Source organism: Filicampus tigris, chromosome 14, assembly GCF_054856515.1.
Source record: "Filicampus tigris isolate MCC_2025a chromosome 14, RoL_Ftig_1.0, whole genome shotgun sequence".
Taxonomy (NCBI): Eukaryota; Metazoa; Chordata; class Actinopteri; order Syngnathiformes; family Syngnathidae; genus Filicampus; species Filicampus tigris.
Window position 1 is genome coordinate 14,277,107 of NC_141230.1, and position 135,583 is coordinate 14,412,689.

The following is a 135,583-nucleotide window of genomic DNA, read 5'->3' on the forward strand; positions in this document are numbered from 1 at the left end:
TTTAAGAATCACTTTCTTAGTGATGTAAAATACAACAAATGTCACTTGAAATATCACCTGTAGGTTTAATGATGGCAACAGTTTGAAATGTATCCATTTGACGAGTGAACAGATAGCAATCAAACTCCAAGACAGGCATAACTTGGAGAGGCGAACTTCATTAGTTTTAAACGAGGTCATCATTTTGTTGACAGACATGGCAACATAATCGCTGTGTTTGTGCTTTTGTATTAAAAGATTTTTCATGGAATTTGGGCATAAACTTGGAGTAAGTCTTGTTGCCTGAGCCACAGCACGTTTGAAGAAGGCCTCTTCTGTAGGCTGCCACTTTTTTTTTACATCAACAAACTGAACTGATGGAAGTAGCCTAATCCATTAAGCCAGAGAGCGTTTCACGTTGATTTGGCTCATCTATATGCAGACACTCGGTCACGTCGGTCTGTCCCTCCGCCTACAGAATGAGTGTTTATACAGTACATCCATCTGGTGTCACTCAGCAGTCGATCGCGCTGAAAACTAGATATGACGACAACAAACCTTCCCCTTTTTTGACAGGCCTGTTCATGTTCAACACAACCAAAACATATTTGTGCTTTCATATCATAACCTTAAGAACCTTAAAATACATCTCCCTTTACCATGGCAACGACAGAGATGCTATTAAGTCTTATTTCAAGCTAGGGCTGCCATGATTAGTCGACAAATCACGACGACGTCGACGATCAAAATCGTCGACAATTAATTGTAATCGTTGACGCGTCGTTTATTTATATATTTATTTTTTTGGCACATTGTTTTTCTTTTGAAACTGCGGCGTCTCGCTCTTATCCCGCTGGCTGCAATGCACATGCGCATCGGTGGTAATCCGGGTGATGTAAACAGAAGCATTGCGAATAAAGTAGTGTAAGCCTTACACTGTAAGGGCTAATTCGTGTTGGCAACAGAGTCCAAAGGTTACGGCGCATTTCACCAAATATACTCAATACAATGCAAACCTGCCTTTCATGGCAGCACGATGGACAGGTCCAATCATTTAAAAAAAAGGAAGCTAGTTATGGATTATGCCTGATTTCATATCTGACATAGGCACAGTTGTGTCTAGAAGCTAGCTGCAGTTAGCATACACACGTTACGGTGTGTTTGATGTAACGCTCCTATTTGGTGTGCTAACACGTCGTGGCATCTTTTATGAATTAAGCAGCCATTATTCAGTAAATCTTGCGTTGATTAACAACCAAAACTCTGTGTCTTTATGCCCGTGGTGGACATCGAAGCAGGACGCGCACGCTTGCTCCCTCTCTCACTCGCGAACGGAGTGATGCGTTCATGAACTGGGGAATATCAGCACTCAACACAAAAACGACATATGTGTCACTCATCACATCACATAACAATAAAATCCTGAATTAAGTTTGTTGTAATATACTATGTTATAGTGGATTTTTTTTGGTGCATATCGCATTTCGATTGTGTAGATCATTTTACTACTTTAAAACTATGCATACTAGTGAAAATAATAACAAAACCTTTTTGATAAAGTTTAAATTAACACAAAATTAAAAACCAATACAAGTGTTTATTTTAGTTTTTCTTTAGCACAGAGCACTTGCCCAATTTACTCGTCTGATTTCACTACCTTCCATAAAAAAAAAAGTTTTGGTGCCCTAGAAGAGTGAAATATGTATACAAGTACTTATTTTGGTATTCATAGATAATTTCACTGTATTAGTGCAACTCTGCATAGTGTATAGTTTTGGTTCAATTTTAAAACGCACTAAAGAATTACAGCTAAAAAATGTAAGGCCAGAGTATCGCCATCCCTTTAAATTGCTCCTTTATTTATAAACATGTCAGGAATGATGGCTTGAGTTGCAAAGTTTAATTCAAGTTGAATGTACTATCATCTTGTCTTCATGATTAGTTTGTACATAAAGAATGTAAGCTGTAATATTATCCGATTAGTCGAGTAATCGCGACTACTGTTAGTGATTAGACGATTAGCAAAATCGTTTATATCGTGGCAGCCCTATTTCAAGCCAGCGTATCATCAGTTAGATATTTAAGCAACAATATTATTTCATTTCGTCACTGAGACCCATTTATATCGTGTCGTCAACAGGGATGTAATGAATTCTCCGTAACAAAGCGTCACTCGTTTGGAAAGGCTTGAATGTCATAGAAACAATCAAAGTGTGACAATCACTGTTTCATTTAAAACTCAGTGGAGATTCCATGTCTATTTAACTGAAAAAGTGCTGTGTGGAGACACACACGCAGACACGCACACAAGTCATGTAGCAGTCAGACATAATGCAGAGACGGAGAGACAGGAGGACATAAACAAGCCTGACAGGTACGCTAACACAAGCTTGCCTGAGTTAAATCGAAATGTATTTTCCGTACATATGTCATCCAATTGTCACTCTTATTTTTATCACAACCGCTGTACACGACAAAGAGATTTGTAACGACACAACTCCATCTAAGTGAGTCCATGATGAGTTTTATTCAAATTTAACCTCGGAAATAATAGTAGGAAAAGAACATTTCGTCTCCTTTCTTCCGTACGGGGAAATATAAAACTTTATTACCTGTCCATAGATTTAATTTAACAGATCAGTAACTTTTTAATCTCACTACAAGTTGTGAGGGTGAAACCACCGACTACTCCCCCCCCCCTACAGATCAGTGAAGCATCTCCCTCATTTTGAACATCCAAGCATTTATCCTCTCTGCCTGTTGGCTGCCTTTATGAGGATGAGAGAAGCTGTTCCATGTGTCCAATTATACAAGCTTATTTTTCATACACGCGCACATTTTAGGGGAAGGTGCAGTGATGTGTATTTAATGGATCTTTTCAACAGGAGATCTGCTCTGCGTTGCGCCATAAAGCCGACACTCGCACATACACGTACAGTGTACATAGACATCCCCTGAGAGGTGAGCTGTTATCCAGACACCCTGACTCGGACATTTCGCCCCGCTAAGACACACAAACAGTGCGAGTGCATTTCTACAGAACACACACATCAAAACATTAAGCGTGAGAAATGATTTTCACCTGGTGTGGATTGAGTTTCATCTCTTCTGGCGTGGGACTTTAAGTGAGGTACATGCATGCTGACCATCAGGCCAAATTTGAGCATTTTTCCCTCTTTTGCGATCAAAGGCCCAATTATCGGATTTCCTTTGAATGATTATTCCAAACAAGTGTTTACGAGTTTTGACTTAACCCAGTGTGCATATTTTACATTAGAAAAATCTAATGGCACATGGTTAACAAAACAACAAAACTAAAACAACAATAACACCAAAAGTATGTAAACGGTATACTAAAATAAGGATAATTTCATCTCCGTTGAATTCTCTCAAAAAGTCTTTTTCTTTATATTTTTCAGCAGTCCGAATACCCAGCAAGGCAACACATCTTCAAACAGTATGTAGTCTTCATACGTCTTCATTCATCATCGGGTCCAGGAGTACGAAAATAAGATGCTTGTGTAAGAGAGTAATTGTTAGGTTAAGTAGCTTTCGCTATCGGGGGTGTGGTGGCCTTCGGGGGTTTCAGGAGAACTCCTGTACGGCCGGTCCATTCCCCATTCCCGGATAAAATTGTCACACATCAGGGCCATCCCGCTGCCCCCATCGACAAATAATTATCGTTGCGCATGGACCCCCCCCCAACCCCCTTCCCCATATGACATCACTGATTAATTAACTTTGATTACAATGTAGAGGACTAAAATATCTTTTAGTTGTTCAATCTCCTAGTCTATGTTGCGCTGTGCTGTTCATCTCGAGTACGCTACACACTTCAAGAGCGAGTAAGCAGTAAACTCTCAAACGTTTAAAAAGAAAAAAAAAAAAAAAAGGTTAAGATGTTAAAACTTCGAACCTAACCACAGAGGGAGTTTCCCTGCTTATGCGCCAAACGGCTGCATTCCACATCCTGACTTCTGTTGGGCCCTTCACACTAATCACTTTCCACTCCTGGCACACAAACTCTATTTCTTCTTTTCCTCTGCTCTTCATCTCGTCCACTTCACTCCTCCTCTGCCTCGCGGCGATAGCCACCCACTTCTGTAGGCCAACTGCATGTTAACGTTCACAAGCTGGATGAAGGCTTCCAGATTGTTGTGTTTAGACAAAGTGCAGCGTGGAGGCAGACGGCACTACGGTCTAAAAGGAAAGTGAGCAAACGCGTGTCTCGTGCGCGGCTCTGGACGCAAACGGACACAATTTCTAGAAGCCTCACACACACACACACACACACACACACACACACACAATATTCTGCATGTGTGTGTCCATGAGTGTGCGCACTCACCTGCACACATTCTGCAGGACACTTACTGGAGCTTTTCCGTAGCTAATTATACTCAAATGCCAAGCCCATTAAAGTGGCCTATTTGACTTAATAGGGATGCAGAGTGTAAATAACTGCTTGGGTCCAGTTTGTTTTTACTGTTCCCCAGCATTCTTCTCACTTTCAAATCCAATTCAAAGGATGATTTATTCACTTTTCGTTCGTTTTCGTTTGTGCCTGTCCATCTTTCTTTCTTGTTGTTTTGGCTTTATTTCCCTCATATCTGTATGGCCTTTAAATGAGTTATATCACCTTTCTTTGCACTAGCTAAAAAGAATTGGTTTTGTTCTGTTTCATTCCAGCCAGTCAGTGACTCACTTCGCATCAATTTGATCCCGCCTACACGCGCTTTGCATATCAAGTCAAAAGTGCAAAGTTATATGACTTGAAAAAGCACCCACTAAGAATGGCATATTTAGCCGCATATTTATCCTACTTATCTGGCTCCTGTACAATAACTATGCTGTAGAAATCAAGAAAATTCTCTTAATACGCCTTGAGTGTAACTGTTGCATGGCCGTGTTGTAGTCTGTGATGCAGATACAAATACTTTTTGAGAGAAGCAAAATTCAAAACAGTAAACAAGGCTCCTCTGCAGACTGGATATTCATTTTGAGACCTCTCTTCCATTATTCGCTGAAAAACTCATCTAGTCACTGTTTTGTGCTCAGGTCAAAGTCCTGTATAATATAAAAAATCAGAATAGCTTTATTGTCCCTGTACTACAAGGTGCAATGAAATGGAACGAACACAACCCTTTCAAGAGACAGAAAATACAATGATCAACAGCGGGGTACAGAACGGGAGCCCACCGGGTCAGCTTTTATAGCGCCCCGTTTTCTCTGAAAAACAGCCCCAGATTAAGCTTCTATAGCGGAGCATAGTATAGATTTGGGGGGGGGGGAATCAGTAAACGGGCACATATGAATGCACAACGTACAGCAAGTCGAATACTAGCACACGTGAATGTGGATGTGGGCGGAGCCTCGAGCGAGTTACAGTCCAGATGCACCGAGCAGGCGGCGAGGCGCCCGCCCTCTCAGGCAGCCGCGCTGCAACGGAGGACGGAATCCACGGATAGCCAGTGGAAGGCACCGGTACAAGGTTGTGCATTGCATTGTGGGATGTACTGTGTGTGCCTGTGTCCTCTGTCCCAGCCATCTCACCAAAACACATCGACTCGAGAAGTATCTGTTTGACGTCATCTTGCCAAGAAACAATGTTGAAATGAGTTAGGATCTTCATGTAGTGCAGGGGTGTCAAATTCATTTTTGTGGCGGATCACATCATAGTTTTGGTGACCCACTGAGGGCCGTTACGACTGCGAACTTATATAAATGTATGATTGCCTTATATTAACACATATACACAGCTAACTGGTTTTGGAATCAGAAGCCAGTAAGTAGTTTGTTCAACTATTTTTCAATTCATTTTGTGCAGGGATTGGTAACAATGCTTGCAAGATCTCAAATCGTCGCTGTCATGTGAAAAACACTTCTCCATTTTTTTTTTCATTTTCTTATTTTTACATGAATCATGTTTCCGCGTTACAGACATCGCATTAAAGTGAAAATTTTAAAAAGTTTCCAAAATTGGAGATAAGTGTTTTTCACAGGAGAGCGACGATATGTAGTGTAAAAAGTGAAGACAGTTTGAAAGGAACATGTCAAGTCAACACACATGATTTGCCTTCGCGGACCACATGAATTGATGTTGTGGGTCGGATCTGGCCCACCGGCTTTGAGTTTGACACCCGTGATGTAGTGCCTAAAAGAGGTACGATTTGGAAAACAAAGACTTCAAAGTCACGCATAATGTAAATAGGTTCGGCATTATGGATTTTGTCAACTTTTCATGCATGTTTGAATTTAAAGGGGGAAATCAAGCCAAACATATTTTTTTCAAGAATATGTTCCCAGCAGGCCCACTAGTTGAAACACGACATTCTGATTAATATGAGTTAAGCAGCAGAATCCACCCGTTTTTAGCCATTTCAGGGAGCGGCCATTTTGTCACTTCTGTCGACTGAAAATGACATCACAACTGCTCAGGTAACGACCAATCACGGCTCAGCTTCAGAAAACAGGTGAGCCGTGATTGGTCGTTCCCTGAGCAGTTGTGATGTCATTTTCAGTCGACAGAATTGACAAAATGACAAAATAAAGTGTCAGAGATGTTGTTGATCCGGGCGGCACGGTGGTGGACTGGTTAGCAGGTCCGCCTCACAGTTCAGAGGTCGTGGGTTCGATCCCGGCTCCGGCCTCCCTGTGTGGAGTTTGCATGTTCTCCCCGTGCCTGCGTGGGTTTTCTCCGGGTTCTCCGGTTTCCTCCCACATTCCAAAAACATGCATGGTAAGTTGATTGGACTCTCTAAATTGCCCCTAGGTGTGATTGTGAGTGCGGATGTTTGTCTCTGTGTGCCCTGCGATCGGCTGGCAACCGATTCAGGGTGTCCCCCGGCTACTACCCGAAGACAGCTGGGATAGGCTCCAGCACGCCCCGCGACCCTTGTGAGGAGAAGCGGTATCGATAATGGATGGATGGTGTTGATCCCAAAAGCCTGTAGCAGTCTCATTCAGCTCAATGTCCTTGAAGTGTTGAGATCAACAGATTTCAGGCTGTATTCAGTGATCGCGACTTGTAGAGAAGGCTGCTGCTGACTCAGCACATCACATCAATTCACCTCCCTTGGCGAAATTCATTCTTCACTCTGAGTTACAACCATCGACACTGAGTCTTCTCTGTCTGCGACATCACGTGGTGTAAACAGACAAGGAGTGGGGGGAGGGAGGGGGGGGGGGGGCGCCACGATGCTCGATTGTCTGCGCGCATTGTACGCAGCCCAACTCGCTGACCCGTGCAACCCGGCAGACTGGCGAGGAAATACGGCCGGCGATCGCACACAAACACAAGCGTTTACTCGCCTAAACGCCGCCTTCGCCGTCACACTCGGAATCCTCCCATTTCCCCTTTCCTGTAGCTGCTCAGCCGGCCGTGTGTGACACGCTGTGAGAATCGATGGCGGCGGCCTACGCACGCTCACGCACACGCTTACATCAAACATGGCAAGCTTGCAAATATATGCGCACAAGCATTCCTCGAGATATGGGTCAACCCTTGCCGAGTGACCCTTGGACCACACCGGTGCTCGAGCCAGGCGTGTGTGTGTTTCCTAGGCGGTTAACGGTGCGTGTTCCGGCCAGGTGATAATAAGCTACGAGTGGCCGTGTTTCTGCTTTGTGTGTGTGTTTGTCCAGACAGGTCATGGACCGTTGCTCTTGACTGAACCTCCTGTCCGTCTCCAGACAGCGCTGATCGCCCGTGGAGGCTCTGTCTCTCGTGGAGCTCGGTTCTCACCACTGTTCAGGGAGTTGATGTGTGTATTTGAGCTGATCACCAGACTTTTTTTGGGGGGCGGGAGGCTCTCTGACAAAAGGAATTTTTTACTTGCTTGAGGCGCTTCTGATTTTGTGACATTCTGGGTAGAAATTTAAATCAGTATGAAATACCAAACTGAACTCCATACAGATCAGTTGCCGTAAATGTTCATTGCGCTGGCATCTGCTCCCCGGGCCTTGAGTTTGACACCTGTGGCTTTCACTAATTGATCAGGAGCACGTTATGGTGCATGCACATTTCAAACGGGGCAAAAAGACCCTCTGTTACAAATTCTCCTATCCCTTTTCATGTCAGTTCCTCCCAAAGGACATCAAAGTATCGTCACTTGGTTTGATCGCTCAATGAGGTCACGTCCTACTATGGAACCAAACGGCGTTTGTGTGTGAGGACACGATGGCCAAAATGATGACGATGATACTTTGCTTGGATGCTCCCGTTGAGTCGTGTGTAGGAGGAGAGGAAGCCGATTCGTCAGCCTGCCTCCGAACAAACAAAAGCGCCGCACGTTAACACGAGCGAGGGCGCGCGGGGCCTCGCGCTCGTGTTGTGTTGCAGATTACACGTCGGCCCCGTTTGTGTGTGTTTGCATGTGTGTTTTGCACATGTGTTAATAAATGAGGGAGGGCAACAAAGGTTGAGCGCGGTGCTTGCTCCTCAGCTGGCTTTGTCGTTTCTTAGCAACCCCATGAATGAATAATAAGAATAAACACACACCCGGACATATTAATGAGCTATTCTTCTCCGCTAGTCCACCTAATCTCTCAGCTGTTTCTACTCTGCACACAGATCCATTTCACGGCAAGTGTTCGTTTGCTTTCAGCCCAAAACAAATCATTTTATTTGCAATGACCCGGATAAGAGGAAGGTGCTTGATACTTTTCAATGTAATTACTCCGAGTTCAAAGTAAATATGGCAGCAATGTGGAGCTTATACTGGATAAGACTTTTTCGTAATTCATCACATATGACCATTTTTTCTTTATTCGCTTCAATATGGTAAAGTCTACCAGTTACAGTTAGTGGCCGTTGGTTCGTGACCTTCAACCGGTCGCTAGTCAATCGCGGAGCACATTTCAACAAACAAGCATTCACATTCCCACCTCAGGACAATTTCCAGTCTTCACTGGACCTGACGTGTGTTTTGGAAATCTTGGAGGAAGCCGGCGTATCTGGATAGAACCCATGAAAACATGGCGGGAATGAAATTCGGCAGACACGCTTCCGACATATCCTACCGTGCTGCCCCACACTCCCAAAAAATATGGGTGGTTTTCCTGACGCCCTCACTGGGTAGCTTTGGATTTTTGAGCAGATGGGGTTACTTTTACCCGAGGTTGGGTTAATTATTTTGACCCAGCAGAATGGATTGAAGATTGGGTTTGGGCGGGCTGGAGGTGGTCGCCGTTTTAGAAAGTTTTATGTACTGAAGTTGTAGTAAGTTGAATGTTGGATAGTTGTGTCAGGAGGGGCAGCCAGAGTAAAATCTATGCCAAACGTATCATGTGAGTGACTTGCTGCAGCGAACCCTCACAGGGAAAAGTGAGTCACACTTTTGTGCCGTAACACAATTGCCTTAAGAATTAAAAGACCGTGTCCATTTAAGTAAATAAACACCGGCAAGAGTCATATTTACTCTCTTCAGAGTTATTTACCATGTGGTGTTAAATTGTATTAACACTGTACCGTGTTAGCCAGTGTAAAATATGCACTCAGTTTTGGGTTATTCTAACTGGTTTTTTTGTTTTTGTTTTTTTTACACTTTGTCAACAGTTAGTTGAACACCAATTCAGATAAGGCCCAAATATGCTCAGACACAGTGTTAAATTGAACTCTATAAGTGTTGAATTAACACTGCAAATTTTGCTGTGCATGTGTGGGCGTCTGTCAGTCTCCATGTCCGTCTGCATCTTCTTTCCACTTTTTGACCTTTCTCTCTCTTAGTGGTCAGCTGACTGGTCAGTTAATGAAACACTTAGTGTGGACTCGCTTGAAGGCCAACGTGCAGCAGAGATGTGGTGATTTATGATTGGTCAATAGCTTTTTATTGCACTTGCAGCTTGACTTCCCCCTTGTCCTGTTCCCATTCTCGTTCTCCTATTCTCTCTGTGGGCTTTTTACTTTCTCATTACCACCGCCTCTCACCCAAAGTCAGCTGAAATAGTCTCCAGCTTACCTGCTGTCGAAGGTTTCTCTTGATGATTTAAGATATAGAGCGTTAAAAACAGACTTGACTGATTGATGTCACTTGACAATCCGTCAGTCTTCCAGTCCTCGTGCACAATTGCGCCCCGCGTGCGTTTTGTGTACATGAGCCCAGACAGCTGACATATTTCTTTCCCTACGAGGGGGAGAGAAAATAGAGCGGCATGAATGGCATGTTGTGACTAATTGACTGATGCACCTACACATCAGCCTTTGCTCTTCTGCATTTCACCGCCTAACCCCTAAAAATGACGAAAATTACCCGCCCGCAAAAGTGTGTGTAATGTTTGTAATGGGGCGTCAACTTTGGCATTCTTGCCTTTTGTCTGTTGAAAAAAAACAAAAAAAAAAAACACTTCTCATCAACCTGTCACTCACAAATGTGTCCTTATGCGAGAAGAAAAGACACAAAGATGGGAGCAGGTCATTAGAATACAGCGAGAAAAGAGAACAGAGGCTTTGAATGGGAGAGAGAGAGTGAGTGCAACACACCATTAAAACAATTAGTCTGCTATTTAAAAAGCTTTTCTTCACACTCCTTTGATACTGAAATGACTGATGATTGGTGAAATTATCCTTACAGCGCTTTAAAAGACACACGCGCACACCGCACACTTTTTTTTTTTTTTTTTTTTCTATCACCTGTGAATGTCTCCCTCCTCTCCCATTTTAACCATAAATACATTTGAGTTTGACCAGGAATGCTTGCTGCTGTTTCTGTCTGTCGGTCGTTCGGGCAGTCAGTCAGGCTGTCGCTCCATCTGAGTCCATCGGTACCACAGTACCGGTCCAACAGTGTACAAGGGCGTGTGATTGAGAATCCATTTTTTTTTAAAACTGTTACACCCCCCTCACACACGCGCACACAAACAATAGGCATTCCTCAGGGTTGTTTTAATTAATTGTCTTTATTTCACTTCTATTAATCGACCATCTGTCTTTGTGAGTCACTCTCCGCATATATTGGGTTTAATTAAAGAATTATCATTTCAGCGTGCCTCAAACAAAGACGCAAAAGTGAATTGGCAACATGTAAGATGCTATCAACAACAGAACAATATTAATGACAATAATTCAGTACTGACAAAAATATAGACATCATAAAATAATTTTACATCGTCCGGCTTCACAAATGACTGGTGTTCCTATACAACACGCTGGGGGCATGGGGGGGCTGGGGGGGGCGTAATTGAGATCCCGATTTGGAGCAGGTGGTGAAGAACTTGTCCGGATGTTTTGCTTTCCTCAAACATGACTCAGACAAATGGCATCATGGGTGGACGAGAGTTTCTATTTATTTGGCTTGCGTTGTTCCACGCTTGCGTCTGGGAAAGGGTTCAGCCAAATAAAAGTGTAATAGGGGTCGCACAGATTGTTGAGACGGATAGATAAGACCGTTATTTCTCGCACGGCTGTGGTGTGTGTGGGTGTGTGTGTGTGCATGCACTTAAGAGTCACAAACCATTAGTCTTGATGGAGTGGGGCAACAGTAGGGGGTCACCCTGGGAGAGCAGACAGTGTTTGGGAGGAGTTGGCTTCACACATTTGTGCTTGCAGAGCAAACTAGCTGCACATGGCCCAAATTCGATTTGTGTGTGTGTGTGTTTTTTTTTTGTTTTTTTTTACAAACCCCAAAAGAATTGTTGAAAAACACTGATAAACATTCACGATGCGTTTTTCATGAAAAAACGGGAGGAAATGGGTAAAGAAATTCCAGAAAAAAAAAAATGGGAAAAATCCAAATGATGAAAGAATATTGAGAATTTAAAAAAAGGAAAAATTCCACAAAGACGCGAATCTGCGGGTGTGAACTGTGGATATGCAAGGCTGACTGTAGTTTCAAGTTGTAATTGCACCAATCGCCACTAGATGGCAGACATGTCTTACACTGGTTCTAATACAACCTGAGTAAGCCTAATATTTTTGGTGCGGATTTGTCATGATATGCAAGACAAACAGTACCTCAATATTTGTAAAATTTTGAGTGAGTTGAATTTTGTGTAAATTAGTTCAATCACTGTTTTTTGCTCAGCAGGCTTGTGCCATCCTTGAATTGTATTTTTTTACGCAGGAGAGCACTGGAAATGAATTACTGCATGTGATTATTTTGTTTGCTTCAAACCTTTGGTTATTGGGTTAGGATTCTGGATCTTTCATACTGGACATGCACTGAAAAATGGATGGTCACAAATGAATAAGGGCACATGTTTTGGACTCTATTTTATCCATATTTAAAATTGCAGTTTTGTCATACATCTGGTTTGGAGGTTCATGCTCCTATTTTACCCCCCAACCCCCCAGTAACACTGATGAAAAATTGTGGCCCTCTCTAGCAGGACTGTGATTCAAAAATGAGAACAAAATACATATGTATAGTGGTGAAAAAAAAAACAATTAAAAAAAAAAAAAAAAGCTTTGAGTTCCTGATTCTGTCTGATAAGACGAACTTGTGATGAGCCACTTATGCATCGTTTAATTGTAGCCACAATGGTATCTCATGTTAGCTAACAGCAGGTAGCTACAGTATATGGAACGTATTTATCTATTTCTATACGTCCACACTCTGGTGTGTCGCCTCTCTGGTCTTAAGTTGCGTGTGTGCAAGCCAGGTTGCGGTCTGTTTGCAGCTGACTTTTTATGGCAGTGTGGTGCAATCTCAGAGTCAAAGGGACTTCTGTGACCATGACGTGAGCTTATTGACTGACTTAATGACTGACTGTGACTACTTAACACTCACTGCAGAGGCTGTTCTTCAATGACCATTTGTCCATTGTCTCCCTTTTTTTTACAGCGTCATAAAGCACTGAAGTGGGAGAAAGCCAGTAAAATAAGTGAATTGCGTGTGTGTGTGTGATTTTGGAAGGGGGTACATTAAACCCTTTGTTTTCATTGTGCACCCTTGTTTTAAGGCTATCTTGAGTTGTAAAGAGGAAAGCAAAGGAAGGCAGATGGGAGAGAAAAAAATCAAGTTGAGTTAGTGTAGCAGGGTTGACTCTTATTTATGTAACTGCTCCTCATTGTGTTGCTCTGCTGGTACAAAACAGTTAATTAATTATCGGACAGTGTAAACTAATGGGGACTGCAGATGGTGCCGTGAGTTCACCTCTGAGGATGCTAATCGTCTGTCACTTTTTGCTGTTTATTGTTGAAGTAACTTTGCATGGTGGTTAGTGTTAAGGGTGCACCGTGCTTCTTAATGAGGCTCTTTTGTCTAAACGGGATGTTTCAAATATTAGCGAACAGCTCTTGGGAAACGGTGACCTCGATGATAAACCTCCTGCTGGATATGATAAAACTGAGCATTCTCATTTTTTGTGGATGCAGATTTGATGCTGAGCTTTTGTAGTGAATGAAATTTATGGTAAACTGGTCAATGTTAGTTCATGGGTCCGAAAGGATGACGTAAGGCTGGATTTACTCTGCAGGTCAAAATTCAGGTTTTATGCCGATAAAGGATATTTCTGTCAAATTCCGTGTACATGGCAAGTGATGCATTTCCGATATGGTTGTTTACACTGATGACAGAATTCAGAAAAGTTGTTTCCAACTACATTATTCATGTTTTGTGGTAATTGCTGAACAATTGCAAAGACACAACTACAGTATACCAATGCTGAAATTGTTTTTCAACCTTGGAGTTTTTCAGATTTTCGTTTTCCCCCATGGCTAAAACGCAAACGATACATATCGAATTGCGTTCCAATCTGAAGATCAGAATTCTGCCACTTCAAAGAAAAAAAAAAAAAAGAATTGTGTCACTCAAACCATGCAGTGTAAATCTTGCCTAATAGAAAGATGTTTTCAAATTGGACATTTACACCATTTTTCGACATCACTCATTTGCTTGTTTATCCTGCTTTGAAAGCAATTTTCTTTTGAATCAAAATTGGTGTATTACTACAATGGTAATATAAGCGAGGGAATAATAATTTGGCCAATCTGTCATTAACAATGATGCTGTTTCAGCCCAAAGCCATTACTTGTCTTCATTAATCTTAGTGTTAATCCAATTCCAAACAGAGCAATAATGTTGATGTTCATTTCTTTGTTGTTGTGTATGAAGCCTGTCAGACATGTTTGATGATCGTTGTGTCTTTGACCTAGATTTCATTCTGATAGATTAATGATGAAACATAATCAGTCATGTCCAAAAGGTGACCTGACACCAATGTGCATTCCCATCCTGACTGTGCGTGTGTGCATGTGCGCGTGTTACTTCATCACATGCGGCCAGTAGCCCTGCACATTTTACGTACAGTGATGTAGAGCTGTGTAATTAATCGAAAAGCCATTACGATTAAGATTATTACACTCCACGATTAAAATTGGCATAACTGTAAAAAACGATTATTAATATTCATTTATATCCAACGCACTATTTGTTTGTCAAGCACATCATACTTGAATTCATACTTTTTTTTTTTTTTTTAATTAATTTGTTTGGTCATTGCATTTGTCTTTTTACATTTAAACATGTTCTTGTTTTGTGCCAAAAAAAAAAAACGATCCTTTGAATAATTATGATTTCAGTTCTTACTAAAATAATCGTGATTCACATTTTTGTCCATAATCGAGCAGCCCTACAGCGATGCCCTCAGCCAGGATTGTATGATCGCATGTCTGCATGCCACAGAGTCACTCTTCGATTGTGTTGGTGTGTGTTTGTGTGTGTGTGTGTGTGTGTGTGTTTGTGTGTGTTAAAACACAAAAATAGGTCTGGGAAATGAAACAGCTGTAGTCCCCTCTTCCCCCACTCCCAGACATTGTCCATATGACAATGCTTCTCAATCAATTAACATCCACTAGTCCGTGTGTGTGCGCGCGTGTATGTGTGAGTGTGTGTTGGGGAGGTTGGAGGTGGATGCGGTCAACCATCTCATCGAAGAAGCAGCTCCAAATCAAATTGTTTATCCAGTGCGGTCAACCCTCATTTCGCTTCCTCATCGCTTTTTGCTTAGGATACACGCGCGCGAACACACACACACACGCGCACACACTGACACTCACTCTCATCATGGCTTATCCAATCACAAGTGCAGCTTTAAGTACCCGAGGTTTCTGAATGCATTTCCACAAGAGCCTCTTGTGACCACTTGTGATTGGGTCCCACCCCTCAGCTCTGCATACTGATAGACAAGCAGACATGATGTACAATGTCTGGCTGAGTCCGTGGCGACGAGACGTGGAAAATCGCACAGTAAAGTCAACTGGTTAGCTTCATTGAAGACTAATCATCCATAGGTCTCAACTGTCGTTTCAAAGTCGGTTGGGATGAGGCTCCGGATCGCCCGTGGCCCGAAACCAGATGAATGACGGAAGATGGAGGGATAGTGTGACGTCCACGGTGAGACAGTGAGGAAACTCTTAAGGATGCGCTTAACTCCCTGTCACTTTGCACACCGAGCGACGCGGCTCAACCCAACTGAACTGTGGCACAGCGCGCAAGGTTCGGCAACAACAGAAAACATTTCCAGGTGCTAAGTGTAAGCATGGCCCAGTGGGTTGCCGCAACCAGCGCGGTCTACTGTATATTGTGTTTTACAATAATATTTAACGATTTTTGATATACAGTGTTCCCTCGCTACTTTGCAGTTTGGTTTTTGTGACTTTGGTCTGTCGGGGGGCTTTCCTTTGTGACTTCATCAATTGTGGGTTCACCTCACTATTTCACAAGTTTTCTTGCTAGTTTTCTTCCTTCTAATTTGGACCAGTCCAAAAATGTGTTGTTGTTTTTTTTTAGGGGAATTTTTGACGATGAAATGTCCGCTTAATAACAACGTTAAAGTTGTTCTTTGTAGTTTAAAATGGCTTACCTGAACCAGAATCTTGCGTTGCGTCCTAACCAAAGGTACAATCTTGGTTGATAATGCGCTTTTTGGTACCGTGAATCCTTGTTGTTGAACCCGAAAAGGTAGTTGCCATGACTACTGTTCTTCTTCTTCGTCTTCTAAATGGAAGAACTAGAAGAGTAATCATCGCATCGGGCTTACGGTTTCCACAATAGGGATTTATTTTTTATTTCAATTTATCAAGTGTAATAAATGTTTAGAAGGGTGGGAACCGTGGGGGGAGGGCAGTTTGGAACAGCTTAGAGGGGAAAATCTCCCAGAGAAAAGAAAAAAAAAAGAATTAACCTCTACTTTGCGGAAATTCACCTATTGCGGGGATCATGGAACTTGTCGCCCACGAAAAAGTGAGAAAACACCGTATTCACATGTACCTGCGCTGGAAAGCAAAGCAAACAATTCAATCCAATCACGATAGTCCCAGCCAGTAAATTGTGAATAGGAAATTAGCCGGATAATGATCTTTAATGAATGTTTCTGAATTATGAAACCTCTGCCGTTAGCCTCTCCCCCACAGCGTCATGCACGGACGCTTTTTTTTCTTTTTGGGGGGGCACGGACTCGTGAAACGTATGGACAGAAGCACTTTTAAAAGGACGCAGACGGCGGACGATTATTTTCTGAATAAGGATGGAGGGATGACGACGGAAGGGTGGCCTGGGTCATGGACGGAGGACGGACTGGCAAAATCGGGTAAAGCGCTCATCTCTGGCTGTTTGCGTTCCACATACTAATGGCTAGTGACCCGCGCCTGTCTGCGTAGCTGTTACAGTTGACCAACACGCTCATAAACACGTCTGCCCTTTGTTGTTCCGAAACAATCCCGCCACACACGCAGCTGTACTCATTTCGACTTGGAGTTAATGAACTATGAAAGGCGCGAGTGCGTGCGTGTCCAATTTTTAAAACTATGATTCCTTGCAATTCCGGAACTTATCTTACTCGTGTCATAAAGAGAGATGACTGGGATGTTGCAGTCGGACTGTTCCAAGACTGAGGGGAGAGTGCAACAGAAGGCCGAGCAGGGTGGGCGCAAAGGGAGCAGATGACTTTGAAAGTGGGCTCTTCTCTCACTCAAAAGCTGTTGTGTCAATTCACGCAGCGATTGATGACGCTCGGGGCCCAGCTGGTACGTCAAAGCCACGCTACTGTACATGATCAAGTGTACACGGGAGAAACGCATCCGTATCGACGCACGCTGTGCTACAAATGTGGTGATTTCATTCTTTTATTAGGCTCTGCTTTCATAAAACTGGATTCATGTCATTTATTATTGATGTAGTTTCCTTCTGCTGGTATTCTTGCCACTCGACGGTGACACCAATGACACGATCCAAGAGATCATGGACGCTGTCAGACATGTAGTAATTAAACCGCGATTTGGTCGTAGCTTCACTGCGATGAATCGCTCTCGTTTAGCGGGATTGGGTAGCTAAGATACTTTTGGAACAATTCGGAAAGTGACTAACATTTTCTGGGACGCGGTGTTACTCAAGAGGTGTCGTTTGCATTTTCTTCGGCTTTTGTGCGTGTCGGTCTTGTGTTTTTGTTTGTCAAGTCACGACAGAAGGATAAACAAGGATGGAAAACTGGAGAAATAGGTGACGAGGGGTATCGACAATCAAAATTGTCAAGTTCATAATATGGTAGTCAACCCAAAAAAATTCTTTTCAATAATATGTTCTGTGTAGCCCCGCTAGCCTAAACACGGCATTCTGATTAGTATTGTATTTGTGGAATATGAGTTAAGTAGTCAAATCCACACGTTTTTGTCCATCTGTTACCTGTCACCTGTTTTCTGAAGCTGAGCCACGATCGGTCGTTACCCGAGCCTTGAGCAACTGTGATGTCATTTTCAGTTGGCAGGAGTGACAAAATGGCCGCCCCCCTGAGATGGCTAAAATCGGGTGGATTTTGCTGCTTAACTCCTATTCCCCAAACGCAATATTAATCCGAATGCCATGTTTAGACTAGTGGAGGCGCATAGAACATATTATTGTCAAGAAAATGCTTGGCTTGACTTCCACTTTAACTGCACGAGATGAGCTAGTTTGCGCAGCAGCATAAGAACACGGGAGGCGGCCCAAGGAACCATGCTCGGCTTCTCCGGGTGCCTGTGGATCCTCAGAAAGTCATAAATCCATGGATCTAAAAAAAAAAACAAAAACAAACACAAGGCCTTGAATTGTCATTAAAATGTCAAAAATATTTTCTCACTCAAAATGATCTCTTCAATTTGCTTGTCAGCCAAAACTGCATTTGTGGTACGCTCAATAACATAACTTCATCGTTATTTACAACTCTTTCGAATGGTGAACTGTAATTGCATACACATGACAAAACAGCTGTGCAAATTGTAAATTACAAATTAAAACGCTCATAAATGTCAACAAAAAAACCACTCATAAATGTCAACAAAAATCACTCCTTGTTTAACAGTCAGTTGTCTGAAGCGCGGGTCCATTGCTCATGCCTGCAGCCCACTCTGCAGTCACCAAACCACACATCTTCCGCCGCAGGAAAGGGCTGTGAATCTTGGACAATAAATGCTCCCGCTGCAAAGGTTGTTTTTTGTTTTTATCGTAAATGGCATGTTAGGCGGGTTCAAAAGCATTTTCAATCAATCGTTACCTTTCCGAGTTGCTCGCTCGTCGTGTGTCCGGTAAGCGGTCTGCCCCGTTGTTCCTTTGAAAGGCTTAAAGGTGGTAAAATTGGCAAATTGACCAAAGAGAAGTCTTTTCAAAAAGAAGTACTGAGAGATGGACTGACTGCTGTAGTACAATATCCGGTTAACAGAGCTAAGTCGCTTTTTCTTTCTCTTCTTAGCTAATGTGCCCTGTTGCGCATCAAGATGGAGGAGATGCCACTGACGATAAGCAGCGACAAGTTGTGGACATTTGTGTCAGGAACACACTTTCACAAGAACATTGCAGGCCTAGTTTAGCGTACTGTCTGTCCGTCAATGGAGTTGGGTTCGCAAACGTTTCTCTGCGATCACCTGATATCGACTATTTGCCGTGGCTGTTTACATTCAGTCGCCCCTCAAGCTAGCTTGGTCTTAGGTTGGATTTACACTGTGTGCTTCAAGTGACAGAATTCAGAATTTTGTTTTTGCTCTCCAATGGCATAATTGGGATATGTGCCATGGGAGCGTCAATAGAAAGAACCCACATGGATTCAGATACATTCTAAATGCAGACACAAATCCAACGCGTAGTGGATATCTACGAGAGCAGCGTACAGCAAATGCAAAGATGGTATACATAATTGAAATACTGTACACCACTCCGATCTGACATACTATGCGGCATACAGCAGTATCTGCTCAAACACCACAAAGGAACATAAACTAAACAATAGTGAAAGCATAGCAAGTTAACTATGAAGTAAATATACACCATTTGAAGTGTGGTCATCATTAAATAAGCGAAATAACTGCCGGCGGCGGCCGGTGGACACGTCACAGGGGATTTAAATCAATGAGTTGCTGACTAAAGTCGGCCCAGATCAAATAAACAAAACTGTATTTTTGTTGACTTCTGTGTTGTTGCAGTCAAAAGTTCTAACCGACAAAAGTGCTTTAATTAGTGTTCACTTACTGGTTTAATCCGGAGCATGTCGGAAAATAGGCAAGAATGTTGATCAGCATATTCCAAAGTAAAAGCAAATGTTTTATTTTAGATTCAACAAAACGAAATGGAAATTACACAAGTATGCCCATGGCTAAAAGGTTAAGAGAAAATCCAGCACTAATCCAATTAATTCATACCATGCTATCTTTCTGTTTGCTGATATTGATAGTACTGACCCATTGGGAGCTGCACACACCTCTCACCACACTGTCTCAATTGTGACGACACAAACAAGTTGCTACGCAACTGTAGATGAGTCCAATCTGAATCGGCTGGCAAATCTTACTAGAGCTAATTAGTGGGACTTTACTTAGCTAGTAAGCCGTGGAGAAAAACACTTGACGTGCTAGAATAAAAACTGACTGCATATTGGAATCAGCCATATGATTTACTTTTATGAAACAGCATAAAAATCGCACTCAACTGATTTTTTCCGCAAAATTGTTCCCCAGTGTTATCACTTTGCTTAGCATGTAGGACTACAGAAATAAGAGAATGTTTATTGTCGAGAAGCTGAAATTCCAACGATTTGTACAATTTTCTATTAAAAAAAAGCATCAAACGATTAATTGATTTTTGAAAATATGGTCATTGATTAGTTGCCGATTAATCGTTTAATTATTGCACCTCTATTACGTATATTAAAACATTACTGATTTATTTTCATGCCTATCAGTGAAATGTGTGTGTGCGTCTTGATTGGCCGTAAACAATCAACAGAGATGTATAACATTCCCCTTAATCCATGTTCATAAATGTATTGTTATTTACATGTTCATTTATTTACTACAGACACTCAAACCGCTTGTCCAACATGTCTCCTGAATTCAGTCACCAAACAATTAAAATCGTGAATGATATCAATAATAAAAGACCATTTTTTTTTCAATGCTGAAGTTTTGCAGTGACTCAGCCGAAGCAGGCTCCTCCCAACACTCAATTTGGCACAGACACCATAACACTTAAGTCTTCATGCTGTTAAAATTGCATGCCATTCAAAAAGACATTTGAGCACGAATGTGATACCTCCTCCACCAGTACGCTAACATTTCACTTTGACATATTTGCAGTCCCCCCACTGAGGACCACTAAGCCGCTGATTGCAGCCGCTGCGCTTCCAGCTGAGTCAAACATCCACAGAGCACATCCTTATCTCTACCCACACAGTGTGGAAGTGAGAGGGTGCTGCTGGTTTCAGGGGGGGCGGGGGCGTTGGGGGCGACTGTGGTAAGAATAAGGGGGTCGTAAAAGAGATTGGAGAATGGGATGCGGAAAAGTTGCTGCGAAACGACAGGAAAGAGTGGTAGAGGGCACATGAATCAGACCTTGAAAAGACAGAATGCAGCACAATAAGTTATTAGGAAGACCTTTTTTGCACGCAGGCTGTTGGTATCTTTGTGCCGGCCTGCGTGAGATATTCGTCTCTCTCACCTCAGTGTCCTTGCTAATAGCCGAGCGGACTCCCCGCTGGCTCCGCAGGCTGCACTGTGATTATCAACACCTAGTTGTGCAATTGCACACTTAACACATTCATATACAGGGTACACACAAAAGATGGATGACACACATGCTGGGCGCTTTAATTTATAGTTCAATCTGTGCATTTTTTTGTTGTCGTTGTTCAAGTGGAAACACATGGGTGCCTATTTTTATGCATCAATTATTTGTTTGCTTGTTTGCCTACACATTCCGCTGAGTGGAAATGTGTGTGACGCACTCGCCTATCGTATTTTCCGGACTATAAGTCGCTCTGGAGTACAAGTCGCACCAGCCATAAAATGCATAATAAATAAGAAAAAAACATATATAAGTCTCACTGGAGTATAAGTCGCATTTTGGAGGAAATGAATTGTGCTCTTAGTACACATCATTTCCACCGAGCTACGATGGTAACAATTAACTTCACAAGAAGTGTGTCAGATAGTGAACAATTAAAAGAAATTGGCTTGCCACCCTCTGTTGACGTTTACTGTCAAACTAAACATAAAACAAAGAGAATTACACATGTATTTAAAACAGCCACTGAGCTTTGTCTTATTACAGTAGATTTAGCTTAATGCTAAAAAAAAGCCATAGTTGGGCTAATGAATAGCATCTGTGTTGTAAACCTTTAAAGCGGAAGTCAACCCAAACACGTTTTTTTCAAGAATATGTTCCCAGCAGGCCCACTAGTCAAAACACGGCATTCTGATTTATTTTGCGTTTGTGGAATAAGTGTTAATCCACTCGTTTTTAGCCATCTTTGGGGGCAGCCATTTTGTCTTCTGTCGACTGCAAATGACATCACAACTGCTCACAATGACCAATCACGGCTCACACTCAGAAAACAAGTCAGCCGTGGTTGGTCGTTGTGAGCAGTTGTGGTGTCATTTTCAGTCGACAACGCAAAATGGCCGCCCCCAGAGATAGCTAAAAAAGAGTGAATTCTAATCAATTATGTCATTACTGTGTGTTTTTACAAAGTAAAATATTATAGAGTACTACTTTTCTTATTAAAAAAAAACACACACACTAGAAAATTGTGTGTTGTTGTTTTTTGAGGAGGCTGGAATGGAATAAAGGCATCTCCATTCATTTCAATGGGAAAGGATGATTTGAGTGGTTTAAGTTCAAATTAAAAGACGCCACTGTATCCGGCATTCGGGTGAAATCTCCGGAAACACCTGAAATGCATTATAACCTTCTCAGTGGAATTTCATTTTGGAATGCACGTCCAACTGTGGTTTGGTTTCCTAGGACATCCACTTCTACAGCTTGCTGCGCCTCTCGCACTCTCTCTGTACCTCTGCTGCAACCTGCTGATGTCACTCTAAGCTTTAGCGGCCATTTCCCATCCCATCCGGTTTGAAGTTAAACAATTATTAGGTGTGAAACAGGAAACGTATCGGTCCATTCACGGATCAAACACAGCGTTCAGCTTCCTGTTAGAGGACAGCAAGTTGTGCTGCACTGAAACATTAAACATTGGAAAGTTAAGACGAGGTCGAATGAAGTTCACGTGGAAACGTTACAGTGCCTTTTAGGTCCATCCTAAAATGCCAACTGAAAGCTGAATTTGCTGAAATTTTGCGAGTGGTGCATGTGCGCAAAGGTCCGCGTGTGCCAGTGTGAGCCGGGCTGCCTCTCTTCCTGCATTAAATGAGGACGTCGGGGCAGGCCGTGCTCGCCGTTGACAAACTCATTCTACTGTGGCTTCCCGTAAGCTCTCCTCAGCAATAAAACTTATTGATGAGGCCGCAGCGAGTGTGTGTGTTTGCATTACTCTTACGTCTGCACCGCTTGTGTTGCTCCAGACAAATAGGAGCTGTCCACTGGTGGTCATCCACAATTCTCTGTAGGCTACTTGATAGATTGATGACTTTTGAGCGTTTTTATTCCCTTTCAACCAAAGTGGGCAAAGAGGCCCGACTGTCCAATGTCTCCGAAAGATTATCCCGAGCGATTAGGATGGTTTACAGTTCCGAGATTCCGGCTGCAAATCTCCGGTCCAGCCTTCCTATTGTTGTAGAGTCTCTGCGTTTGCTTGTTTGCTTTCCCCCCTTTTTCATCCCACATTCCAAAAACGTGCATGTTAGGTTCATTGAAAGCTCTCAATTGTCCATCAGTGTTGATGCGAGTGTGAATAGTTGTTTGTTTATACGTCTCCTGAGATTAGCTGGGGACCAGTCGAAGGTGTGCAGTGTTACCTCGCTACTTGGCGGTTCGATTATTGTGGCTTCACACTATTGCAGGGTTTTCATTTATGACCATAACGTAAACACGTTGCGGGTTTACCTTGCTATTTCGGAGCGTTTTTTTTTTTGTTGTTGCTATTTTTCTTCATGCTTGGTTGAACCAGTCTAATAATGTCCATTTTTTTTTTGTAGGGGAAATTTGTTTTACAGAAACCAAGACTGGTGACCGTTCATTGCCCCCCAAATCCCCTTTCCCTCATCACTCAGACCTTCCGGAATTACGGAATACAGCAGCCTATTGCGTCAGGCAGTACAAGGAAAAGAAACAATTGAATGCTGATTCTATACTGCGAAAATGAAATGTCCACTTAATAACTATGTTAAAGTTCTTCTTTTTAGTTTAAACTGGCTTACCTTAACCAGAATCCTGTGTCGCATTGTAGCCAAAGATACAATCCTGGTGAGTTAACGCGCCTTTTGGTGCAATAAAACCTTGTGGAGACCAAAAAGCTAGTTTCCATGATTATCCTTCTTCATCTTTGTTTTCTTCATCTTCATCTTCTTCTTTGTCTTCTAAATGAAACGGAACTTCTGCCGGAAGTACAAGGTTTTACAGTGCCGTATTTACTCTTCATTTTGAATTTCAAAAGTTGATTTGATTAAGTGTAATGGTTCGATTTGAAAGTGCGACGATTCGGTTCAGTTCGACTCAGTGAGATTTCGATTCGATAAAGTTTGGCTCAGTCCGACGGTGTATGATGCAATTACTTTTTTGTTATTTGACACACATTTGATTGAATTTGTCAGTACTGTAAATGTGCTAATTCAGAGATATATCTCCCAAATAAAAGACGATTCAATACGTGTCGCGCTACATTTATAAGTGGAACGATTTGGTTCGATTCGATGCACTCGCACTTTTTATATCAAAAAACGCTTTTCCGGTTCGAAACGGTTTTCGCTACAACTCTAGTAACAAGTGTTTAGAAGAGTGGAAATCGTGTGTGTGTGTGTGTTTGAGTTCGTAATGGCTTAATAAAGGCGTAAATCCCGTATCACCAGTAATGCTGGAAATGATCACCGTCGAAAAGTGAGGGAACACTCTACTCCGTTTGCTGTCAGCTGGGTTAGGCTCCAGCTCACTGATGACACTAATGAAGACAGGCGCTATAGAAAATAGGTAGACGAAATGGAATACTCATTAACTTTAGAAAGCAATTCATTGCGGAATAGCTCACAAAGTGCATTTCACGCCACCTGTTCCCACAACACATATCGTTCATGTTGGACTTTAAGTTGGCACAATACTTGCAACCAATGATGACCTTTCACTAAAGTACTCCAACACATGTGGAAAAGCAGCCCGGACAAAATCAAACCACAAAGTCCCCGGAGCGTCAAGGTGTCAACAGTGCAGCCACACACGCTCACGCAACGGCTTCTGATCACCCAACTTTTCACTCCGCCACGCTTCTTTTAACTGCAGCGTATGCGCGCACATACACAAACATTTCGAGTGAGGCGCAGATGCGCACGAGTGAGGGGAACATGACAGGCGTGGAGCTGCCGGCCCCTCTGAGATCACAGCATTCTCCATGTATTATTAACCTCAAAGATGGATGGAGGAAGGGAAGCGGTGGCAGAGTGGTGATCGGGGGGATCCGGAGAAATCTCAGTGGGCCCGCTAACGTTTCAGCCTGATTACTTTGGACGGACTAACATTACTCAGGCTGAACCCCCGAAAATGTGTAAACATCTGAACAAAGTGTACGTGTTGGCAAACGACCTGAAGGAAAGTAAAAGTTTTTTTTTTTTTTTTTTTTTTAAAAGCACATTGTGTAAGCAATCTTGCAAGAGGCTATGGGAAAAAAAAAAAAAAAAAAGCATCGTTAAAGATGTGAAAACAAAAAGTTGAAAGTCTGACTGCATATGGATGATATTTAAAATAGAGGTTATGTTTGTTTTATGCGTCGACTGTATCGGCTCATCTAAGAGGAGCTGGCGTTCAAATCAGCTTGCTGCATTGAAAAGAATGGAAATGCCATTAAGCCGAGGCCCCCACAAAAAAACAACTTTTTTGTTTCGCTTTTAACTCATTCACTGCCAGACATTTTCAGACCCTCTTTCATCCTAACATTTGAAAAATGTATAAATAATTATGCTGGGATTGAATGGCTGGACTGTGAAAAGTAAATTCGTCAATGGCAGTGAATGAGTGAAATAAATAATGATTGATTAACAAATTCACTCGAGACATATAAATATGTCCCTGGCACTGAATGAGTTCATTACGAACCACGGCGCTGCATCGTCAAATTTAAATATAAAACCATAATGAATTTGTGTTCCTATAGCAAATGAGCACCCAAATGAGCACCTCCTTCAAAATCGTCAAAGAACGATTATCAGATAGTCTGTAAAAGATCATCCTCAGAGATGATCTTGTTGTGTACGTTAAGAGGGATTTTTCAGTCAGGCGGGAAGCCGTAAATGTTAAACCTGTACGATATGTACGATCGTAAATCCTTGAGCCGAGACAAGGACGTGTTCAGAGTCTGTAAAAAGTCAAGTAAAAAATGGTGAAGATGTCAAAAAATGGTTATGTATACGAGGCTTAAAAAACACAAAGGAAATACTTTAGGAAAAAAAAGCGGCGGCGATAACGGGATGAATGATTTGCTCTGTATTAAATACAAAACAAAAATGGTCAGAAAATAATGTGCGCCATCTGGTGGGCCACTGCGCTTAATGCGGTGGTCTCACCGAATTATGCAGAAGAAATATCAAGAGTGTTTGAATTGTCAAGTTTGTCAGCTGATGGAAAATCTCCACAGGCTCGTCATTGGAACACTAAGTTACTGCCCTCATCGCATCCGTGCGGGGGTCAGGTGGGTTTTAAGTTGCGGTGGATGGGCGCCTGACGAGAAGAGCAGAGACGGAGAAGATTGGGACATGTTACAAAGGTCACGCGAGCAAGGAGGCGCGCACGCACACGCACACACCTAGACCTGTCATGGGAAAAGAAGAACTTAATACCTTAAGACCTCCAGAGATGTTGGGGAACATCTGACAGATTGATGGACAGGTTCAAGTTGGAGTCGGTGTGTGTGTGTGTGTGTGCATGCATACATTATATTTGTGTGCGTGTGTGTGTGTGTGTCACCTGTCACTGTACTCTTTCCATTCTCACGGAGGGGCCCAAGCAAAGATGTCATTGAAAGCACGGCTCCCACGGATCCTTCAAAAGTCTTAAAAGGCATTGAATTCATAAATCTCAAAACAAGGCATTCATTAGCATTCAAATGTCTTCAGTCATTTTTTTTCACAAGTCTTCAAAAAATGTGAACATGTGATAAGTAGGATTTTGTGATTGTATATTGTCTCCAATCTCACCTTGGGAAGTTGGTCTGAAATTTAATTTCAAACGGAAAGTTGTGAATTTAATTTGTTGTCTGACCTGAGACGATGGCCCGACGTTGGAAGGAGGCTTGGTTGTCTTCCCTGGTGCTCGGAATTAGATTACCGGAAAAAAGATCTACTTTCAAAACCATCACATCTAAAACAAAAACTATAAAGTAAAGCCCACATGATCAGACCTCGGAGTTTACATTTTCAAGAGTCCTGTCATATCGGTTGCTTCGATTTAGCCACTTCTTCCTAAAATCGGTCAGGATATATTTTTAATCATTCATTTTTTACCTCGAGCTATCACCGTAACTGTTTTCAAAAGACAAAACCATTTAATAAGTTAAGAAAATTCCCCCCTACACCTCGACTGAACTTGGCACAACCCTTGTCACCTTTGCTATAAAACATTTTGGTTTGTTCCGCTTTTGGTTTGCCAGTTGGATTTAAAGACTCACCGTCAACTTGCCTGCAGCTCCCTCTAAAACAAATAAATCCCAAGTCTGGTAAGTCCATTAAGATATAAATACTTCATTTATGCTGGTAAATGATGTTTTGACATTGGATCGATGAACCAGAGGACTTATTACTAGCTCCAACTTTCAGGTAGCAAGCACTGGCTTAGCCTAACGTGTGTTTGCTTCACACACGCTCAATTGGCAGTGGTCAACCCGTGACTGCTGAAATTTCTAATAAAGTCACCCTTTACTGCAGTTAAATATTCTCGGTTCCCAGGAATCCTAAGTAAATTTACAAGTCCTATAAATAAATGTCTCATGATGTTAATATCCAGCAGCACTGACGAGGAAGAAATTGGGTTGAGGAGTTGTGCCCTGGGAAGGCAAGAATTACGTTAAGCTTTTCATTTCGCCACATCTCCTGCGTCTATGTAACTCTTGGAACATTCACCCGAAGAGAGTTTGGGAGTGTTGAGGATCGGGGTCCTCCATTCAAAGTTAAAGTGGTCCACTTCACAAACGTTCATGAACAAATGATTAAAACTTGCGAAAGTAGGTCAATTTTCTAGTAATTACTGCAATGCTTTTTGTACTAAATCTGACCAAAATTCCCAAGAGATCAGAATGCAAGCTGGCCACAGCATCTTCACAATCATGCTGCTTTACTACATTTCACTTCTTATTCGGTGTCACGTTGTGAATGATGTTGGGAGACCATTAGGGCCATATGTCAAGTCACAAAAAAAAAAATAAAAAGATCACTTTCACTTTCTGAATGATTTCACTTCACAAAAATATTGCTTGTTTTCTTCTCAGACAATGTATATATTTTGTATATGAATTGTATTGTATCTATCTATCTATCTATCTATCTATCTATCTATCTATCTAATTAGAGAGAGATATATAGATAGATACACACACACACACACATAAACATATATGCCTGAAAAAATAAGTAACAGAACGATCTTTTGTCATCGTCCATAAACCTGGAAAAAAATTGCAAGCATAACGTCGCTGTCCGATGAAAATCACGTATATGTCTAATTTGGGAACTTTTTTAAATTTTCACATAAATGCGTTGTCTGTAATGCGGAAAACCCCATTCACATAAATTCAAGAAACATTTTAAAAATGGACATAAGTGTAGCTCCGCCCCTGCCCCGCCTCATCTTAGCGCAGGCGCTAAAACGCACTGTGACCGATCCAATTGACTTCAGGCTTCTGACGTCACGCACTAGACCACGCCCCACTGGGAATAAATGATTCAAATGTGTTGAACTAACATATATCATTTGTTTATTTTTGAGGAAAACATGAGAAAATTACATGTTTATGTACATGTTTGAATTAAGTAAATGTTTCCCCTTCAGTGCAACACAACTAAACTACACTCCCATGTGCGTGTGGGAATTGTGTATTCAAATTCATTACATTGCTTGGTCAAGGAACAAATAAATCAAGGTAGAATTGTACTGATTTAATATCATCCATTATCCAAACCGCTTATCCTCTTCAATATTCAAATTTACAAAACGGTGTACAAGTTGGCACTCTAAACATTCAAAAAGTCAAATATCCGAACCGTCATTATGCGTGATATCAGAGCAAGTGAAGGTATCACTGTAACTGTTTCCAAATCGGAAGTAAATTCAACATAATAAATAATCTACTCCAGTATAGTAACCAAGTATTTTTACCACGTTACTTCCCACCTCTGGGATTACCTGAAAGCAAGGGAAGCATGAAGAAAAGCCTCAGAGGGTGGCGGTGTGGGGATTAAACTGCTCTTTAATCAGGGGGAGGGGGTCTGTGAGGTGAGGGGCTCCGTGGAGGCTGGCCGAGGTGCCCACAGTGTAATCCGATACACGCGTGCGCACACGGCGCGCACGCCACCCCACACTCGGCCCGAGGGAGAGCTCCGGCTGGATGTCACTTAGCCGACGGAGCTCGGAGGGGAAGGAGAGCGCTTCCCCAACCAAAGACGGAGAGAGAGAAAAGGGGACGGAGAGAACGGAGCCAGAGAGAGAGAGAGAGAGAGGGGAGGAGGAGGAGGAGGAGGAGGAGGAGGAGTAGGCAGCGCAGGGGAAGAGCGTGGTTAGCTGTCAGTTCGGAGGAGGACGGCGAAGCGCCTCCACCACGTTCGTTTTCTCCCTGTCATCTTTTACGCACGCGTTGACGAGACAGACTGGAAGAGCGCGCTGCTTTCCAACAGCTTTATCTCCATTCTTAACCTAACAGCGGACTGTCACTTGGACTGTGTCGCCACCATTTTTGGAATATAAACACACATGGGCATGTTTATTTGAAGCACGTGGGTTTGTGTGTTTGAAAATAAAGGAGCGGAGGCGGCGATGTTTTGACCAAGGGGAGTTTTTGTCCATCTTACTTTGAACACCTTTTGACAAACTTGGACGCATGTTTCCACTGGATAGTGGACACGGATACTTCCCACTCCAGTAGTGACTTCACATTTGACTCATGTTGATGACGAGATCCCAAAGCTCAGTACTATTACGCACCACCGCAAAAAATGGATTTTGGACACTTTGAGCAGATCATCTCCCGAGAGAGACGACGCACGGCTCCGCACTGACACAACTTCAACCGCAAACCGGCATTTGTGTGTGGATTCTTTGGACGGTACAACCCGATCTGTGGAATAGAAGACAGGAGGAGAGCTTGGTGACTAGAACTGCTTGATTTAGTTTAGCGCTTTGAGTCCAGAAGATGGATTTAGCCACATGGTTTTGCGTGTGTGCGCTCACACTGGCGACTCTGGCCGTCACAGCGGAGGAAGCAGGTAAATGTGAAATCTGATTTGATCTTGTTTTTTTTTTTTTGGAGGGGGGCGGGGGGCGAATTATGATCTACGGTGACGGGAAAGTTTTCACACAGGAAAAGCAATTTAATGATCAATTGCGTGGAATTTGGATTCTTTTCAAATCTAATTTGCCTGCGTATCATTTGTTTGGTTGCACGTATAGTTTCCTGCCACTAACAGAAGTTGGGTGTGTACTGGGAAGTTGTAAAAGTGATGTGATCGTCCAAACCAGCCCTTCTTTGTTAATTAATAACTAAAAAAGACAAAACAGGGGAGGAGTTAGACTGATGACATCGTTTTTTTTCATTTGTTTATTTATTTAGTTTTTTGGGGGGCGGGGGGCAGGTATACCTGCGATTGGATCGTGTTGGTTTAAGTGTCCCACACAGATCATGTCAACAGAAGTAACCACTTTAAACTAAAACCGTTTTCGATCCATTTGTGGTGCCAAATAGAATTCCAATTGTTTTCATTAATCTCGGTGTAATGTTCTTCTTATCTCCGTGTTAGTGTATTCTGTAGATCCCTTTCCGTCTAATCAGCTTTCTAACTGATACGTGTGTTGCTGATACGGATGTCTATTGATTGTTGAAGTCTCGAGCGTCCACTGTGACTATTCATCACCATCTGCTCTCCGGAGGGCTCTTCGAAAAAAAAAAAAAAAAACAAAGCCCTGCCTTATTCGTTCAGGGACCCCTGTCAGTGTCGCTTCTTCTTTTCCTCGATGAAATTGAAGTAAGTGGCGTTGGCTACTTGCTTGAGTGTTTATTAGGCGATCGTCGCCTCTTCATGCCGCACTGTCCGCCTTCGCTTCACTTCAGAACGGGAGTACTTTCTGTTCCACTCCCCGGGAGTACCGGTAACTAGTCCATATTATCAAAAGCATTAGTGCTCTGATAATGTGGACAGTCTGCATGTTAAGCGTACGTTGGGAACGCGAAATACAAGAAATACCGTGCGCATTTGTGTTCCAAACGCTTTTACGCACGGATAGTTACCCCACACAGACACGCAAACACACACACTTTTTTTCTTTCTCTTTTTTCAACGAACACATATATGATACAGTCCAATAGTTATAATATTATTTATTTCAAATGTTAACCAATAGTTACATAATCAATTTGATTATTATGATCAAATTGATTAAAAAAAAACATATTCATGGAAGTTAAAACCACTCTACAGATCATGTGTAATTGCTTAATTTTCTCTTATTGCTGTTGTGGCTTCACGCTTGGACTTTGCCTGGATGGCGTTATAGCGCAGTGATGTCCAACCAGAGTGCGTGAAAGATCAAGTATCCAATGTAACTTAATTGATCAGAAAATTAAAGTATCCTGTATTGTACGTCTATCTATGTCAGTGACCTCTACTGACATACAACAATATAGTCCATATAGGGTACATGTGTGTATCCACTTTTTATGACTTTTTGTTTAGTGGTGTTCTATGATTTTTTTTTGTAATGTAAAACAAGTGCCTCAATAAAGGTGGGGAAAAGAACAATGCGGCAACGGAAGCTTCATTTAAAGACTGGGGACTGCAATCCAGTTTATATGAATCTATTAGAACTGTGAATTGTTGATCTAAGTTGTGCAGAGAGCCCGGTGTTTTATTTGTCTCGACACAGGTCCTATTCAGAAGCTTTTAAGATCCCGTCGGCGCTTTTACACATGGGACAAAATCGTTCCCATCGGATTTGGCTGGCTTAGATACAGTTGCTGGTCTAAAATTTCCTCTGAACTACTTGTTCTTCTCGTCACCCTCCAGAAGGAGCCCTTGTAATGGCCGTGCAGCTGCAAGCTTTACTGTGCAAATGCAGTTGTTAATTCCTCCATAACCCACAGCGCATGACGTGAGTGTGTCTCTCTGTGACTTACCTCTTAAATGTGATCTAGAAACACAGCGCAATAAATACAGTAGCGCAGAGTGAGGTGAAAACCTACCTTCCACTTGTTAATACTGTTATGTTTATTTACATCGACGCTTGTGAGCTGCGTTTAGCGCGAGCAGAAAACTGTTGTTGCGTAGGCCGATATTCGAATGCTCATAACAGTTTCATTTCAACTTGAAAGATGCAAAATTATACATTGACATGAACGTGATCATTTTTGTGTGATACATATAGCCAAATAGCCAACTCTGCTTTTGATCCACAAGATTCGCAAACTTTGCTGTGAGTTACAGATGGAATCATTTTTAACATTTTAATCCAATTTTTTTTTATTTTTATATATATGTGAGATGCTCCACGCAATTGGCAAGTGTGTGCTTACTGCTTTTATAATGTGTGTAGTATACAAGATGGCTAAAGCAACACACCACACACATTAACATCTCGGCATTGTGAGTCTCCTTCCTTAAACCAGATGTCTGTTGTAGTACCAAAACTGACCTGTGGGAGACAGCATGGAGCCACAAGGCATCTAGGTTGCTGGTAAATACAGAGAAGAAGAAATAGCAGCTATCCAAATGTTCTGCCTTTCTAGTACCTACATTGCAGTGGCAAACTGTTGACCTTGTCTCTTTGTTTTGTGGTGAATAAATTGTGTGACACGTTATTCAAACACTCAGTACAGCCAGTTGCTCTTCTATTGGTGTCCTGCAACAGTGCGGGTTTCAGGTCACTTCCTAATTGGCTATGATTCCGTTTGCTGTTACAGTTACCAAGTCCGTGGTTTGGCCGACCCCGGTCACAAGCACAAGGATTTCTGATCGTAAATGATTGAACAGCCTTAACGTTTACGATTGTTCGCTCTGACTGTTTTCTCAAGTCGATTGGGGGTAGGAAAAATTACTTAACGCACCTCACACCACAGGATAACCTTTTTAGAGATCAAAATGCTAACATTTGGCCCGTTTATCTGTTCATGTGTACCCCGATTTAGATAACAGGCCAAGTAGCTTAACTCTAACATGATGAACCATTGTTGCAAAGCTGAACAAGTTATGTTGTGTTTACTTTGAGAATCAGTCTTTGGTAATCATTGCAGCGGTTCGTTGGAGTGCAGCTGGATGTGTGAGGCAGCTCCCGAAGAGTGTGGGTTTTTTTTTTCTTTTTTTTGGTCCCGTTTATTTGTTCCGCCGAGCGCATGCATCACGGGCTCCCCAAACCTCGCGGATATCTTGGCTTAAACTTTCTCATTTCTGGCTGCCGCTTCCGCTTTCTTTTGCACTCATCCTCTGGGTCACATCTGAATGAACGACCCCCAGGGCTATTTGACTTTAAAGGTTCCAGAGTAGCCTGTGTTTCTCAGTATGACTACAACAACTTTTTTTTTTTTTTTTTTTTTCCTGGAATCTCCCCCAGTCTCCAGTGCAGATCTTTACTGGCTCATCTACTGGGACAAACTCACTCACATGCAGGTTGCAGCCTCCTCAGCAGTAAACTTTTACAAATGCCTCAGCTCAGCTGTCTCCTGAGATGAGATGAGTAGAAGGTATTGTTGAGATGTGTGTATGTGCATATCTATATTGAGAGGGGAGGGATGGAAGTGCAGCGTGAGGAAGTAACCGAGACAGAAAGAGGCCGACGCAGGCTGCCAAGAGAAGTGAACCAAACGGAAGAAAGATTTCTTAGCTTTGCTGTTTGATCCTGTTTCTTCATTCCGTTTGATCACGGCTGCGCCTGGAAGCGAGATAAACGGCCGTAATTGGCCACTCAAGACTGGATGTCTGCCTCTATAGCGTCTCTGCCGAAATATGCTTGATGATGAAACGCGCTGGAGGTGATGCGGAGTGAATGTGGGGAGCTCTCTGAGGGGCGAAGTGCCTACAGGTATGCTGGTAGAACAACAGCTTCCCTGATGCTCGCTTCTTCTGGCTCGATAAGAGTTGCAGCGCATGGGAAGAAAGTCTTGAAAGTATTTTCATCAAAACATAAACATGAGTCAGGCGAGTTGGGTTGATTAGTCTCGCTAATTATTCCTGTGGAATGTGCCTGTTTGTATCTGCCGGTGATGTCACTGTTCTGCACACTCAGAATAATAACTCGTTACGCTGAGATGTCACAACATTAGGTACACTGGCAACGTTTAATTATGTCCAATTAACAAGTCTGAAGCCAGAGAGGTGTACATTTAGCAAAACGATTATTACTGTGGTTGTGCTTTGCAGTGGTGCAGAACCTCACTACCTCCCCCTGAGAAGTTTTTCAACTATTTTGGTTTTGTTTCGCTACTACTAAGCAGCTCTTACTGTGAACCAGTCCAAATGTATTTATAGAGCACATTAAAAAAAAAACAACAACACTTTAGCACGGCTTCCTTTTCCCTCAGCTTTTACCCCATGTTGAACACATCCGGCCACTGTTTTCCCGCAGGACCTGCTTGTATTAATTAAATGTTACACTGGTCTGGGTCAAAATGCTGCGCGTGCAACAATCGGCCATCAATAACACAAACCATCCATGTCGTTATTTCTCACAAAGAGGGGCTACGTGCTGTTGAGCCCGCAAGAATGAATCGACTCACTGACACAATCTTTATCTTGAAATTCTCTAAACATGATTAAACTGTATGTATTAATGTTGTTGTTTTGGAGAAATCTACTTAAACAGAGAGTGAAGTGCGTATCAGTCAATGATGACACTCCAGTGACACATTACCAAGACATTAAAACAAACTCATGAAAGCTCAATATTTGGAGAAACACTGACGCGAGAAGGGCAATTGATGACACAAAGAGCTCAGCCAAATATATATATTTTTTCCTATCGTGTGATTGTTTTGTATCTCACTTATTAATAATTACATTCTGTCAGATAGGACAAATCATTTCATTCTGCCAAGGACATGAAAGTACATTATAGATTCTGCCAAAAAAGCCTGTCAAAACAGTGAAGCAGTGAAAAAAAAGAGGGCAAGTGGAGGGAACGTGAGAGACTGAAAGTGCTAGAAAGCAACGGAGGGAGCAAGTCAAAGCGGGCCGCTTTCAAAAAAGAAACTAGAGAACGGCGGCGGTGGGAGCAAGCGAAGAGGGCATCGGTGAAATAAGAGCGAAGGACCAGAGAGTGAAGTGATAGCTGAGTGGAGGCACGTGTGCTGTAAACAGCTCACTGTAATTCCTCTGCTAGCTCCAAAGCACACAGACATGATTTTGAACAATCAACACATCTGAAGAAAGTAGACTTAAGAGGGGTACGCACAAGGCGATAATCAAACTGAATTTGGCTTTGTTTACCCCCGACTTGTGATCTAAGCAAAAGGCTCGTGATTGGATGTCTCTAAACGATTATCCCGAGCAACCAACCTGTGGTGTCGGATGTGTTGAATGACTTTGATGGGCTCAGGAAAACGGAAATGTTAAACCTGATCAATATTTATATTTACAATCACAAATCCGTTTTGTATGTTTGTGTGTGTGTGCGCTCAACTCAAAGTTTGCCTAGCAGCAGGCTAGGCTAACAGGCTAACAGCTAGTGCTGTTGGAAGACACAATTAGAGGAGGAATCGGTAGTGAGTGTCTGTTTAACATGTTTCGCAAAGCTATTCATAACCCCCCAAAAAAATAAAATAAAAGAGTTTACAACCACAATGTAGTTAGTTACCAGCTAAGTGAGATAAACTGTTAGCCTGGATTCATACTACTTTTTCTTGGTTGTACTTTCCGGCAGTCTGGATGCGCTGTGGCGCCATGCCGCATCGCAGGTCAGTCTTGGTACTGCAACAGATACCCAGTTTTGGGGAATTAAGAGACTTAAAAGTGCTGATGGAGATATCGTTATGTGGGTGGTGTGCCGAGTTGCTTATATTGAGTACCAAAAGCGAAGCAAAGTAAGCACACACATGCTATTTTGCTCTGCTCTCACGTTTTCAAAATTGGTTAGTATGTTAAAAATGGTCATTTATGTACCCTGCTTTACAACTGACGGGCCACCTTGATATGAATATTATTGCTACAAACCAACATTCGTTCTGTGTGAGAGGAGACATTTTGGCAGAGGCAGAATTTCTGGTAGTGGGTTTCATTAGATTGTGCAGTTGTACCTAATGTCGTGGTCTGTGTGTTTTTGTCCGTGCGTGTGTGTGCATAAACAAGGCTGGTCCTCAGCTGCCAACAACCTGTTGTGGTTGCTGCGAGCAAACAAGCATTGAGCCATTTAACCTTCAGTACATTTTCTCTCGTCTGCCTCCCGCCCTCGCTTTCATTTGTTAAACAGAGAGGACAATTAGCGTGTCCACTAGGATGTTCTAATTACGGTTATCATGTCATTAGCACACTGTTGCTATTCTAGTGTCTTCGCCAGCCGTTGTTAATGACGGGAGTAACTAGAGTAGGTGGGGAGCTCTGTATGTGTCTTTGTGTATTTGTAAACACACCTTTCTTTTTGGAAAGCTTCTGGATACAAAAAAGCATGTGTGTGAGTATTTACGTTCATGTGCGTGTGCGTGAGCACTCAGTGTCCTTTGCAGTCCCTCTAGATCAGTGCCGTGCGAGGCCACAGGTTGTTTTCCTTTCTCTCGCTCCCGTCACACTGAATCATCCTGTTGTTTTCCTTCGTTCACGGCCCTCCACCTCTCCTTTAATAGCACTTTGTGTCTCTTTCTCCACACCTCAGCGCTTTCCTTTGCTCTGATTAGGAAACCTCACTAACCTTTTTTTTTCGGCCCGCTCCGCTACGGTGGTGAAATCTCTTTACTGTTCCGGTTTCTCATTCTTCTCTTATACTCCCTTCCACTGTAATCTGCCCCCCCCCCCCCCGCCTTCATTCCCCCTGCCTGGACATGAGACAAAACAGTGGAAAGCTATTTTTTCATTGTCAGCGGGATACTACTTAAGTAGGTTGCAGGTTTTTAACATCTTATCAGATTTTTTAAATATTAGATACCCCACACATGATGAGGAAAGAATGGGCTCCTATAGTTTGGGATGTACACTTAACCATTCCTCAGCTAACAATAACAAGTCTCCTCTCTTGAATCAGATGCCTCTCGCAGTGCCAAGACTGACCTGTGAAGGGCAGCATAGTGCCATAGGCTGCCCGAAAATACAAAAAAGAAGTCTAAGACGCTAGCTAGGCTCACTGTTGCTAACTGTGAGAGGCAGCATGGTAAAGAAGAAACAGCAGTAGAAGAAAAAAGACAAGTTAGCCTATCTTGCTAACTGTTAGCTTACTGATAATTACGTTGTGGTTGCCAACTCTTCTCCTTGTAATTTTTATTTTGATGAATGACTTGTGAAACATGGCGGCACGGTGGTCGACTGGTTAGCACGTCCGCCTCACAGTTCAGAGGTCGTGGGTTCGATCCCGGCTCCGGCCTCCCTGTGTGGAGTTTGCATGTTCTCCCCGTGCCTGCGTGGGTTTTCTCCGGGCACTCCGGTTTCCTCCCACATTCCAAAAACATGCATGGTAAGTTGATTGGATACTCTAAATTGCCCCTAGGTGTGATTGTGAGTGCGGATGTTTGTCTCTGTGTGCCCTGCGATTGGCTGGCAACCAGTTCAGGGTGTCCCCCGCCTACTGCCCAAAGACAGCTGGGATAGGCTCCAGCACGCCCCGCGACCCTTGTGAGGAGAAGCGGTACAGATAATGGATGGATGGATGGACTTGTGAAACATGTTATTCAAACACTCAACACAACCAGTTGCTCATCTATTTATGTCTGGCAACTGCACTAGCTTTCTGTAATATTCCGTTTCGCGTCACAATTATGAAGTGCGCGGCTATAGGCCCAACTCGGTTTTGACCACATACTGTAAATAAGGATTTGCAATCACACATACTAAACAGGTTTAAGGAGCAGTTTATATTTTGATCGATACAGAAGTAATTTACAGTATTAAGGAAACAGAGTTCAGTTTTCATCCCGAAAAACACTGGTGAGCTCAGAGATTCACTGGTGTTGGGGCAGTGCGAGGGCCGGCATGGCTCGCAATCTCTGGTGCACTGTCTCTTCATACCAAAGGGCGTTTGATGGGGTTGAGTTCAGGGCTCCCAAACTTTTCTAACCCATGACCTTACTTTGTGCACTGTAGCATAGCCACGCAGAAAGAGCAAGGCCTTCACCAAACTATTCTCTCAAAATTGAAAGCATACAATTGGCTAACGTTTTTTTGCCAAGATTCCTGATTAATGAATTATGATTAGGGGTCTTTTTTTTCACTCTCTTACCCAAACCAGTTAGTTTCCAGTAATCCATCTGCCCAGTGTATCCTGTATACACTACCTGTTTGTGTGTTGATGTTCAACTTGCCTTTTCTGTCCAGTGAGCTTTTTAGAGCTGCTGACTTTCTCCTTTCACATGATGAGAGACAGATGCTCTGGCATTGCTCACTCTTTCGTCCTCTGTGTTCTGTCTTTCTTCTCTCCTCTTCTCATTCCTGAGGTGTCTCAGGTTTGGATGACTAAAATCTAACTGGGCTTCATCCAAAGTAGACATTACAGCCTGTTATTTGCTGTACTTCTCAAATTCCCATAGTCGAACGGTCTGATTTTTTTCTTTTTTTCTTTTTTTTATACACAAGAAATGAGTCTGCTAAGCCACACTGTAAGGTGATAATGCCAGGATGTCGTATGTTTTAAAGCTGGACCAATACACTGAAGATGCAAAAAAAAAAAAAAAAAAAAAAGGAAAACATGATGCATGCAATCAAACTGACAATTTGTATTGAATAGCTACCAATGGCAACGCAGGCAATGCTTTAAAACAAGGTATTTACTAGTTTTGGCATACATTATGGCCATTATTGTTAAGATGAATAACCCCTAAGTGCGCGCACACACACACAAATACACACTCTCACAAAGTAGACTCTGGCCAGTGGAAATCTTAGTCGAACCACCATCCAAACATTTGTAAAGTGCTTGCAGAAGAGCAAACTGATGAACAGGGTGGAAAATGATCCCTAAAAGGAAAAATTAGTCTGTTATAAAGCTTATGAACAGAGTTGGAAAATTAGCATTCAGCATCAAGAAGGGATCCAGTTCAGCGTGGAAGAGCATGTGTGTTTTTGTACATAGTTTGGGCAGTACACGTTCTGCTATGCATGCGTTCTAGGTGTGTTGAGCAAAAGCTGCTGAATAGGTGTTATCAGGCAGAAATGCAAAATGTGTCAGAGGAACATAAATAATGCAGCGACCTGTCTTATATCCCTGCTAGACTGCTTAGCACCATTTACCGCTATTTATGCTGTGTAAGTGTATATGTGTGAGTGCGTGCATGCGGTCGGTTGGAGTTCAGTGATGTCCAAACCAGAATGTGATGGCCGATGTTCCGCGGTTGTGTTTGTGCATTTATTGTAACTGTGTGGTCTCCGTACAGCTTCTTCCAGAGGATCACACACACACTGTTGTGGTTCACTTATAAAAAGTAGCCTCATGTGTTGTGTGTCTGAAAATACAGTGATACCTCGGTTTACAAACGTCGGGACGACAAACAAATCGGTTTATGAACTCAATTTTTAAAGAAAAGATACCTTGATTCATGCATTTCCTTTTCACAAACCATCCTGGCACGGCCGCGAAAGTCTCAACAACATCTTGCAACATTATTGGCTCAGTGCACCATAGATAGTGTTGTATTAGGAAGCTTGAACTTATTACCGTTAAGAAAGAAATAATTACTAAAAATGAGAATGATGCTTGTGTTTGTGACCTCGCTGCACTGTTTGGTTTGGCGAAAGCCACTATTTATACTATTGTAAGAATAATAATCAGATTTTTGTATGGCAGATTTCTCAACGCCCTAAGACGATTATAGGTGAACAAAGAGGCAAGTAGAAAAAACAACAACCCTCAAGCCTCGAGTGGGTGCAGCCGCTAGCTAGCAACGGCTAGCAAGCACCCTCAAGAAGGAGGCACAGTTTCAGCCAGTGAGTTCGCCACACCAGGGGAGATGAAAGTCTGCCCAGGTTCCACCTTCAGCCACGGAAAGAAAAAGCTCGCTGGTGATAGTGTTAGGCTAGACAGGCTTTGCGGTCTAAAATTTCCCTGTAAAGCCCCCTTCTACACAGCCTTATTTACGTTAACCATGGCTACTGCTATCCCAAAATGACAGTCACATCCCAAAATGCAACAGTTTCCAAAGCATATTTTATTCCGTACGAAAAAGCTATGAAAAAGCTACGACCGTACGATCGCTCACCCATGACCGTAATGAGGACAAGCGCTGTAGAAAATGGATGGGTAGTTGAATTTCTGTTTATGCATTTAATGGTCCTCAATCACAAAGTATGCTTGAGTCCTTTTTTATTTGGACTATTTTATCCCATTCGTATAACATTATGGGATTTAAGTGAGTGTGGTCCACCGCTGTGTTCATACTTTTCTCGTAAGTCTCCTGTTTGAGAACTTCTGCTAAGTCCAAGTGGCATTCATGGAACATCTATTTTCTTGTAAATTGCAGGCGTAGGCCAGCTGGTCCTAATTAGCATAAGTAAATGTCCCTCCAATGCCTTTATAAGGTCATGAGACTGGAGCCTGTGCACAGTCATGCAAGCACATAAACCGAACAGTGGATGGAATATTGGTAAATGAAAAAAAAATATTTTTGACATTTGGATGAGTGCTAGAGTTGAGGTTTGGCAATTTGATGATTGTGGTTGAAGTCTCAGTTCCCCTCGGAACACTTTCAGACACATACTCAACTCTCACTTGTTCCTGTAAGAGGATTTATATATTGTATTAATTAAGCAGAGTAATACACATCTGATGAAAACAAAAAATATATATATATACAGTGACTCCCATTATAGTTGCATTTATCCTTTAATGTAAATTTATCAATCAGGGCTGCGCAAGGTATGGCCACTGTTTTCAATGCAAACATTAACATTATGGAAAGTCCTGTAATATTTGTTGTTTTCGCCTTGAAAATGGTTAGTTATAATGTATTTATTTTTGTTCTATTCATTTATCTCTTTAACTGATTTAATTGATTTTCAAAAACAAATGTTATGTATGTGTATGTGTGTTATGTAATTACAAATATTTAAAATGGGCATTTATCAATTTGAACTACAAACATTTTCATAGACATTTAAACCTTTCAAAATATATTTTTATGAAAAATAATGGCTACAATCACTCTTTAAGGACACACAAATGTCACACATGCGCACAAAACACATCACTTCGTGCAGTGTATTTCTAGAAGCAGATATTACAATTTGAAGGATTTTTGTGCTTGAACTGACGGTCCCCCCAAATATTTATGAGTTTTAAAGCATCTTCTTTTTGTTTTCTGCTCCTTCCTCTGCCATTACTTTTTCACACCTTTCAATTGACCTTTGTCGCCTTTTGATGACATGTATGTCGCCAGATTGCATCGGCTACATATCTGATGTACATCCACATATAAAAGAGGCCTGGGTTGTATTTTAAAACAATGCAATTGTAATGTTTACATTGACATGAAAAATAAATCTTATATAAAAAAAAAAAAATCATAACTGATCTAAGATACATAACTTCAGCAAAATGTGTTGCACGGTCTTAGTAAGTGGCTTGCAGCTGTAAACTGAACGGGCAGCATTCTGCTGTTTGCTCAAAAAATATTTGCATGCAATTTTTGGGGCAATTTTACGCCCCTAAATAAAGGCAGTCCAGTGTCATAATACACATATTTAATATGAATCTAAAATGATCGTCAAATGTTCAAATCTGATCTTCATTTGTTTGATCTTTTTTCTTCCTAGTCTCTGTTTGTGGCTCACTCTTTGACAGTCTCGGCACATTTTCTCTCATTGTGTCACTTTTACCTGCTTTATAATTCTTGACGTGAACTCTTAACTCAGCATCTTTTGTGTTCTCACGCGCAGGCACGCTGGCAGGTCACCGCGCGCTTTTGTGGAATGCAAATCAGCCGCGCACAAATCAGTGCGCTTCTGGAAACTGCGTGCATATGCATTCGCAGGCCACTTCATTAGGTACACGTGTACCGTCTAACGAGACCCAACACGAAAGCTGCAAGTGGCGGTGAACGGGACCTCACGTCACTGTTTTCAAGCTTTCAGACGCTTACAAAAAAACGTGTCTTTTTGGAGCAGGTCGTGGCCCTCAAAATTGCGATTCATGTGTCAAATAATCATGTGAAACAGCGATTTCAGGGACAGTTGTCCTTGTAATATTCTTTGTATACTAATAAGACAAAATTTTTGATTCCATTAGATTGCGCGGGTACCTGTGAGAACTGCGCGCTGTTTGACATGAGGTGATTGGCTGCTGCTGCTGCGAGGTTTCCGGGTGGTTTAACACGAATCCAAATGGTGCCGGGATGAGATAAGCCCGGCAGGGTTTCACTGGCCTTGTAACTCTACTCCTGTGTTGCCATATGTCACCAGGGAGATTGGAAACAGATAGGGCGAGGGCGAGCGCGACGAGTTGACTGAAAATTTCAAGGGAGGAGCATGAAAGATGGAATTGGCTAGGCGGGGGCGCACAGAGGTGATCGGTGATTGTTTACAGACAGCTGGAGGTGGACGCCGCTTCCAGTATCAATCACTGAAACTGCAGCATGCTGAGCTGTGACCTCTTTTCTCACTCTTATTACCCGAGAGTCCGCGCAAACAGTGGTCTCCCGCTATTGTCGTGTTTATTCGTTACAGTAATGCCCGAGCGAAAGGAGAATCACGGTCACCGATGCACGTTTGATCCATTTACCGAACGCCAGGAAATCAGTAAATCACAGTGAGCACACTTGCGCAGAACCCGCTGTTGGCCACAGGTCTCACGCAGACACTCACGCCGCCGCACCAGGCCCCGCCTCTTAACGGCACACGTCTACACAGACACTACAGTACGTAAAGTGTTTTCTATAGTTTGTGTTTGGTTTAAACCATGTGGGAGGAGTAACAAATTCATATTGTCTGTTAGAGAGTAGATCGTAGATTGTCACCTTTGAAAAATATGGAGTCTGGAACGTATCCCCACAATAAATGGGGGTCCACTGTAGGTGTATATTTTACCCAGAATGAGACCCTGGATGACTGTCAACCTTCTATTTACAGCCTGAGCATATGATTTCTTTAAAAACGATGACTGTAACTGATAATGCCATATACACATTCTCCGACTCCTGTCTATTTATAGCCGTGAAACTTGTGATATTGTGCTGACTAGTTTGAGTCATCCCGCACAGCGCAGTCATACAAAATCATATGCAATTACATAAGCAACAAACCACAAAGGCTTTTGCCTAACATATTTGTTAAAACCATATCAGAATTGTGTTATCGTTTGTTTTTAACGGCAGTTTTACACAAATTCTCGTTACCGGCTGATAGTCCGGTGATGACGAGGTGAGATGTTTCAGTGTGTGATATCTGGCTATGGGGGATTATAATATGGTGGCGCCAAAACAAAATGACAGCCTTGTCGCTTGATTTTCTCTACGAACACAGTAGCTCACACTCTGGTTAGTCCTTAAAGGGAACATTATTTCCTATTTTCAAGGACATGTGTGTTATGCTTTCGTCTCATGCAAGTGAGCTGGTTCTCATCCCGCTGCATATAATGGTGGGCCAGTGGCAAATGTGGATTTCATCACATGATGACCACAGCCAGGGGTTACTACTCGCAAGAGTGTGGGGAAAAATAGCATGCGGCCATAAAGGCAAAAAAAACATTTTCACTCATGGGGACAGCACTTCATGCCCTATATGTGGCGCATGGACACAACACCAAACAAAAATAACTTCCCCACCAGCTCCGTTTTTACAACTTCATATCGAGCAGTCGAATATGTGCTGCTTATTGGCTACCATGCGTGCATCGAACAAATCTCATTGCGGCTCTGCTTACCTTTAGGCTTTGACATGCTAGCATGGCTTATGGCTCTGCATGATAGCCTTTCTGAGAGTGTAGCTCAAAGGTGGATCTGGATCCTCTCCCGGCCGAGCTGATCAATTCATGGAAAGCGGAACGGCTCTCTGACGAACGTATTTTTAAAATGAAAAATAGGGATTTCAAAGAAAAAAAAAAAAAATACACTCGCTCGTTTAATTTCACACTTAATAGGTGAGCATCACTTCAGAGACGCTCATTTGCATACAAGCCATTAAAAGTCAATTTTCCATAATATGTCCCCCCTTTAACAAATATTACACTCATATCCCGCGTGATGCTTAACATGCCTCTTTGTTAGTCTTTGAGCCGAGAGAGTCTGCCGAGCGCATTAAGGGGGCTGCTCATTCTGCTACACACACAATAGACGGCAAAGTTGCAAAAGAGTTCGGTTGTGTGCAAGCGGGCACGTTATGCCATCGTCAGTCACCCAAAGACGTGACTTACGATGGGAGTCGTGTCATACTGCTGAATGAGCGCCATTGAGTACGAGCCGACACACACACACGTACGGTCGCTGACGCGGAGGCTCTGCTCGCCGAAACGAACGGTGGCATCTGGATGCCGCATTCATTGTGTGGGAGTGTATGTGTGTGAAGGGGGTGTCAGGGGCGGCGGTGAATGGGGTCTTTGTATATCATGATGTTGCGTCGATCTTTGACACTTGACATCCACTTAACTGCTCACTTCTTTGTTCTCCATATCCTGTGTCTGCAAACACTGGCCTTATCTTCCTCCTTATCTGCTTTGTACACAGCGCGTTATCAGGATTTGCAGAGTCACATTCAATGCAACACTACATTTAAAAAAAAAAATGTTGTTCTTTTGATATGTGTAGAATTATCCCCAAATCTTGTACGTTAATGAAAATGAAGCTTCAAATTTGCGTCACGACACCGCTTTGCGTCACGACACCGCTGTTTTTTTTTATTCCTCTAGATGGCACTGTTTTGAATAAAGGATTTTAAGAAATGGCGAGGAGATGTGCTTCCAGCCCAGTGTTGAACAGAGAGTGACATCAAGAGGAGTCAAAAAAAAAAAAAATACGACACCTGGTTCATGAAGCGGATTTGAAGCTTCATTTTCCCTGTCACGAACAAACCGGCATTGGTGGATTTTTCATTTCCTGCATATGCCTGATTTTCTTTAAACGGAACCCTCGCGGAACTTTGAGCAATTTTGTCAATACCATGCCCTTAGTCAGTATTCAGCATTAAGACTTGAGGATTGTCTTTAAGTATGTGTAATCCCTCCTGCTTGTCTTTTGCCCCGACAGGCTCTGAGGCATGCGGTGGCTATCTGGATGCCACTGACGCGGGCTACATCACCACCCCCGGCTACCCACTGGAGTATCCCCCGCATCAGAATTGCCGCTGGGTCATCACAGCGCCGGAACCTTCCCAGCGCATTGTGCTCAACTTCAACCCGCACTTTGAGATCGAGAAGCTGGACTGCAGGTAGGAAGAACGAGACGTTCTCGCGGCATTCAAAGGAAAACAGTCATGCACGGTGGCTTTCATGCTAGTCAATGCAACAGAATTTTCTGAAGAGCTCGTCTTTCTCCAAACATATTGAGGACGCGTTATCATGCGAAAACTTTCAGCACTTTGAGTGAGAGCTTCTGGCCGTATTCTGTCAGCCCACTCTCCTCCTGTTTCCCTGGCTTCAGCTAGCCCACAATAATCACTTTGGGACCTCCCAGAGTCCCTCATCTCCTAATATCATAGCCTAATTACCACACATTTACAGTTCCAGGATGGGTTTTTTTTTCACACTTTGAACAGATTAACCCGGTAAGGAGACAATTTTCCTTCTATCGCAATTTTTTTGTCTTGAGTCAAAGAGAAAATGCAAGTATGGCGGCGCAAAATTGAAATCCAGGATGCAGCGACAATACAGACATGAGGGCAAACAGGCATGCTGGGAAATAATGAACCCATGCTGCTAAAGAAGTATGAGATTGATTAAGCAGCCTGCAGTCAAACCAGCTGTGGAGGGAAATGATTGTAAAGTCGTACTTGGAAAAGATTTTTTTTGTAGCGCTGTACGGTTATTGTGCACTTTGCAAAACTAATTACAGTTTAAGGATAAAACTGGTGATAGCTTGCGCAAAGTAAAACCTCACTTACTTTAATTACTGCAGTTATTTGAGTCCATTTTGTGCATGTTTTGGTTTAAATTTGTGTTTGTTAATGTGCCCAAGTGCCACATACACACTGTATAGTGTATGAATTCTTTTCTCTAAATGATTAAGGCAGGATGAGTTGACCCACAACGTAAGTCCCTAAAAAACTGACTTCAGCAATACAGGAAAATAAAAACAGAAAATAGGGTCGTAGTAAGTGACAAAAGCATGTTTGTAAAACACCTGACAACACTTTTCAATTGCAAAAAAAAACAAAAACATGTGTCTCTTTAAAGTGCATGTAAAGTGAAAATAAAAATGTCTGTTGAATTTGGTAGACCGCAGTCACGTGCTGTTAGCAATCCAACCACATTTGAATGATTAAAAAAAAAAAATGAGCCAGTATAAAAAAAAACGAGGCTTCAAAATCATGAAAAACCAAGCCGCTATCTCTGCTCTCAAATGCTGTGGAGGTGTTAATTTCAACTGTCAATCAAACACCACTACTTTGAGCTGAAAAGGGATGCGGGACTCATGCCCGAGGCAGAAGTGTGTCACTGGGCACCGTTTTAGCCATGGCAAAAAAAAAAAAAAAATAGTGAAATACAGTTTGGTGCTACACAATTAAATACAACATAGTTCTTAGTCTTTGCATGTTTCCATTTTAATTGGGAATATAGATGTAAATTCACTTCATAGGGTCTTTATGGGCACTGGCAGGTTTTGCACCAACTGAACCACTTACTGGTGCCGGTCTTGCCTTGTGAAAGTGTCGTATTTAAATGCAGAAGTGAAAGTATATGTTCAACGCATGTGTGTCGCAGGGCTACAAAGTCAGTACTCAAACACTTTGTCTTTTCAACCACACAGCATCCCCACTGACATCAATAATAGATCAGGAGAATTCCCCCTCTTAGATTTGCTAAAATCATTCTGACATTTCCGTTGTAGAATCGTGGCATCAATATTTTACCTGGCTGTTTGTTGAAAGCACACGACCGAAGAGAAGTTGTTGTTGTTTTGCTCTACTTCCACAATATTTAAAAATATATCTTTTTCTACGACTTTGCCTTCGTTTCACCCCTCTGCCAGTCACTCCTTGTGAGACTCTATCATTTCAGTCTGCCACTTTCCCAGCAGTGGACCATCTAATTCAAGTGGAGCAAGTGTAAAAACAAAACAATCCCTTTTTGTTTTTTTTTTTGCATTAGTGTAGTTGTCTTGTCCTGTTGGACTCTACATTATCAGTATTCTCCAGTAACCGCATTCGTTACAAGCCAACAAGTTTGTCAAGTTACATTTCATCTTACGTAATAATTAATAATCCATATCAGGATGTAAGATGATGATCGGAACATCCCAAGCTTAATAGACTCAATGGGATGGAGCTATTTAAGTCTAGCGGCACCCAACGCCAGCGTATGTATGTGCAGAGGGAGGCTGAAATTGATCCGTTAAGTCCACAGGGTAAAGATGCCAAGAACGGGGAGAAGACTCGTCTATCATCTCACACGCACACACAGACACACCGACACCATGCTCCGATCATTCAAGGATTGTTTCATTATATAGCGATGCCAAAGTAATCGGATTTATTACGGTCCTGATTGTGATTTAAAATACTAATCTGTAATCTATAACGCATTACATTATGCAGAGCTGCCAGTGGCTGTGCTGGTCAAATCGATGGCGGGCTGGTCAGTGAGTGAAAACAATGTTTTCATTAAGATTCTGACAGAGTGGTCATTTCATTGAAGGAGGAAGTGAGAGGCACGGACATAAACCCTGATGCGTTGTGTGTGCGTATGAGATGCACCACCGGGCCTTGCCGTTGGTGTCCAGTCATCGGACGCGCACATTCAGCCATTTGTGCCAAAGTGGTCCATTTTAAACTGGCGACAACATTGGCGGCGGGCTTGTAATAGTTTTGGAAATGTCATTATTCATAGTTAGTTTTGATTTTGTTTTGCTGTTTTTTATTTAGTTATTTTTAATTGGTTTTGCTACCTTTTTTTAGGGTTTTTTTTTTTTCAAAAATGTTTCGTTTTAGTTTCGTTTTTATTAGTTTTAATATTAGTTTTCTTTTTTTTTAAATTGGTGTAAAAAATATATCATGGTCAGTATTGTGTAGTAAAAATTCAACCCCCAAAAATATTTCAAAAACATTTTAAAAACAACCATCCATAAATCAAATGCAGGTACTGTATAACAGTCCACAGACTTTTAATTACAGTAAGTGCAGTGCATAATTCTGCTTCTAAAGTTAAATGCGCCACAACCCCAACGTCCAAACTAAAGCTTCAGTATGATTGTCTTGCTTTTCATCCCTTTTTTGCCAAGTCGCCAACTTCTAAAGTGGATTTGTGGCTTGAATTCCTGTTGAAGTACTAAACCCGGTTGCTCTGTGTCCTATTTTATATGACATCACTTTTGGGCGACACACAGTAAAAGGACCACAACTCCCAGACAACTAACTGACCTTCCTTCTTCCGGCGAACGAACGTGCTGTAATACCGAAATAAATACATTGAAATTCAAGCCCAAAGGCTCATGTTTTAAATGAATTGCCAAAGATTAAAGAATATTACATTTTGTTTAAATTCTTTTTTTTTTAAAGCATTTTTTTTATTTTAGTGCATTGATGAAAATGTTTTTTTTTTTTTTTCAACTTTAGTTGGAATTATTTTGTTAGTGTCTGTTACCTAATGTAATCATGATATGTGGCATGTGTTTCCACGCCAACAAAACCCAAACATATTTTTTTCAATTATATGTTCCAGCAGGCCCACTAGTTGAAAAACCACATTCTGATTAATATTGTGTTTGTGGAATATGAGTTAAGTAGCAAACTCCACCACTTCTTAGCCATCTCAGGGGGCGGCCATTTTGTCACAACTACTCAGGGCTCAGGTAACGACCAATCACAGCTCAGCTTCAGAAAACAGCTCAGCCGTGATCGGTCGTTACCTGAGCCCCGAGCAGTTGTGATGTCATTTTCAGTCGACAGAAGTGACAAAATGGCCGCCCCCAGAGATGGCTAAAAACGGGTGGATTAACTCTTATTCCACAAACGCAATATTTATCAGAATGCCTTGTTTCAACTAATGTGCTTGCATACAACATATTCTTGAAAAAAATATATTTGGGTTGACTTCCGCTTTAAGGATGTATTGTAAAAGTCCACTTTATGTCCGAGTGCCCCACTTATAGGCCATATGAGGCACTTCGTAATCAATGCATGTAACTCAGTGGCGCCATGAACTTCTGAAGAGTTCCCTTTTGGAGCAGGTCCTAATTAGGACACTTTGCCCTGGCTGGTGTGGAGTGCCATTCTAGTTTACCATTACAATGGATGGAAACTATTTTTACACTTGTAAGCCCGTCACTGAACTTCTGTGGGCAATGCAGTCTGCTCTGCGCTACGCACTCTTCACAGGGAGATAGTAGTGATATTTCTCCTGTCATCGGCTTTTTTTCCAACCCGTAAGTGGCATAAGTGTATGAAAGGTCTTTGCAAAACAACTGGAAAAGGGGTGGGAGGGGATGCTTGTGTATCCGTACGAGCGTGTATAAATAAGATTTCTTCTGCCAACAAAGTGATATTAAATTCTTCATGAGGTGACCCCCGAGACAGTTAAGGTTAAAGAGCTGCTCCAGCGTCATATTTTGAGCGGCTATGTTGCCTTTCAACACAGCAGCTGGTTGTCTACTTCACATTTTCCTCTTGGCTCACTGCACGGCTCCGTCTGTGAAAGCTGGATCTCTGTTTGGAGTCTTTGGAAAGAGTGCGTGCGTTTGTGAGCGCGCACGCGCACACACACTGGCTGCTTAGGGAAAACTGCAGCGTCAGGGTTTGTTGAGGGCAGGCGCAAATCTTCCTGACAGCTTTCCCCCCCACCTCCCGCCCCCCCTCACTCTCCCGCCCTCCCTCCCGGCTCTCTCCTTCTCCTCCCTGGATTTCATCTGACCCTTCGTCCCCCTCCAGCCTCATCACTGCCATCAAACTGACCCCATCTATCATCTTCCATCTGATCGGGCACCTTCTTCGGCCAGCACTTCCCCGCACATCTCTCTCTTCATCACCTCGTCCTGCTCATTGCCCCCAAGTGAATCACCCCGGAGTCCTTTCCTTCCTCTTTTCACGGAAAAACAGGAAGCATGACAAATGCAGCATATTTAGACGTTTCTCTCTCTTTCCACATCTTCTATTTTCCACCTTCTCGTGACTGTTAGACCTTCTTTTTTTTTTCGGTATGTATCAAAAGTCCCTTTTGCTTCCTTTTCTCGTTCTCCATCGCCATTGACCTCCTTCACGATGTACAATGCTGATCTGAGACAGCCACACATGTGCACGAATGCAGAGCTGTGATGCTCAAACACTCCCTGAGGCCCAGAAGAACCGTCTGATCCATAACTGTAATGTGTGCGCGTGCGTGTGTGTGATTGTGTGTGTGTACTTTTGATGGACAATCCCTATCAATATATGTTAAAGCCATAATGATTAATTGATTAATTGTCCAGGACAAAATTACAGTTGGACAAAGTCGGCACACACGTGCATGCACGCACACGCGCATAAATCTCTAATGACAATCAGGTGGAGTACTAAAAGCCCAAAATGTTGACATGTTTTTAATACACTATCAGATAATAGTAAGTGGTCGACAACTATACTTGTTTTCGCATCCTTTTTAGACTCACTTTGAATGATAAAGTTGGTAATGGTTTTCCTGGTCCCTCATCAGAAAGAACAACCTTCCACAAAAGCAGCAATCCATATCAATGTTCAGTTTATGTTTCCTCGTAGTACTTAAAATGCTTTGGAAATGCAATTGGCTTTTTTCATCATTTCCTCCCTAGAAGCAAGCGAAATCCTTTTTTACACCCCTTGATAACCAATGAATTTCAAGGAAAACGTGTGAAACAAATTCCCACTCCTCGCCATTCCCTTCGGCAAGTCTGTGCAGCAAACCCGCCGGCTCTGTGGAATATTTGCCTTTTTTTTTTTTTTTTTTTTTGTCGAGGCCAAAGCGAGAGAGAAAGAGAGAGCGATGATGGGATTTCAACAGCGTGTTAGAAGCCGTGTTCCTCCCACACAGAACGGATTGAAGGAAACCTCCAGCTCATCTATGGATGCATGCAAGCCACGGGCACTGTGTGTGTATCAGAGTGTTTACCGCATGCGGGTGTGTGTGTGCGTGTGTGCTCACTTAAACGCGGATGCCGGCTCCTCGCTGGAGGCTCGGAGCCAAACGGGGGAAGGGAGGGAGGACAGTCTGAGGAGCGAAGGAGGGGGATTGGCGTGGGGACACCTGTGGCTGTCAGTCCAACAGGAGTGAATGCAGTGTCAGGTTCTCGGTGACCACATCCACACTCCGATGGCGGAATCTGTAAACCTTTTCTCTTCATTTGGACCTTGTGTCATGATTTCAAAGGGCAGGAACAGAAGTGCTAGGAAGTCTTGCACGGAAGGAAAGGTGTGGTTTTCTGTTAGATCCCTGCTTTGATGGCGTGGGTGTCTGTGGAGAAGCAGCGGATGTTTTTTAATGACGGGTTCGATTGTGATATTATTACAGTGACAGACAGAACGTCACATCATTAAAATGACACCGTGTTCACAATTTTGCTTCATCACACGCAAACAAGCCAACGATTAGTAGGATTACATGTAAAACCATACTGTAAAAAATAAATAAAAATACCTTTTTATTATAGTTAATTCCTTCAATGTGCAAAAGAACTCTTATTTATGCATTAATACTGTATACAGAGATGGGCCATTCCATCCCATTTAGTGGATGGACGGATAGAGGACGAGAAGTCTTTTAAAAAGGACGGATTAAGCAAGGACGGAAGTGGGTTTTCATCCATCCCTTTATTCGTCCCGAATCGGATCAAGTACCGGCTGAGGTGTTGTGTTGGGTTCTTTTAAAAAGAAAGACCACTGTTATGACTATATGCGACATGCAACATCTACATTTTCTGGATTATTTATCATTAATGCTAATGTGTACATGTAAATATTGCTACAGTGACCATTTAATTTCCCTCATGGGATGAATATAATATTCATCCATCACTACAAAATATATTAAAATTAAAAATAAGGCGCTTTTTCCTACCTCATGTATACTAATATCCATCCATCCATCCGTCACTATTACATATGATTAAATTAAAAATAACAGGCTTTTTCTTACCTCACCTAGACTAATGAGGAACTGAATATTTTGCCCGTATTTGTTACGAGTAGAGCTCAAGAAAAAAATCACATCTGGATGCACTTCCAATTTTTGGAACAGGCACTTAACAATTGGCACTGAGATATGTAGCACGGAACCGCTTTGACCCAAAGACAAATAGAATTTCAATTATGGACCCAAAAAATCGAAAGGCTAGCATGGCAAAATTTGCTTCTGAAAATACATGGAATGAAGATAAGTTTTGTACTGACTGGATACCTTAATTCAACAATAATCACCCCAATATGCAGTACATGTTTTTGCTAAATATATCATTTTTAACATGTTTGCACAAGGCGTTGCAATTAGACGCACGTATATATTTTCAAGTACGTCATTGCGGTGATTTGTGCGTGCGTACGTAGCTCACATTATAATTCATTTATAGTGACGTATCCGCTCCACTTGTTAGAACACAGTCCAGTAGAACAGTAATGACCTTTCTCTCCAATTCCCTACTTTTCATGAGAAAACACAGCACTCACACAGGGTCACTGCTGAAAATAAGTAGGTGAGGTGCAACTTAATTATAAGTTTGACTAGGGTGCGCAAGAGGCCGTATAACACACTTTTATTGATGCAATTCTCCTTTTTCGGAAATTTGGGCCCCAAAATGCTGGGTTCTTACATTTTAATCCTGCTTCTCGCACTTGACTCTCCCACACAGTGAGTCTTGTGTAACTGACAACATGTTGGAGGAACCCAGGGAGGAAAAAAAGGGCCTAAAGATAATCAGGTTTAGCCTGTCAACAACATTTAGGACACGATCGCCAAACAAAACCAAATTTGACTCGGTTGTTTAATTTTACACTTGATGGGTGGGCATGCACTCCAGAGACTCAACTATTTGTGTACAAACAATAAAAAGTCAATGTTCCATTCCCTTTAAGGGGACGACATCGCACACATGCGCACACACTGCATGTCACCAGTGGAGTATTCCACAGCCAGTTGGCACCTTAATGATGGGGAGTGTGGGAGTCGCATAACCTTTGGGAGGTTGCTCACCTGTCAGGGACGATGCACGCGCACACACGCACACACGCACACACACGCTTATGCACAGGTGGGAGAACAAAAGCACACGTTGGAAATTGTGCTTAAAGGGGAAGTCAACCCAAACATATTTTTTCCAGAGTGTGTTCTATGCAGGCCCACCAGTTGAAATGTAACATTTTGATTAATATTGCGTTTGTGGAAGAAGAGTTAAGCAGCAAAATCCACCCATTTTAGCCATCTCAGGGGGTGGCTATTTTGTCACTTCTGTCGACTGAAGATGACATCGAAGTTGCTCAGGGCTCAAATAACGACCAATCAGGCTCACTTGTTTTCTGGAACTGAGCCCTGAGCAACTTCAATGTCACCTTCAGTTGACAAAAGTGACAAAATGGCCGCCGCTGAGCTAGTTAAAAACGGGTGCATTTCTCATATCCAATAAACGCAATATTAACCAGAATACCGTGTTTATACTAGTGGGCCTGCATGCAACATATTCTGGAAAAAAAATACGTTTGGGTTAACTTCCACTTTAAAGGCATGAATGTTTTCTTGCTCTTGCTCCTTTCATTTTGATGAAGATGGAGTGGACACAGCCTCTCGCCAAAAGTCATCTGGTATAGGCTGCAGCTCACCCATGACTTGAATGAGGACAAATAGGAAACACAAAGATGGTTGACGTCACGCCATGTCACATTTTCGACTGTATGTCAGCATTGCAAAAACTAAATACAGATTTCCCCTGTGTTGTACTCAAGTGTTACTGTAGTGCACGCCTGCAAGTAGCCTTGATTAATCCACTTTGTATAATGGCATAAAAGCAGACATTCTTTGAGGGTTCCTCCACCGATCACACCGGAGAGATGTAAAAAGCTCAATAGAAGAGCAATTAACATGACTGTGCTTAGAACTGATCGATAAAGTAGCTAAAGATGTGCAAATAGACTCCAGATGTCCTTAATAGGTCTTTAAGTCTCTTGGTGGAAATGGAATTAACTTAACTCACAATCAAACTTGATGTGTTCTGTGGGGGCAAGTCGCTTGAAGGAATTTTGTTGGCAGGACGCTATTTTGAAGGCAAGCAGGTGACCAGCTGGTTGTTGTCCAGACACAAAGGCAACACTCCTGCTGTGCGTCCGCACATAGAGACCAACATTTGTGTTCAGACGACATCAAAGAAATGGAATAAAAATAGATTTCCCACCCCAGGCCGCACTTCCTAATAACGTCGACAACCAAAAGACAGACGTGTCAATCTGAATTTAGAGGTGATTGGAATTAGACTTCATATTCAACTAAGAAATTGTCCCACCCCTAAATTAGAAAAAATAATAATTTTCAAATCTTAAAAACAACATTTTTATTATATATTTTTTGTTGACTGATGAAATTAAGCAATTCAATCTGGAAATAAGATTCCGACGTTTCATCTTTCATACTTTTCAAGCAGGATTTCAGTGTTCATTCATTGTAGTAGTAATTTTTTGAAATATTTTATATTTCATTATATACTGGATATCATGGGTGTCAAACTATTGGTATTACATGTACGGAGGAATTTTGTGCAACCCTCAGTTTATGTTGGACAGCACTTACAATATGTGTACTGTAGAGTTTACTATGGAATGCTTGAATTATATATCTTCCCCCGCAGCTGTAATAACACAACCACGGTTCTGCTGACAGTGAATATTACATTCAAATACATTTCAATCTCTTTTTTTTAAACCCTTCCATGAATTCGAGGGAGATGTTGCATTGAGGCCACTGATGTTATCATTCCAATAAATGGGAACATTATCTGTTGATATGACAGTCGCTGAATGTGTCGGACAGGGGAAACTCCACCCACCAGCATCTCACATTTGTGTTTGTGATAATATTACTAAAAATTGTGTTTTTGGTCCTTTGCAGGTATGACTATGTTGAGATTCACGACGGCAACTCTGAGTCAGGTGACTTATTGGGAAAGCACTGCAGCAACATCGCCCCGGCACCGATCATATCATCCGGACCCGCCCTCCACATCAAGTTTGTTTCTGACTATGCCCACCAGGGGGCTGGCTTCTCGCTGCGCTACGAAATTTATAAAACTGGTAAGGAGATGTCACGGTTGACACTTCATGATATTTAATTATTATTCAACTCAATGCACGTTGTTAGGCCTAGATTGAGACACGTGAAATCCACATTTCCTAAATGATGTGCTATGAAAGTAACAGGGAAAAGGACAACTTTACAGAATCAAACTTAATGTTGATTTTTTTTTTTTTTTTTTTTTTTTTAACCTCTCTGAAAGTGAACGTTGTTTTGTAAAGAAGCTTAATACGTGTATAACTCTTGAGTAGATTTGAAATAATGGATGGATGGTCTACTTACTTACGGCCTGATGAATGTGACTTACGACACGCAAGCACACGAGAACTCAAATACTCTATACTTTAAGATTAATGGATGGTCTAACAGACCACGGCTAAAGCAATAAAGTGATAGTCAGCATTTATTGACTTGAAGCAAACGTCAACCCAAACATTTTTTTTTCAATGATATGTTCTATGCAAGCCCACTAGTTGAAACAGGGCATTCTGATAGATATTGCGTTTGTGGAATAAGTGTTAATCCACTCATTTTTAGCCATCTGTGGGTGCGGCCATTTTGTCTTCTGTTGACTGAAAATGACATCACGACTGCTCACAACGACCAATTACGGTTCAGATTTAGAAAACAGGTCGGTCGTTGAAGACGACGGAAGACAGAAGTGACAAAATGGCTACCCCCAGAGATGGCTAAAAACGAGTGCATTTTGCTGCTTAATTTATATTCCACACACGCAAAATTCATCAGAATGTCGCGTTCCAACTAGTGGGCCTGCTGGGAACATTGTGTAGTGTTGGTCATCTCATGTACATTATAAGAAATGGCTTAGGGATTTTTTTTCCCTCATGTGTTACATTACATTACAGACATTACATCTTACATTTAAGGTTAAGATATTCAAAATCTTTATGTGTGTAGCCCGCTTTACTGCAAGTAAATATGAAAGAAAAAAGGAAAGCAGAGACCAGAATTAAATCTCCATAGTCAGGTGTGAACATTCCTGTGTAACCAACCCCAAATCTTTGTTTGGAGTATTTAACTCTCTCAAGAGGGGCTTTATCCTCGTGACCCACCCCCAAATCATATGTAGTGCACCTTTTGAAAGCAGGCTATACCGTGACTATATCACTGCTTAGCGAGTCATCGGAGAGCCAGCATGCTTCATTAGGTGACCAGACCAAAATTGTCCCCCGGATGTCATGCTAGCTAGACCGTAAGCAGGTAAAGACCGACTCAGCAGGAGACCCTCGAGACCCCTTTGGATCGCCCGTGCGAGACCTCTCTGCCCTCAACGGTCCTCTGCCTGTCTGAGCGTTACGTCTTATTGTGTGTGTTGGAGATAGGGAGAGATCCCCTTCACGCTGCCGTGGGTCAGCCAAAGCAAGACCAATTGAGATGAAGGGCAAGTGAGACTCACAGAGGGGCACATAGTGTCTTCAGCCATCTTGTTCCGTTCCCCCTGAAAGCATTCCGCACACGCCTGTTTAATTGAGTCCTGAGCCCAGAGAGACACCGAGGTTACACACACACAACACGTGTGCTCGTCCACATGGATGTGTCTCACTTTCAGCCAGCAGCCCGCCGGGATTTGTTCTGCGCGCGTGTCTTTTGGCACTCGATTCCCTTCAATCGACTTTAGGATGAGTGTCTTAGTTCGCACTCTGGAGTCTGCGGTCCCCCGCGCGACAATGTGTCTGTTGTGAACTGCAGAGGTGACGATCACATGGTAGCACTTTCGATCATTTTGGAATGACACACGCTTCGGTGGAATTTCGCTGGCGCTGATATGTGCAAGTTTGCAGTTTACACAAGAATCATTTTAAGTCAAAGCAGATTTTTCCAAAATGTGTAATTTTGGACGTTTGTCTCTATGGGTTCCAACAGCACTACTGTACGACAAATGTATCCATCTATCCATTTTCTACAGTATACCGCTTATCCAGTTCGGAGCCAGTCAGTGACCAAGACAGTATTATGTATCCTAAAAAGGCACACGATTGTGGGAGGGGATCAAATGATTATTTTTATTTATTTTTTTTTAGTTATTTATTTTGGAATCAACCCTTAAAAAGGCCTTCTGTTTCGACCTCAGCACAATATGTGCATAATTAGTTTGACATCATAAGAGCAGCCAAGCAATAAGCTAAAACAACTAAATATGTATAAGTTACATTTTACATACCACTTACATTACATCATAGCAGAAGAGGAATAATATTCATATCACGTTTAAAACAGGTGCATCGATCATGTACAGTCTCCCTGACTAACTTTGTCCAAGGATGATATTAGGATGACTGAGGTGAGTTTTATTATTCGTGTCAGTGTATTCCAGTCGTTTGGAGCAATAAGGACAGAGTCGTGGTAAAGTTCACATAATTGTTCCTGAAATAACAATACAGGTAAGTTACTTTGGCAGCGGTCATGACGTTTCAAAATGAAGACACTTAGTCACACGCTGTAATAAACGGAACGTTGTGAGCAAGGAGACGTGGTTGACATCGAAGGGATGTCCAAGCTTTTATACAGGCTGGCAGCTGTTCCTCAATGAGTTTTCAAAGTCTGTAGCCCGCCGTCATGTGCGCCACGGCTACAAAGCAGAAATTGGATGTGTGCGGGTGTGTGCATGTTTGCTTTGGTGTGTGTGTTTTGTGTGTGTGTGTACCTGGCAAAGAGGGAACATTTTGAACATTCAAGCTGCTGGAACACAGTTAACAAGATCTTGTTATCCTGGAAGGTGCAACGCAACGTCTGCTTGTGTGGGTGACTGTTTTATATACACGCGTCAGGATGAAAATGCGCATGCGTGTGTTTGTGTGTGTGCCTCATACATACCTTATATAGTCTCATTATGATATGGCTCATGCTGTTCCTGTTTGTTCGTCCCCTCCACTTACTGTTATTTTCACCATATTCCCTTCTTAATAATAATAATCATTACTGTTCATTTTTCAATATTTGCTTTATGATAAAAAAAAAAAAGTGTAAATATTCATAATGTCAAATGAGTTTTCTGTTATGGTGCCCGTTCTAGCGGGTGCTTTGAAAAAAAAATTTTTTTGATATAGTGTCTGGTACAGTCTGGTCTTTCTCCCTAAAAATGTTTCCCCATTGTTCGAAGTGTGTCATGGAGCCATGTTGCTGTTTGTATTAATGATTTTACTCCCCCGCTTGGAGTCCTTCATCCCTAAGAGCGGATGAGTTTAGAGAGGGTCTCTGTCCTAATCCCTGTCTGTGTTGGGGGAGATTGTCTCGCTACGTCTTTGTGTTCTGACGAACAGACCTTCGCCGTCTGAGTAACTAGTCAGATTGGAAAGGGCACGTTGGCAGATGCTAAAACATGCCGAAAATAATTTGTTGCCAGTTTCCACATATTAAATCTCCGCAATACTTGGTAAGTGATGCATACGCCGCATGCAAATACTTGGATAATTTCCTAAAAAGAAAAGGTATGGTATGAAAAGGTGGAAATGCACAAACACGCCAGAAAAGTGTACAAATACAACAACAAAAATGTTTGTGTTTACACTTCTGTTACTATGGTAGTCGTAGAAGAATTTACAACCAATACAAGGGCAGCCGTGGTGGGGCAGCCAATCAAATCCTGCTGTCTAGGCAGTGCGCCCCCAGCTGTTATTGTGACCCAGAATTCGCCAGACACACGCACCCGCCCACACACACGGACACACACGCGCGCACGCATACAGTATATGAATGCACAGATGTAGGATGAGCCATTCCAAACAAAGGCATGTCTGCACGACATGCTCTCTCGCACACTCTGTCCATTATTGTTGTGCAGAGTACTTTACTGTACATACACGTCATGTCTCGATCCAATACAGTGTTGCCTAATGTATTACATTTAATCCAGTAGTCTGACCATTGCTTAAGCAACTTTTCGTCTTAACACTTTAAAAACAGTTGGGTTAAAGATAACACAATTTTGGGTCAGAAATGGATCGATCCACAACTTGGGTCAATTTGACTCAACTTTCTTGATTGTTTTTGCAGAAAACAACCCAAAAAAATGGGCATTTTGTACAAAACAACACCCCAAAATGTGCTGTTTTGTACAAAACAATGCAAAAAAGTGGCTCAATTTGAACTTTTGGGAAATTTTGACCCAAAATTTTGTTATTTTTAACCCAACTGTTTTTAGATACTGTGACTTACTTTTGTCTCACAGTTGGTTATTGTTACAATTTTAGCATCCATCGAGGTTGGTAAAATGCAACACTATGCCGACTAGAACAACAACAAGCTACTCAAATTTTATGACCATTCTGTGAACATGTATTCTGGCTCAGTATGTACCACCAATCACCCAAAAAACAGATGGGTTAAAAATAACACAATCGTGGGTCAGAAATGGACCCATCCCCTAATTGGGTCAATTTAACCCACATTCTTGCGTTGCTTTGTGCAAAACAGCCCAATTTCGGGGGTTGTTTTGTACAAAACTACCCATTTTGGGGGGTAAAGTTGGGTCAAACTGACTCAAGTAGCGGATCGGTCCATTTTTGACCACAAATTGTGTTATTTTTAACCCAACTGTTTTCAGAGTGTATGGCCACATTTTTGAACCCCTGACTCCTTGCAGCAAAAATGTGTGCGTGTGTGATGTTATTCCAAAATCAAAGTTGACACACTACCTTTTAATTACTGCAGGGTGGTTTTAAATACACATAATATCAAATGATATAGAATGAAAGCTCGGAACATTACTGTCAGCTGACCCACAGGGATTCAAAATCTACCCAGCAACACAAATCACTGTGCAGTGCAATAACAACCTTCTTGATGCAGACTGGCAATGACACAGACAAAGCAGGGAAAACACAATTCAACTTGGAGAATGACTAATTAATATTTTTGCTGATTCGGTACATTATGGTATAATATTCTGATTTTCAAAAGTCAAGCAGCAAGGTGGGAATACGGGTTAAGAGGGCATGAAAGGAACATAGCACATGTGAAAGGAGGGCAGAAGTGTTTATGTGATGTGCATGAACTTGAAGTAATGGCGGGGCGGGGGGGGGGGGATTGTGGGGGGGCATTGCTGCTGGCAACCAGACTGGTCAGGCGCACACACAGACACACATCCACATGCTTACAGTCATGCCGACCCACATTATTGAGGGGGCGAGGTGGGGTGACGAGCGAGTAGGTGTGTGTGTCTGATGTCATTCCACGTGTGCGAAGGTCAAAAGCAAAACAGATTGAGAAGTGGGACAGAAGAAGTGACACATCATGCCAATCAATGATGATTGCTTGTTTACAAACATCAATGTACTTTGTAAAAAAAAAAAAAAATACACCAGGAGAGTATTTCCTGAAGGACTTTTGTAACTCGGTTTTACGTAACTCTCCTAAATGCACATAAGTGAAAGCATCCCCATTTGAATGCATTCAAACATGCGAGAGTAGATGCTCTCTAAATGTGTTCCTTACTTTCTCTTCATTTACTTGTGGAAGCATGCAAGCGCAGACACCCAAACCCGACCGGAGGGAAATGGGTTACTATAAGAGGCTTAGACAGTGCTGTGTCCGTGTGTCTATGCATGTGTGTGTATGTTTGGGTGTGTGACTATACATGGTTGACTACACTAGAATAATGATGCCACTACACCACGCCAATTGTGTGTGACAGAACACTGATAGAGGGAATATTACAGTAAAGGGCCCTTAGTACCCTAAAACCCTTCACGGACAGGTATGAGACTATTACGCGCGTGTGTGCGTGCATATGCGTGTGTGCGAGGTTGTGTTTTAAACTATTAAGAAGATGACCAACCAACCATGACAGTATAAATATACAGTATGGTATGGTGAAAAGAAGTGGGGGACCCTGTGAATTTATTCATCAGTAAGTCCGTCCGTCCCCTCCAATATCGCATCGGAAGGGGTCGGCAAGTTACACTACATACCAACAGTGATTATTTTGTCCTAATATACATTTTCATCTTCATCCTAGGTTCAGACTGTTCCAGAAACTTCACAAGTCCCTCAGGTCTCATTGAGTCTCCAGGGTTCCCTGACAAATACCCCCACAACTTGGAGTGCTCCTTCATCATCGTTGTGCCCCCCAGCATGGATGTGAGCATCACTTTCCTCACCTTTGACCTGGAGAATGACCCCTTGCCTGGAGCAGAGGGGGACTGCAAGTACGACTGGCTGGAAGTTTGGGATGGCCTTCCAGGAGGTGAGGCACATGTTTGGTTGCGGTTGACAGTCGTGTTTTGTTTCGGGGGTTTTAATCATATGGTAGAGAGCAAAAAGCCACTATTGTATTGTATTGTATTGTATTGTATTGCATGATGTTCATATATATCAGCAAAGTTATAGTTTGCCAGCGCAGTGGTTAAGATGTCTGCCTCACAGTTCTGAGGTTCGGGGTTCAAATCTCAACTCAGGACTCTCATGAACGTATCCATAAAAAGATGCTTTTGGGTAAACTGTGGAAAAAGTTGAGTGCGGTGGAGTTAGGAGTGTTGTTTTTTTCCGCAAGTTGACATCCGTTACACGTAAGACCAGAGCTGGGCATTCCGCCTATGACGGACGCCCATTTTGTAGGTGATAAACAAACAACGCCGAACTTTTTTATCCGTATATATAATCATCTATTTTGGCGGTGAGGTGATGTTTCTGTAACAATAGTATTGTTAGATTGAGTTGTTGTTGCTTGGTGGGCGGATTTAAGTGACGGAATAGGCGAGAGGAAGTGACGTTTTCCCAATGTTACGAGAGGGCCAGATTAAAATGCGTCTCCTTTAAATGCGGTGAGGCTTCCAAGCTCCTTAAAAGTACATAAATCTCCAAAAATGTCCCGGAAGGTGCTAAAAGGAGATGCAGTGAGTCCGGCCGCTTCCATGCCGCCAATGAGTCAGTGTTTCGTTTCAAATATCGCCCAGCGGGGAGAGGTTGCGCAAGTGGTAGTTTGTCGAAGTTGCTAGTCGGAAACACTAACGGAAGCCCGATTAAAATCATAGGCGGACCGGCTTATAGGTGATTGCTTTCCTGGCCAGACAAAAAGGCGTATAGACGAATGGCGGAAGGGTACTCCGGCTGTAGGCGATAGGTCCGTTTATCACATTTTTTGTAAAAAGCCCAGCTCTGCATAAGACCTCTGCCACGGGCAAACTATCAACCAAAGATCAATTGTATTTGCTTCTGAGGGGTATAAGGTGCTATTAATGCCATACGCTAACTCAACATAAGTATAAAGGACATCTTAATCTAGATCTTCACTTAAATGTAATGGAGCCTTCCTTGGCCCATGTGCCATTCCTCTGAAATCTTTGTGAAAATCACTATCTATGTATATGTATATATGTGTTTTATGTCATTTTACTAATTATACTGTTTATCATTCGATCCCTTGTGAAAAAAAATAGTGCATTCCCATATTGTGCATTCTAACGTTAGGCGTTCAAATCTCAAGTTTACCTCCTCTCTCCGGCTTGCACGCACATTCTAAAAATATTCAGGTTCACTGAATACTCAAAATTGTCCATTGATGTGAATGGCAGTGCCCTGCGATTGACTGGTAACTTGTCCAGGGCGTACGATGCCTCTCACGCAAAGCCAGCCGGGGCAGGCTCCAGCTCACCTTCAACCCTAATGAGAACAAGTATGATAGAAAAAGGATGAATGAATGAGTTGAGACTTTAGCACAGTAATGCGTTAATGATGTTCCAGCCATTTCATGGTGGACTCCACATAGTGAAGTGAAACGAGAGTGTTTCTCCCTGCCTACATCTGTATCGATTTACTTGGAATGCCAACTATTTTAGTAGCTATGCGTTGGTTGATAAAAGCTGAGCTTCCAGGCAAAATGTTGGCACCTGCCTCGGAGAAACCGCATATGTTTTCATGGGGAAAATAAAGTGAGAGTTGTTGAGTGGAGGGAGAGAGAGGGAAAAAAAAATAGGAGGTGAGGGGGTTAGGATATTTCTGTTCTTGCTGCTGGAATTACTGGAGAGAGTTGAGAGGGACAAATCCTCAGCACAGAATGACTGGATATAGTTTCAAGTCATGGAAGAAGAAAAGAGAAGAAATGGGGGCACAGTGGAAAGGCTAAGCAGAAGGGGAAAAAAAAACAAAGGATATGTTAAGATGAATAAGTGGGGGCCAGAAGACTTCTGGTTTGCCTCCAGAAAGAGGATGGGAGAGAAGAAAAACGGGAGATTTCAAGGAAGGCGAGTAGGATTACAAGAACAGCAATTCAAACTGAAAACAAAACAAGACAAAACAAAAATGTTCAAATAGTTCTGTCAGGAACTGAACTTGTGACATAATTGCATATCATTCCACTAAAAAAAATGAATATTATGGAACAAGGGAGGCCTTTTATCACTATCTGCAAAAAATGAATATAGCACAAGAGGCACAAAAAGAGTCAGTTGATGGGATTGCACAAATTAAACAGGGCAGTTAATTAGGGCTGTTATTAAAATACGTCAATATATATATATATATATATATATATATATACATATATATATTTTTTTTTTTTTTAAGGAGAAAACTTGGAAAAATATGACAACAGTTGTAGGGAAGATGAGACAATTGACTGAGATGGCACAAAGGTTTTTAAAGGTGAGTGAAATGACTTTGGAGGATGTTTGAAGGGAAGGAAACCCAATGGATGAGATCAAAGAGGTGAAGGACTTTTAGTTTTAGTGCTTCCAGAGGACACGGAAGGCAGGAAGAGATAATGGCAATGTGATGAAGTGAGGATGCTTGAGCTACGTAACTCGCATGTGCGCAAATCAGCACCGTAAAAAGGGAATTTAGATTTACATACGGTACATTACAAAGATTGTCACACATTTTCAGCTGTTTTCCATAAAGCTTTCCTGTTCTAACGATAATTTGTGCCTTTTTTAAGTGTTTTTTCCACTCAACGCTATCAGGAGAAGAGTTATTACTATTGTTTGCTCAAGAGGCCTATTTCAAATATCCACCCTTTCCAAAAGGGGGGAAAAAATCAATAGCACTGATCGATTGCTGGCTGTTTTCTCATCTTCTACCTCCTCCACAAGCTTCAACATGTGTGTGTGTGTGTGTGTGTCTGCGTGTGAGGAGCAACCAGCACGTATGAATGTGCTATCCTTGCTCTGAACCATTCACACAAACACGCACACGCACTCACGCTCACGCATACACACGTGCACCCCAGGGCCCGAGATCATGCTCATCTGTTTGTGTTGACGTATACAAGTTGCTGTTTCAGGGAAGACGACAGTAGATGCATCACTTAGGTCCTTGAATTTATACACACGCACGCACACACACACGCACGATTAAAGTGTCCAGTGTGAAACCATGTTCAGCCTACCTTCCCGGGGATGAATGATCGGAAGGGCGGTGGTGACAGGGAAAGGTGTGGCCCTGACTATATTTCAGCAGAGGACGGAATTAGAGAGGTTGGTTGGGGATACGATCCAAGAAGGAAAGGATACTGATAAATGAAAAGGATGATTTATAGATAGGTGCGAATAGTAGAACTACTATAACTTGAGATGCTTTTTAGTTTAGTGTTTTGTTAATGCTACTAGTAATAGCACAAATGATGACTTATTCACTACTTTTGAATAGAATAGTTTGAAGAAGACGGTGTTTATAATTTGTATATCTGAACTGGAACTATGGATGTGAATCTGCAAAATAGCCGCTGCGCTTTCATGTAGCTGTCCCCAGCCGTCTGTTGGCACTCGTTATCTTTCAAGCAGTCTGTTTGAATAATAATCAAGCGCTACTTCATAACACAAATCGATTTAAAGACATGTTAACACTTAACCTTTTTTCTAAATTGTGTTAGAAAACAGTTAGCTTCTACAAGCTAGCTAGTGCTATTTATCTATCTATCTATCTATCTATCTATCTATCTATCTATCTATCTATCTATCTATCTATCTATCTATCTTTCTATCTATCTATGGTGGTATACTGGAGCCATTGGGTCAAAGGTCATTCATTAACCTGAAAACTACTTGCATTTAACGGATTGTTCTTTTGTGAACAAAGCAACATTCTAATTGTCAAATTTGATTGAAACGGTTTCATTCTTTCTCATCCCCAGTGGGCCCACTGATTGGTCGATATTGCGGCACCATGGTACCACCAGAGATCCAATCATCTACCGGGATTCTCTCTCTTTCCTTCCACACTGACATGGCTGTGGCCAAAGACGGCTTCTCGGCGCGGTACAACATGACGCACAAGGAAGTCAGTGAAAGTAAGTTGATGAAAATCTCATGATTTTTGTTATATTAAAAAAAAAAAAAAACTAAATTCCCTTAATACTAAACACCTGCTTTTCTCACAGCGTTTCATTGCAGCAACGCTTTTGGCATGGAATCTGGAAAGATCACTGATGAACAGATCACAGCTTCCTCAAGTTTTTATGATGAAAACTGGCTGCCACATCAGGCCAGACTCAACTACAACAACAATGGATGGACGCCCAATGAAGACAGCAACAGAGAATACATACAGGTGCATTACAAGAGCTTTTGGCGTTCTGACAGAGGCAAACGTTATTTTTGGCTTCAACAATAGCATGAGTGCAGCCATATACCTGCATTGCAGAATCCTATCCATATCAAAATAGAAATCTCAACTGAAAAGCGATTGCATTGTTATTTTAGCAGCATATTTGTCCTTGTGCTGGCAGGTCACACATAATAACTCTCTATTGCTATATTTGTATCAGTCGGATGGAGAGAGCGGGAGTGGGTGGTGTGGTGTGGTGTTATCAAGGTTTAGCAGCTCGATGCCTCAGCAAGGCATTGTTTACTGTGTTCCATCACAGTGCCAACTTTGTGCCAGCCACTTGCCAAGCCTGAGTTATGAGCTTGTCTGGTTCATGGGGGGAGAAAGCGAGTGCGAGGTTCACGCACCGCTCAGACAGAAATGGATTCCACGCAGCCAACGAGGCCCTCCTTCGTGACACCCCTTCAGTAAACAATAGATTATCTTGTTGGGTGTCACCTTCTCCAAGCCTCCCAAAGGCAACCCAAGTGTGCTTTATATTAGATGATGTATAAGATCTTAATTCATTTCTAATGCATTTTCATTAACATTCTCCCCCCTCTGATACCCATGTAAGCGACAACCGGGGTATTGTTTGCGCTTGAAACTAGTTGCCACTGTTGTAATTGTATCCTATAACCTGTGACCCTCTAAGCTTGAACACAGTTCATTCCGGGACACAATTTCAGGGGGTTCGAACCAGAGCCACATATGGCACTTTGAGGTTATAACCGTTACGCAATGAAGTAGTTTGCGCCGCAGAGTAAGGATATGTCGTCATGTGGCGCGAGAAGCCATGATTGGCTACGGCCATATTGTTTTTTATTGCATTGTCTTGTATTCATGGTGCAGAAGTGTTTTGGAACAAACAATTTAAAAGAATTATGACTGCGTTACTTCTTCAGTCAAGGGTATTGAAAGACTTTGGTTCAGTTGCAATTTGAGCACAAATCGGTCGCTGCTGTGAGAAAGGAACTTGGTCATAAATCTAGGACCTCTTTCGACACCTCGTTTTTGTCTCCAATATGGATCTCATTCTATAAATTTGATTTTGTCTTATAATTGTTCAGTGTTCGCTAAACTACGATCTCATTTGGTACGTTGAGATCTGGTGTGGTATTACACATGATGGCGGTGTCTCTTTTGAACTAAAGTGTTGTCCGAAAAATGTACAAAGTGAAAGCAAAATGAAAATTTGGGTGACACACATGACAACGGACTTGGATTTTACAACTTGAGAGGCATGTAACTTTCGAGGTCCCAATGAACAATGGAGTTGTTTGTCCAGATATGTTTTTGTTCATGGTTTTGACATAGTTTGTTTTCCATCCACACTTGGGCAAAAAATGCTATCCCTGATCTCAGTTTGGACAAATAAACGACAGCATAGATTTTTACTTCTTCACTTTATAGAGAAAATCCCGAGGATATCCATGCAACCATGCGTCTCTAATTAATTGATTTCTGAAAAACTAGTGAAGCGTGGTAGCACTTTAATAACAAAGAAATGAATAAACAAATCACAGACATTTACTCACAATATCCCCTGATTAAAGTATCACAACAACAAACCTATTCATGCATGCTTGCCTTAAGCTCCCGTGTAGTCCCATTTCAACGGATGGACTTCTTTACAGCTTTGAAATTTTATTTAGGGGGCGAAGGGACACAAGAAGTAGATTCAAGCTTTTGCTCTCTGCTGCTATTTCATCATATTGACCGTCGTAACGGATAGTATCTTTACCTTCATATAGAGCTGTATCAAAGCAACGGTCGAGATGAACTACAAGTCATAGCCTCGCAGTAGCAAATGTCTGGACTCCACTGTGTCCGAAGTCTTGCACGTGAAACACAGGAAGGAACTGCAGCCAAGAAGTAGCATGTGGCCTAGGTCCCATCAATCTGCACTTCCTTCCCGTCTTACTGCCCAAGGAGATAATGGATCACGTTTTACTGGCCCTCTTGCCGGTATATTTGCCGAAATACAAAAGGAGGGACAGAAAACAATGAAGTCATTGACGTTTTTGCTCGTTCCGTGTGTTCGGTGGATGTCAGTGTGACACTCCTTCATTCGTTGGACTCTAATGGTTTGGGACAATTGGCTGGAAATGTAACTTTTACCGGAGGCGACCTGTCGTCTTATCTTTCTGTCCGTCTCCGCTGCCGACCACTAGTTTTGTTCGGAGGCCGCTGCGTTCCACTGAGACCCTCAGCTGTTTCCCCGTGTTAACACCCAGCGCTGCGTAGCGCCGTGGGTTTGTGTGTTGCTCTGCTGGTGTGTATGTGAGTGGGGAAACGGCTCCTGTCTTGACAAGCAGCTGTCATAAATGCCATCATGCCTCTCCAGTATGCTTGAATCTTGCACCTTGTGTGTGTGTGTGTGTGTGTGTACGCGTGTGAGTGTGTCCTGTGATTGCTTGCTTGTCTATTTGCATGTGTTTGTGCGTGTCCTTGTGTGTCTCAGTGACTGGGTTATTGAAACAGAAGAGTGACCAGGGGTAAAGGCCGAAATTTGCGGGCGTTCAGTCTGAAAGGGGCTTCATACTCTTCTATTGTTTTTGCATCGTGTTCCAGTGTGAGGCTTTGTGCAGATTGATGATGTGAGCGCTGGTGGCTGCGTTATTCCAACAGTTGCGTGATTGATGAGTCGTCTTTCCAGGGAAGCGTCACTTAGCATTCGTCTTGATCTCTCGGCTCTGGCTCTTATTTGGTCTTCACCTCCTTCTCTTTCTTTTTCCGTGTCTCACTCACTCCTCACCTCTCTTCACCCCCTCTTATGTGTTCTTCTCCTCAGCTCAGGACTATCGATTAGGTGTCTTGCTGGATCTCTGTCTGGGCCTAAGTGAGCAGGTGTGTGTGTGTGGTGGGAGTAGTCTAAAACACCTGTCTTCCTGACAGGTAACAAACGCAGCGCTTTGCCTCCCCTGGTGAGGCGTATTGTACCCTGGTGGGCCGCTCAGCATTCACAAGCATAATATACACATCGCACATTCGGAATGAGCTGATGCTCCCAACATCTCTCGTCTTGTTCTTGTTGTTGTTTTAGTCACGCTATCGTCATGTCAGTCATTTAGTTTTCTGCAGAATTGCAAAGGAATGTAAATGGATCTAATGTGGAGTGTTTGTATTCAGACAGCACGTTGGAATAGTAGTTGAAGGGTCTGCCTCACAGTCTGGGGATCTGGGTTTGAAACTTCTCTTTGTGGAGTTTGTACATTATCCCTGAGCTCGCATGGGTTCTCTCTGGGTACTTCCTACCACAAACCAAAAAGATCACGGTGATGTTGGACTGCACTGTGCCACTCTAAGAGGGAGTTTCTAATATATATATATATATATATATATATATATATATATATATATATATATATATATATATATGCATGACATCCGATTTTTACAACACCGCACAAAACAAAGACCTCCTATGGCTACATGAGGGAATCAAACAATCAGAAACAGCTCTCAATATTATGCTAAACAAGTTGTACAGCCCTGCAAGCTACAACCGTAATGAGATGTATATACAGTATATATATTATATACTGTTTACACACACACATCTTTCACTTTATTAGCTAACAACAAGAGCTAACATGAGATGAATTTAATCCTCCCGTATAGGTCATAAAAAAAAAGTAGTTGAGCAAGGTTACTGTTAAGTCATTTTGAGGCTTTACATCTTGAACCGAGCGAGACGATCCTAGGAAATGTCCCTAATACATAAAGTGTTCCGACAAAGAGAGGACGCAAGGTCGAAATTGACGTTCAGGTAAAATGCCACATATATTAACGGCGGGGCCCGCATGCAGCGTAGCATCCACAATCAGGCTGGACAGGTGATTAAAGCTATTGTATGGCAGGAAATTAAAATGAGCCCCTGGTCATCGCTATCGATCTGCCAGAGGAGAGAACAAGGGAAGACAGAAAGGGAGGTGAGGAGCATAAAGCAGAATGGGGAAGGTGAGAAATGTTTGCTGAATAGTTGATGTCCGTATTTGCATGTTTATGTCTGTCTTCGGGCAGTTTTAACACTTCAAGACATTAATTGTGAGGGCCCGTTGACAGTTTAAGGATTCAGAGTCACGGACTTGAATTTCAATTAGGTGAAATATAGATTAGCGTAGAAGAAGACGGCAAACTTTTTTTTATGTTCACGCCACCTTTCCTTCGATGAGGGCAAGTTTTATCGCCGGCTATGGAATTATGTTATGTTGTCATTTGTTTATTTGTTTGCGTGCAACCTCTAGTCAGATTTCTCAATAGTGGGTAAGTTATCTTCCAGTGATCTTCACCATTAAATTTTGTTGAACATTTGCATAAATGTGCCATCTTTATGCAGGGCCAGAAGCTGTAATGTCAAACCAAGTTTAATGTGGAAAATCCCACATTCTTGTCTGTGTAAAATCCCCCCCAGCAGGCTGTAATTTGTCATCCTTTAGTAACTCAATAGCCAAATGTGATCCTGATGCAGATACTTTCCTCCGATATCTTCTAACAGGTGGACCTCTACACATTGAAGGTGATCACCGGCATCGCCATGCAGGGCGCCATTTCCAAGGAGACGCAAAAGTCATACTATGTGACTACTTTCAAGCTGGAGGTCAGCACCAATGGCGAGGACTGGATGGTTTACAGACACGGCAAGAATCATAAGGTAGGGTCAGAGCCCACCCACACTCACTTAATCCTTCAAGAGTACGGCTCGGAAAAAAGGCAACTACAAATAGTGTGGATGATCTTGGGTGACACTGAGGCTATGACACGGGCATGTGTGCTAATGGCTGGAAGAAACATGAGATGGAATATTCAGCAGCAAGTTGACCACAATCCAAAAATTTCCAACCTGTCTGCCTGCAATTACAGCCACCATCATTCATTTGGCTTAATTTAGGGTTTTCTTTTGTCTTTTTTTTTTTATTTTTTTTTTTTTTTACGGCCAAGCACACGTCTCCAAACTCCTAATGATACCTTACATCATTGCGTGTGACCACACTGCACAATCTGCTTTTCCAATCACATCTGGTTACTGTTACGTGCTTGTGAAAAGTTCTGATTGTCAGCCAAAAGGAACGCTCTTCTAAGATTCTTCTCTTAGGTGTTAAAGCATTCGACTTACTCTGCAGTCTAGAGATGCTGTGAAGAACATAAGCGGATGGTATCAGAGGTCTTAAAATCGCTGCCGCTGCGGTTAAATGGAAAAAGTATTCCAGCACTGGTCCAGCAGTTGTGGCTGTTTTTGCCATCACAGACGTTCTTCCAGTGCTAGCGGTCCACACATTTTGTCCTGCGGTCTAACACCATGTCTAGCGCTAGGCTGTAAACCCTTCAGGAATACTCATGCAAAGCCACTCGCTCAACATCCGTACAAAATCTTCTCAAAACTCTTAAGGGGGGAAACAAGAGAAGCAATGAAAGCATGCTTGATTTTTTTTTTTTTTTTTTTGGAAGTTGCAGACCCCAAAAGGTTTGTAACAACCATGGAATTGATTAAGATTTTTTTTTTCCTACTTTGTTTTAAGCTTGCTTAAAAGGATAGCTAAAGAGGAAAAAAAACCCCATCATATTGAGGGATGGTAATGAGGCTTTGCAGATTGAATTTTTCTTAGATGAAACATGCGGGTGAGTCAATGTCTCAATGGAAAGAAGCAAATTTGATGATGACGTTTTGTGGTTGGTACTAGCACCCATAATCCTGCTTGATTCCGCCATAACCATAGAAAGCTGCTTCACAGCTGAATGCTGACAGTAACACAGATGGGGTGAGCGTGTGTTACTCGTGTTTTGCCTGAGTTACATCTTTTGTGGGGAGGGGCTTACATGCTGATAATATCCATCCCTTCTTTTGCACACACAGAAAAGAGACCCACTCACATATTGCATCCTCCAACCATCTTGGTGGAGCCCTGGCAAGCCAGGGACATTTTAAAATACTTCCAAGAGTGTTCCTCCTCGCTTGCCATACTGTGAGCGTGCAGGGGCGGGGCTCTATAGTAAACAACACTACAGTCTACCATAGATAGCACACGTGTTAGGCTCTTGTTATTTCCCTTTACAAATTACATCCTTTACAGACATCTCATGACAATACACAGTAGAAATCATCGCATGTCCCATGTTTTTTATTTTTATTTTGGGTCACCCCCAGAGCTATGCAGCCCAGTGCAGCCACACATATTGCGCAAGCCAGAAACCATTCGCATAAGGATTTGTCATCTTAATTAAACAATAATATGTTGTATGTGCCTTCACTAGTCTAAACACGTCATTGTGAGTAATATTGCGTTTGTGAAATATGAGTTAAGCAGCAAAATCCACCCGTTTTTAGCCATCTCAGGGGGCGGCCATTTTGTCACTTTCTGTCGACTTACCTGTTTACTGAAGCTGAGCCGTGATTGGTCATTACCTGAACCCTGAGTGGCAAAATGGCCGCCCACTGAAATGGCCAAAAACGGGTGGATTTTGCTGCTTAACTCATATTCCATGCATAGAACATATTATTGTAAAGAAAATGTTTGAGTTGACTTCTCCTTTAACATTTGTTATTATCAGAGCAGATCGGTGAGGACAAAAATTACTTTGAGCGCACCCTACACAGAAGCATAATAACTACAAATAATCCACCAAAATGTTGAGACAGATGATAGTCGGGCTTTTGCTGACTTTGACCAGAAAGGGGAGAAATGCTCAAATTCGTTTCGATTTGTTGATATGTGTCGAGCCCACTCAACACAACAACAAGATTTTGGAGCCTGGAGACACAAACTGAAAACAGATCTCAAAAGGATGTTTGTTAAGACTACACAGAATGGAAGACAAGAGATGTGCATGGACGCCACAACCAAAACAAAAATGGTGGAACAATGAATGCCAGGTTTAACTGACACTTTTAGATCAAATTCTGTGTTCCATTACAAAATTCCATTGCTAGCTACTGGCCCAGCATGGCCCATACTATTACATACTGGCATACTTTTAACACTCCTTGTGGTTGATTGTTTTGAAACTTTCCCAAATGTGAAGAAAAAACTTTTTCTTGGCCATTGTCATGTAAATGTTCCGCTCAGGGTCATTACTTCTTTCATTTGTTAGATTATACTGTTCCCACTGGTTTTAATGCTGCAGCGTTATTGATGAAGTCATAAAAGATGAAGCAACATTTTTGGACCAAGCTAACGAGAGAGAACCCGCTGACAATGTATCTGTTGATGACATTTTTGTATGGCCCGATGGCTCTTCTTAGCTGACATACCTCACATGGTGAAGCAGCAGCATTCTAAATGGCGTAAGCGCCTAGAATGCATAAATCATTAAACAGCAGTCTTCACATTTTTTTTTTTTTTTCTGAAGTCTGGATTCCATTACAACAGGCTCAGATGGAAGCATTTAGTTGGAAAATGTACCTTTATACGAATGAAAGATGAGGAAATAATTGTTTTACTACATGCCTTAGCGATCAACTATAGGCTCCCACATGTCGAAAAAATTACCGTCCCTAATAAAGTGACCACATGCCAGACTTTTTCATTTATTCACTCCTTCTTGAGTCCTCTGTAAATCTCTCCATCCATCAGGGGCTCTCTCTTGTCCACTCAGGCACACTCTTCACATCTTCATTTGCATTATCCTCCCCCCCCCCCTTCTTGTCCACTTCTCAGCTTTTCCATTACCTTAACTCTGCTAATAGACAATAGGGAGGTTTATGCTGCTCCAATAAACGACTGCACGTTCATCTCTGTGAATTGTTGCCATTTGTATTTTATGAGCAAGCAAGAAACATAAAAGAAGGTCAACATACTGTATCATGAGCATTAGCTGATTTTGCCCTTAATAAGAAGCACTTATCCCAATTGCAATTGTTCATTCCAGGCATAAGAATAAAGGCGCGCAATGCGAGCATATACAAAGACGAATGAATGTTAACATCTGGGAGGGAGCCCAAAGGGGAGGTGCAACTGTCAACATGCAATAATGATTTGTGCGATGGGTAATGTGTTTGATAATGTCATTCGAGGTCTAATGTGAGCCAGATGAGACATATGGAGAAAAAAAAAGACCGTGACTTGCAAGAAAGTAAGAGCAACGCAAACAAAAGATCAAGCAGTCCACTGGACTGATAGAGTGGACAGAGGCGATGTAGTGAGTCGGAAACCCCGGGGTAGAAAGTTTCCTGGGAACAAGTGAGTGAAGGGAAGCGGCAGAAGGGCTGGAAAGAAGTGCACACGAGGGGGGGGGGGGGGAGTTGGGAGCAAAATGAGGTTGGAATGGATGGATGGGAGCGCAAATGGCGCCAGGGAGCAGAAGGGGAATAATGAGAATAGCAGACGAGGGTGTTGCCTGCACAGATGTCTCTAGATAGATCCGCTGGCCTCCGGAACGTTGCCTGCATGGAGGTGAAGAGAGGGGAGAGAAAATAAAAGGACAAGTGCGAGTACATGGAGAGGAAGGTTGGGAGTTGAGGAGGAATCAAGAGGGAGGCTGAGGTCAAAACAGACGTGATAAATGAAGACGCTCTGTGAGGAAATGGAGAGGAAAAGGACAAATGGGGGAATTATCAGGTAGTCATGTATCATTTCCTTTATAAAACATTTGGGCTGAACACACACACACACACACACAGACACCCCGACACACACACACACACACAGTAGGAATGAACTGTCCCACAGTGTGTGTCTGTGCGTGTGTGATGAGATGCGAGCAGATGGAAGACGTTTTACTATTTTATAACTCTGTCCACACACATACTCACAAAAGACGCACATCATAGACTTTTGAATAATTCAGTGCGTCTGCACTGGTCCTTGCTGGCCGACTGAAGGAGGAGGACCCGTGGGCTCACGACACCACACACACAAAAGCCGGACACACCTGTTTTTGAGTTAGGTGAGCGTGTTGTATTCCAACTCGTGCTCTGCATCGATGCTAATGTGCTAGGTGCCGAGGTTAGTCACAAATCAATTTGAGAGCCGGACACGCAAATGTATGTTTTAGGTTCCTGCAAACTATTGTTAGTTCGGATAAAAACACACTCACTGTATCTCTTCCACCTTTAGTCATTGACAAAGACTCGGGCTTTCACTTTAACGCTGTCTCTTTATTCACGTACTAAGCATCAGGAACAACCGACGGGTCAATATCTTGTTCATGGTCTCGCAGGATTGAAGCCACGCCCTTCGCAGGGCGCCTTTTGCTAGTTGACGTTGGCACTAACAAGTCTTTCTCTGACCAAACAACCAGGGTATGAAAAAATGCTGATGTCATCGAGGCCCAGCTAGCTGGCCCATGGGAGGGCATGTTTGAAATCTGGTCGCATAAAGAAATGGTCCAATTGCTAAAACGGTATGGTTTAAGTTAATACCTCTAACAACACAACTGATTTTGAATTACTGATTTTAAACACCCAGGGCAGATTCCATTGACGAAGAGGCTGAAGTCTGACTGGACCCCAAGAAATCGAACTTGCATTTGCACGTGCCTGAAATAGTGCAGCCAAGGAAATGCTACAAAATGTTTCAAATAAACGGATACAATTTCATGGAACAAATAATCCAATTCATGTTGTAAATGTAGGTCAGCGTTCTTATAAAGTAGTGTTTAGGTCAGTAGAAAAGGCTTTGCAGGCTTTGAATATCCACCACTAATATTAATGTCCTGCAAATATTGATTCTAATTATGATTTTACTACTGCGTTAGCGTAGGACTACGGCGCATTCCAACTTGTGTATAAACTTGGGGTTATATCGCTGCCGAAGGACTGGAACAACGTCGCGATCCTGGTATCAGCCAGCCGTGCCTTTATAACATCAACCCATTAACAAACCTTCACTAAACACACACAGTCCATTAGCTGATTGCTGCCCAAGCATTTTAGAGATTGTTAACAGTAAATTGAGGCGTTTAAGACCTCGTGGGGCGGGGGGCCACTACATATCACCTGACACCTCCCGCATTGGATACTCACACAGTTGTCTTCAGTACAATAGTCCATTAATTACCGTATACTTATCCTGTTCAGGTTCCCCGGGAAGCTGGAGTGTATCACAGCTGACCTTGGGCTAAAACCGACTGCACGCTGGAATGGTCACTGGTCAGTCACGGGGCACATAGACAACCATTCACACTCAAATTCACATTGGAATTTGTGAACCGCAGTCGTCACTGTTTTCTTTATGTGGCCCCACAACACGGTATTCCGATTCATATTGTGTTTGTGAAATATGAATGAGACAGCAAAATCCATCTGTTTTCATGCATGTCAGGGGGCAGCCATTTTGTCACTTGCTGTCCACTAAAAGCAAGTGGCAAAATGGCCGCCCCCTGGGATGGACAAAAACGGGTGGATTTTGCTGCTTAATTCATATTTCACAAACACATTATTAATCGGAATGTCGTGTTTGGACTAGAAAACGTCAAGAAAATGAATCAAGAAAATGTTTGACTTGTAATTTCAGAGTCAAATTATGTCTACAATCTTCATCTCACAAGGTTAATCTATGAAGGTGTTCAATTTGGTTTGCACTGAACAGAGGTCAGTGTGCTACTCCAGTATTAAATCTTGAGGAAGTTTTAAACTTCTTTATACAACAAACAAAAAAAACAAGATAAACAGCTCAACATAAGGTCACTGTGTTACATATGCACAGTAGCCTTCCACTAAAGGGATTTGCGTTTACTTAGGGGTTGTAAAACAACATTTGTCACAGTGGAAGCCGTTCTTCATTTGCAGCTCTGTTTGGTGACCCCGAACAAAGCTCTGTGTGTATTTGTGTACATGAGTTTACTGAGGAAATGTTTCACTGGCCACCGAGGGAAATCAGAAAGCCACCACCAGCCCAAAATCCTCAGAGTCAGTCTTTATAATTATACTTTTTACACAGCGACACACTCACACACGCTTGCAATTACAATCCCATTACGACTTTTGGGGCCTCTTGGCATTTTTCCATCATTTAACTGGTATCGAGGCCATCGGAGGGGCATCGGTTCACCGAGTCTGCCTTCGTATCGTACTCCCAGTTTGGTCGTGGGTTCAATCCCCAGTTGGCCCGGTGCCTTGATCGCTCTCTTGTAATTCAGAGAGCTTCTTTATTCACACTTTTTCACCCCTGAAGGCTTCTGTTGTTTAATGGTTTGGGAACCAGGAAGAAATGATGAATGTGCACGCAAAAAACACTCAAAACAAAACAAGGCAAATGTCTATAAATGAGTACCCAAGCAAGTAATTACAAGGCCTTTGGCTCTGGTGAATGGGCTTCACTGCAGTCTCACCACGTCGTTTCCGACGCCGCTGTAACGGAAGAGCGAGGCACAGAGGAGAAACAGCTGTAGTGAAACAACAGGAGGTATTTTATGTCGAGATGAACATGTTATCATGACAGGGAGACGGAGTGAAGATGTCAAAGTAAAAGCCAGAAATAGGCCGAGAATACAAAATGAGAAACCCAGCTGTGTTTGCCTGAACCGAGCCCAACACAGATGACAGCCATAAATGTACATGACGCCGTCAGATAGAGGCACAAATATTAAGTCATGATGTCAGATGATGAGAGGAACACTTCTGGCAATGCGAAACCGCATCCAGTTTGTCTTTTTATCTGCTTGTGTGTGTGTGTGTGTGTGTGTGTGTAAGGGGGGAATCTTTTTTGCGCGTATGTGCACTTGGCGGGGGTTTCGGCTACGAGGGCACCGGCAGTCGAAAGACAGTGTGTGTTCTGAGGAGTGTGTTTAGAAGACAGTTGAGACTGGATGAGGGTGTGTATGTTTTTTTTATTTTTTTTTTTCTCGTCCTCAGTGTGTGTGAAGAAATAAAGACTGTGTTTTTCTTTGCCCGCGTGTGTCTCTGTGTGTTTAACCGAGAGGACGTGAGAAGAGGATGCTTCCCCGCATACTTGCACCCTTGATTTATGACACACAAGGTTGCCTCCGACTGTGTGAGTCTTGAAGTTAACCTTTGCACTCATGCAACTCTTTGTGAGAAGGAACATTATGGACAGCGCATTTCTGTAAGCGCCCTGTGTTGGTGCATACGCTAACGAAAGAGTATTTATTTATAAATCTGGTCGTGGCGAACGGACCACCATGAACCGTAAATATGTGCTGCGGTGATTAACTGTAGCCTTTATTTTTGCTCCCTCTAATAAAACACGCCAGCGCGATGATTTTGGGTTCAACAAACAAGAACATGCAGTGGGTATTTTTCTAACTGCATGCATGCTCGTCACGTTGACAAAATAATTACGACAGTGAACACAAATCACTGGTAAAAATGCAATCGTCTGACTAAGGTTAGCTAAAGAAGACGCGTTTTCTAGGGTTGTGGGTGAGCTGGAGACCGAACTGTCCCCAGTTTAACACTTCCCTCTGGTTTAGAGCATCTTTTCTCTTTTTTTTTTTTCAATCCAAAATACCTCCAATTAATGGAGGATGCCTTTTTTTTTTTTTTTTGCCACTAAAGCCGTCGAATGTCTTCTCTGCTCTCTTGCCTGTGCACCTCCACGGACTTGTATAACAATGGCGCTTTCTCGCCATAGCGAGAAGTGAAGCCACCGGCGGCCATCTTGCGTTGCCACTTGCCAAGCAAACCGAACTTGAGTACATTGATTTCTCTGTGGCGTTTTCGTGTTATTCTTTTTGTCTCTATGGCGAAAATGTCAGTGTGTGGTTCAATAAGTCTCTGAGAAGCGTTACATTCACATTTCATCCAAGAAAATGGGATTATAAATCATGCCTCATATGGTATATCTCTGAGTGCCATTCAAAAATGTATCAACATCAGGTTGTCAAAACCATCAAAAATTAAATGTAAGCAGAGCCCATCAGGACAACATTGTCTGCCAAATGTAAACGTTACCTCTGTAAATCACGATTCACCATACTGACATAATATACTCTGAACGGTCGATGCAAGCGGTGGAGTTCATTCTTTGACGGACTCTCATTACTCCATCGAGGCATCGGGGCGTAACGCAATGATAGCAGTGTTTTCGGCGAAAACTGAACAGAATTTTTCAGTAACAGTGGCAACGTAAGATGGCTGCCATCTGGCTTCAACCATGGGGCCAATTGTTAGTCCATCATATAGAATTCTGTTCTCTCGGATGTTTGTCATTAGCTAACATGAAATGAGGTTTGTGATTGGCTGGCTTTAGTGTTGCATTCAAGGACAAGTGTAAAAAAAAAAAATTACATGCATTTTGGAGGAGAGTGGAGCCGGGTCCGGGTGGAAGATAGCTGACTTAGTGTGTGCTGTGGGGTGCACCCTGGACTGGCCGCCAGCAAATTGCAGGGCAAAATATAAGCAAACAACCATTCACACTCAAATTCACACCGTAGAATGATTTAGAGTCTTCAAATGAACCTAACAGTGTTTTGGATTTGGAATAAATTGCCTATAAGTGTCAATGTGAGTGTAAATGTTTGTATGTGCAGCTGGATGGCAACAAGTCGTGGGATTGGCTCCCGCTTCTCTGTGACCCTGAGCACAATAGAAAATGAATGGATGGATGAACATTTGAAGTCCTTGAGAAATAATGTACCAAAGTTTTGCTTCTTTAACAAACCCAATATAGATTTGAATAGACAACAAATTTTGGGAGGGGTTGCGTTTGAATCTGTTCAGCAATGGCGTGTTATCAAGCGTAATATAAAACAGGATACAATTGTGCTCATGTGGGAATGCTTGTATTTTCCCCACATGACTAACTAGTGATGGTTTCGCCATCAACACAAATATGCCCCATCTTTACTCTTTTTTTCAGCTCTTCAAATAAAACAGATTGATTGTGTCTGTGTGTGCGTGTGTTTTTGATTCGAAATGGAGTGTCAAAATTGAGACCAACACACATGATTTATTGAGAGAAGCACCACAGAGGTGCTCTCGGTCCTTTTTTTTTTTCTAAACGTTTTGAGTACTTTGTATGTTTGGTCAAAGACTCTCAGGCATCACTGGAGCCACGAAATTTGACATCTGTGTAAATTAGATGAAAATCAAGGCTCAGTCCCAAGAAGTGCGTCATACAAGGTGATGACTTCTCAGCAGTTCCCTCCGTCTTCTTACCTCTGCCAAGAAGTTTAAACTTGTCTTCTCATTACCTTTGGGGCCCCACGGCTTCCCATTGCTCTTGCGTTATTACTTTCAGCGTATGAACACACATTTGACTCCATATAATTTGTTTTTACAGTACTGTACTGATTCTGATAACCCCCCTCTATCATTCTTCTGGGCTCCCGTATGAACTCTTCTCGTTGAATATATTTCAGATGTTTGGCTACCCTGATTCCTTCTGCTCCTCTGTCTCTGTAGGTTTTCCACGCAAATACCGATGCCACCGAGGTGGTTCTCAATCGGATCCCGCAGCCGGTACTGGCCCGCTTCGTGCGAATCCGACCTCAAGCGTGGAAGAATGGCATTGCTCTGCGGTTTGAGCTTTACGGCTGTCAGATTACGGGTAAGAAAGACGAAGCATCTTTTTCTGGGGAGCTTAACTGAGGTTTTCCGGCCAATCTCCCCGAGGGGCTCCTGTAAAAACATGCTCGTAGTTTTATAGGGGTGATATAGTGGCGTTAACATTGGGTCACAAGGTGGGTCGGTGCAAGAACAACTCCCTCCGAAAACATTTCCTGTGAAAACGATGAGCATCCATCAATTTTATTTCTCTGCTTTCGTATCGTCAATTTGCCCGCCTGTCGATTCACCCGAAGTTTATTTTCCTACTTTCCTACTTTCCGTCATTTATTTCTCTCCTTTTCACATGCAACACACCCACTCTCATGCACTTTCAAACTCTTTCCCTCCCTTGTTCCTATCCGTATCCTCCCTCTCAGGCTCCCACACACGCACTCGCAAGCACACGCGCACACGCGTGCACACACACACACACGAAACCCAGTCGGTCCTAATAGAATAATACTAGAGTGTGATGTGTGGGTGATTACATCAGAGAGTAACGGGCTCTCGGCTTTCATCTGCAGCCCTGGCAAACAAACGGGATTTCAACCAGCATAATCAGCTCAATACTATAAATAGATAAAACTTAATTAGAGAGTCTGTGTTTGTGTGTTCGACAAATGGTAAAGGGGCAGGTTTCAATCAGTGTGTGTGTGTGTTTCTTTCACTGTATCATTATTAGGTTAGGTCCTCTCACTGCTGCCATTGTAGTGGCCATGGAGAGCGACAGATAAGCTCTTATCTTGGGGGGCTATTTCGGCACCCACACAAGCTGCAATCACGCCCTAGCAATATGATACTGCTTGTGGCTTTGCGTGTGTGCGAGCATGCGTGTGTTGTTGTCTTATTTCAGTACCTGAACTTAGGACGTGTCTCCCTACTTCAGTCGTTACATTTAGCAGTGAAATGCCACTCGCTCCCCACTTCTTTTGGTCACTTCCAGTGGGGTGAGGGCAAGCTGTGAAGGCAGTCATCAAGAAATACATATCAGTGAATATCTTTTATGGACAGGTACAGTTGAGGAGAAAAGTTGAAAAAAAAAAAAAAAAGAAAAAAAAAAAGACATCAGTAATTCTTTAAGTGTGGTATAGGTACCGCTAGTGATACTCGGGCTCCCTCTTGTGGTACGTGAAAGTATCCCTGCCTACATTTGGAAGTTAACTTTTTGCATTTAGTCTTAAATATATGTTTTCAAACATTCATTCAAAGTACAATTTCTATTTAGCTTTTATGTGTACTGCATTTTAATTAAATCGTTGCTTAACTCATTCACTGCCATTGACGAATTTATTTGTCTTTTCACAGTCCAGCCATTCAATCCCAAGAGCTTATTTATATATTTTTTCACATTTTTTTCAAAGGTTAGGGTAAAAGAGGGTATGAAAATGTCATGCAGTGAAGGAGTTAAAGGGAAGTCAACCCAAACATATTTTTTTTCCAGAATATGTTCTATGTAGGCCCACTAGTTGAAACACGGCATTCTGATTAATATTGCGTTTGTTGAATATGAGTTAACCAGCAAAATCCACTCGTTTTTGGCCATCTCAGGGGGGGCGGCCATTTTAAACTTCTATCGACTGAAAATGACATCACAGATGCTCAGGGCTCAGATAACGACCAATCATGGCTCAGCTTCAGAAAACAGGTGAGCTGTGATCGATCGTTACCTATAAATATACAAAACAATCACATGAGCACACCTTCTTGTGCAGTGTGTGAAAATGTCAGGACTGTTGTAAACTGAGGAGCTGTACTTGCTCATCTACCAAAGAAAATCATCCATCAAAACTAGAAATCCCCCCCCCCCACCACCACCACCCAAAAATAAAACATTCTTGCCACATCTTGTCACTTACTGGAACATTGTGGTAGAATAAATAGAAATACAGAAGGAATTACGGCATGGCATGACCACTTCTCCTTTTCATGACTAATATGAGCACAATTAACTCTACGGGTGCCTGGTCTCACAGAGATTTGGATGGTTGCAGTCTGCGGTGTTCTGATCTCATCCCAGGGCCCTTCCTTGTAGACGAGCTCCTGAGCAACATTCGGAGGGATTTTTAACCCAATTGAAACATGCATGCTTGAGTCAATTTTAGTAGTGTTACCGAGAACTGCAGTCAAGCAACATTAGATGTACTCTGCTTGAATTGTTTTAGTATTTTTCCCCACATTGCGCAAGCAACACATGCTATGAGAAAGCGGGATGCAGGCCTTGTCCGGGGATTAATGATCGCAGTCCTGCTCGCCCCGCCCACGGTGCTGGCAGTCTCTGGTGTGAGTTAGCTCCAATCCATCAAGTGTCTGAGTAAATCATTCATTTTATGAGAAAGCTGCTATGCAAAATCATTTGAAGGCTGACTCAGGGCAGTTTTTCTTTTGCCACAAAAGTTCGGATATCCTTTTAATGAGCACGGCAAATCTGCTAAGCAAAGTCACCAGCAAGTCTCAACGCAGTATCTTTTGTTTCTTTCCCCAGACGCCGACATATTGACAAACATGCACACAGCCTATCACAGTGCCCGTGGGGATGCGATAATGCCCTATGCAGGCCTATAAAGGCGCACATAAAGCAGTCAGACAGTGACATGCCATTAACTTAAATCACACTTTTATGTCTCTCGCTCTCCTTTTTCTCACTTTCTTTCCATCCCGTCGCCATGGCGCTGCGCACTTTTTCTTCCCGCTCATGCGTTTCATTCCGTCCTATCTATCGCCTCCATTCTCAGCCCCCGATCACGCGCTCATATTTTTCCTCTGTCCTCTCTCATTTTCTCGCCACATCTCTGCTCTTAAATCTTCGCCCGTTACAGCCTCATCCAAGTGAGAACCCCCCGATCCCCGACCCCTCCCTCACTCCGTCTTTAATCTCATTTTATGTCGGCCCTGCAGCATCTATCAGTCATTTGTTTATAGCACCCTTATCACTCTGCTTGCTGGCTGTAGGTTTTCATGTGAATGTTTGAAAAAAGCAATGTGTGTGTGCAACTACAACAGGCCTGATATCAGAAGTGTGTCCGCGTTGTGTATAAGTTCATTTTGTGTGTGGGATGTCCAGGTACATTACAAATAAAAAGTCTACACATCTCTGTTCAAAGGCGAGGTTTTTGCGATATTAACAAAAATACGACCAAGTTACATTTGTAAATTTATATTTTTGGGGAGGAAGGTAGAAATTTGAAAGTGGAATAATGTGAGTTTTTTTACACTCACATGTCACTATTTTAAGTGCCTTCGATTAACCCCAAATAAAGTTTAGATGTTCTAGGAGGCTTTTCCCTTTTTTTTTTTTTTTTTATCTTACCATAATTTTTTTTTTTGATTTACCAAACATGTCAAAAAGTGTATTATGGTCTGATAAAACTTAAGTTGACGTTTTTGGCCATATTTCCTAAACGCACAACAGTGCTCGTCAGCAAAAGAACACCAGGCCGAAAGTGGCAGCTTCATGCTTTGGGTGTGTTTTTCTTCAACTGGAACTGTAGCCTTAGATATGGCAGATGGAATTATGAACTGTTTGAAATAGATGTTACTCTTTGTACAAGACTTTCAGGCTTCTGCTAGAAAGCAAAAAAAATAAAATAAAAAAGTCAATAAGCCTACTAGAACAGCTGAAATGTATTGGGGGATAACCAGAGGCAGTTTAAATGGTAGCAGGTGCATGCAGACTCACATTTAACATGAGTTTGAATGCGACTGACAAATTCTGAAGCCGTATCCCACATATAAGAGGGTGTGCACACTTGTGCAACCACATTATTTCCGTCATTTTTTATTTTTACTTCCCTTCTCAAAAATAAATTATATATGTATATATATGAATGAATACAATTTTGAAATTATTTGTCTTGGACTCATTTTTCATATATCACAAAAACCTGCTGTTTGAACTGGGATGTGTACACTCTTTATACCCATTGTCTGTGTGTCTTTTTGGAATTTTGAATTGTGCATTCTCTCGCTATTTCCGTCATCTCCAGAGATAACATTCTCATTAGGGCTACTTGTGAGCTGTGGTGGCTTGGAAAGAAAGGAAACAGTAAAAGCACTTTAAAATAAACAATATGGTAATTGAATGTTCTCATTCGCTTTGTATTGCCCTATAGAGGGAGCTTCTCCACTGTCGGTAGCTGTTGTTGTTTATTGTTGATTCATTATTTACTGCAGTGAGGTGCGGTTGCAAACATCACAGCATTAAACATTCATCACCACCAAGACCCAGAGAATGTCACCATCAATCATCGTCACCCTTCACTGTCAATATCCTCCCTCTTTCTTTCCTTCTTTCTACTCATTCCTCCTCTCCCATCCTTCTTTCGACTTCTAATTTTCTTCTTGCATTTGCTTCCCTTGAAATTCGTTTGACCTTTTTGGCTCCCCCCGCCCCCTTTATTTTCCTTGTCCTTCAGCTCCTCCTCTAATTTCTCTCCTCCTTCTCACCCTCTCTTTCGCACATCATCATATCTCATGTCATCTTACAACCGCCGTGATTTAAAATAAACTTCAATTCTTTTGGCACTTCCCCTTTTTGTTGCCATTATTGTTATTCATGAATGTACGTTTCTGATTCTCGTTTGGCTCAAACACATTTGTCAGTCTAGTAGAGGACATCGCTTTGATAGCACCACACTTTTATTTTGCTCTACCATTTGGGACTCATTTGCCCACAAAGAACCCTGCTGAAGTTTTGCATCGACTTTGTAGAAGCATGAAGGCAAAATGCTCTGACGGTTTGATGGAAAGCCGTTCAGAGGAGCTGCAAAGTGGAACATTAGTTTAAAAAGAAAAATCACACAAGAATTTTCCCTCCGAGATCAAGCCTGCCCCCATCTGTCAGCTCTATCGATACCTCCCAGCCTTTAGAAGGCTGGGCGGTGCTGGATCTGATCCAATCTGACATTGGATGTGATGCAGGCTGCATCCAGAACATTGTGTTAGTAATTATTGGAGAACAAAGCCAATAAGGATCAAAACAACCCTGACTTGGTAGTTTCGAAATAGAAAAACAAACAGCGAAAGAATCTTCAGTCTCATTGCAGGCTCATTTTAATGGGGAATGAGCAAAATTGCATTTCCCACCAGGTGCAGAAGTAGCCAAATGTGGTTGAATGTGAACACCTTCTGGAAAATGCCATCTTTTGTGTTTTTGTGAACCTGATGTCCAACTCCATAATCTAACTTCCTGTTAATGAACTCCTCTTTCTCGCCGTGCCCACTTTACACTAATCACTAGATATTGATATGGATTTCACCTCCTCTATTCAGACGCTCCCTGCTCAGAGCTACAAGGCATGTTGTCTGGACTGCTGGCAGACTCGCAAATCTTGGCGTCCTCCATGAGGGACATCCACGGCTCCATGGGCGCAGCCAGGCTGGTGGCCAGTCGCTCGGGATGGTTTCCCAACCCGACTCAGCCCATCGCCGGAGAGGAATGGTTGCAGGTACTTGGATGTCTTCCTGTGACTTCTTCTGTTTGACAGACGACATGGCAGTTTGCTTTATTACAAAGAAGAGCTGTCGTACTTCTAGCGCTTGGATGGACGGATGGTTTGTTGGTTATCGAGTAATCAAGCACCGTCACTTGGTGAAACGTGGATGCGATGCCGTTTGTGTTGCAGGTGGACCTCGGCGTGCCCAAGATGGTGCGCGGCATCATCACGCAGGGTGCAAGAGGGCTGGAGGGCAGCACCAGTGCCGAGAACCGAGCTTTTGTCAGGAAGTACAAATTGGCTCACAGCATGACTGGAAAGGAGTGGGCGTACATCACGGACAGTAAGACAGGCTTTGCGAAGGTAAAGGTTTGTTATGGACCGCTAGTTTACAACATCTGATGTAAGCTGTTAGCGCTCTAGTAGACTGATCATCTTTAAACAAGGATTATTGGTCGCAACAATAATCCTACTCAATGTCCACGAGCAATCTTCTTCTTCTCTCCAGGCCAACCTAAAGAACCTGTTCAACTGATTTTCTACACAGCTAATAAGCAGGGATGTCACGATATCCAAATGTCACAATGCGTTAATCGAGATATGAACCTCAGGATACGATAATTATCACGGTATTGTGGGGAGGTGGGCGATATATAAAAAGCTCACGGTACTGTATAAAAGCTCACGAAAATGTAAAAAAAAAAAAAAAAAAGAAGCTCACATCACAATATTCTCTTCAAGTCTTAAACAGGTGGCATCAAATTAAACTACACTAATAAACTAAGCACCAGTGGATGCTGTAACTGCACAAATGGAAAACAACTTGGGCTTTTAAACAGATTTGCTGCTATTAGTATCGTGACATGACGACGACGATATATTGCGGCAATTTTAACATTGCGATATCGCGATATTACCGATATTGTGACATCCCTACTAATAAGCAAACTTTGCAATCCTCTATTTTTTCATGTCATGCAGTTCTTGCAAAATGCTATATATTACCGCCTTAATAATTCAATTTAATCACGGTGCTCCACATTGAGTCTTCTGCACTCTCTCTCATTCTGTTTTTGTCTGTCTTTCATCCTCTCGTTCACTCATCCCCTACTCGGCTCTCATGGGTGTAATTAAAAATTGTCTGTCGTGCATCACCACTCCACATTGCTGGCAGTCGACGGCGCTGCGAGACAGGGCCCTTTAAACTCTCCTCACTGAGGAGACTCTGTCTTTAAGAGCTGTAATAGTACTACTGAATGTCTGCTGTTTTCTCTCATCAGCCTGTCTTTTTAAATGAGCAACCTGGGAAATCCGTCATAGGTTCTCCTTTTTTTTTTTTTTTTCCATTTTGAATATGGAAAGGACAGAAGATAGAGTTCATTTCATCAAGCTAATATTGTGGTTTTCCACAGGGTTACGTTCTGGGTGATGTGGTGCTGCCTAGCCACTTAGATTGACAATCAAAGGACTGAGTCTCTCTGTTGTTATTTTTATGGCACGTCATGCTGCGCAGGGAATCAATAGTTATCCGTAGGACCCTGTGATTTAAGGGGGACGTCTGCAGTATTTGTTGTTTTATTCCTCGCGACAGTTTTACCTGCACTCTTCAAAATAGCTGTGAATCTATAGACAAGCGCTTTGATAGCAAACAGCAGAAGGAACAGCTGACAGTCAAGCAAGCATCTGTCACCGGCTGAGGCAGATTTTCTTGTTGACTGTCTTCCACACGGAGCAGCACAAGTGTTTATCCACATTTACCTTCCTAAAAAATGCCCAAAAAGGAAAGCATCAAATGGCATTGCCACTCATCATTTTGATGAGAATTCCCGTAACATCAACCAGTCCCTGTTGTTCTTCCTTTCTGGCAGATCTTCGAGGGCAACAGCCACTACGATACGCCAGAGGTGCGGCGCTTTGATGAGATAATAACCCAGTACATCCGAGTTTTTCCCGAGAGGTGGTCACCTGCCGGAATTGGAATGAGGATGGAGGTCCTCGGTTGTGACCTGCCAGGTAAGAGCGTAGACGCTGTCAGACGACAGAGTGCTGCTCATGCAGTCCTCACGTAAGATTAAGTGTAGCATACCTATCTATAAACATTGCACTACACGTTTACAATTAATTTCATATTTGTATTGAAATCAGGGAGAGTGTTTAACTTGTGATGTACGCTTGCAGTAGGTTTTTATTGGTTATCATCCAGTGTGTGTATTTGCTTAGTTTGCAGTCCTGAAATTGAGCTCTGTGAGTGCGTGCGTGTGTGTGTGTGTTTATCTTTTACAAGCTTTTACTTTCCACTCGTGAGACTGCGCGTTAGGTTAATCATCGTTCTCTATGGGCATTTGCAACATGTCTGGACACGGATTATCATGTCTAGGTCAGGGGGGCTTCCACCAGTAGTTGCCATCTGTGTACACTCCTATATTGCGTGTTTGTTTTGGTAATAGCGTGTAGAAAAGTGTGTAGGGAGATGTCAATGTGTGTAACTGGTACATGCTCCTTCTGCTCGTCATCAAGCGTTGGTGCAGAACAGGACAGCACATTGGACATGGATGGATGGATGGGTGGATGGATATAGCGGCTGGATATAGCCAAGATGAAGCCACACTTATTAAAGTGGAAGTCAACTCCCAAATTTTCTTTTCAATAATATGTTCTTGCAGCCTCACTAGTCTTCATTTCATATTCTGATTAATATTGTGTACAAATTAAGCAGCAAAATCCACCTTTTTTTTTATCCATCTGTGGGGCGGCCATTTTGTCACTTGCTGTCGATTGAAAATGACATCACAGTTGCTAAGGGCTCTGGTAACTAATCACGGTTCATCTTCAGAAAACAGGTGAGCTGTGAACTGCGATGTCATTTTCGGTGATGAAATGAATAAAAAAAGGTGGATTTTGCTTCTTAACTCATATTCCACAAACACAATTGTAATCAGAAGGCCGTGTTTAGATTATTGAGGGTGCATACAACATACTATTGTAATGCTACTGTCAAATTTTGTTGCCCCTTTCAAACCTTCAGCCTGTACTACAAATATACAGCATGTTGAAATGCCATGTGAGTGCAGACCTTCTCTTCTGGTATATCCAGGAAGTCCAAAAAAACAAACAAACAAAAGGACAAGCACTTCCTTGCATCTGCAATGGATAAAAGCAATATGTTGCAAAGGGCACATTAAAAATGCAACTTTCATGCTCGCCCTCCTTTCGCTTTCGTGGACCAGCAGATGTTAGTGCTGCAGTCATATTGTGACAGGTGACGGAAACCAATGGACGTGAAGTGGCCAGTTGGCTTTAACTGATGGCAGAGAGTAAGAGAGAGCGAGGCAGAGGCGGAGACCTGAAGGGAACCGTATATCCTAAATGTGTCAGGGCTGGCCCACTGCCTGATAGTAATGGGAAGAGAAGGGACATCCTCCGCTTTTAACACTCGGTTTGGGTGTTTTACATTGGCTGTAAAAGTAAAAGTTGTAGTGTAGCGTTTCAAATACTACAAATACGAATGGTAACTGTTGTCAAATACAGACAAATCTGCATAATGAAACAGGTGTTAGTTATCACTGAATCTTGATGTTTCAGGACAATAGCCGGCTTTGGATTTTGTGGGACCAGTTTGGGGAAGACCCTTTTCTGTTTCTAGCATGACCGTTTCCCAGCGCACAAAACAAAACAAGGTTCATAAATGCGTAACCCCGAATCGCATCGCACACCTTTCGGATTCACTAAAACAGAGATTGTGAGCCAGCCGGCCCTCTTGTTCGACATTGATATCGATATCATTACTGTTGATGTCATAAATGAGGTTGTGCGTGAACGACCCCAAATCCCCACAGGCCCACTCCGACATCTTGTAGATGATTCATCTTTCCAGGTGACTGAAATCAAACCGGGGGACTAGCTCTGTATTTTCTCTCAGTTTCACTTCATTTGCTGTCTCGAGTTATAGCCTGACATCTTTTCTGCGGACATTACAACCAAGAGCGCCGTACAAATTGATCTCTTGACTATTGCGGTTGTTTAATGGCCTTTCTGGGTCTGCTTGCCAGATGTTTGCCTTCTGGATGTGATCATAGCTTTAGACATGATAACAGCAGCAATGCTCACATTTTCACAGCATAAAAATTGCTCCTCTTACAGCATCGTTTAGCAAATTGTCTTTTCACTTTACTTTGTCAGTTTTAAAAGCGTCTTAAAGCGACCGCACATTCGGTGATGCTAGCGGAACTGAAACAACAATAACAATCCTTTTTAATGCTAACAATAAAACCAAAATGTTCCCATGACTTTGTTGATATGTTTGACATGGTTTTTCACTTCTTCTTTTTGTTCCTCATGGTGTACGTCTGTGCTACAGGAGACAAAATATTCAACAGTGTGTATTAGCCGCAGTCCGTTGAGCACAGCTGTTTACATATGCAGCCGTCGCAGCAAATAAAAAGGCATACAAGTCGAGGGGAACTCTCCCATAAAAACAAAAGTCGTTGTGTGCTAAACAAGTACATGCAGTACAACAAGAAAACACAAGTATAACATTCTCAAAACAACTGTTATAGTTGTTGCTATGTGTGTGGTGCCTGCTTGATTTTTTAAAGCGTAAGTCAGCCCAAACATTTTTTTTTTCAAGAATATGTTCTATGCAAGCCTACTAGTTGAAACAAGGCATTCTGATAAATATTGTGTTTGTGGAATAAGAGTTAATCCACCCGTTTTTAGCCATCTCTGGGGGCGGCCATTTTGTCACTTCTGTCGACTGAAAATGACATCACAACTGCTGAGGGCCCAGGTAACAACCAATCACGGCTGACCTGTTTTTTGAAGCTGAGCCGTGAGTGCTCGTTACCTGAATTACCTGAATTTGACAAATGATCAAGGACCTCTCTTTGGACAAATGTCAAGGAACTGATGTGAATAATAGACGTAACCCTCTCCCAATGATCACTTGTATTTTTACATCACAAATCAAGCAGTTGCTGTGATTTAAGTAATGTAAGTTTACGCATTCTCTGTTGGTGCGTAACTTCACATTTCAAAACATGGAATGGTGTGATGATTGCATTTCAAAAATACTCTTTTGAAAAAGGCCTGGAGCACATGATATTCCATTCTTTCACCTTTGTTGTTTTCATATGTTACAATTAAGTGCCCTCGCCTCATGGCCTCAAGGTGGCAAAACAATTTCCAGCTATAAAACAATCCTGGCAGCCAATTACAATCAAGGAATAAGAGGTTATGCATACCTGGTTCTTCGTGGGTGTGCACAACATAGTAGTTTAATATTTCATTATTACATCAAACCTTTAATGTAGAAAATGAGACAAAATCCACAATATTAGTTTCGCAGGACTCATTTTCATCATTCACGCTAGCTATTGAGACAACGTGTAATTTAAAGTATTGGAAGCTGCCAGATTTGGTCAGGATTTAAATGCTCCAGCTAGCAGAACATCTGCATCACTTTTACTCTGCTGCTCGTTTTTGGCAGGCTGACAGGCGAATTTGTACATACACATGCCACCTGTTTGGATAAACAGGTTTATTCTCGTCTAAATGCTTATGCTCTCGTTTTAGCTTAAAGCAGCAGTGTGATGGTGAGGCCACTTGAGGGATATAACAGCAATACAAATGGGGCTTTTGAGTATGATATATATGTATATGTATATATATATATATATATATATATATATATATATATATATATATATATATATACACACACATATATCTCATGGCTCAGCTGAGCCATGATTGGTCATTAGCTGATAAATAGTGACAAAATGGCCGCCCCCTGAGATGGCTAAAATGGGTAGGTTTTGCTGTTTAACTCATATTTCACCAACGCGATATTAATCAGAATGCCCTGTTTATGCGTTTATGCATTAGTGAAGGTGCATACAACATATTGCAAAGATTTTTGGGGAGTTGACTTCACTTTTAAGACATAACCATACATGTTACCGAAGGACAACTAGTTAGGGGCCTCTTACTTGTTTCTTTGTGCGGCTTTCATATTTTTCAAAGATCACTGTCCACGTGTGTAGTCAAAATAAAGGGCAAATAACATCAACAAGTTTTTAATGAGTATTATAATTGTGCGTGACATCTAAGGAGCTTTGGTGTGTCATACCGTATAAGTTTGCATGCACACACACACGCACACACACACTCATTCATGACAGATACCGTATTTTGTCATTCCAGGTTTTCAATTAAACTCAAGAATTAGCTCTGTTTGTGTGTGCATGTGCGTGAATGTGTGTGAGTGCGTGTGCACCAACACTGATAGCTTTCACATGTGAGACATGGCTCCGTTCCAGATATATTCATGTGATTGCTGGAATGTAGCCTCAGCTCTGAACACACTCAGTTACAACTCCTGTACATCTCTCTGATGGTCCCACCACTGCTCTTTGTTTCTTACGGATTAGCATACGTGACTTTAAAAATATTTGCTTGGTTGATAAAATTTAAAGTCTTCTACTAAGTGTTAAGTACACAGCGAAATGGAGTCAAAATGTAACACTGTCAGATATTTCGTTACTGTGCGACTTGTGTTATCCACCATGAATGTAAGGAAACTATCCTTACAGTATTTGCTCTACGTCGATGGTGGTGCATAATCATCAGCCTTCAGCAGATTCCATTAAGTCCAAGTTGTGAGCTGCTGTATAGCAACAGGTATAAACACATGACAAGGAATGGAAACTAATGTCAGCGTAGGAGGTCGGGTCTGTAAATGTGTGTGGCTTTGCCCGCTCCGTCTCCCAGCCCTCCCTTTGCATTCCCTCTTCATCACAAGGCCGTAATCACTCCCGTCTCTGCCAAGGCTCCTGTAACACCCCCACCACACTCAGACGCACACACATACACACACACGCACACACAAACCGCAACCTCCACACCTTCCCTTCACTCCCGACCTCATTACTCGTAAGGACTTTTAGCCCTCTCGTCGTCATGCTACTGTAAGGAGCCATCCGTCTTTCACACGTTTTGGCCTTGTCCTATCAACTTTCTTCCAACAAGAAGCAACAGTACGTTGTTTATGTATTCATAAATATGGTGTGCATTAGGGATTTAAGAAAAAACGATTCGAACTGGAAAATCGGTTTTGATTTGGCAAATAGAATTGAATTGTTACATTTGAAAATGGTCGCATCCTTGAATTGTATTGCATCACTTGTATCGAGAGATACCTATTGAATCGTCTTTTAAGAGTGCTGTACAACAAATATTAAATGCGCCTACCTGAGAGTACGAACAGACAGAGGCGGTGACCAGAATGCGGAGGATCTGAGAGAATTTTGCCAGCCCTTGTCATGGTTCTTGCAGTGTGCAAGTCCCTAAATGTAGGTTATGATTATTTTTTCCAGCAGTCCTAACTGTCCGTTTGAGTCGGATTTTGTCCTCCCCCCCCTTCATGGTGTTTGTAAACACTTAACTGCTGGCTGAACTGAAAAAAAAAAAGATTTTTCATGGCATAATGTGTTTAGTATGGACTTGTTGGTGATATTTTCTTCAACTTCAAAGTTAAATAACTGAAAAAGAAATTTGCTACTAATTGAATTCATCACTAAAAATGGACTGAAACTTTTTACATCATATGTAGTCATGTCTAGGTCTAGGAAGTTATATGCAGTACTTTAAGCCATGTCCTTGTTAAAATGTGATTGACAGGCGATGTAAAAGCCAACCTTGGTCAATAGCATACTTAGTGTAATGGTTTCTGCAACACTTAAACTCATTTCCTGCGGTTCTCTGTGATTGTTAGCGATTCACTGCCAGAAGCGTCTTATTATCTTGATTGTGCGCAAGACACTTAAGGCGACGATTACAAGCATACACTTTGTGCTACACAATGGGCCAGTGAGCAATTCAGCGGCAGTGGTCCTACTTGCATAGTCTTCCTCGGAACATTATCGGGCATGTCAGTGTTTTTTTTCTATACACAACTGATGGATTTCTGAGTATTATCGGTGCAGTTTTAATTGGTACCATCCATTAATACACTTGTACTCATCTATTAACTCATTCACTGCCAGATATTTTCAGACCCTCTTTTACCCTAAAAACAAAAATTGAAAAAAATATAAATAAGTTCCTGGGATTGAATGGCTGGACTGTGAAAAGACAAGTAAATTCGTCAATGGCAGTGAATGAGTTAAGCAGTCGAGACAGACTGTTATGCATGTTTTAATTCAGCATCACCAAGGAATTTCACACAGTTTTGATCTAATCCTCCATAACTAGTCTAAAACTTTAAGTTGCAATATAATTGTAGCCGTTTTGATTCTAAAAAATTACCTTTAATCACTAAATTTGCCATAAGGCATACTGACTTATTTCTTCAGTCAAACCATCATTGAATCATTGACAAGAGGAAATCCCCATACCATGCACTCATGTCACTAACAATTAAAGTATTCACAGTATTCTCACTTTGTCATACACACACACACACACACCCACACACACACACCCGCACACTCACACACATAGAATGGGTAGTCATTATTTAAGCAGACAGAGGTAGATTTATACCCAGAGCTTTTTCCATAATTGAACAGTTCTCGTCTCTCTGTTTCCGCCTCAGGCCGCTTAGTCAGCAGCTTTAGAATGAGGCCTGAGGCTGTGTATGTGTGTGTGTGTGAGGGGGGGGGGTGTGCGTGCGTGCGTGCGTGTGTGAGTGTGGTCGTGGGGACCCAACACCTGTTTCTCACTTTAAGTTGCATGACTTCACGGCTCTACTCACAGGATGATTATTTGAATCGAAAAAAGAAAAATAACCAACAGCGTGAACAATTCAACACATTTGAATAATTCAGTTGATTGGATCATATTTACACCAGCATCGTTGTGCAAGCTGATTGTGAGAAAGGGTTGAAACAGATTGGTAGTTGGGGAACTCAAATCAAGTCGATGGAATGGAGCTAGAAAATAGAGTTGACAAACGCAGTGTGTGATCATTAATTTGGAAGGTGACACTGGAATAGGTTACGTCTTTCATGTCTTCATGTCTGTCTGCCCTTCCCTATGCTCACTTCCTCTTTCCCCTCCTCGAGGGGGGGGGGGATAATTACAGAGGTAAAGGGCACCAAATTAAAAGCGCTTAATGTCAACTGCCGCGAGCTACTTATCCTACGTTAATATCTGATCCGGTTTAGTGACAATGTACTTGTTCCTGCATGCACTTTATGGGTGTGTTAGGACACTAGTCTAAATATTATTGTTTAACTGCAAATCCTTCCACTGTGGGTACAATCCAGAAACCACACAGTGTAATGACACAAATAAACAGAGCTGGGCATTTTACTTCCGTCGTTCGTCATTCTCCTTTTTTTCCTGGGGGGTCGGTCCGCCTCGAGTTTTAAACGGCTCAGCTTCAGAAAACAGGTCAGCCGTGATTGGTCGTCACCTGAGCCCTGAGTCGTTGTGATGTCATTTTCAGTCGACAGAAGTGACAAAATGGCCGCCCCCGGAGATGGCTAAAAACGGGTGGATTAACTCTTATTTCACAAACGCAATATTAATCAGAATGCCCTGTTTCAACTAGTGAGCCTGCATAGAACATATTCTTGAACAAAATATGTTTGGGTTGACTTTCCTCTTCAACAAGGACACGATCGTCACTCCGAATGATCTTTCAGACACAATCAGGCATTTACTAATTGGGGTAATTACACCACTTAACACGTAACAATCTTGAATCGACTGAGTAAACAACTCCAATAATCCACCTGGTAGAAGAATGGTCATTCCCAACCACTTTTGGTGTCATGAAGGCCACATGTATAACTGAGAGCAAAGGTTCAAGCGTCACACACAAATCGTCAAGTGACTTGTGAAAACTCACCGCACAAACCGTCGCTGCACGAGCCTCTGTGGCATTTTGGCTGGCGTGTGCAGGTGCCTTCAGACCACGGCAGCCAGCAAGTGACACGCTGAGGCTGAAAGGACATATGAATGATACATACAGACGACATTCAGCGTTCCTCGGGGAGGCAAGAAAGAAGTAGTTTACACTTGACTTTCTGTGTGTATGTTGAAAAAAGGAAAAAAAAAAGAAAAGCTTTTGAGGTGCTGTTGGGAGTTTAAAAAAAACTGCTTAGTGAAAGACAGCAGATAAGAGACAGCACTTTCCTGAAAATAACTTGGTGAAAGGGACCAGATAAACATACGTCCAGACTTACAGCAGTGTGTATGCGACTGTGAAAGGGGGCGCAGGTTAAACATCGGGCGGTTGTTTAGAGAAGCAACGATGGAAAAGTGGTTATCGCGGCCAGTTTACTGACAAAGCCCACAGCTGATGTGTTGCTGTTTGCACCACTCTTTGATTTATCAGACACCCGCTGACACCAAGGTCGCTGTGAGTGCGCCATCTATCATATATGTGTGTGTGTGTGTGCGTGCGCGCGTATGCGGCAAGTACACAACGTACTTCTATGCACTTGAGATTAAACGTCATTACATCAAATAAACTCAGGCTAGTGGTGCTCAGGGGTAAATATTGGTTAGTGATCTGTACGTTTACTTTCCTTGTTCGCAGAAACCACCACCGTGCCCGACACTGCGACCCCCACGCTGCCCAGGGTGGAGCAGTCCACTGCGGCGATGAGACCTGGTAAACACGCACACGCGCACGGGCACGCTCGCGCACACACGACAATCATGCAACCGGCCCATACGACGCTGCACTTAAGGTCAATCTGCTGATGTCATTGTGCACCGCTGGGTTTCCGCGCTTTGAAGTCTGCTGGAATCAAAAGTCCCTGATGAAGCTCTGTGTGAGTGAAAATAGGAGCTCGGCGGCCACCAGACCTCACATCCTCTCACACGCGCGCACTCATGCACACACACACACTGACTTCAGATGAATGTGACAGAGAGTGGTTTCTCTCTGGCAAGTCGTCTTCCTGGAGATTGCTATTTTATTGCGTTTAAAAGTGCATACATTTTATTTCATATACTGTAATATATTTGATTCCATTTTCCTTCATTGTCCTCTTTCTCTCGCTGTTTTAGTGAAATATTCATGCTTGTCCCAATTTATTGAAATGTGATTATGAGCACTGAATATCCATGAAAGCGGGATGTCTGTCTTAACCCGGGAACTCATATAATGTTATGACAAAATTGGCAACCTTTGTGCAAGACTTTTGAACTTCAACGTTATACTGGATATGTCATAATATTTTGATGGTTTTATTCCGTCCACCCGTTTTCGCCGGCGCCTCTTCCAGCTGACTTTGTGCGATAGGCAGACTGCACCCTGGACTGGTCGCCTGTCAATCGCAGGGCACATATACTGTACAGTCACAAAATACGTTAAATACATTTGGTCATATTTTGTCATATTTATAGTATAGTTTTGTTTCTCATGCTGATCGTCTGAGAATTATGCTCAGATGCCGGGGCATGCAATTTTAATTTGGAACACGAGTTTAAATGACCCAATATGGTTCCCTGCCAGCAACCGCACAATTTAGCTAAGCCAGATGTCAGGACACAGAGATCGAAAAAAGGCAAGTCAGCGGTCGTTGAAATTGGCGTAACGTGACCAAAAGGAAGATTTTTCTTTTTGTGAAAATCAAAGTTGTTCTTGTCTGTGTTGTAGCCACCACGCCATCGCTGTGGGCCGTGTGTGACTTTGAACAGAGCCTGTGTGGCTGGTCTGCGGATCCCCAATCAGGTGTCAGCTGGTCCTTGCACACCGCCGGGAGCAGCGCTGCCGGTCATAGCCCGCATGAAACCAGGCTGGATCTGACACTGGGATCAGAGAGTGAGTACTTACATGCGTGCCGTATTCTTTTTCACGACGTTCGCTAACTACGGATATTTGCGTGTACGAAAGGGGTGACCCCGGGATACCTGGCTGAGTAATCCTGATTTCGATCTATATTCTCTGCCTCAAAAATGTACAATCTGTGATTCTACAATCACTGACATAATATGAAGTTTCTTTAAAACTGTTTATGTGTGTTCAAATAGTAAAATACCTCATGGGTCAACAATTTTAGAACTACTTTATAAACTCTGTTGATTGACTAGCTAAAGCGAGGCTGTTTTGAGGGGGTAGCCCTATCTCATGCAAGTCAGCGCCCCCTTTAAAAAGGACAATGTAAAAAGGATCAATTCTAAACAGGTTCGGATTTATGAATAGATTTATAGATAAACTGAGACAGGGGCATGGGGGGGGGGGCGCAACTGGGCATCCACAACATCCACACCCCCTGAATAGGAAAATATTACGTATAATGGATGCCAACTTGTAAAAGCTCACTTGGCGTACCTTCTAATATGCTCATAAAGTGGGTTGGCAGCTTGGACTTTTAGCGCAGTGGTTAGTGCTCTGCTCTCATGAGCCGACGGGCCCGGGTTTGATCCCCAAGTTGGGTGGTTACCAAAAGAGTAAAAATGCCACCAGACACATCCGCAGCTAATACTTTTTGTGGGGCTGAGCGATTTGGCCTTAAAACTCAATCTCTGATTATTTTCAGATTTTTTTTTTTTCCCCTTCAATGAAAAAAAAAAAAACATAGACATTCATGATTTATTTATTTTTTTTCAAAAAGTGGCCCTTTAAACACAATCCTTATTACGTGTTAAGAAAACGTTTTAAATGTTCTCCCAATTTAACTTCAATAAACAAATTCCCTTTTTTGGATTCCTATGTGACAGCAAAACATTCACTAAACATAACAGTGTAACTAAAAAATACAGAATTAAACTTTGTATCTGAAACTGTCAACAAAAAATATCAAGCACTTCCGGTACACACCAAGTAGATTGGCTTTGGTTTCAACAGAATTGAAATCTACTTTTCAACGAGCTGTTGTTGCTTATTGTCCCAAACTACCAACCCAAACTCATTCCAAATTCCAAATGACCAAGGAAACTGGGCCTCAAAGTTTGCCACTTTGTATGTCTTCAGTGTAAACAGCGCCCGTCAGCAGGATACGGGAACCATTTTGTAAACAAATAAAAATCGTCCTGACCCCAAAACTCAATCGATTTTATCGATTTATCACCCAGCCCTACATTCTTGTGACAGCTTTGCCTTGAAAATCACATGCCTTGGCTCAGCAACAGTTTGGAAACACTGATCTACTCCGCCGTTGATATAATTGAGATTTTGAGGATACTGTCATGTGCTGCAGCATCCGGTTCATTCATCCTTTTCTCGTCCGTCAGTGTGATCACATCTTCGCGCAGACTTCTCCTGTTTCTGTCACTCGTGCTGTTCACATGTGTTCATCTTTATTAAGACAGCCCGAGGTATCCTCCCTCCGCCGTTTTATCCATCAACCGCACACTTGCTGCATCACCCGGCCCTCCATCCGGACACACACGTGCAATACTTACGAATCTCACACACACACACACACACACACACACACACACGCGCAGGGCCCACAGCGGTCAGATAAATCAGATGATGGCTCTGACAGAAGTGCAGCCTTAGCTCTCCGGCTCTCCCCGAGGCTTCTTGCGGACACAAACACACATATTTAACCACTCAAGGTGGGCCGGCCCACATTTTGAACACTCAAGAGCCCCCGCCCACACACAGACACGACCTTGCCATATACCAAGGCTTTCTGTTTGCGTATCAAAGCCAAACACTTTAAGCTTGACTGCACAGCTCCTACGTGAAAAGACAAGGCTGCACGCGCGAGTGTGTGCTGGTGTGCGTGTGTGTTCAAGCCTTCCCGAGCGTGCGAGTTTATGAGCAAGTAAATTTGGCGTTAAAAGACGGAGGGAGAGAAAGTTTGCTGTGAGACAGCGACATGACATTAAGTCGTGTTGTACAGCCACATGTGCGCAGCGCCCTGTCTGCCAGCTGTCTCCCTATGCAGATCAAAACCCTGCACTTGTCACTGGAAGCTCTTTTAGCGGCTTTAAAAGAGAAAAGCCCGACCTGAACAGAACGGAGCTCAGAAAGGATCCTTTTGATCTCAGATAGGCCATGACTGAATTTTATACCCTGGTGAGATTTTCATAGAAAGAACCTCTCCACGGTAGACATGCCTGTAATTGAAAAGCAAAAAGAAAGGAGTTTATAAAAGCGCCAAAAAGCCACTCACGGCCACTGACTAGGATATCAATTTGAAACACCTAATACATTTGCTTTGAATTGCTTTAGGTCGAATAGGTGTCAGCTCTCTCTGGGAGTCTTATCTTGCCTTTTCAGACCTGAACACTATTTTGCCCAGTAATTGTGTCACCATGTATTAATTATAGCAAAGTTCACACGAGTGGCCGCAAGTCTGATTACTCGGGTGTGTCTACTCGTGGATGTGACCTTGACATGAATTTAAAAAAAAAAATGTGTAATGTCGACAAAATGTGTGAAATAAAGCGCTCGAGTGGAATATAATTGAATGCGGTAGTCCTCACTTGTTTCATAATTTGAAGAAAAGCACATGGTGCTCCCCAAAATAATTGAGAATGGAAATAGGAATATCTCAGTAAATACATGTCCTGGGAAAACAACATGTTTTGAATTGAACTACTGCTGGAATAAATCAACGTGTCGACCATATTCTGATACCGTGGATTTAAAAAGTCTACACACCCCCGTATGCTAGTTCGTCCCATTCCCTGTTATACGAACGACCGTGTCCACACTTGTGCAACCACGGTATCTCAGTTGTTTATTTTGCCTTTCCTCTAAAAAGATTTCATTCTATTCAGTTGAGCCGTACAGGTTATAGCTCACATTATACTGGTGGGAAAAAAAAGTTTTAAAATGATGTATCTTTGAATGATTTTATGATCTCACAAAAACATGGCACTGAAACATGTACGTGTCACCTTTTTATATTCACTGTGTATCACTGCAGTCAAATCTTGAGAGGTTCCCTGTCTGCAAATGCAGCACCCAATAATCATCCCAAACACAAACGAGATACTTATCATTTCACTCATACACAAAAACCGACAGTTGTTCCCATCTAGAAATGAGCTGCATAACTACAAATGATGAACATGCATACTCACGTGAGCACTAATACACTCCCTCCAAGCGTCTCCGCCTGGTTTGCCCGTGGAGAGTTGTTAATTAATTCTCTTCCTTTGTATGTTGGCCAAGATCAAAAGCAGAGAGAGGAGGAAAAAGCAACTTTTTTTTTCTCCTAAATGTACTTAATGAGCAACTGTAATTTAGGTCTCCTTTTTAATGCCTCCAAGTATAGCGAAACAGAGTTAACTCAGCCCAAATACATTATTCATTAGATAGATAGATAGATAGATAGATGGATAGATGGATAGATGGATAGATAGATAGATAGATAGATAGAGGAAAGAAATAAAGAAGGAAAGAAATAAAGAAGGAAAGAAAGAAAGAAAATGTACCGTACTGTATATTTGTCCGCATTCATTATAAGAGCGGTGTGTGTGTTTACTGTGAGTGCATGTGCATTTGTGTGGCTGCGGCCATTAGTAGCCATGATGAAATGGTGGTTTCATTTGCGGCTTCGCCACATACCGCAGAAGGATGGTGGTAATGTCCTCAGCTCCAAGTAACCACTTCCAGCTGTGATACAAAATCAGCCGGGCCTTTTTCCCCCTGCGAAATGAAATGCTTTGACTGCTTCTAGACTGACCTGCAACATGCCAGAAACATTTTCTTTTAATTAAAAAAAAAAAAAAATATATATATATATATATATATATATATGTATATGTATCATTTAGCTGAATGGGTGTACCAGTCATCTAACATAAAAGTCGTCTTTTGCTTTCCTCCAGATTTCTCCGGAAACTACCTCCACTTGGACGCTGGGGCCCACACCCAGCGTAAGCGCGCAAGGCTCCTGAGCCCAGAAGTGGCCCCCGAGCAAGGCCCGCTCTGCCTGGTCTTTTACTATCAGCTGCAGGGGGAGGCGCTCGGGAGCCTGAGGGTCCTTTTGAGGGATAACGACCAAGATGAGACTCTGCTGTGGTCTGTGAAAGGAGATCAGGGGGCTCACTGGAGGGAGGGCCGCACCATTCTGCCACAAAGCCCCAAGGAATATCAGGTAGCTACAGCACTTGAACACTTTCAATAAGCAAATTAAAATGCCACCTCTCAGTGCTTCTCAACCTTTACTGAGCCTAGGCATTCAGTTTACCATAGAAAAATCTCACGGTACGCCGCCATACAAAAATGTCAAAAAAAGTATGATTCGTGAAATAATGACCATCTTCTCTCATTGTTAAAGCGGAAGGATATGTTCTATGCATGCCCACTAGTTGAAACACAGCCTTCTGATTAATATTGTGTTTGTGGAACATGAGTTAAGCAACAAAATCCACCCGTTTTTAGCCATCTGCGGGAGCGGCCATTTTGTCACTTCTGTCGACTGAAAATGACATCACAGTTGCTCAGGGCTCAGATAACAACCAATCATGGCTCAGCTTCAGAAAACAGGTGAGCCATGATTGGTCGTTACCTGAGCCCTGCGCAACTGTGATGTCATTTTCAGTCGACAGAAGTGACAAAATGGCCGCCCCCCGAGATGGCTAAAAACAGGTGGATTTTTCTGCTCAACTCATATTTCATATTAATCATATCGCTTTGTTTTAACTAGTGGATTTGCAGAGCACATATTCTTTAAAAAATATGTTTGGGTTGACTTCGGCTTCAAGCATTTTTATCAGAATGTGTGACACAGCTTATGCGCAGGATCTCATTAGAACTTGACATTCAGGTAGGATACAGCTGTAATCCAACTGATGTCATTCATATGCTCTCTATACGTTTTTCTTGTGCGGTGCAGGTGGTGTTTGAAGGTTTTTTTGAGCATCCGACCAGAGGCCACATCAGAATAGATAACATCCACATGAGCAACACTATCGAGCTGGAGCAGTGTACACGTAAGTCTTGAAACCTTTCGGACATGCGTAGACTGTTTCTATTTGTTTTTCATCGCAAACTAAAAAAAGCCAAAGGTTGTCCCCCACCAGAAAGTGAACGCAAGCAAGTCGCAATGAGGAAAGCTCATTATTCTCTTTTGCATTTACAGACATTAAGAAGGCAAAATAAAAATGAAACTAGGCCACAAACTGCCGTTAGGCGTGATTCTGATTTATCTTTTATTACACATCTCTCTTCTCTTTAGTTTTCTCCAGCATCATTCCACCCTGTAATTTTTCCATTCAACTTCTTTCTTCTCCTGGTCTCTCATGTTCCCTTTCCGCTGCGTCTGGGTCATCAACAGGCCTTCAAACAACAAATGAAAAGCGCCTGCAAGCAACATTTTAGGAGAGAGACTGTGTGTATGTGTGTGCGTGCGTGATGGTTTGACACACTCATACAAAGTTATGACTACTTTTGTTAGTTTGTTAGAAACAGATACTTTTCCATACTTTTTCGTTTGATCACTTTCCGTTAGTATTGTCGTGCTCGTCTACCTCTTCATTATCAATTCGAGATGTCAAATAACATTTGATAAATCTGCAAACTTCAGTCTGAGTATTTTGACATCCCCCTCCCCTTTCATAACCGTCCATTTTCCCAGCCTTTCGCAATCGTGTCTTCCAGCATCTACAAAGTCAACAATGAGTACACTCAAAACGTTTTCCACAATTCTTGAAAGGACTGTTTTGAAACTGAAGCAGAAAAAAATTCATTCAGTCATTATACAAACCGCAATTCATAAAATAAAAAGGCACCTATGGCACTAAGCAGCACTTCTCCACACTTATACTTAGAATACACTACAAAAAAATATACACATATAGATAGCACTTTTCTATAAGCCCCCCCCCTGCCAAAGTCGCCCTTCAAAAGCAGTTCATTTCTCTGTACTCGTGTATTATACGGTCCCACATTCAGCCACCGTCAAAAAGTGAAGTATTTCTTGTGTTCAGAAACTTTTTTTTTTTTGGTCAAGAAATGTTCTCTTACCTTGTTGGCATTTTCATCTGTCATAATTTTTGCTGCTCACCAAGAGTCATGGCAGCCCGTCAGTGAATTTGTCCTAAATCGTGTCGGGGCGAGGGCGGAGGAGACGGACGTCAATAAAAACAAACATATCTGACACTCTGTTGTGGGCTAAGGGGTGAAACAAGGGAAGTGGCAAAATTGGGATTGGCCCTAAATGTATTGGCGGAATAAAATTCATAAATTAGCTGCACCGTTGTTTTAAGCCGCGAGCTTCAAGGTGTGTGAAAAAAGTAGCATCATATAATCCGGGAATTACGGTACGGTAAGAATGTGGTTGACTTTCGACTCCTCCCATGATTTGTATGGCACAATGTTGTGAGTGAAAAAATCAATGTGCTCCACCCTTACAAGCACATGGAGATGCATTCTGAATTCATCCATCCATCCAGTTGAATAAATTGTCTTTTAATGGTTACTGTTTATTCTTTTTCTTTCCACAGAGGCTTTCCACCCCTTGACTCCTGACATAACAAGTAAGTTTCTTTTCGCTTTCATCTGCTAAATGTCTGCTTCCTGCTTGTTGGTAAAATCAGCTTCAAGCCCTGTAATACCTGATCTGTTTTGATATCATATCAGGAAATCCAACGTTTCATTCATACAGAAGCAAATGGGGGGGGGGGAAACAAAACTTCTATGACTGAATTACAGATCGACAAGGTTGACTGTAAAAATGTACATACAACATATCATTGAATTTAAAACTCACTGCAATGTTGCAGCATGTCTCCCCGCGCGCTGATTGTGTGTCAGGTCTTCAGTGCATCTCAGTGACAAAGCTTCCAAATGTATTTTCAACGGCGTTTGCCAGACTGCTGAGTCTTCGCTTCTGTCTGATATGAATGGTTTTAATCTCTCAGCGCTGTGTATGATGATTGTGAAAGGAATATCAGCGGCGGTTTTGTTTTAAATGGAATGATGGGAGACTCCACTTGGGTAGGCTACCAGGAAATCGATCATACTCTCTTTCTACTTACTGATGTTTTTTTTTTGTTTTTTTTAGTCCACTTTCGGCCATAGATTCAATAATGCAGTCATAATAAAGCTTCCCACCGCACAAGATTTTTTTTAGCTAACAGATGCACCAATATTGAATTATTATTCATTCCTGGTTATGTCGCATGTTTTGGGGGCAGAATATTGGACAGTCATATTTGAATAGTAAACAAAGATTTGATGATGCTGTCAACTTGGATAGAGAACTGATGGCATCGGCGACTGTCTGGTGACCAGTCCAGCGTGTACGTCGTCCGCCTCTCAACCAAAATCAGATGGGATAGGCTCTAGCTCACCTTTGATCCTGTTACGGGCAAGCATGATAGAAAATGGATGGATGGATATCATTGGCTTACGGCACAATGTTGCATATAATCACGTACGATTTCCACTCATTGTCTATACTAGTGCAGCTGAATTTTTTTTTTTAGAAATGTGTTCTTCATCTCAGGGAGACTCACACGCACACACACACCCACACACGTACTGATGTCAGCAAATGTAGTGCACTCATCATCAACTTGGCATGACAGAAAAAAAAGATCAACTTTTGGCCTTACTGAGGAACGTCAGGATCTGTTTTCAACATGCCAATGTCTAAGCTCGGCAGGAGTGTCTTGAAAAGAAACAAACAAACCGCCATTAGTGTTTTTATGTGTTGGCGTTTGTGAGAAAAGATGAGACGCATTGTTTGACTGCTGTCAGCACGGGGGGGTTTATTCCATTCCTATAAATAGTCAAAACAAAGGAGGAACTACAATCAAGTGTCTGTTCCCTCAGATGGCCTTTTCAGGCTCATTAACTCTTAATCAGATTTTAGACTTTAAACTGGGAATGTGCTCTCAAAAGTGTAAAGCTTTGGCGAAAGAATCAATATTTTCTTTGGGATGGAAGTATTTGAATTGGAGTCAACATTGAATGAATATACAGCATCAAATTCAGTGGACGGTTTAAAGAACAAATGTAAAGCATGTATGTATGTATGTTATTCCTTTATTTTGTTTGAAGGAATAATGTCTCCCAGTATGTCCATATATCTCAATGCAATACAATACAATACAATTTTATTTATACGGTGAAATTGATTGAGAATGAATGTGCCAGTTTCAACTTACCCATTAAATCTTGTTTGCCTGAGCACTGATTATGTTCATGTACAATAGCAACCACACGTTTTAGCTCATGATTGAAAAATACGTCATAGAAATACAAAGGTGTTCATTTGCACTAGCTTACACTCGTCTTTATTACTGGCTACATCTTAAAGCGGAAAACAACCCAAACACGGCATTCTGATTAATATTGCGTTTGTGGAACATGAGTTAAGCAGCAAAATCCACCCGTTTTTAGCCATCTCAGGGGGCGGCCATTTTGTCACTTCTGTCGACTGAAAAGGACATCACAACTGCTCAAGGCTCAGCTAACGATCAATCACGGCTCAGCTTCAGAAAACAGGTGACCTGTGATTGGTTGTTACCTGAGCAACTGTGATGTCATTTTCAGTCAATAGAAGTGACAAAATGGCCGACCCCAGAGATGGCTAAAAATGGATGGATTAACTCTTCTTCCAAATGCAATATTTATCAGAATGCCTTGTTTCAACTAGTGGGCTTGCATAGAACATATTCTTGAAAAAAATATGTTCGGGTTGGCTTCCCTTTAAGCAACGCTCTTTCATAGTGAGTTGAGAGCAGATTTAAGACAAATGTCGGTAGGCCAAATGGAGCCGGTCTTCGATTGCCTTACACCTTTTTTCTTCCTCATCCTCTGCTCTCATTTCCTCCACATTTCCTCCCAAAGCTGCATTTCTGTTAATGCCGCCCTATATAACGCTTTCCTTCATCTGCCCAAATCCAAAAGTCACAGAGCTGAACGCATGGCATGTGCATTTGCACGTCAATGTGCAGCAATGATTTGGCTGTTTGCATCATCCAAAACGCACAACTTTGTTTGTGGGATGAAGACGAGTTCTTTGCATTTGTTTGCGTATGACTACTGCAGAGAATACCTGACTTTGCGAGACACGCAATTATGTTTATCACTGCAAGGTGCGAACATTTCTGCTCACCAGTGCAATTATTGACCATTCGCCAAATCAATTTTGAAAGAACAAGACAACATTGAATCACTGAGTCTAAATATACAGGCTGACCTGTTTTCTGAAGCGGAGCCGTGATTGGTCGTTACCTGAGCCCTGAGCACTTGTGATGTCATTTTCCGTCGACAGATGAGACAAAATGGCCGCCCCCAGAGATGGCTAAAAATGGATGGATTAACTCTTATTCCACAAACGCAACATTTACCAGAATGCCGTGTTTCAAATAGTGGCCTTGCATAGAACATATTCTTGAAAAAAAAACTGTTTGGGTTGACTCCCCCCTTTAAGGTCAAGGTCGTACATAAATCTGCCTCATGCAACTGGCGCCCCCCCCCCCAACTACAGACAACTTGCTTTGTCTCACAGCAAAGTGACAATAAAGCTTCCTTTTCCTCACACTAAAACCAAAGATTACAATTACATACAATACATTCTATACGTGTAAAGGCATTTTTATAACACAACAAAAGGCATGTCATGGTTGCCGAGCTCCACTTAGACACCTAAGAAGGGTTTCACTAATGGTCGATGAAACTTTTAACCCCATCGCTCCCCCCCCCTGCCCCCGCAGTGTAGTCTGCATGCCTGCCTTGCACCGTCATTGACCCAACCAGTAATGTGTCCTCCTGCCCACCAGGGGGTGCCATGTCTGGGATGGAGCCCACTGTAGACACAGTGGCGGTGCAGACCTTTGCTGCCCACTGGTACTACCTGTTAGCGGGAGGAGGCGCCCTCCTTCTGCTGCTTACTCTAATTGCGCTGGTGGTATTGTGCTGCTGCCGGCACCGCTGGGAGTCCACCAAGACCGGCGGTAGCCACCACCACTCGGTGATGTACCGCAACAGTCAACATCTAACCCATCCAAACTGCTTCTACAACCAAAACTCCAGTTGTAATCTCAGCCATAACGCCAAGCAAAGCCCGCCTCAACCGCAAAGCGGGCCAGGGCCGGAGACCATGTTGGTCATCGGACAGGACAAAGACAGCTGCTGTGATTCTTCCCAGTGTTGAAATCGGGACGGCCTGAGAATCTTGCACTATTTTCCAAGAGCGTGAGGACTTCCTGGGTCGCAATTTCCATGCAAAGACAACGTGTGATTGGGATGGATCTTCGTTTCCGCTCGCTGCTTGGGAGGAGCCGTCGCGCTGACGAGGGAAGAACAACTCACAGCAAGTGAGAGCATCTTTTGAACATCCTGGCCTGAGTTTACTGTACATCAACCTGAAATGGAGCACACCGCGGGACAAATTTTGCTCTCACAGCTCCTGTTTTTCTTTTTCTTCAGTGGAATTCGGAACAGGATACGTCTGTCCGCTCCACTCTGATCTGTAGCATGGACCCTGCCTGACACATCATAACCTGTCCGGGTTTCATGTACTACATGGAAATACTTTTTTTTTTTTTTTCCCCTGCGAATGAGAAGAAGCTGGTGTTTGAGAGACTAAAAAACGGAAGGGATGAAACAAAGAAAAAGAATCTCAGACCTTTCAGCAGTGAATGATAACAATGTTGATTTGGTCCGTCACTGTCGAGTCCGTGTGTTTGGTTTTTTTTGTTTTGTTTTAGGCTGTGCAAAGTTTTCATCATCATCCTTTAGATGAGGAAACCAAACCACCTTTTGTCTGATGTCTCAATGTGTTATCACTTTTATTTATAATTTTTTCCTCCATTTGTTGGGTTATGGTGCCTTTTCCACAATTGACTTTCTTCAGGCCTCTGATTGGCTAAAACGGTTTCACCACATGTCGCTTTGGTTTGACAGCCTCCAAATGTGTTGTCTTGTGGACATCCTTTTTTTTTTTTTTAAAGCACTGGTATGGACTACAATTATGAGGGGGGGGGCATGCAAATGTGGACATAAGCCGAAGAGTTACACTCTTGGCAGCAAAATGTCCAAAACATATGCACGACTCACACAATACATTACATGAAAAAAAACACAGCCTAGATATGCGTTTTTAATATAATTACAAAAAAAAAAAAAAAAGCAGATCTATTGATGTCTAAAAAGTTGTGCCTCTGTGTTTAATGAACGTTTGCCTGAAATCTTTGGCTGACTTAAGACCTGTGTCTGCATCTGTGTATGATGGTTGAATGAACTGAAAATTCTCCCCATCTTTGACCGTATGAGGCTGCAGGTATTTACACATTGTTGCTGCTACTAGCTTGATTGATTGGTCGGTAAAGGGCAAAACGTTTTGCTTTTTATTCATTAGATGAGACCAAGCCTACGCTGTGACCTTTGTACTCACAAAGCCGTTAAGCCTTTATGACTTTGTTGATGCCTAAATATTTTTTGTACAGATCACATTTTATTAACTCCTGCAACGTTTCAGTTATTATTGTCCATCAGTCTCAACAGTGTTCTTTGGATTGATTGAACAGGAGTCTTCACAATGCTGTTCTTACGTGCCTAAGATGATTAATACTATAATGTCCATCATCTATCTATAAAGGGGGAAGTCAAGCCAAACATATTTTTTCAACATTATGTTCTGTGCAGGCTCACTAATTGAAAAAAGGCATTCCGATAAATATTGCGTTTGTGGAATAAGAGTTCATCCATCCATTTTTAGCCATCTCCGGGGGCGGCCATTTTATCATTTCTGTCAACTGAAAATGACATCACAAATGCTCAGGGCTCAGGTTGTGGCCAATCATGGCTGACCTGTTTTCTGAAGCTGAGCCATGATTGGTCGTTACCTGAGCCCTGAGCATTTGTTATGTCATCTTCAGTGGACAAGAAGTGACAAAATGGCCGCCCCCCGAGATGGCTAGAAAGGGGTGGATTTTGCTGCTTAATTCATATTCCTCAAACAGAATATTAATCTGAATGCCGTGTTTCAACTAGTGGGCCTGCATTGAACATATTCTTGAAAAAAATATGTTGACGTTGACAGGACTTCCGCTTTAAAAGGCTTTAGTTGACATTAGAGTTTGAAACAGCTAATGTTTGTCTTTCATTCACCTTCTTCACCCTAGAGTCTATTTCTTAAAAAGATTTTATTTGTATTGAAATGTGTTGTATACCGCGATAGTTGTTCGGACGGTTTTCAGCGCTTTCTAGCTGCGCACCACCTCGTGTTGTGTTTTCTCCCCACGTTATTATGTTCATGCTTGAATCCCTTGGCCTTTTTATGAAACCCTCCTTGTTCTTATTGCGCTCCTTCCCCCTGTGCTGCAAATCCTTCCCGTATAAAACACAGGAGAGAAAATGAGAGGCAAAAATCTCTCAGCGACGACGGGCCCATTAAGAGAGATGGCTTTTCTTCCAAAGAATGGGCCCAGAGATGGAGAGAGATGAAAGCAGACGAGAAACTGCTCTTTGTGCTTTCTAAAGATAGATTCCCCCCACCCCCAACCACCTCACCCCCGCCCCTATTTTTTTATGGAGAAGAGGGCTAACAGGGAAGCAGGTTGAGGTTTGGACTGACGAAAGAAAAAAGCAAAAAAAGAAGAGGGCAGCTTGTTTGAAACACAAAAGCTCATAAAAAGGCTGGCCGCAAAGGACACAGCGTCCACACACTCACACTGCCGCAACACACCGCAGCTATTAAATGTAGCTCATTAAATCAAGATTTTACACCGTGTCACACTCGGCGGATCCTGCTTGGGCCGGTCTATCTCATAAAAATGCTGTTTTGTGCTTCGCTCAACATGCATTTGAGTTGTTTGGATTTTTCTGCCACGTTAGCCTGCATCCCTTCAGATTGCTCCATCGACCCGCCGATGATTTACACATAATAAAGCCTTCGAGCAGCCCCGATCAATAATTTTATGAAATTCAAACGGAGGAATGATATATGGTCCATATTTATGTTGCCTTAGCCGTGCAGTTTTCACTTTCCTGCGTTCAACTTTTTTTTTTTTTTGCAAGGTTTAGCAAATGCGCTGCCATTTTTTTTTTTAGTGCTTTTTAAAATCAATCTTTCCATTTTTTGACCACAGACCACTCTGAAGTGCTTTAATATTTCTCATTTGGTAATGGAGCTGATTGCTTTCATTTCGAGAAAAAAAAAAAAAAAAACAGCAGTAAGTAAGCATTTGTGGCCCTTCAGCCGGACGCGCTCTCTTCCTCTTCATGCAGCCCACTTCGGTGTGTGGTGCCAAACAGCCATTTGCTGGATACAAGTTCTCATCTTATTCTATTATTCTGTCTTGACTAATTGGAGCTGCAGGGAGGTTTAATCTCCTTCCGCAGCGCTGTGTGGAGTGCGCTCAGGGTGGAAGGAAGCCTGAGGGCTTTTAAAAGCCATCATTAATGAGCATTCAACAGTCGCCCAAAGCGTGTCCGAACATCTTTGCTTTTCGAGTAACTACTGTTTTACAACTACTGTACCTCCATTTCGTTGTGCTCTCTATTGTAGCCGCGGGGCCTCCTCGAAGTTCGTATGTGAACAATGCAGATGAAACAACTGGTAGTTTAAAGAGAAAGTACAAAATCTGATTTGGTCAAGTGGTGAAATAACCCAAAACACACTTAATGATAGGTCATTAAATATATTTATTCATTACGCGTCACTTCCACGCGTTGTCATCATTGTAAGTCTTCCTTTATTTCTTCACGGCGTTGTGCACTTTTGTATTTTCTTTTAACTTCACTGTGTTAGCGCTGCACTTTGTTCGTGTTACAAATACAATGCTATATATGGGAGGTGTTAGGAGCTCGGACGTGTTTTGGTTTTAGGCCTGTCCGTCTGAGCCTTTTACTCATTATTGAAAGTTCACTTTTTGGGGGGTGAAATTGTTCATCCATCAATGTCTTAATTAATCCGAATATAAATGTTTCTGTGCATAGTCGGTACATCATAACCGTCTTTTTATTTCTCAGTCCCACCAAATAATGTCACTTGTACTTAGTGGGATTGTTAAAACCATAACCAATATATTTGGTCACAACTTTTTGTTTTCAATTTTAATTTTATTTTTATAATGAATATATAATATAATGATATATAAAAATATAGTAACACAATATATAATGTCCTAATATAATATATAATGTATAACCAATATTGTTAAATGTACATTCTATTTATCAAAATTACTGATATTATTTTGTTTTGAATGTTTAATGCATGATTATTACATTTAAAAATGATTGAAAAAGTAATGCATTTACAATTGTGGGCTAAATGAATGTAACAACTTTTAAGCGATACTTGATCACGTGGAAATGAAAAGGGCAGCCACAGTTGCCACCCTCACAGAAAAGCCCCCCCTGCACTCGAAAAACAGTTGGCCATAAATAACCCAAATAAATAACCCAACAAATTGCATCAGTTGACCCAATTTGGGTTATATGTGACCCAACTGTTGCTATTTAATTGATGTATTAATTTAATTTAATATACATTGGTCAAGTAAGTTTCCAATTCATGTTCTTTTGTGAAAAGTGTGTCAAATAAGCAGGCAGAGGAAAAGCAAAAATCATACAACGTCTACACTCCATAAAGGTTGATCTGAACAATTAGATAAATATATGAGAGCTTTGTTTCAAAGAGCCTCCAAAAGAGTTGAGTTGAGATGATGTTTGAAAAGAGGGGATTGATTGGAAGTCCCCCAGGGTGAATAATGCGGCGGTGGGCGCATACTTTAGCGAAGCCATTCATCAGTGGGCGTCAGGGAGCGTGCACTTCTGTTTACTGCTCGGCACTCTCCGCCGTTAACAAGACTTTATTAACGTCTTTTTGATTTCCTGCTTGGCGGCAATCAATTTTCACTCTCCCACTTGAAGAAAGCCGCTGAAATGCAATTGCGTACAAACCTCCACATCCTGAGTTTGAAGACGTGACATTATGAACGGGGGTTGATAATACGTCCATCAATAAACGTGTCGTTTGAGGGAGTTCCTTTGCTGGCATCCGCATTCTTTTCTTTTGCTGAATGACAAAGTAGTCAGCGACCTTACAAGTTGCTACCTATTGGATAAGATTTGACTATTGTCTTGAAAAGGGGAAAAGATCTTACTGCGACGTGTCGATGGAAACGAAGCTCTGTTTTATTTTTGTATTCATTTTAGGCCTCATAACCTGTAGGTATCTTTTTTTAATATTTATTTGGCTTCCAATGAATGATTAACAGCCGCACGTCGGTGACTTTTTTTTTTTTTTTTTTTTTCTGCCTTGGAGTTTGTATTTGACTTTGCTTAAAACTGAAGTACAAGTGAGCTTTAAAGCTGCCTCACAAATACGCTTGTGTTGAGATTCATGTCTGTGTGAAGGTAATAAAAGTCATATTTTTCTATTAAAGCGTTTTTCCGTGCTTCTCTCTTCATGCCCCCGTCTTACAACTTACTGGCTGTGTTGTTATTCGTTGGAAGAATGGAGAGCGGTGCTTATCGCACAGCGGAACTCGTTTTTCTTTATTCTGGGTAATGTTTTGGTAATCATGGCTGCTATTATTCCCGTGACACACTGAGCGCATTCCGCCTAACCTAATCTTTGCCTTCTCAGAATCGCATCTGCAAATGTTACTCGCGATCTTTTATGCCGGCTCTCATTGCTGCCAAATGATACGACTTCCCTCTCGTGTGTTTGCACAGATCCCGGGCCAATGGATTTCGGAAAGGATCCCGACTTCAACAAGCCCGCTGCGAATGAAGGTGAGCTTTTCAAGCGCGCCTTTTCTCCACCCGAGGCCGTACAAGATGTTTGAAGTCAAAGCCGCGGAGCCGAGCGGGCAGACGCACGCCCGCGGCTACGAGTCCTGAAAAGAGCGGCGCTTGAAAGACTGACATCCGAACGGATGGAAAATGAACGTGAATGTGTGACGGAGCGCAGCAAGCGTGTGTTTGATGACAGGCGCATCCTACTCTCACTCACAGCCGTCGTGCGGATCTGTCGACTGCATGGCTGGATGGTCCTCGTCAGAACCATTTTCGACACGTGCGAGTCGTTTGTTTGTGCTAAATTTGGCAGCAAATGATGAAATGCGGGATAGGCGTACGCACGGGAAATTGTCTCCCAAACGGATACTTTCGCCAAGATGAAAAAAAACAAAACAACTGTGCTCGAGGCAGCTCGGCTATACGAGCAAATTCTTCGTCCTCGCCCATGAGACAAATCAGCTCACTTATGCCCACTACTCACTGCGCAAATGCCGGCGACTCGCACCTTGCGACCGACAGTCACACGTACCGATTGGCTGCGACGGAAAAAAAACAGCGCCGCCTGGCGTTTCGGTGACAGACTCTCCACGCTTTGCTTTTTAGTCACAGGTACGTATGAAATTGCAAATCTAAGACAGGTATTGTTGATAATGCGATTACAATTTTGAGTGGCGGCAAAACTTGCGGCCGACACTCATTAAAAACTAGATGCAAACCCCCCCCCCCGCAAACTGCACAACGGATTCATTCATGTCACAGTACTAGCGTACTAGTAGGACAACTCGTGTACATGTTACCAGTGAAGCGAATCGTGTTGCTCTCTGCTGGCAGATTAAACTGTGCACAGCTGTCCTTCACCTCTATGTCTCCAAGTGCTTTTTAACATCTTCTATCAAACACTGTAATTGCTATGTTGCAAATTGGCTTCTTCATTGCCTTTACATTCATTAAGCAGATTAGCACAAATGTGTGTTGCTAACAAGGAGCAGCTTTATGGTACTTCATTTTAAGTTTATGAATCAAAAGCCAGGTTAAAAGTGACGTCTCTCTGCTGCGGCACACGCCAACCAAAACGATAAACAAAATGTATTGTTAAACAAATACCTCTTTGAGCATTTAGCCCATGTGATAGCGCCGCTATCACGTCACTAGCATAGAAAGAACTAGACCACACACATCATCCGAAGCGCTTCGGAATCAATGTTTATCGAATCAAATGACATCAGCCAAAAGTCGCACATCCACGTGCATGAACTGGAAACAACCAGCAAAGAAAAAATGCTATGAAATGAGCAAACTGTTAGGAATAAAGTAATACAAATAACCCTGATACAAATGTTAGAATTTAGGTGAATGCCCAAGGGTGGCCATGTCACTCTCTGGCCACCCCACATCGAGGTGAACATCTTCATACCCGTGACCTTTGTTCTCTTCATCAATTTGAATGCATTTGATCATGAACAGATGAATGTCCATTGAGTGCGCAGTTGCTTTCAGCAACCTTATTTTTCCCGCGTCCCCTTCTCCCGCAGAATATGTGTTCCCCGGCTGGCCCTCCTCCTTCTCCACCCCGGCCTCGGCCAACGCGGACCCCTCGTCTGTCACCCTGGTGTCGGAAAGGGACAAGGACAACGCTTGGCTGTACACCCTGGACCCCATCCTGCTCACCATTATCGTGATGAGCTCTCTGGGCGTCCTGCTGGGCGCCGTGTGCGCCGGACTGCTGCTCTACTGCACCTGCTCGTACGGCGGCCTCTCGTCGCGCTCCTCCACCACGCTGGAGAACTACAACTTCGAGCTGTACGACGGCATCAAGCACAAAGTCAAGATCAACCAGCAGAGGTGCTGCTCGGAAGCCTGAGACGGCGGACCGGCCCCCTCTGCGACACCGATGAACATACGTGACGAAAGAAGCACTTTGTGTTTTCGGTTGTCTTGGCTTGGATTTGTGTGCCAGGAAGAACCGGGATTCACCTTCAACGCTCTGGGGGGTGGAAACCTCGTCCCAAATCCCCTCCGCCCGTAGGAGAGCGCCTGCTTGCTTCTGATGAATGAATGAAGGAACGAACATGACTGGCGGACGTTATCTTTGAATAATCACCCAGCGAAAAGAAGCCAGGGAGAAGATGGACACCCGCGACAATCGGAAGATTGAGGCCTGAAACCAACGGCTGGTTGCCGAGGTGACGTGACGCTCCATCTGAGTGGGTACGCCGTGTCTTGGTACCAAACCAGAGGCCAAACAAAGTCCAGCGGACAAACGAGACGGCATGCTCAAAGTCTCACTTTGGAACTTTTCCAACCTTTCAAAGTGGGTACTGAAATCAACACATATCAAGCGAATGCCTTTCTCCTAAACAACTTTAACAGATATCCGATGAAGAGACATGACTTCATAGAGAAAATGTGTTTTCCTTTTCTTTCTTTTTTTTTTTTTTTTTGGTTCACTTTTCAGTATGTTTTAAAAAGTCCATTAGCTTGCCCTAGGCTTGTTTTTCCCGCCCTCGGTGTGCGCGTTGTGAAACCAGTGGCATAGAAGAGTACCGGTGACTGTTTTTGTTCAGTTTTAGGCTTGGAGGCAAAGTTTGAGTTTGTTGAGCATTTTTAGACTTCATTTAGCATTGTGTTGGAATTTCTTTGGTCTTAACTTGGCACATTTTCCATAACATTAAATGGAAACAGATGGAAAGTCTCAAATCGAACACGTTGTTACGGAGTTGTGCTTTAGATTCTATAGTTTGTCTATATACTATATATACAGTATATGTATATTTTTGTTTTTCGGACTGTATGATGACACTGTGTGAACTAAATGTCAATGATGGTTTTTATCGCAACCTATGGATTGCCAAAGAGCTGTGTGTCCGCGCAGGGGGAGTTGCTTGATGCCCCGGAAGACAAAAGAGCGTCAAAAAGACGAGGAGAAAGGATCCGTATCCTTTCTTGGACACACAATCGAGCCTTAAGCTAATTGCAGAAAACGGAGGACAGCCATCACGGAGGGCCAGTGCTGGGTGGGGGGGGGGATGCAGATGGACAGGAGGACGCTCACTCATGGCAGGACGGAGACGGACGGAGAGATGATGTCATGTTTACGTGCAGGAGAAGAAACCGTTGTCGCTAATTAGCCTGTACCTCAAATGCAGCCGTCCGCACCTTCTTAAAAGAAATGAAACAACAGCCAAACAAACGATATTCGTTCACGCCGGATTTCAAAGCGATTGTTTGCTATAGATGTGTTCAACGACTCGGGACAGAGTTCCTTTCGTTTGAAGCCACCCACGTTCCACAAAAGTATTGGAATGGACATTAAATGAACTCAAAGTGAATAGCATTGAATATATTTAAAAGCCTTACTTGCATCAAGCTTGCAACCCATTGACTTGACCAGTCTGTTTCATTCTCGGTTTGAAATGCTTTTCCAGGCCTTTACTGCAGCCTCTTTCAGTTCGTGTTTCTTTCTGGGGCTTTTTCCCTTCAGTGTCCTCTCAAGTGCACAGGTGTCAAACTCAAGGCCCCGGGGCCAGGCACGGCCCGCGACATTATTCTATGTGGCCCGCGAAGGCAAATCATGTGTGTTGACTTGACATGAATTTCTTTGAAATTGTCCGTTAACACAACATCTAAACTATTTCAAGCATTTGTTACCAATCCTTCCTTTAAAACGCATTGGGAAATAGTTGGACAAACTATTCATTGGCTTCTGATTTCAAAACTAGCTATCTATCAATTTGCTGTGTATAAAGCGATCATACATTTGCACGGGTTCACAGTCGTAACGGCCCTCCGAGTGAAATCAGAACTATGATGCGGCCCGTTACAAAAATGAGTTTGACACCCCTGCTCTATTGGATTCAGGTCCGGCGATTGACTTGGCCGGTCTAAGACCTTCCACTTTGAAGTCCTCTGTTGTGTTGGCAGTATCTTTTGGGTCGTTCTATGTATACGGCCGATGGCTATGAAGCCGTTACCAAAATGTGGCATGTGACAAAAATTTATTTGAAATCTTAACTTTAAACTAAGAATAAATTTGGTCAGGTTTTTTTTCTCCAGCCTAAATTTGGTTAATTAAAAGGTATGTACACATTACATTGTGTGTCAATTTATTCATTGCGAATGACAAAATGAAACAATTAACATTTTAATTAAAACATTGATTATGTGGAATTAAATCATTTTAAATACTAAAATTAAGAATAAGCATGAATTATTATTTTTTTAAATCTTTTACATACCCATTTAAATGTTTTTTTTGTAACCTAATGAATGACCTGGCCCATTTGTCTAGTTTTCGAAAATCAAGAACTAAAGTTTGTCCTCAATCAAACCGAAACAAAGCATGTGAGCCGTCGGCACCGACTTGAAGGCGCCACCTGGCATTTCCCGTTCCACTCTAGCCATCTCTTGACGTCGGCCGCGTTGTACTATCACAACGTATCGCTCTCCAGTTCAAAGCGATCGCCATTTCCGTGACGACGCCGTACGAGAGCAGCAGAAAGTAATAGGCGCTGGTCAATATATAATTTCCTGGAATGTGAAAAATGCAGCTTTCATATGACAAATGGACGGATTCTGTGCAAGCAAACGCGTCCAATGAGATACCGGCGCGTGCAAATCAAGCCGGCAGGTGATGAGGAGGACATCTGCTCAAGCGCAGCAGACGAATATTGAGACAGGAATTCTTATGGCTCGTCTTTTGGGAATATGCTAATTATCTATTGGGAAGCTGAAGCGTCTCCATTGTCTTTGTCTCTCGTGGCGACATGCGTGCAGAAAGATGGAACAAGTGTGTCTATTGGACTGCTTTCCAAGTGCCTTGGAGCATTACGTACATTATCTCTCTCTCTCTCTCTCTCACACACTTTACATGACTACCGATGGAATACGTATATGTGGAGAGCAACTGTTTTCTCTCTGGGGTGCCAGAGGGGATGACCTCCTCTGTCTGGATGGAAACACGGCACTGGCCAGATAACGCAAACTGTTGTTTGTAGAATTTGTACAGAGAAATGTCTTTTTTTTAATGTTATTATTATTTAATAAAGGCTAAACAACTCCAGATGGGATCTGTTTCTGTCAAGTAACTAGTGTGTGTGCGGGTGTGTGTTTTGATGAGTGTGAGAGGTATTTAGGTGCTTGTCAGTTTGACGCGGGTGTAATGATTTTTGGTGAATGTGAGAATTTTTTGATAAGTTTTTTTATGTGTGAGAGGTTTTGCGCGTGTGTGTGTGTGTTTTGGGGGTGAGTAAGAGTTTTTGTATGTGAAAGGATTTTGTGTGTGTGATGTTTTTTGGTGAGTATGAAAGGTTTGGTGTGTGAATGTGAATTGTTTTTGCGCACGTGTGTGCATGTTTGGTGATGTTTGGTACGTTTTTTGGGGTGTAAGTAACATTTATTTTGTTTGCGATGCATATAATGTGTGTTGGGTTGTGTGTGAGTTTTTTGACGAGTGACAGTATTTATTGGTGACTTTGAGTCTTCCTGGTGAGAGTTTAGTGTGTGAGAGGTCTTTTTGGGGTCTTTTTTTTTTTTTTTTTTTTTTCTTGCCCATGAGTTTGATGCTTTTGCTGAGTGTGGAAAGTTTCAGGGTATGAGTTGGAATTTTTTTTAAGGTCTGAGAGTTTGTGTACTTTTTGTTGTGAAGGAAATGTTTTTTTAGTGTGAGGCCACTTTCAAGCCACATCAAATCAACGGCAAAAGGTAAGCAGAGCTGCATTTAATTTTCTTCAATGCACGAATTAGCATTAGCTAAGGGAAAATAGAGCCCGTGCTTTTTTTTTTGTGGGTCTTTACAGTCACTTTACATGATAAGCGCAGCCATCCCTAGCTCCGCCTCTAGTCGCCATGGTAACAAAAGCTGGACTGTCCATTCGCCCAGCAGGGTGAGGGCTGGCTAACTTCCATACTACATGGTTTATTTTATCAAGAAAGAAATTGTGTAAAGTGTCAATATGATTTTTGATTTATTATTTCGTAATGGATATCATCTAGGTATTGTTTTAAATAGTTTCCATGGAGACTCATTCACTGTTGCCTGCTTGTTGTGCGGAGTCGCTGTCAATGGTGCTGTGATATTTGTGGCCACGAAATGGCCAAGGATCAAATGTTGTCATGATTTAATGGAGCTGTGAAAGCTTAGCTCCTCATTAACACATGGTCATGAAATAAACACGCACGCACGCACACACACACACACAGTGCCGTTGATCACTTTCGAAGTGTGAGCGTATTAATGGGACGGTGATGATAGCGCGTTTGATGGCTGAATGCGCGGCGCACATTGTCATGTCAGCAATCGCCACAAAATGCTTTCCTAATGAGCAAAGACAAGGTCAGAAGCTAAGTAAGCCAAGCTATACATCCATCCATCCATCCATAAATTTACTATAGTGCTTGTCTTAGTGGGTGAGCTGCAGCATATGTCAAATTTGGAGGCAATAGAGACTGAACACCCTGGACTGGTGTCAACCGCCGGCCAATCGAGAGCTGTTGTCGGCATCTGTTGAATGTAACTAATACAGTCACTTGTAATCTAACTTAGTTTCTTTTGAAGTCAATCAATCAGCAAACTAAGTCACTTATCCAACCCTGCTTATGACAAAACTCCTTTCAATTGCATTTCCGTGTGTGTGGCTGGTTTCACACACCCAGGATGGCTTGATTAAAGAAAAACGTGGCTTTTATGCAGTTCCTGACTCCCCCAAAAATGATCATAGCATTCAATTGATTTTTTATAAGTCCATAAAATGATTGCTTGTCTTCTACAATGTACATAAAACTGCATACAGATGAATTCATGATTATATACATTTTTCCCCTCACCGGTCCACCAACGTTCAGTGCAACTGTAACAGATGATGCGGGATTGCCGTGGCAACAGCAGGGACGCTGCTCTGCATTTTTCAGCTCACGACTAACAACCAAATGATTTGGAAGCTTTTATTTCAAGGCACAATCATTACACATTGTTGCGGCACTACAAAAGGGATTGTTGATTTTTTAATATCCACGGAATGCATGTCCCCAATCAACTGTCCCATTTTTTTTTTTTGCATGCTTCATAATTAACTGTCTGCAACCGCACTCAGTACGTGTGAGCGCGTGTGTGTGTGTGTGTGTTTGTGTCAAAGTTTGGTTCAAGCCCGCTAATTAGCTTCCAAGGCCATTATCACTGATCTCTCACTACATCAGCATTTTATACTTCTCTTTCTTCTTCTTCTTCTTCTTCTTCTTCATTTCATCACTCCTTAATTATTCATCTCTTCTCCGTTTCCTCCTCCTTAGGTGACTGGCCTCATTCTCACGCTTCCCCTGTCAGACAAACACTCATCTACACTCAGGTGTTTAAAACACACACGCACAGGCACACACACTGTAGGAACACGCCAAGAACCGGAAAGAGACATGTCAATGAAGGTCTCTTGAGGTTGGTGTTTGCTGAAAGTGTAACCTACTAACATCAATTTTAACTCGACTGCTAAGCACTAATCACACACACGCGCGAACACGCACACACCAACTCTCTTTAGAACAGTGCAGGGGGCGTCAAAGTTTCTAGGTCAGGGGAGATTTTTTTTCAAAGGACCCCCCCCCCCATCATAATCCTAACACGGATCAAAAAAATCCTACAACGAGCATGTGAAGCCGCCACATGCCGTAGGAATGATTTATTTTCATAAAATTTCAATCGAAACATATATATTTGATCAGTTGTGCGTTTTGGGTGTAGCGCTCGTCAACCTATTTACAGTTTGTAAATCTTTTTACATTGTGGTACAGCGACTGATGCAAGGATGACATATTTATTGTATGTCGGTGATTCTCAGTGTGTTAAGAGTAGTGATGGGAAAAATACAACTTCCATTTTTTTCCAAACTGCATTCATCCATTTTCTCTCGCATTTGTACTTTTCAGGTTTGCGGGTGAGCTGGAACCTCAGAACTGTCAGGTAGAAATGCTCTACCAAGTATCAGTATCAGGCCGATACCAGCCGCATTTCAAGGTATCGGGTACTCATGAAGGCTACCAATAACAGCTATCGCTACTTAACTCATTCATTCCCATTGACGGATTTATTTGTCTTTTCAAAGTCCGGCCAGTCAATCCCAGGAACTTATTTATATTTTTTTCTCTTTTTTTTTTTTTCAAACGTTAGGGTAAAAGAGGGTTTGAAAATGCCTGGCAGTGAAGGGGGGGGTAACAAAAAATCTGACATGGACTAAGTCTTCCTCGCCAGTAGCTAGCACTACTGGCAGCGTTTAGAGACGTCGGCGAATCATCATGTCCATGTTAAACGCACGAGTGGTATCGGTACTCTGCATTGGTGAGTAATCAGGAGTTAATATGAAAAGTGAACATCCCAAGGAAAAGTATTTCATGAAATGATAACAACACATAATCATCAACCGTAATGGTTGCCATTGCTTTGTATGTGAACACAGCACCGAGCGATGCAAAATGCATTCCGTGCTCGCCTGCTAACTTATTTGTTTGGTTTGCTGCGTGTGTCTGAGAGTTTATATATTTTTTTGTTTTATTTCGCAATGCTGCTCGGGGCGACGTGGGGCACATTACCTTGGTGACTGGCAGACTGTATTATTCATGAGCCAACGGGCAGTGACAGATGACTTCCTTCATGAGGGCACGCATGTGAATTGACACTTCCATCTCAAAAAGTAATCAAGGCAACGCGTGACTTTGCGTGTGACATACTCATGCATGCGCTTTTTGCTCACTCTAAGTGGCAATTTGAGGTGCTGTTCATTTATTTATTTATTTTACCTGAACACAATTAAAGAGAAGCTAACATTATGTGGCAGCAGCATCTTTTCCAGTCCAGTTTCGCAGCCTTTCCGAAGACGCTCATGTGATTGCTCCACAGTGTTTATGTTCCGGGGAAGCTACTGTACCTTATTAGCGCTGCCCAGTCTGTCTCTGCTCTCACCATTACTCTGCAAGAATCCTTTTTATTTTGTTTTGAACTCCACTTTTACAGTATGTGGTGTATATATATATATATGAATAAATATAATGGTCGCCTGTGAAAGGCTAAGCATCGTTATTGAGGAAAAGCATTACAGAAAATGATTGGATGGATGGAAATTATTGGGGGCAGCACATTTGTCTTTTGGAAAGCACATCTGCCTTGCAGTCAAAAGTTTCTCATTTTGTATCTTGGTACCCTGGCCTCCTCTCACATTCCGAAATCATACGTTATGTTCACAAAGACTAAATTGTCCATAGCTTTCAAGGTGAATGGCAGTTTGTGTAAATGTGCCCTGCAATTGACTGTCGACCAGTCTTGGGCACACCCCGCCTCTGGCCCAATGTCTGCCGGGGTGAGCTTCAGCTCATCCTTGATCCTAATGAGGATGAAAATGGATGGATGGAAATATTTTTTCATATTATTCCTAAAAATATGTAAATGACAGCCTCCCGCGTAATAGATGCCGTTAATAGTCTTCTGTCAGTCCGTGTCCATTGTCATCACCTTCTGTATAAATGATTTGTCTTTCTGTCTTGGTCTCCGTCATTGTCTCCCGCTAAGCAGGCCCTCCGTCGCTCTTTTATGAGGCGCCGCCGTCTCGCTGGCAGTGCGACGGAGGCTCAATATTGTGTCATTTGTCACCGCGCTCTCAGCTGCAGGCGCCATCCAGCTCAATGGACACCAAACTAAATTTACTTGGGTGTGGAGCAGGAAGATGGAGACCCAGACGGATGGATGAATGATGACAGAAAGGCAAAAGTGAGGCCGTGGTTAGAAACGAGGAGGGGCGGGGGGGGGGGGAGAGAAAAGTAGTTTTGGGGGAATGACAGAATGGCAGCAAAGGCAAATGTGAGTTGAGGAAAATAAGTAGAGTGAAAGATTGATGAAGTGAATGTGAAGGCTAATGAGTCCTACTGATTGAAAGCGTAGTGTGTACGTGTGTGTGTGACAGACTAGTGCTTAAAGGCTAGCCACGTGTCCATTAGGTGTTTAGTAATGCAGTGTAATGACTGAGCTTGTATGCTCGCCTCCAATAATCATGTGTCAGTGTGACTGATGTTGATCACATGAGTTCTTGAAACATTTACAATCTTTCAGCGTACATGAAGACGTTGAGAGGAAGGCGGACATGTTAAAACATGCCTTCAGTCAACGTAGCGCACCAGCCTCAGAGCTGCTCGTAATATCTCGGACCGTCACGTGAAACGCTTTGAATTTAATCAAAATCTTAGGAACAGCTCCCAGTACGATGCAGAGCTGTAATACACAACCGCAAGCTACGGAAATAATAATGGACATTTTGTCAATGTATACCTCTCTGTAATGATTAAATAGAACTAAATTAAAGAATTCATCTGTTTGCGCATCGAGATTTCATGCTTTGATTCAATGGGCGTTGTGTGTCTGGTATGTGTGTGTTGCCCACCAGGGGCAGTATAACACGTACACACACCACACATAGATTTGATGACGACACGAAGAAGAAGGCCATCACAAGCTGCAGTAACTTTAGTCATTTTCCAGGAGGAAGAGGAAGAATATATGCCTGTGAGTACTGTGATATTATCTGTCTGCATTTGTTGCTACCAGCTGTGTTTTAATACAAGTTGTCTTAAGGATTACAATCCCATTTTTATAAAGTGGTGTTGTTGGTCAAGTTGTCCAGTTTGAAAAGCTAAAAAATATTTGGTAATGTCAAAATGGGAAAACAGTTTGTAATTGTTTTAAAAATTAGTATTACTCAATAGTATAAACACTGACCCATGAACATGTTTGGTGTTGCAAAGCAATAAACATAAAAAGTAACCATAAATAAATGTTAATGTGCTTACTTTTTTGTCTTTAATTCTTTTGTATTAATGGATGGTGAATTATATTCGAGCATTAAGGGGAAAGTCAACCCAAACATATTTTTTCAAGAACATGTTCTATGCAGGCCCAGTAGTTGAAACAAGGCAATATGATTAATATGAAATATGAGTTAAGCAGCAAAATCCACCCATTTTTAGCAGGTCCACAAGTTGAAACACATCATTCTGATTAATATTGTGTTTGTGGAATATGAGTTAAGCAACAAAATCCACACATTTTAGCCATCCCAGAGGGCGGCCATTTTGTCACTTCTGTCCACTAAAAATGACATCACAACTGCTCACGGCCCAGGTAACGACCAATCACGGCTCAGCTTCAGAAAACAGGTCAGCCGTGATTGGTCGTTACCTGAGTCGTGAGCAGATGTGATGTCATTTTCAGTTGACAGAAGTGACAAAATGGCTGCCCCCAGAGATGGCTAAAAACAGGTGGATTTTGTTGCTTAACTCATATTCTACAAACACAATATTAATCAGAATGCCGTGTTTCAACTTGTGGACCTGCATAGAACATATTCTTTAAAAAATACATGTTTGGGTTGATTCCGCTTTAAAAATATTATTTTGATAAAAGAGCCTCTACTTATTGATTTCGGCCATTACCAAAGCTGTTAATATGGGTTAGCTGTGGCCTTACAGTGAAGTTGATACATTTATTAAGCTATACGTGTAACAAAATAGTGTAATTTGAAACACACAAAAAAAAGTATTACTTGCATGACATATTGGTGAGTTTTGCATCGGGCCACTTTATGGCAGAATTATAGGGATTGCCTGATGTTTCATTTATTTTTAATTTCTCAAGAGAATATGTACAGTAGATAATCAATATGTTAGGAATTACACTGGATTCCCTGATGGAAGTACTGAATCCCCATACAATTCCCAGTATTTTATACAGTTATTAAAACAGATCGCTACGTAGTGGGAAATATTGATCTTGTAGTAAGATGTGGACCTCCTGTGAAAATCATTACCCAATTTTGATTGTGTGTACGTCTGTGTATGTGTGTGAAAAAACACATTGACTGTAACAGTCTGGATGCCGTCTTGTTCTCAGGCTTGATGTAATTGTATGGTTCTGCTATGTCAAGTTTTAAATGGGCTGCCACGCCTCCCTTTTGCCTCACTTCCATACATGGATGTCCTGCCCGCTCAACGGGATTACTGGTGTTAAAGTCCATACTGGTGCTTCACTGACCTGAGAAAAGAGATTAAACACCTCACGTTTTGGGGGTGGGGAGGAACTTCACACTAGCACCTATTGGTCTGTTCAATGTAGTTTGCTTCATGACCAATGAAATGGTCAGCTGATTATATTGGCTGATTTGAGTTGAACTCGCTATCTCTGGTTTTTATTTTTGAATTCCTCACTTGATGGCAAAGAAAATAATGGAGTAGAACAAAATGTGATTTTACATGAAATGGAATCTTGCATAAATCAAATTTTAACTGTGCATTATGATGTACATACATTTATGGCCTGCATCTAAAGGTAAATTCACTTCGTTTTTTTTTTGTTTTTGTTTTTTTGGGGGCTTTTTGCTTTTTTTTTTGTACTTGAAAGTTCCTCTCTGTTGTTAGCTAAACCAATAGCTTACAAATAGTAAAGGACAAAGTATTGTAAAACTGTCAAATGTTCCACCTGTGTTTCATATCCTTGTTGTAAGTGTTAGGGGACCAAAAAAACAAGTTATTGTAGTCATTATATTTCTAAAAAATTAATTGGTTATCAGAATTTTTGTCTGATAAAACTCGGAATTGGCTAGGCTAAAAAAAGAATTTTTTTTAAATCCATGTCGATCTGGCGCTAGTGGAAATATCGTCATGTGTGGTGTGCTGACTTGGTCGTCTCGAACACACCACAAACTACCTGAGCAGTAAGAACGCATTTGTCCTGGTTAAAATGTTAAAAATATATCTGCCGCTTTAAGTACCAGGATGTGGTCACGTGTGCGTAGCATCTCTCAGTAAGGCTCGATCCCAATCAGATGTCTATACAAATTGACTGTCTGAACATGAGACATACTTTTCCCTTTGGGTGAACGCTTGTCAACGGCACAGAGTTGAGCTGGTGAATAGAACGCGGCACAAAGAGCACAGAGGGAGAAGGACAAGAGGCAGAAAGGAGTCTGGCTGTGGAGCGGACACGCCCCATCACACAACAGCCGAAACCAGACGTCCTCCATTCTCTCCATCTGTGCCGTCACCGCAGCTGGCCTCTTCACTTTCTCTCACTCCATTTCCCCTCTTTTACTCCCCTACCCCCCCCCCCCCCCCCCCCACCCCTCATAATTCCTCTTCCTTCTCTATTGGCTCATCTCCTGCGTGTGAATAGTTCTTTCTTTCCTCAATCTGCTTCTTCTCGCTTCTCTGACAGATTCCATCTCTACTTGCTGTTCTTTTCATTTTCCTTTTTGGCGCGGGCCATTTTTCTATAGTGCTTGTCCTCGTTCGGGTTGCGGGTGAGATGGAGCCGATCCTAGTTGACTTTGGGAGGGGGAAATGGTTTACACACTAGGTGGAGAAGCTCATCCCTGCTTTTATCTCCAGTAGACTTGATTATTGTAATGGTCTTCTGAATGGACCGCCGCAAAAGATCATCAAACAGCGGCAGCTCATTCCGAACGCTGCACCTCAGGTTCTGACTAGAACAAAGCGGTCAGAACACATTACTCCAATCCTAAAGACTTTACGCTGGCTCCCAATCAGCTGTAGAATATTTTTAAATCCTGCTACTGGTGTGAAAATCACTAAATGGTTTGGGTCCTGAGTACACTAAAGAAATACTATGTTGATATAAAATCAGCAGGGCTCTGAGGTCTGCGGATTTGGATCAATTAGTGGAGCCCGGGGTTTCAAAGCAAACACGGTGAAGCTGCATTTAGCTGTTATGCTGCACGCAAGTGGTAAGTGCTTTTAAATTCAGATTCGAAACTCCACTTTTTCCCCATACCTTTGGCGAACGTCTTTTAAGCATTCAAAATCAATTTCAACAGTCTGTAATTTTAGAAAGCTACTTTTTACTTCTTTACTTTAAATGATTTGTTTGTAAACGTGTTTAATTGTTGTCAATGTACATCATTTTAAGAATTCTCAGTAAGCTATTTTTGTTTTCTTTTTACTTTGCCTTTGAATGTCTTGTTTGTAACTTTTGAGTGCACTTTTGGTTTTGTGAAGCACATTGAGTTGCCCTGTGTTTGAAATGTGCTATCCAAATAAAAGCACTTTGCTTTTTCTGTAAATTCAGAACTGAAGCCGCCGCTTAGGTTCAAGGTGAAAGGTCTTCAACAAACAAGGCGAGTCCAGTTCTTGATCTTTTCTTCTTCCCGACAAATGTTTTTGTGTCCTTCAAAGACCACCATTGCTGCTTCCTTCAATATCAGAGACAGTCCCTCTTTGGCCTTGCTCGAGTGAGCCCGATCTGCTCACACAATGTCAGGACCACGGGGGGACCCTTCCAAAAAATCCCCGAGGGGTCCCGCGCGGAGGCCATATGGCACGCCATTGAGCGGGCGGTTCCACGCAAGGAGACTGAAGACAGACACGAGTTTGTGCGCGGGAATGGATGGCGACCCTTGATGGCCGCGGGCAAGTCCGAAACTCATTAGTTTCCCATGGCGAATTGATATTGTTCTCGCTAGCTTTTGGCTCGCAACACAACACAAAACAAGGCTGACCGCATGAATAGATGGTTCAAATGCGTGTGTGGGCGTGTGTGCAAATAGCGTCAAGAGCAGGATTTAGGGACCGTCTGCTTTTGGCTCCTCATTTGACAGCCAAGACAAGATCCGCTTGTCCAAACCCGTGTTGTCATGCGTGCGCCTGTACGACAACACAACACCTGTTGTCTTGCTGGGTACAGTAATTCCCTGCACATTCGCGCTTCACAAGTCATAAAATCACCTAAAATGCCTGTGACTGTTGTTGCATGTGTTTTGCATTGTGTTGATAAAGTCAGAAAATTTCACGCACGACGTGTTGCTAATTGTACTGCTTTATTCAACTTCTTTATCTCAACTCAGCATCCCAAATAGATCCATAGAACACGTCACTCAGTCACGTAAGCCAATCGCATCTTGTGTATACTTCAGGGACCACTCGGAAGACACAAATTCAAAGAATACTACAGTATGCTCTCTTTGTATGTACTGTCTATACTTTTTTTTTAGCACATCTGGTTTTTGAGGTATTTTCTTCTTCCTTTTTTTTTTTTTTTTTTTTAAATTTAGGCCTATAAGAGATTCCACAATATGTTCTTTACCATGCGTTTGAATGACGTTACAATAAAAAATAATCCACCTGTTGCTGAACCTAATACTTAATTCTTAACCTTTTCATGCAGTGGTCACTACAGTGGACAGCTATTTAAAAGTTGCTTTCGCCTATATTAATTAAATTAAAAAATATATTTATATTTTAAATAATAACAGTAAATCATAATTAATGCATGAAAGGCTTAAACATATTTTTAAAAATTTAGATTAATTAATATAGGCGAAAGAAACTTTTAAATAGCTGACCACTATGCATGAAAGGGTTAAATATATGACTATTACATATTCTTATTATCATCATCATTATCATGAAACCCTGATTTCTTATAGAAAAAAAACCAGAACACTTCATCTAGAAAAGTTAATTAGAAGTAGAAGATTAAAAATGTAGTCAAAGTTTGTTGATCAGTGTTATCGGCCCCAACAGTTTTCCAAGCAGATCGGGGAGAAAAAGTTTCTCTTACTAGAGCCCACACCACAGGATAATCACCCGGGATAACCTTTTGGGGACAGCCAATAATCAGGCCTTTGTTGACTTGAATTGAGATGCTCAAATTAGGCCCAATTATCATGAGGATGAATATTGTCGCACATCCCTCTCTTGCTTAGGATTTCACTTGATTGTGCAACTTAAAGTCAGGCCCAGTGTGTATACAGTATGTAGAGTACAAATGATGTTTGTTGCCAGTTCCCCCCCCTCCTTTGGGTAGCAACAGTCTGGAGGTTCTAAAAATTTGCATATCTTTTTGTGCAATTGCCATCGGTCATTTGCGCATGGCCCTTCACCGTTGAGCACACGCTGAGTGGTACATTAAAAAAGATTGACTTTAGATCATTGCACTGCTTCTTTTTTTTTTTTTTTTTTTTTTTGGCGCAGTAATATTCATGAAATTCATAATAGCCGCATTCATCAGAAGCCTTGGAAATGCAATCATTTCACTGGATGTAATGTAATGCATCAAGTATGGACTTCATTGCAATATGAGCATCCACTGCTGCATTTGCGGGGACAAATGGGATTAAAAAAGATCTACTGTATGAAAAAAACAAAAACAAATTAATAATCAAACTTGCATAAATGCCGCTTGAGGTTGTTGAATAACTAGAAGTGTTGTTTACTGAGGCTAAAGATCAACTTACAATTAGTTTTAGGAAGTTGCCGGACTGGCCTCGTGTTTACTTGTTGATTTCATTAAGGGAACGGTACTAAATGTAGCTGGAGTGCATGCTTAGTGTGCCAAGCGAACAACAATGTGGTCATTGTATAAGGATAAATCTGCCGTGCATGTGAACCCCTCTGGGAAATAAAAATTAAGTCACTAATGTGAGTTATGTGGAGGGTTTCAATTCTACTGTATATTGTATGCGCTTTCGAGCAAGCAGTTAGATCCACGCAGACATTGTCAATACAATCCCGAGACAATAAAGCCACACTGCAATCCTTACATTTGCCAACGTAAAATGTGTTGTTTCAAGACTTGCAAGGCTTCATGACTGTAAGATCGGAGCCAAATGCCAACACATGACAAGGGACAGCCCTTGTTTTTTGAAACAAGAAAATGTCCCAGTTCTTCTGAAGGGGACAAACAATGTAACTCAATAAATTCAATTAAGCTTGGCACATTAGCGTTGATCTTTTCAGGTCAAAAATTCGATATTTGTGGAGAGGCTTCTGTGGAAAACAACTTTACAATTTGGTAGCTTTCTACAGTGATTGGCTGGTCACAAGGCTCTCGTGTCTTACAGCAAATGAAGATGAAAGTTGCTGGAAAGAAAATAATAGCATTCTCACTTGTGTTTTCACTTTGTGTTAGCTAAAGCTAACTTTTGGATCGAACAAAACTCTATGCAGCTCTGCTTACCTTGTGGCATTGACATCATAGCAGGGGCATCGCATACATTTCTGCATGATAGTGTTTCAGACGGTCTTCAAAGTGGCTTTGGATCTTCACCTAGGCTAGCTCTCAGGTCACAAGCAGAGAAACTAGGTGTGAAGGCGTTTTTTTGTAAATATTTTGAGGTCACAATCTGCGTGTGTTGCCATTGGCCCCGCCTCTTGCCCAAAGTCAGCTGTGATGACCCTAATGAGAAAAAAAAAAACGGGAGAAGTAAAGCATTACTTTGTCATGACTTTGGAGAGTGTTTTGTTACTTTGTTAACTTGACACAATTAGGTCCTACTTTCAGACCTAGAAATATCAAGTTCACTTGGACAAAGTTACGTCTCGAGTGAGTGATTTCACTCGGAAAGTCATAATGGCGCCTTGTTTTCCTGCAGGATAAAACTTAGAAGAAGATATAAACACGATATATTTCCCTAATTAGCTGTCTTCGGCGCAGATGGTCTCCGTGGCAGATTTAGAGACCCTTCTCTTGACACACTTTGTGATGTACTGCCATCATTCACAGTGTTTGTGTGTGTGACGGAGGAAAAAAGGCATGGAAATGAGTTTACTTAACATTACTTTACGTCTGAAATGTAATGCAATATTCAGTTGACCTACACTGTCATTGAAACATTTAGATGCATGCGGCATTTGCATGGAAGGTGCGTGTGTGCGCGGGTGTCTTTGCCTTCCTAGGGAATTGACTCTCCACACAAGATGCACTTGCCCGTCAAAATAACGGTTGTTATGGTAACGACGTTTGCGGCGACAGATGTGTTGGTGGCAATCAGGATGGGACAAAAAAAAAAAAAAAAGCACAGGGGACGCACGGGTAAGCGGGAATTGTCAGCGTGTTAGATAAGTGAATAAAAAAAAAAGGCATCCGAATGTACACAGCCACTGAACACATTCATCCAAACAAAAAGGAGGGATTTAATGTCTTAATCGTCCCCACCAAAATGCGCTTGAGCAGCATTGTCATTCTAATGCATTTGGAGAAAGAGACTTAATTAAAGATAAATGTCATGATATCAACCGAGCGCTCCCCGTTGTGATGAATTAAAATTCCGAACATGTCAAAAGCTTCCCGCCGAATGAGAGTGCTTTGGGACGTTCACGAGAGATGAGTAAATACCAGCAAAGCCGTGCAGAAGACGGCTCACAAATGCTGGAAGCGCCTTCTTCAGGTTACACTTCATCATACAAAAGTCTGAGCTGAAAGCTGTCTGGAAAGAATCACCACAATAAAGTGATGCTGTCAAATATTTTGCAGATTTTTTTTTTTTTTTTCCAAAACACATTGTACAGAAGTAATGGGGAACCCTGCCGTCACAAAAATACCCAACCAATGTGCTTTGTAATACATCCACTGATGTGTGTGTGGTGTGTGTGTGTGTGTGTGTGTGTGTGTGTGTGCGTGTGGCAGGTAGATGTGGAGAATAATTGGCAGCAAGAATTTGTGCAATGTTAATAACACACAGGAGGGTAACTGTCACTCTGTGGAGATGTTTCACACACAGACGGAGATACGAGAGCTGTATGGTGGCACTGAACTCGACTCAACTCACCGAACGACACGCAGCGGGTTTGGCAGCTAAAATGTAGGAGCAATTTCAAAAAAAGACCAATCAGACTGTTTATTGCCACTACCAGTCGAAGTTGACAGTCAAACTAAACATAAAACCAAGAGACTGACACGTTTTGTTTTTAAAACAACCGCATAGCTTAGCCGTTGAGTCTGCAAGCTTAATGCTAATGCTAACAGTTAACTCTGAGTGCCGTTGACGTAACATGTCGTCAGCGGGAATCCTAACGAGGAGCGCCGTCGACGTCAATTGCGGTCAACTACGTTGTTTTATGGGATGGGCGGAGGAAAGTCTTCACCGACAACATAAAAAAAAAAATCACAAATTATGGCCAGCAGATGGCAGCATTGGGCTGATGTTTTTCTTACCAAGGTGACCGGAGATGAGGTAAGCAAACTTGCGCTTGTAGAAGCGGAGCCATGAGTGTGTGGACAAAAAGCATCCGCCTGTAAAGACAAGACAACAATTTCAAACTTGATTAATTTTTTTTTTTTTTTTTAATTTGCACGTCGCACAATGTGTGCGCGTACTTCTGTCTGTTTGCAACTGCCACATGGGGAGGAGGGGGGCGGTGGGGGTTGGGGGGGTGGCTTACCTGTACAAATATATGACAGCTGAATTAGGAGCTGCTGCTAAAGATGGACACAATGCCGACATGAAAATTGCCAATTAACAATTGTGGTCGGCGTATGTGAGTTCTCTTCTGAATAATGAGGCTTTTTATTGAACCTGGCACATCACCATCTCACCTGGCACCGACACACGCACACACACACACCACTACATACACACTCAGTGCTACAATGAAGCCCTTTAGGGATCAATTACCTCTCACTCACATTTCTATCATCTCAAGGCTTTGATTATGAATGCATCCTCTAACACATGCATGCACACACACGTACGCACACACACGCACACACGTTGTGGGATATAAAGCCTTTTTTACAGTTGAGATGTCTAAAGCTTCTTTTCAAAGCGACCTGTCAGAGAACGTTATCTCCGACAACAGCTAGCCAGACGGCACAAAAGCTTTGAATGTAATGACAATCACAATTTACCTCGACATTTCTGAATCAAGCTGATACGTGCTGCTTTACAGCAACGTGAAACAACAAGAATTGTGAGGCTCTTTTTTTAAAAATTTATAGTCCTGATCACCCCTTATAGCACAGTGGATATGAAAAGTCTACACACGCTTGTCAAATGCCGGGTTTTGTAAAAAAAAAAAAAAAAGACCAAGATGAATCATTTAAAAACTTTTCCACAATTAATGTGACGAACACCATTGGGGGGGGGGGGAAATGTGTGAATGCACTTTTATAGCAGTGTTTGGAATTAACCAATCACATTTAAGTTTATGTTAAATCGGACACAGCACACACCTGCCACATTTTGGAGGGCCTCCGATTAACCCTAAAGTTCAGCTATTCTAGTAGGCTTTTCCTGACATGTTTTTTTTTCTTGCTAGCAGAAACCTGAAGGTTTTGTGGTAAAACTGACTGCTGCTATCGAACTGTTCATAATTCCTTTCACCTGTCCGTAGTACAAGCTGAAAACAACCACAAAGAATGATGCTGCCATCACCATGTTTGACTGTAGGAATGCTGTTCTTTTGGGCTTGCAAAAACCCACTTGAAATCTCCAAAGTGTGCTATTGCCAAATGTGACAAAGTGTAAACTTTTTTAGTTTTACCTTGAATGTGAAAATAAAATCAGCGAAGACGGTATTAATGACAACTCTCATTTCAAATGATAATAGCAGACACGACGAGTGTACTTATCACAATGTGTATGTATCATTAAAGAGATTTTCCAGCCCCGCTTAAGTGGGCAGCACAGATGACTGTAATAGTAAAGTGACTGGGACCAAAAAGAGCGATTGCGACAGGAGCAAGGAGACAGTTGCGAGGACGGGGCACACAATGTTTGATTGCGCTCGGCGTGATGAACGATGAACTCATTAATGCTGCTGAGGAGAAGCAACATGCTTGACCCAGGGCACGTTGAAGAATTCATTTGTCACCTTTATGTAAACTCATCTCTTCCTCCTCTCGTGCTGATAAATGAGGCGAGGGAAATATTCCAAACAGCTCTCGGCGTGATAGCTCCTTTATTAATTGATCAGAAAGGGGGGGGGGGGATGCTCAAATTTGCAATAGGGTCCCGATTATCTGGATACGTGTACTCTGCAGACCAACATGTAACTAACCCAGTGGTTGTCGAACTTTTTATACCAAGTGGCACTTCAAAAAAAGATGTTTGCTCTTCAAGTAGCATCATAATAACCAACAGATACAGTAGTGTAGTAGGCCAATTCTGGTCTTCAAAAACGAAGCAGAGGATTTATTGTTAAAAAGCATATTTAATATTATGAGCCACTTCAACATTATGCACAGTTTGAATGTTAACACTGCACATAAAGATGAAAAAAGAAACTACTTAAAGTGGAAGTCAACCCAAACATATTTTTTTCAAGAATATGTTCTATGCATTGTACACTGTATAGCTGTCACACTATATTACTTGTGATAATAGTCATATCTGGTTCATATGGGTAGAAATAGACACTCATACCAACATATTTATAGACCATTGTATGCCTCTCAGCTCACGCGCTATACAGTAGATGGCAAAGTTGAATTCCATCTAACTCATTCACTCCCATTAACATATTTATTTGTCTTTTCACAGTCTAGACATTCAATCCCAGAAATGTATTTATATATTTTTCAATTTTTTTCAAACGTTAGGGTAAAAGAGGTTATGAAAATGTCTGGCAGCGAATGAGCTAAATATCAATGACTTAACTACTAGTGCTTCAGTTCATAAATTTAGTTGCGTCATATTTTGGGAAAAACAGTTCGAGTAGAGACACTCGGTGCTGTTGATTTTAGTCTGCGTGAAGCAAAATTGAACAGTGCCAGAGTGAAGGGAATGAAAGCCTGACTATGATCGGGACATTAAAATATCCACGGAAGCTCTCTGAGCATGCTTAAGCAATCACGACCTGGCACAAGGTCCATGTACGGCAATCCATTATTCATTTAAGGGTGTGTGCGTGTGTGTGTGTGTGTGTGTGTGTGTGTGTGTCACCCATCTGCTGAGGGGAGCAGTCCTGTCTGACTTATTGAGCCACAGTGGGCTGTGGCTCTGCTTAATAATGGCCCCAACTTGCATGGCGCAATCAGTCAAGTTGCAATCACTTCCCTCCGAATGGAAGGCAACATGACAGCAGTTCACAAATCACAGTCTCTCTTCTCAATTTCGTCAGCCAGCAAAGTGAAGCACTATCCAAGCAACACGTCTGTCATGGGTACTAGAATCTCTCACAAATCCAACTTTTGTGAGTGGGCACTTAGCAAGATGTTGCGGAGGCACTAATCCTGAAGGCTGGATATGCTGGGCAGCCGTTCATAAACATGAGCAGAGCTGAAGACTTTGCTAGATGTCACACTTGATATGATCGTGGTGACGTCACTCGGTTGTTCACCATGCAGCAACACTACAACCTACAGGTGCTGCTTGGTGTCAGACAGTTCAGTCAATATGAACCACAGAATAACACTGGTTTGAAATTTGCACATGATCAGATATGTAGCCGGTCATGACACCTAAACAAGTGGACGAAGGGCGGATTGATTTGAAAGCTGCTAAACGCCAGAAAGAAACAAAAAAAAACTACGAAAAAAAAACAGGACTTTGCTGCCATCTGGTGGCACATGGGTTAATATATAGCATAATGTGTATGTTTATTGAAATCTATATCTGCTAAAAATAAATGGCCTGTGTTAACCAGTATATTGATGTTTGCTCATTTGTACCATATGATGCCCCAGGGGATGGGTTAGGGGTGTTTAAGGGGACATTTT

The 135,583-nt window shown here is 42.2% G+C and overlaps 1 protein-coding gene across 2 annotated transcripts; it reads left to right on the plus strand.

Annotated features, from left to right (window-relative positions):
- Positions 1-29,074: 29,074 nt before the first annotated feature.
- On the plus strand, positions 29,075-118,165 carry LOC147136473 (neuropilin-2-like). 2 transcript variants are annotated; one of them, XM_086051660.1, is made up of 18 exons: positions 29,078-29,788; positions 44,872-45,052; positions 54,873-55,054; positions 61,033-61,260; positions 65,143-65,298; positions 65,389-65,558; positions 70,096-70,251; positions 79,900-80,044; positions 85,312-85,487; positions 85,665-85,838; positions 87,344-87,488; positions 96,022-96,096; positions 97,090-97,254; positions 101,226-101,494; positions 102,236-102,332; positions 103,845-103,877; positions 113,041-113,100; positions 114,639-118,165. In XM_086051660.1, exons 1-18 carry the CDS (start codon positions 29,716-29,718, stop codon positions 114,965-114,967), a joined length of 2,814 nt encoding a protein of 937 aa, XP_085907786.1. In that variant the 5' UTR covers positions 29,078-29,715; the 3' UTR covers positions 114,968-118,165. The 2 variants fall into 2 exon arrangements, with proteins under 2 accessions (XP_085907787.1, XP_085907786.1); XM_086051661.1 differs by lacking the exons at positions 113,041-113,100; positions 114,639-118,165 and adding an exon at positions 107,133-109,032 and having other exon boundaries at positions 29,075-29,788.
- Positions 118,166-135,583: the final 17,418 nt, after the last annotated feature.

Excerpts from the sequence above, each read along its gene's own strand:
- LOC147136473 (XM_086051660.1), top strand. The coding sequence starts at position 29,716 with ATGGATTTAGCCACATGGTTTTGCGTGTGTGCGCTCACACTGGCGACT. Across the intron at positions 45,053-54,872 it reads ATCGAGAAGCTGGACTGCAG|GTATGACTATGTTGAGATTC; the intron begins GTAGGAAGAACG and ends GGTCCTTTGCAG. Across the intron at positions 101,495-102,235 it reads AAAGCCCCAAGGAATATCAG|GTGGTGTTTGAAGGTTTTTT; the intron begins GTAGCTACAGCA and ends TGTGCGGTGCAG.